The following is a 144179-nucleotide window of genomic DNA, read 5'->3' on the forward strand; positions in this document are numbered from 1 at the left end:
ATTATTTTCTTGAATTTCTAAAGTGGGGAAATTTATCATTGGAGCCGATGGCAATTCATTGCACCTATAGGGCACTGTTGAAAGCGGACACTCATAGACTCTCTTTGGCAGTAGGTGGCGCTCTTCATCCCTGTCGACTGACGAGACAAGCTTTTTACGACCGGCCGATGTCGCTGGCCCGATTTTTCTTCGCACATCCCCGCCTGGCTCGCTCTTAAAATCTGTAGCTAGCAGTTTGCAGTTTGCCACTCTGCAAACACCCCTCTACCGCTGTGCCACTGGCCAGAGGTGGATGAAATTAGTGGCGCACCCGGGGGGGGGGGGGGGGGGGGGTGTTGACCCCTCCCACTCGTAGAGGTTGTTAATTTTTTATATATTTTTCGGGGGCGGTGTTTCATATTTTTGGTCCACGAATTGACCGATATGTATGTGGCATATCTTCGAGTATTATAATAGGGGTGTATAAGTGGCGCCACCAACGTCAAAATATTTTCCCCTCCAACAAAAAAAACACCCAATTTGTTTGAAAAAAAAACAACAACATTGTGAGCAACCCCCCCCCCCCCCCCCAGCTAAATCCTGGATGCGCTATACTGGGTAAAATAGGCGCCAAAGATATCGGGAAAGTAGGAACAAAAATATCCAGCTAGTTTGGAGGCCTTTACACAGTTTGAAAAGTTGGTTTTAAATTGCGCGCTCCAGTTCTGAAATTGCGCACACTATTCAAAACGAATAAGGATCCGAGCATCCCGCTCTTCAATCGAAAATCCGAATTAATTAATTGAACCAAAAAAATCAGCTCATGTCGATGTCAAGCATTAAAAAAATATATATATATTTCTGAGGCCAAAATTTCGGGCGAATTTTTTTGGATTCTTTTTAACTTCTACAAAATTTACCAATTGACGTAAAATGAACGGTTACCGTAGTCAAATTGATCGAACGAAACTTAATTTTGATAATAATCAATTATTTAATATTGATAAATTCGCGACGTATACCTTTGATTCCTTTTTAAATACTACCGGAGACCTGCCGGGCAGATGTAAATATCCAACTTAAGCAAAGTTAAAAAAAAAATTAGAGGATTAAAAAAAAATCAAAAAGTTATGTGCTAGCCAAGCTTTCAGGGGTCGGTCTGAGCCATAACAATGCCCCAGCCAACCCCTTAGTTCTCTTCCGGGGTCTCGGTGTCCCCGACCAATACACACTTCCTTCCCTGTCCATCCATGTAACCCCGGAGGGCCAGGCGCCATGTAAAAGCAAAGAGCTAAGGGAGGAACAGGGCGGCACCCTAAGCCCTGATCCTCCGAGTGGACCACATGCCCTGAACCTGTACGAAGACGCCAACCTGGAACTCACGGACAGTACCAGCCGCAGAGCTTACCGATTAAGCTAAGGTACCGTTGGTGATTGACGACGGCAATTTAAACATCTTGTGCTCAATGTACTTAGAGTTACGCAACAGTGAACACTATTATTATGCAGGCTTTTTTGAGCTATCGGGTGCGTTCAGGGGTGGATCCAGGTTTTTTTTGCAGGGCGGGGGGGGGGGGGGGGTCCGGGCACCTTGGATATTTATATCCGATTATTGAGGACAGGGCGGACCGTGATATTATTATATTTGATTAAAAATTATTTATTTTTCGTGTGTGTCTGACTGGTGGGGGGGGGGGGGGGGGTTCGTCCCCCTCTGGATCCGCGCCTGACTTCTACTATTTGTATTTGGACAGATACAGATTTTCAACTCCGTCACGACTATTTCAACATTATCACGTCTTCAGAAAATGAAACGATAATTTGTTTTGACGGATTTGTTTCCTCAAAAATAATGTGAACAGTACGTTCTCATCCTTAATTCTATCAACAACCAAAAACAAATATTTAAACGTAGATGAAAACAACATTAACCAGGACACCACATTACACTAGGGGGCCCTGTTCATGATGTCCATATTTTCATGTTTCGTACGATAACGCTTCGCTCGTAACCCCGCCCTGCTAACAGGGGCTAGGGCGCTGGGCCGGGAATTAAGGGCTGATGCCATTCACAGAATCTTGTGAAGGAAGTGGGGATGGCATTCTGGGTAAGATATCATGTCCTATTATAGCCTTACATTTTTGATGAAATTTGGCCCAAAAATGACTTTCCTCAAAAAGATGCAGAAATTCCTTTAGAGGTAAAAGGAGCATCAACCAACCTGTAAACACCCAATATTTTGCAGATTCGGGTAAATATCATAGATTTTTAGAGAAAAAAATCCTAATTTTTGACTGCTTTCACCCTATATTTTCGTCCAAATTTCATTTTGGAAAGCACATCTGTCCAGAAATCGCATTGAAATGTGTTCTAGGGTCCTATGGGCATCTTTCCAGCAAGTTTGAAGAAATTGGATTTTCGGACAACATTGGAAAAAATGCAAGGGGTTTAATATGTATTTTTTTTAATTTTTTTTAACAGTTTTAGGCGGAATAAATTTAACGGGTATTTCGTACCATCCCTAGTATCTTCACATTAATTAATAAGCTATCTTTTTTTCTGGTTATGTTCCTACGTTTGTGAACAGCCGAGAAATCATTCCAAAATAAGCAGAGAGGGCGCTATTTGTGACCTAGTGTGCCCGTACCGTACGTGTGCTCTATATTATATGGCTCTAGCTCATTACACGATCCGCTATGCGCATACGTACGTCCGTACGATATACGGAGCTTGTATGGACATCGACAGGACCGTCAATGCATGTTGACTTGTTCTTCATTCTTGCCGACTGCTGGGTATTTTCCTTTGGTATATAGCGTTAATTTTGCAGTTTCTTATAGGATAGATGACCAACAACAACCAGCCATCGTGGCGTCGAAAATGAGCTTTCTGTTGTGAGTATTAAGCCTTAAGGCATGTAAGGTGGAGTTTTTCTTTGAGTTTTTGACACTGGTTTGATCGTCAGACTGCAGTGCCATGACCAGTGCAGGAACCAAGGTAAACCATGGTCAAACCATTGGCGATTGTGTAGTATAGTGTAGGGCCCCTGTTTTGTTTTGATCAAATTAGAGTCAAAAATATTTTTTAAGACAGCATTGCCAATGATGCTGTCTCCCGTGCTCGCACGGGTAACATCAGACGGGCCAATCATAGTGGGCCAACAACTTGGGCGCCTCAATTTGACGCCTTTACAGCATCCAATCAGAGCGCACGGTCATGACGGTGATTTAGACTGTTTTCCCATTTTTTAAGACCAAAGGGCAATGGGTCAGGGAACCAGACTAACTGTGATTGGCCTGTCTGATGCTACCCGTGCGCGCACGGGCACAAGTCAAAACAATAGCAAGCGATCTTCATCAACGTGTATCTCTCCATGTTGCTCAGTACGCAATGCATATTTTTTCATCTTTTTAAATTAAATATCGGAACAGAATCCACTCGGGATGTTTGGGTGCAGTATACATGAGTATGTCAAGAAGTACCATACGGAGTTTATGGGAAAACTGTGCAGCGGTTTTCTGGCAATAGACTACAATTTGATGTACATTTTTGTACTTAGTAGTTGTCAATAAATTTGTCGGACCCAGCCCTAGAACTATGGGGCTCCGCGCAACATAGCATATCAACGCGAACTACACAGTACACTATTACCACATCAACATATGTAAAGGATTTCGTTATACATTTTGCCCCTAAATGTGAGTAAATGCGATTAATGGCGTCGTCAGAGGAGCCAATCACAGGGCACCTAGCTGTGTACTCATGTACAGCTAGGCGCCCTGTGATTGGCCCGCCTGACGCCACCATTGGTATGAACTATAGTCGCCACATTTACTCTGTTTCCTGGGGCGAGTGGAACAAACACTTCCAAACATATTAATCTGACACATAATACTGCAAAAGCAAGTATTACTTAGGCAAAACTGAAGTCAATAAATAAAGGGATAAATAAAGTTGTTAAAATGTTTTTAGTAAAAAATAGGCAAGAAACCACTTAAACAAACGGCTTGGCTAAACTTCAGTAGTAAAAAATAGAAATACGAGTCACACGAAAATTCAAAGTGGGCATATTATGAAATTAAATTAAATTAAATGTTAAGTACAGATCTAAACATGCAACTTCCAACTGCCAGAAAAATAAAAATAACGCCTACATGTAAAATAAAAAAAAAAAAAAATTACGACTTTACAAGCAACATTGCCTACACTTTAAATTACACAAATAAAAATCAAAGTTCCAAATTGAATAACAAAAAACAGTGAACACATTCAGAAAAAGAATATATTTCACCAAGCAACAATTTATACAACTTCGTAATATGAAAAAACCTGACACTACCAACAATGATGATTCAGTCATTGTTGGGTCCAAGTTGGTCATGGTTGGGTACCGGTTGGCATGGGTCCGAGACTCCGAGTTGGTCGCGAATATTTCTATAGTTTATTCACCTGATGAAATTGCAAATAATTGATCATCCCTGGGACATGAAACACAAACTGAATCAATTTTATACCAGAACCAGAACCTTCAACAACAGTTCCTTCCCCTAGGACAATCAAGGATTGGAACACCAGGAACAGTCTCCTGCCTAGTAATCACTGAATCTGGGAACACGTCTTACTCAACGTTTAGAGTGGAATTCCTCAATCTGTTTCAGTGGTTCCAAAAATGTTGTTGAAAATACGTGCAGCTTCAGGCCCAAACTAACCAACAAATTGGTGTGCTGTTTCCTGATGGATGCTTTGCCAACTATACCATTCAGATTCAGATTTAGATTCAGAAAACATTTGTTTTCCTCTTCATGGTAACAGTGCCATTGATAATAATGATGGGCCGGTTTCGTTTGTTGTTCGCATGACTCATGCTTGTTACGAATATTTGTGAAAATTTTATCAGGTGTGGTCAGACAAGGGGAATCTATTTATATCCTTCAAAACAGTTGGTTGTCAATGACTGAGTGGGATGGATTTTATTACCTATGTCATAAATGCAGGCTTTATAGGCCTATTGCACAGTAAAGGGATTCTTCCTGTGTATAGTGTATTATGGACTGAAGGTAAATGCCGTTGAATAGAACACAATAGAATGGAAAGAGTTTGACACGCTTTGGTGGCGTTATGTTGTTCTTTGTTTAGAGAGTTCCATTGCTTACATTGTGCAAGTTTTCAGCTTACTGTTGTATCATTTTATTGACATGGACCATCAAAACTGTGACTTGGCTAATCCTTGACATGGTAACGTTAAATAACAAAGGAGTGACCCTATGCCCTAAAGCAGATAAAAGTGTGTACATGTGCACTGAGTACATGTATACATGTACAAATGTACTTTAATGATGCTCGTATTACCAAAGTTGCAAAGAACCTACATCAATATTTAAATATTTAGCCAAGTAACTTGACATGGGGAGTGATGTCCAGGTTTGTTTTAAGTTTGAAGAAAAATATCATTGGATTTCTATTTGGATGGAGACAAACTTCAGTGTTGTGGGGTAGTGGATAAATCAAAGACAAAATGTAGAATATTCCTAGCTAAAAATATGTACATGTATGGCCTACTCCAAGCCATAACAGATCTATAAATGCATGTGATCAATCTAGCAGAAACTGCAAACCCTGGGTTAAAGACCTACAGGCCTTTCACACTATCGAAAATCTCAGTGTTTGACCCAGGTCCAGTGCGGAGATATTTACCTAAAAACTCTGTTCACACTAGCAAGAATGGAACACAGCTTCCAAACGAGTCCTGCGCTCTGAGGGTTGAGAGGCTCTCCACAAGTAGAAAATCCACAGTTGACCCATGTGTGTTTCATAGCTCCATGGTGAAAATGAATTATACACCTTGCTTTAATTACCGGTGTTCGACTAATCCTGGGCCCAATTTCATGGCCGTACAAACTTGTACAAACTACGGAATTCCGCGCTTAGGATCACCATTTTTTGCTAACAGCACTGGCAGGAAAATTCTGCGCTGACTGTGTAAGCACAGAATCCTAAGTTACGAGACGTACAATGTATGCATGCGCAGAAGCCATAATTCCTAGCTATTGCAGTGAAATACGCTTACACTAAGCACAGAATTTCTGTTACAAGTAAGGCCAAAAAGAAAAATAAGTCGGTCTCTGGTCAGCGCGCGCGTCGATTTTAATCATGCGCGTCAGTCTTTTTTTTTTCCAGAATGTTCCGCGGTAGCTCCAACAGCACCCTCTATTGCTGCACCTCCTCAATTATTCTACCAAAGAGCACCAAGGAATGGGAAATTGCACCAAGGCAAATGATTGAGAGCACCAAGGCAAATTATGGAGGACACCAATGTACATGAGGACACCAAAAAAGCAAAATAGTACCCCACCTTGTCTGTACAATCCAAGCTTTAAGAAAAAAAAAAAAGAAAAAGAAAAAAAAAAAAGGCCGCGTCGCCACATCAATTCCGGAACTTTGGTCTGACCAGAGACCGAATATTTTTTTTTTGGCCTAAGCAGGGATTTTTCGCTAATGGTAAGCATTTAGCAGAACCATGAAATTGGGCCCTGTTTCAAAAGGGTAGACAAGAGAAAGTGTGAAATGGCCTATTGTTCTTTGGTCAACCTTTCTGTACATTGTTCCTTGCTCTACATAAATACTACATGTATATGTTCTGACTAGTCTGTGTAAACAAAGGTTTTACATTATGAGGTTGTTAATCTGGGCGTGACAAATGGGATTTGTTTTTAAAATTAGGTTTAAGTGGATGGCTGGATGGTGTTGGTTTACGGTTAAACATTAATGATCCCATGGGGTGAGGTACTGCTGTGGCTGCATCATCTCATCTCAGACTTCATAATGTATTTGAAGATTAGCATAAAATGCTTCAGTTGTGTAATTATGCTTGGCTCCTCTGCCATGTCTGCTCAGCATAAATTGGATAGACCATGTAGAAGGGCGTAGAGTGCGTAGTTTACAATATGTTTTCTCCCAGAACTTTAAATAGAACGTATACGTGTACATAGATTATTTGTACAGCAAATATGGTCTGGTCACATGTTAGTTTAGTTTCGTTTTCATTATTGTACCGGTGCTATATGTATACTATTATATGAATCTGGTCATTTGGGAAATATGTGAAACAATGTTACTGTTGTAAGTTGGTTGCACACTATAAAATATTGTGGTCACATGTAAATATTTCATGTGGTTTCAAGACAAAAATTTCAAAATCAAATTGTTGCCACAAGGCGAAATAGAAATGAAAAGAAAAAAAACCTTTTGAGAATCAGCATCAGATGTTGGTGGAAGTACACAATGTAGCAGAGATGCAGACAGAGATCAGTGAGAGAAAAATATCTACAAGTCTGCGTGTGTATTGTTTTGTGTAGCACTGTGTTGATTTTTTTTACAGACAGAATTAGGCTGTTCGTTCAAATGCACAATTGTAAAACATGGATGACATTTTTTTAAAAACAGATATAGAATTAGTGTACTGTCATATTAAACAAATTCCATCGAGCACTGATATGCAACGATGTGATATGCAAGGATGTGTGATATCTGAGAATTCTTTTCTATTTAATTATTCATCAAATTGAACTGCCAGGTTTGGTTACCATAGACGTAGAGTCACTGTGTGGGTCAAAAGAACACCCAACCACCAGCCTGAGGCAGAATAACAGATCAGGGTCGAAGGTCAACTTCAGGTCACCTTACTTGTCTCTAAGGCCATTGCTTTTAACGAAACTGAATTTCCTTTGTGAAATTTTAATCACGCTGAGCTTTGAAATAAGAAACTGCACTGTTGTTTCTATCGTTTTGACCTTGATCCAATTGAATTTCCACATCTGAAATATCTTGGAATCATTCTGCGTGATAAATATCTTTATTCAGATTGAACCTGTGGCAATATGGAAAGGATGGGAACTATTTATAGAAGCAGTATCCCAGTTTCGATTAGGCTACATGTAGATATTGCCAACTTGAAATTGATATTGAAAGTGCTATCGTGTACACGTATGTAAATGAAACTCTCAATTCAAAAGTACAAAATATATTCATGGATATGCTACTTTGTGTTGCAATCCCATCATAATTTTTTCCCTGGAAATTAAGATACGCTTTGTATTTTCACAAGTACATGTAAATTTCCCCTCCGGCCTTTCTGCTTTCTATGAATCTTGTATTCAAAGGTATCTGTCATCTTCATACAGAATCCAGATAAAAATAATCAGTGAAAGACGTCAGTACTTTGTATGTACAAAAAAAAAATATAATCAGGTTCAATGTACAAAATGTTCAAGATCCTGATTAAAATCCAGATTGTTTTGTACATGTATCAGATCAGAGTCAATGATTTGAAAAAGAGGTCACGAAGGTTCATTCAGCAGAAATGATATTCAGGTTGACCCTTGGCATGTGTTTTAATTTAATGTGTATGTAAATAATGTACATGTAAAATGAATATTAAGTTCTGCCCTTCACCGACGTATAAACACTGTATACTTACATGTACGTCCCGAGTGAAGTAGGAAAAATAGAGTAAAATGTACAAAAACAAAAACATTTTTTTGGCATGTCTTTGGTAATGGCATGGGTAACAAAGAACACAAATAAGTTGGTCCAAACCTTTTTGGGGCCCTGAAAATTATTCTCAATTTTTTAACATCCAAAAGCTCAGGCACTGAAAGCCACCATCAAAAGTGTCTTTTTACAATTCTGTTGTGTGAATAGTAGTTTGGGGTTTCTAGACATTGTTACGCCTTTGGAAGCCACCTCACAATCCTCACACTCATTAGAAACTCATTGCTTTTTTCTTTAATTTTCTCTGCTCATCTGACCAGCGGCGGGAGGTCGACCAAGACATTCAAGCCAAAGAAGAACATTCCAGAGGGGACGCATCAGTATGAGTTGATGAAACATGCTGAGGCCACCTTGGGCAGTGGCAACCTCAGGCTAGCCGTGGTCCTACCGGACGGGGAGGATCTGAACGAATGGGTAGCCGTCAATAGTAAGTAGCAGGAGGATCTATCTGCTTTGTGCAGCTACCATTTAGGACGCTGAAATATGGAGACTTGCTCATCCAACCGTAGACATATTTAGGCCAAAAAAAAGTGTCCGGTTTCTGGTATGGAGCTTGCCCAAAAAGTGGTGCGGCGATGCGGCTTTTTTTTTTTTTACCTGTTTTTTTTGCTTCAAATGTCGGCTGATGACTGCAAATGGTGCCCGACTAACTTAGTGCAAATATATGGGAGTCCAGAGACTCAGAGAGGCCACATAAAGCTTATTCTCGATCATAACCCCATCTAAAAACACGTTAAAATTGTGCAGCAGCAGGATCCCAGTCAAACCAGTGAATTTTGCATTTTTGAGACCTCATCTTTTATTGAAAAAAAACTTTTTCATTTTGCCAACGCGCATGGCTACGGCGACGCGCGCGCATACCAAAAACCGGAGACTTTTTTTTTTGGGCCTTAAAAACCTTGACCTGACATTTCTGTACTTTTACGTTGTGTTTTCCGACCCCAAAACGCTGCGTCCTTCAACCATGGCAGATAAGCCATGTGTAACAAGTCCAAAATCCATCAGTACCATTGGTTGATTTAAAAAAAATTGGTCCTGAAGCATTATGTGAAGCAGTGTGAGTGATGGATTTTGATGGACATGGTCATCTTCTTAGTTAAAAATAAGTAGGAAATTAGGGTTAATGTTGATTCTTTGGTCTCACGTCTAAGGAAAGTCTTGACTTTCCCTCGTTAACCAAAGTATAATAAGATTTCTTACACTTATTTTCGTTTTAGCTGTGGACTTCTTCAATCAGATCAACATGCTGTATGGCACCGTCACAGAATTCTGCATGGCAGACTCGTGTCCGGTGATGTCTGCAGGCCCAAAGTAAGTCATTGAGGGCCCCAGGATGGTCTCATCACACGGTCAAATAATTTGTTTTGCTTATCGTTTGCCCTGTAACAATGCTAAACATGCATGCTAAAGTGTCGGGTTTGTTCTGAAACCAGTAACAAAAAGAAACATACAGTTCAAGAGAAAGGGCCCTAGATATCATGCCTGAATTGTGGTGATGTAAAAGCAGAGTTCTGGCAATGAGTTCAGAAGTGACGCAGTACGAGGGAAGAAACTTGATGAAGAAACTCTCACCCTGTAGATGAAAAGAGGCAGGGAATTGTCTACAGCAGATAAAAATAACCAATGGGAGATGAATGTGAAAGTCTTCAGCAAATTCATTGCCAATACTTGTAGAACAATATCAAGAATGCAACATCTGAACAGCAATAGGTTCTAGGGATGCTGTCAAACCCACCACGTTTACTCCTATGTAACTTATAAATTTCGAATAGCATTTGATTATGATGTCTATATTTACAGATATGAGTACCACTGGGCTGACGGGCAGACAGTCAAGAAACCCATCAAGTGCTCAGCCCCCAAATACATAGATTATCTCATGACGTGGGTACAAGATCAGCTCGATGATGAGACGATATTCCCGTCAAAAATCGGTAAAGTAGACTCCGTAAAGATGTCCCCAAATATGGCGGCATCAGAATTACTGTCTATGGCTTGCACGCATGCATGCGCCTATGGTAGGGGCTGAAGACACTTCTAACTGTTGTGCTACCGCCGGCCATAGTTGAGTTAATTTGGCACAGCCTGTATTTTGTTAGTTTGGCTGTTCCTATAGACCCCTCTCATAGACAGCCATCTTTGTAGGAAAATTGCAACTACGTGTTCAATGCAATCAGTTTGTGTGCGCGCAGTGCAAAATGTTTTAAACACGCGCGCATGTTGCTCGAAATATCTTCAAGAGCAATAAAAAGCAAAAAAAATCTGTGCTTACCAACTTCATGAAAGCGGCTAAAAGCAATGAATTTAAGAGATTTCAGGGTCATTTAAAGGGTGATCTTAAGCTGATAATATTTATCTCTTTTTTAGCAGCATCTCACAATTTGTTCTCCCAATCCCCTTTTCTTCCACTCAAAAGGCGTGAGTTTCCCTAAGAACTTCTCCACCATTGCCAAGACGATACTCAAGCGTCTGTTCCGGGTCTACGCCCATGTCTACCACCAGCACTTCTCAGAGATCGTCAAACTCGGGGAGGAGGCCCATCTCAACACCTCCTTCAAGCACTTCATCTACTTCGTCCAGGAGTTCAACCTCATCGAGTCGAAAGAGTTGGCGCCCCTCCAGGACCTCATTACATTATTTAACGGCAAACCCTAATTCTATATTTAATTTTTTAAAAAATTTTTAATTTAAGTTTTAGGATGCGGATAACTGTTTTCATGACTAATGACAGAAATGGCTTAAAGGCATCAGAGTTGAGGCAATATAGTTTGAAACAGCCCATGCCTAGGCTTATCTTTTTCAAGAAATTGGGGATATGGTGAAAGCAATAATGAGGGTTCACTTTTACCTTGGCCTTTTCAGTCTGCACTTAAGATGAAAGATAGCACAGTCTGTGACACATACATCCAATTGATGTTGAGTTCTCCGTCAGTTGCATTTTTTCTGGTACTCATTAGATGATGGCCGCTGAGTTTCTGACCGTGAGTTCTCCGAGTTGTAGTGAGTCATGTTTGTCCAGCTCTGTTTTATCCAATCACCATTGAGTTTCAGACCTTGAGATCTCAGCATTGGAGTGAGTCATATATCACTCTGCACTCATCACATGACCAACAAGTCTCCGATTTTGAGTTCTCCAAATGGGACTTGATCGTATTTTTATTTTCACTTGTCTACTGATAATTTTTCAGTGGATTTTTTTTTTTGCACTTCAGTCATGGTATAGACTCTTTAAGGCATTGGTTGGCACATACTCTATTTTGGCTTTTATGTGTTGTGCACCAAGTCAGCTTTCTTACACATTGAAGTCCAACTTCTGCCTGTGTGAACATTTATTCAAACATCCTGAGAAACTAAGTGGTTATCTAGTGCTACAGATACCTTGGGAGTAAAATTGCTTCATTGCGCAAAAGTAGATATTACAATACCTCATACACATTATCAAAAGCCAAGTTTTCACTGGTCCGTTCACCATCACATATCAGCCGCTAGTTTTGCTGTTTACCAAACGCGCACACGAGGTTGCACGCACAGGTTTATTATACTACGCCTGCGCTTTACAAAGCAATCGTGGAACTTAATTGTGGCACGGGATAGTGCGCGCGCATGAACATCGCCCGAGCTACATGAAAAGATGGGGGCACACGCACAACGTTTTGCCGAGAAAAGTGAAATTTTGGTGAATATGTGTGAGGTATAGTAGAACAAATAAAACATGGTTTATTTCGGGTGGATAGTCGATAGTACATCCCCTCCGTGTCGGAAGTTGACAAACTAGTTCCCTTAGCTTTGCCTAGGGGAACGTGTTTGTCAACTTTTAATATCTCGAGGAACTAGTATCGACAACCAACCCGCAAACTATGTTTTATTTGTATATTAGCACACGAGCAACCACAAACATGAGCTCAGTGTTGACATATTGCTACATCTTCATATATGCCAATATCTTTAACCATCCTGCTATTAATAAACAGTCACAGATCACAGTCCAAATTTCCACCCACTTCCCCTGCTATACTTTTAACACAGGCTATTCACCAGCAGTCGGATCATATGTCAAGCGAGCACTGTGACTAGTCAAACTCAGTCAACAGACCATGAACAGACAAAGCAGGCAAGTTGTGGTCACAGGTTTTTTATCACCTACCTAGAGTCAAAGCATAGCTGCATCAAGTTACTTAAACAGTCCCAGCCAGTCAATCCTGCCTTATGTAGCCTGGGAATTCTTAACTGTTGAAAACAGTCACTTGTTTGATTTTGACTTGAAGGACTACTTGGCACAGAATGTATGTTCGCATAGGAGGGTTAATTCCAAGTTCAGAAAGTGTTTTGTTTTGTGAAAATGTCGCAGCAGAATTGAGCTACAAGCAGTTGGCACTCATCTTTGACTTCATGCACAGTTTGTTAACCGGTGGTTTTTATATTTCTTTCACTTGAGAACAATTTTTTTTTGCATCATTTCAGGCACGAACCAAGAGTATGTTTTCATGAAAATTCAAACAAATGCAATCATCAAGTGCCTTTAAAAAAAAAAAATCAAGCCATTGATGTCAAATTTTAAATGTTCTAGGATCCAGTATGAGTAATAATGTGTGTGATAAGTTGCTCAAATTGTTTTAATCCTGCTACATTCAATCTCCTTTTTTTATCTCCTTTTTTTTGGCAGAATTGTACAGTTTTTGCATTTTTTAATAAATGCTCTTAACCATTTCGTTGGGCTCAGAACTTGCTTGTGTATCAAAAGATTTACATGTATAAAAAAAAAAGCTTTGTATTTGACGTAACTGCCAAAACCTTCCATTTTTGCAGCCTAACGATACAATGATTGTGTCTCTTTGTAACGTGTGTTTCAAATTAACGTTTCTGGGTCGTTAAAAGTTTGTGAATTGGTAAGTGGAGACTAATCAAGTTAGGTTGATGGATACTAAAAACCACTGTGAAATTACCAATCATGTATTTATTGAAATATCAAAAATTATTGAATGACAGTTTAAAACAAAAACAGTCTTAATGATACCATGTACATAGCAATTATTACAATCCGACTTAAACAAAAAATTCTAGCAAAATTAACTTTTCCTGTCCATATTGAAAAGAATCCAAGACATTGGAAGCCTGTTTAATTATTTCCAAATTTTGATGCACATGTCAGCATGTGTGTAGCAACCTGCTATTGGTACCAAAAAATACCCTGTTTTTAGTATCTGTTGTTCTGTTGTTTTAGTATCAGATACTGCAACTCATCAGTGGAACATATTCCGAAGCATTTCTAGACTGCTTTTAATAACCCATTTGTAGTTCTTTTTTTTAAGTGTATGTAGTTTTAAAGATTGGTTTTCTTTGCTTCAGGTGCAGTTTTCACGAGGTGCAGTTTTCTGTGCGCCTGCAATTGTGCACAAATCCTGGGCCCAATTTCATAGCGCTGCCAAGCACGCGGTTTTGTGCTAACAGAGCCTCCGTCCATTCCATGCAGACCGTCAGTAGTGAGCACAACAAAAGGCTGCTTACCATAGAAAAAGTTGCTTAACCCAATAATCAGTTCACGTCAGATGATGTGTGTACACGCAAAGGTTTTGCAGTATTTGGAACGGATGACGGATAAACACGCAACGAGCGAGGTCGGAAATGTCTGTGTGCGACCCGTTTGCAGCGAGCGAGGCCGGAAATATCCGGGTGTGCTACCCGCAGATGACGGCCAGAACCCATCCGGCATTGAGGTTCGTGAAAAACAATCCCATGCCTGGGTCCGGTCAATGTCAAAATGATCCCGGCGTGAACTGGTTAAAATCAGTGACTTAACATTTGAAATCTCCATGTGCGCGCAACCATTAGCACATCCACAACCGATATAACCGATAAGCAGCGCCATGAAATTGGCCCTTGGATTGTTTAATGACTATAGACCCAAGATTGAACATTGTATCTCTGTTGCAAATAATCTATTTTACAAGCATAACTAATTAACCTCTTTCATGAGCCAGGAAGGAGGTCGGAAACAACTCACTGTTTAATTTTATAGATTCAAAACATTTACTTTTGTTTGACAAAGGGTACCTGATCAGAGATGTAGATATTGGCTTCCCTCAAGTAAGAGCGGAAACTACTTGGTCTGCTAATACTGAGTTTTTATGAGTTTCTGATCTTTATTTAACTAATTATCTACAGGTCTGAGTCTGTCAAATTGCTAGTGTTGTAGTCTAGTCCAGCACCCTTCTGGAAAAGAATTCCATACGTGGACATCACTAATTTTTCCCTGCAGTGACCTATCGGGAAGCAATAAAATGTCAAATTTAGCAGGGAAACATATTGGAACATTTACTGAGAAAATTCGTTGACCGGGTCCTGGCTACTGACCGAGGAGTGGTCATTGCGGGACGAGCGGTCGTCCCTGACCGACGCAGATTTTTCAGACCAATCTCATAGGGTTTGTTAACAGGGTGTCAAGCGATGTCCAGGTATGGGAAGTCTTCCCCAAATCTGTACGAGTCCTCAGAGGTCCATCACTAGTCCTCCAGCTCCAAGTCAAGTCACAAGCTATTCAAATGAACTGTGACGAAGACATTCCTTGATTATTGCTCACCCCTGGTTACTTGTGACTGGACTTGTGAAACGACTCTGGCACGATCTACAGACTTGTGATATGGACTGGACCACAACACTTCAATCCATTGACCAAAAATATTTCAGTCCGTCTTCAATTTCCTGTGTAAATGCTTAGCAGAGAAGTTGGTCAATTGCAGTGAATAAGCAATCTTAAGCATTTCCTATCATTGCAGATAAAATTGTCTATGTAAAAATCATGATATTTAATCTGTAAAACTGTAGCCCCCCCCCCCCCCTGTACAAAACATTGACTTAAAGGGGAACCGCCATCATAGGGCTTGATAGCTCAGCTGGTAGAGCACTGGATCGGCAATCCGGAGGTTGCAGGTTCAAACCCCACTCCAGTTGGTCAAGTCCTTTAACTTTTTTTTTTTAATCGGTAAAAATGTAGTTACTACTCGGATGCTTTTTGACAAATTGGATTTTATATCCGTTTTTGCTGGCAAAATTTCTACTAATTTCTTGAATGGTATTCATTTGACGGATGAACATTGGCAACAGTGACAAAGTGTGTTGAATTAATTAGAGTTTACGAAACTTGTTATGTATATAGTTTGCTAGAGAATTTATGGAGGTACTGCTAGTGTTTGGCTTGTCCAGAAATTAATTTTGTTGTTGTTGAATATTTATGTACGTATTTATTTTTGGTAATTTACCTGTTCAAGAGTAATTAAGTTTGAAATAGTTAGTCAACAGCATCAGATATTGGGTTAAATTCGGAACTGCTTGTAGGAGAAGGGTTCCCAGGTTCTCTGAGAACAAGTTGCAACATTTTAAAAATCTGCAGTGCAGATGCTTTTTATTGACTTGTTTTAAGTCACCGGTGCATCTAGATATCTCACCTTGTTAGTCTAATTATGGAATAATGATTAATTAATAAAAATTACAAATGAAGGAAATGTCTGTAAAATCTTGATTACATTGATCTTTTGTTGGATTTATTTTTTTGTTGGCCAATTTTTCCAGTGGAGACCTTTTGATGGAATTTTGTATCAAAGTGATTGATGATTTCATTTTAATGGGGTTTTACCCTTCACTACCAAAAAATTGTAAAATTTGCATTTGCACTACAGAGGGCAGTATTTATCCAGCATCTTTTCAAACTGAAAACCAGGGCAGCAGAAACCCATACAAAAGCAAGGTAAGCTTCATTCTCCTAAAGTTATGTTTTTCAAAGCTTAGGTCCAGAATATTTCACCACATGAAGTTAAGGTGTCAAAAGCAAATTTGGTCTCTGTGAACTTTTGAACAATTGGGTGAAACTTCTTCAAATATGGACATCCAATGGTCTGGTGATTTCGCCTGTGGAGGTAATACATACAATAGAGACTGATTGAGACTGGGTACCAGTCACATTTTTTGCAAGCACATGTGCAGGACTGTTTGCCAATCTGTTCCCTTGAATGTCTTTTGACATCAGTGCACACTGTAAACTGAGTTAAACTGACCCGACTGTTTGAAACATTGGAAGTCTTGTCTTTCTTTGTTACATTTATGTGGTTGATCTAAGAGGAAGAGTGATGAGGCTTGCATGGACAACATGTATGAGGTCTTTTCAAGTCTCCAACTTTTAATGACTGAGGGCATTTCATCAGAACATGGAGCAATAAAAAGCTCGAGCTCCTTGATCAGAAGCACCATCTTGACTCTAGCAACATTGTGATTATTATTTTGGAACAGGTAAGTTCTCACTTTTTCTTCTTCAAATGTTCATTAGTTTGGGGGATTGAGTGGTGATGGGTTCCTTTTTGGAAAGAATATTGCATCCTGACACCACTTTTTTCTTCATAGGCCCTATATCATCTCAATAAAGGTCATGTTTTGTCAGTCATTGGAAAAATGTTGAAAAGACTAGAATCTGGGACCGAGAAACATTTCCAATAGTCCCCATAGATTTTGCACACAACTGTTGAAGTGGCGTCTGGATACTGCATTCTTTCCGTACTTTTTGTACTTCAAATGTTTATAAGGTTTTAGGGATTTAATGATGTTGGGCCAACTTGGGGTACCCAATAAGCTGTTTTGCGGATATCGCAATCTTTGTAATTTGGGTGGGGGGGGGGGGGCATTAATACAATATGCCCAATTTTGCAAATGTAGCTTTGTGATAAAGTGCCAAGGAACTTGAGCCACCCTGCACTAACTCTTAATTTGAGAGAAATTTGAAATTGTTCAAGATTTTTTTGCAGCTGTCAATCACAGGATATAACATGTACATGTATGCTTGCGTATCATTCGGGGCCGTATCATAAATCCGACGCCTCATAGGTCCGACGCCTCATATAAGTCTGACGCCTCATAAGTCCGAAATTTCGGACTTATGAGACGTCGGACCTATGAGGCGTCAGACTTAAGAGAGGACCCCTATCATGTAACCTCTTAAGTCTCAATGGGATTAATCTCTGCATTTGCCACAGACCTATAGTTGCTTTTTAAAACCTTACCTCTATGGACTCACAATCATCAAACAAAAGACCAATTTTTCGTTGTTAGTATTTATTTCAGTGTTGTTATTCAGAATGGATATATCATTTGAATGTAATGTCAATATTCAGTCAATATCAACACAAAAAGTTTTCATGAAATTAGTTAACATGTACATGTATACTGTTTCTAAATATTCATCTTGGCTATTTACAATTCCCTGGAATCGATAAAAATGTTGTCTTTCAAAAATACTTTCAAGCGCTGATTTTGTGAAGAAATATTTTAACAGACAGTAAGATCATCCGACTCGCCGGCGCGATTAACGAGTCATTTCACTTGAGAGCCAAGAACTATTTGTTTTGCATATACCAGTATTTGTCAATAGAGGGCGCTTTGCTGATCCATCAAAAATATAATTTGATTTTATACATAGCTGCATAGGTTTTATGCTGTTTTGGCCAAATTTGACTTGGCCGTAAAAACATGTTTTATTTGAAGTTGGGATACTTGAATGCCTTTGTCTTATATCTTAATAGGTGGTTTATATTTTTCTTGTGAGGACCAACGAAAAGTACTACTTGCACTGTATAACGAAGTTGTTGTTTTTAAGGAAGCCATTATAATATGTTTTTCAACTGAAATACTTACATGTATGTAATTGAAACTTAACATTGCAAATATGGGGTTTCAAATTCCTACAGAGATTGAACTGCTTTGGTAGGATAAATGTGCACATTCCCCCACCCCCACCCCCCAAAAAAGCGTTTTTATAGAGCATCCAAAATGGCATGATATGCCAGTTTATCGATTGGACAAGTGAGCCCCACTATATTTTTCTGCTGAGCATCTCTATGTCATTCCTTGATGTGTCAACAATTGAAGAACACAGCTTATTTGCTCTGGTCAATTCTTGAATAACTAGACTTGTTGTATCAGTCTCTCTCCTCAATCACAAGCATGATATCCTTGACCACCTGCACGTCTTCCAGTGTCTGGTCAGCATGCTGGGACAAGTCCCTTCGCGGGAACGTTGTGCAGACGGTGTAAAGTTTAGGGTGGTAGCCTTGCTTGGTCATCCAATCTAACAAAACCTGCAAATAGCAATAAGAACCGTGGAACATTTAAGAACTTTACACAAACAGATGTTTGTTGTTCAGAATTTAGAAAAAGGGCTCTATCCTCAAGTTGTGAAAATGAGAAAATTTAAGCTTGCAAGGACCAAATACTGTTGTCGTGAATTAGGGGGCAGTTATAATGCCAACCTTAATTCCCCTGGATCTAGGTATTGAAAGGCAATCACTAGTGCGCCCCACGTATGCATGTCAGGGCATGGTCGGGGATTGTCACTAAAATTTTGCTCGAGGTGTGGGGATTTTGTCACTTCGAAAGTGACAAGGGGGAAGGGGGGGGGGGGAAACAATTGGTAGGTGCATTAGGTTCACTGAAAAGTGTTGTCATATGAAAAGTCAAACTTCACTCTCAACCAAACTTGGTGACAATAATCTTTGGGTAGGGGGACTTCAGATGACTTGAGACATTTGAGGTCAAAGATAATCTAGGGGTCAAGTGAGGTCATTTTTGATATTGGTTAGGTGCACTGAAAAAGTGTGCTTACTGGCAAATACTGCCAGTATGCCAGGGGCATTGCGCAAGCTTATCTTGCAGTTTTTATTTCAATATAAAATCAGGGAATCAAAATTACGCTATAAAGCAGTACCTCAAAAATCTGCTAAGAGTTATTTTACCTCCCAATTTTTCACATAACTTTTGGGTTTTGAACCAATGTTGTCTCTTGCCCCACCCTTTCTGCACCCCTACCTAAACCTTTCCATCCTCTGTCCCTGTAGGACGTTGTCTCTCACCTGCACTTTTTCGGTGTAAAGAAATCGCCTTTTCTTGACTGTGCTTTGTAAACCTCTCATTGCAACTGTAATGCACTGTTGAGAAAAAAAGAATGAAATTCGACATGAAGTCTTACACCTTGCCGGACATGAGAGTGAGTGTTTGACGTTGCAGTTCTCATTGCGCAAAGCTATATAGCGTGCCAGCAGGTTCCACACACGCGCAAAAAACCCAGTGCAAGCCCATGGGAACGGGGGGTGCTATGGGTGCTGCAGCACCCCTAACTTTTTGGATTGGGGTGCTGGAATATGCTTCAGCACCCCCTACTCCCAGAAAAAATGTGTTCCGGCCAGTAGTGTTCTACGACGATGAAATTGTGCCGCTACGCTATACATTATGCTTGCTCTACAAATATCTCCTTCGTTTTGTTCGTTTCTAGTTTGCCGCGGCTAAGCCCGGCGCTTCGAACGTCTTAAATTTTCAGGCAGTGCAGAATCGGTATATCTCTCAAGGTATCTAAAATCATGACATGTCTACAATATTTCTGCCATGATGGAAGCTTTGACCCGAAAGCAATAACCTCGGCCATGACAATGGTGGCAAAGTTGATTTATGCTTGCCAGGTTTTTTTTCATTCGATCTTTCAATAGGGGCAAATGTTCATACCTTTCCCCTGAAGGTTTTTCTTTACATTTAGAAGTTGCATTGACGTTGCTAACATTCTGTACACAGCATTAACAAATAGTAAGGGTCACACACATCTCCAACATAATGGTAGTGGAATTGGCTTTCATTGAAATAGTCCTGCTTTACGCCAATTCCAGTGTAGTTTCGTTTTAATAAAAAAAAAACTATTTATGTTTTTCCTCATAAAAACTCAGTAGACCGATAAATCCTTGCCCAGCCCCAAACTTGCCATCTACCGATCATAAAACTAAATTTGGTCTTTCAGTCTTTTATATTTGCCATTCCCTGTAACAAACAAATAACACTGCAAATATATCGAGAGCTACATCGTTTGGTGAGTTAGAACTATGTGAATATTTATATGAACAGAAATTCATCTGCTTCCAGTGGAACCATTTGTTTTAACTTGAACCAAAAAACATCCTTTCGGGTTTTATAAGTTTCAGTATACTTCAGTATATTTCATCACAGTGCATCCAGAATCCAACATTTTCTGGGGCCTTAAAGCGGTCCCCTGGCCCTGTGGCCCCACGCCGTAAGTGCTCGGAAAATAAACAATAATATTTACGTGCGATGTCATGCAAAATGATACAATTCTTTTTCCAGATTTAAATGGAACCAAAAATGGAGATAAAAATACAGGGTTCTCCACTTTTCAGTACAGTTTACGTTTTACGAGCAACACTATATTCTAAACAAAATAATGAAATAAATTGTCTTTATAATCTCAAAAAACTTTTACTAAAAAGTCAAATGAAAGTGGCCATGAATCACTTTAGATTGCACCACAGAGCATCTATATTCCAAATTAAGCCACGACGTAATGGCTTTGCGCTCCGCTTTCGCATTAATTTTGTCCGTCCTTTATTCCAGCACCCCCTGGCAAAAGTTTGTTCCAGCGGCAGTGATGCAGTGCGATATCACCCTCAGTGTGTGCCATGCATTTTTACAGACCAGACACTTCCATTCTAAACCAATAAAACTACAGCATCCAAGCACACAATATAACAAAACACTTTCTTGGATGCATGAGAAACAATATCTGACTTTACAAGAACACTTCAATTTAAATTGTTAACATGTGCAAAACAGTCGGATTTCCCATCTATCTCTAAAAAAGGAAACTTACCACTCCTTTGCCTCATCACGACAGCGTTACTCTACAGTTAAATGCCCAATGACGAGCAATGTGTGATATTTTATAATTTCCAAATGTTTTCTTTCAAATACTCACCTCTTTGTCTGCAACATCTGGTTCATCTGGAAGCACTACTACCTGGCAATTTTAACAAAACACAATAGACTTGTTATTTAAGTGTTGAAAATGTGTATGTTGTTTGCTTTTTTTTTAAACTAAAAAAAAACCCCTCCAAAAACAAGAATGACATTTTGGACTCGACAGAGCTAGCAAAGAAGGGATTGTCAAACAGTACGGAAACTACGTTGGGAAAAATCCAAACAATTTTTTTTGGAAAAAGAATTAGGTGATACCTCACATTTGTTTCAAGGGGCTGAAGAAATTACAGTTCAAAATAAATCTCCAGAGTTTCAGAAATTATGCACGATGTTCAAAAAAGGAAATCTTTCTCATCACTTGAAAGTGCACAGGCTCCTAATTAAAGGGAATATACATCATTTGCTTTTGCTGTAATTTTCAGAAATGGTTGGAATTGGGGGGTTGGAAATATAAAGCAAATATAGTTACACTGACTTTTTGGAGGTTTTGGGTTCGAAAATGCTATAAAAACCAAGAAAAACGATCATTTTCCTGTAGTCTGGTTCCCTGACTCCATATAAGAAGAAACAGAGCAGTTTACATACATTGGGGAATTGTAAGGTTAGGGAACCAGTCTAGCTGGCTCGTACCCGTTCATAGGTTTGTAATCGATTGTAAACAAGTGCGATGGTCAATTGGGGCCAGTATTTGAAAAAAAAGCCAGTTGTTTCCAACGCTGATCGGCCGATCAGCGTTGGAAATTGATACAAAAATAACACTTTTCTTGAAAATGACAGTATACCAGGTGCCATAATTTTACAGGATGCTTTAGACTGTCATTCACCAACATCCTATTAAGGTATTTCGCAAAAACTTGGTAGTTTTATTTTTCGATGTTTGCAAATGTTGTATATTCCCTTTAAGATCATAAGATAACTGTACTAGGTCTCACCCTTTTTTCTTGTTTAGGCTGTTCGGGCACAACTGGAGGAGGTCTGGTTGCGGACTCAGGAAGCTTCCTATTGGCAGCGGCATCTTTGCTTGACCCTTGTACTCGTCTTCTAGGCAACAGCTTGGACTCGGAACTGGTATCTTCTTTATTGTCTTCGTTATCCTGTAAAAATAGTTAGCCTTTTTCAGTCGTACAAGTTTGAAATTATATCAATGAAACCATGGTATGGTATTGTACAAATCAGTTGAGAAATGGATTTCAAGTTTCAAAAAGGTTATCATTATTAATTTAATCAACTGGTTACCAATTGATTAAATTAATAATGTTACCCTTTCTGAAATTTGGGAAAACAAATGTCAAATGCACGAATGAGCATTATTTTCTTTGAAAATGCTTCAACACCTGGCAGTGGCAGTGTACATGTATTTAATTTCAGGTAGTGTCAAATTTGGATGAATTTGACTTGTGACAATATTGCTTAAAATATCTTGAACTCTTGCTCGTAAGAACAATATGGCTAAAGTTCTAACAACTTTGCTTTGGGCATTTCCTGTGTTATGTACCTGTAATGTTGGTGACACACTTTTTAAAAGCAGTCAGTGAATTAACCTGGAAAAGGGTATTTTTCAAATCTTACACATTCATCATCTAGTACTGGTCAAGGAGATTACAGACTAGGAGTTTTGGATCATTTCTCTGAATCATTAATTACATATTTTATGGTTAATTGGCTCTGTCATGGAAATTACACTTCCTCTCATCTAATCCTGGAATTGTCCCTTTTGTTTTAATTATCAATTGGATGTGGTGTCAATTTGGACAAATAAGGAAATGTCATCTTGTGGATGGCCCCTTTATATTTGCTTTGTTAACTCAAAACCTATAATATTCACTAACATGTTTGCATTCACACTTTAATTTAAATGAAGTTGACATCATCTTTTGTAAACACTGGCTTGCCAATATCGCTATGGCAACTGAGCATCATCATCTGTTCCTCCCTGGTAATTGTGTGCTTTGAAGAAATCAATGCCACTGTTTGGCTGTGGCGTCTATACGTTGTTGGCTGCTAAACCGTTCAATATTTGTACCAGTATACAGATAACATACGTCCTCAACATGTATTTAGACATACAACATCATCAGATTCTGTGTTCATTCTTCACGCAAATTTAGTGCGAAGCCAATTTGTTAGGGTAATGGTGCATGTCACAATGAAGTACTGAAGACGGGCAGAGCATACTGTCCAATAATGTTGAGTTTCCCCCGGTTCTTTCCAGAACCCCACGAACTCACAAAAGAGATTTGCCAATGTTTCTCATTGCTATCTCCACCATGCAAACCTTTAAATTTGATCTGAAAGTTAACTTGTTGACGTCACGAAAGTCGCTTCACTTTGCTTTCGTGTGAGGTATATGTCCTTGAGGATGCAGCCATGAAAACATGAATTTAGGACAATGGGAGAAAAAAAAACACCCACAAACAATGAATGAAACACATACACCTATAAATTTAACCTGCTAGGCCAAAAAAAACCCAACCATGTTTAACATCCCCGCCCGCTTCCTTTTTGGAGGCCACCTCCACCAAAAAAAAAATGTTAAATTTTCAACAGTGACATCATTTTGGTCTCTTATCTGCTGCACCCAGCCCATATAAAGCTGATATGTCATTTCTGGAGTCCAATGGCGGCCATTTAAAAAAGTGGCGGCCATCTTGAAAAATAGCCCGGCCAGGTGGCCATTTTGGAGGGGGAAAAAAGGGCCTCCCGCTTTCTTTTTTTCAAAAAGGCACGATGCTAAACATGTTTTTTTTTTTTTTTTGGCCTTACTAACACAAATCAGAACATACAAAAATACAATAATTAATATATTAACACTCTGGACAGAAAATCAATGCAAAATTTGTGGATTTCCTTTTTTAGCTTCATGTTTGTTCAAGGTTTTGTTTTCAGCAATTTTTGATTATTTTTTAACTTGTTGGCTGATGCAATGTTGTTCAACACCAGCTGTGGCTATGTCCCTGATAAATAATTGATTGCTTTTATGCAAACTCGTTTTGGCGAGTGAATTTTCCGCTCCAGCAGATTAACATACGGTGACCAAAATCCCCTTTTTCAATTGAAATTCGGCTTTGGAAGCGAGCGTATGCATAAACTATTAAATAAATGCATTCCTCACAAGTTGGCAATTGCAAGCAAGCACAACCCCTTTTATGTGTACTGAAGAGAATCTCTTCAGTACGTGGGCAATTCCAGTATTGTGAAAGAAGTGTAATGTCCATGACAGAGCCAGTTAACCATGATATCTAATGCATGATTCAGAGAAATGATCCAAAACTCCTAGTCTGTAATGTCATTAACCATTATTAGATGATGGATGTATGAGATTTTGAAAAATCAGGTTTATTTACTGCGCCCTTAAAAGAAGCTCTGTCACTGATGACATCACATAATGCTGAAACTGCCCATGTATTAAAATATAAGAAAATAACTTAATTCTGTCATAACTTTGTCAATTCCACCAATTTATTGAAACAACACTGATTTACTCTTACTCCAAGCCTCTGAGCCTTCCCTTTCCAGGCTGGGCCAGCAAATTTGTAGAACTCCTTCTCCAGTTGGGCCTTCTTTGCTTCTTGCCTGGGTCTCAGAACTTCGGCCTCATATCTTGAAGCCTGTATGATATAGGTATGTTGTATTTGAAATGCGGACATAAGAAGTGCGGACAAGCAGAATAGCTAGATATTTGACAAGTTACTACATGTACCGGTAGTTCGGGCTGTTCAAACTTTAGATCAAAATGATTTTCAATTGTAATAAAGGTTAACAGTAAACCAGAAAGTGTTGACATCATGAACTTTATTTTATCTTAACTTTCAGTGTGAAATATATGCACTGATATGTCTTTTAGAAGACATGCACTTTGAAGAACCGAAATGTCTGTGAACAATTTCGTAAACGGTTTCTTTCAATTTGTTAAGGCTGTACATATACTAGTAACTGTTTTTCAATGAGTAACTATTCTGTCAGATATGTTAACAATACAAATAAGAAAACTTTTGAAATCTGTACTTCAAAATCTTCGGCCCCCTACCCCCCCCCCCAATCCCTGATTTGTTAGAGGATTGCAGTAGAGTTTGGTCTGTATATTTACCTTTTCTTTGTACTCATTCTGGATTCTCTCTCGTACTGCCCTCTGTTGTTGAGCCAACTCCTCTGCTGATAATCCTAGAGTCAACAGGGTTCAGAACAAATATTTGAACAATCTTCAAAAAAGAAATGTGCGAGTCCTCATCCATTATGGGACGGGGGGGGGGGGGGGGGGCACGTTTCATTTGATGTATGCGTAATAAATATAGAGATGTTTGTTTGCAATGGCATATTTATGTTGGCAATTGTTAATGTGAACTCTTTCAAGTTCTATCAGGAAAAAGAGAGAGACTTTTTCGGTCCAGGACTTGACGCTGGAACAGACTGATATCAAAAAACGGAAAAGGAACTTTTGGCCAGTTCAGTGGGAAACCTTAACACTGCATTTAAGGTTTAACATTCACTGAAGAGTTTACAGACCCAAACAAAAGTGTTGGCAATATAGTACATTGACGTGTAGACAAAGCAAAATGCTGTGTCATCGTGGCCACTTTTTGAATGAATGACATGATCAGAGATTTATTTATGTTAATTACTTTGTGTTCCAGGTAATCATTTGTACAGATCGGGTGATCATCAAAAGTACAAATAATTAAGACTCAACACAATTTGAAATGAATGACTACTTTCAGGCCCTAATCTTATCTCAGTATTTTACAACTGAAGGACAAATATTTGCCAAGAACAAAAAAATTTGAAAAACTTATCAGGGGTCCTTTGCAGCAGTATGTGATATTTGTCTTCAGGTACCTTTAGCCAGGTTCAATTGAAGAAAAAAAAAAGTTCTCTTCTTGCCATCTTCTTGCCAAATCTATAATCTTCAATAACACAAAATATTTTTTTCTCTAAGGTACAAAACTTGGTTACTCAGCATTTTGCCTCGGAAGTTTTGGAGCTTTTGTAGAGTTTTTTCCAAAGGTGCAACACATGGTTTCCTACAATGACATTTCCGCTCATGTGAAATAACTGTGACGATTTTGAAGACATGCAATCATTTTGACAAGAAGCACAGAACATAAGTTCAGGGACTTATGGTTATGATACCTGAATTATTACCTGAATGCTTTCTTTCTTCATGTTCTAGTCGGTGGAAAAGCTGTTTCCACAACGCTTCTAGTTTGTCACCGATGAGGTACAGTAGGAACGTGAACAACCCCAGGGCAAGCAGGCATAGGCACACGCCTCGCACAATGACAGACACATCTGGGTCAGAACAGTGGGCAAAGAATCAAACATCATTGCTATGCCGAGGATTGTGCAAATAAAAGCGTGACTGGTCCGCTCCAGACAATACCAGATTGTGGAGTAGGGGTTTAAACATGCCATTGTATGCATACCTATCACAGGTAACTGCAAGTCCCTAACAGTCCTGAATCCTCCAACTTTAGTATGATTTTTCACACATCCTATGTGGTTGGGAACCAGGGTTAACCCTCCTGCTACTTAAACAGTCACAAACAGTCAAAATTCTCTTAAACTTCCCCTGCTATACTTTTAACAAAGACTAGTCACCAGCAGTCAGATCATATGTCAAGCAAGCACTGTGACTAGTCAAGTGTCTAGTTTCTATATCTAAAGCAAGTTAGCTTGAATTCAGGGTTTTACAAGCAGGGTTCGACCTAAATTTTTGTGTTCATTAGCCAGCCGGGCTGGCTAACAGTTTCTTATACTAGCTTGCGGGCATTTTCACTAGTCCACATGTTTTTGTTTTATAGAGTGTCTCATAAACAACAATGTGCATACATGTAAAATGTGTATCCTGACTCCTGAGGCAATCTTGTCAGTGTTTACAAGAACCAGATCTCATAATTTAACCCTAAACAGTTAATAAAATTAGACACAAATTGATACAGGTTTGCTTTCTGATTGTAATGATTCATTTCTTACTGTCCTTTCATCTTTGCCGTATTCCAAAATTTTTTGACTCGGACAGCTGGGCTACTTAAGGAATAGTTTGATTAGCCCGCCACTCTTTTGACTTATTGGCTAGCAGGGTAGGCCTACCGCTAAAGTCGAACCCTGCTACAAGTCAGTTAATATTTGCATTAAAGCACTCATCATATTTTTATCACTAGAAAGGACTAACAATGAACTGCATTTTTACATTTCTGATTATGAAACCTGAAGTCCAAAAGTTTCCCACTGTGATGGGTTATTTTCAGTGAACATACAGCCCAGCAATTAAAAATAACCGACTGATATTATCAGTGATAAAGTAACAGTACTCAAACAAAGCTTTGTTCAAACACAGCAATAACAGAACTGGGTCAAACTGGGTTGGACTAGTTTCAAGTCACTTATGTCAATATCATACATTGCCAGTGCTGAACTGGGTCAGGTGATCTAATAAAACAAACCAAATCATCCACATGGCAAAATGTTGTTTACATTTGTTTACATTTTAAGAAACAAGGGGTAGGCCTACTGTGAGTTTTCACATAAAATTTGTCTAATAATAGCTGAACACTAATAAACGGTGGATTTGAAAAAAAAAAAAACTGAGCCGAGAATGTATTAACGTACAATTAAGACCACTTTATTTAATACGTTAATAGTATTAATTATCAATATTTTATTTCACTCCAGAAGCAACACTAAAATTAAGATTACTAAAAAAAAATTAAAATCAAGTACAAAATGTAAAGGTGCAAAGGAATTTTTCAAATCACCAAAACTTAACAGGTAAAACTAAAAAGGTAATCTTGGATTCTCCTAGCCCATATGGCCAATTTACTGGACTACCTCCATAAATACGGAGGTAGTCCAGTAAATTGGCCACATTTATGGGGCTAGGATTCTCCAGACTGAGTTGAATTTGAACTGCTCAGTCAACTTCACTTTTTAGACACCGATTTAAATTTATAACTGAAGTTTAGGCTACACTGGCTGAACAGTTAGTAGTATGAACTATGCTAACCAGCTTTTTTAAACAATCCATGGTCATTACAGATCTACCCCCATGGATCAACTATTGCCAAGTCATGCCCAATTTGTTTGAAGCAAATGGCAGGTATAGACGTGATAGAGTCCTTATTGTCTTCATTACTTGGAGTAAAAGCACAAATTGTTAATGGTGAATTCAGGATACTTCTACTGTTTAGTTTAACATTCTGTAATTCAACTGGTAAAACTAGTCCGAGTAACTAGGACTCGACGAATCGCCTTTTTTAACATTTGGAGATGGTCATATCGCCTGACCATGTTCAAATGTTAAAAAAAGGCGATTCGTAGAGTCCTAGTTACTCGGACTAGTATTATTATTAAAGGGCAATACAAATTCATGAAATTACAATGTTTTTACTTCTTGAGTTGAATGTATGTAGTATTTGCTGTCAGTATTAGTTGCGTAAGACTAATATAAAATTGAAGTAAGACTGAGTGAGGGTATGACTGTGCCGGATCGAGGCTTGCATTGGTGCAAGTGTAGCCTCGCTTTCAACTCAAACCTGAAAGTGTAAGTTTACACCATTGATCTCCATATACACAGACTGGATAGGACATCGCGCCGTGTTTGTGCACGAATGCGCGGCCGAACAATGGCGGCGCGTGTACTGTCAGACGGGTAAACGCGCATTGTGCTTTCACTTTGTTTACTTTGGAAAATGGATTATTGAGTGAAATTTTTCTTACAGGAGGGATTTCAAGCGCTCCTCCAAAACAAATCTTTAAAAAAAATAGCTGAACGATGAAGAGTTACCCTCAATCCCTCCAAACAGCTTTTCCACACTTTCTTGATATACACTTTCTTATGCATTTTCGAAATTCAAGAACCCCTCCATTTTCTTTTTCCCTTATTTGTTTTAATCCTTCTATACTCCTCCTCCCAAAAATGATTGTAAGTAAATTTCCATTTCATTTTTGGCACATTGGTCATTAGAGCAGACTGAATTATCCATCAATGAAATGAATAATTGTATTAATAATATGCTGAAATTACATTATTTTTTTGAACTGAACACTCACACGAGAAATTGTATAGAGATTCATTCAAAATGATTGATATATTTATTAAAAAACCCGAACATAAACCAATTAGAATCTAAAAGGTAAAAAAACCTTAATTTTACAAAGTAATCAGTAAGAACTTCTTCCCGTCCCTAGATTGATCAGGGAATGACATCGTTCACCTCTTCTGATGTTGTGTGAAAGGAGATGAATCACAAACCAAAATTCTAATTTTGTCAAAGAATAATTCAAGCTTCGCACGGTCTTGTTTAATGTTTATAATTAAATGTTTAGCTATACTTCTGAAAATAAATATAATTACTTGGGAATCGTTTTGTGAGCGAATATGACGGTGTATTAATGGCTCTAGCTAGTAATCCTATATAACGGCGTACACAATATAATTTCAAACCGTAAAAATACTCATGCTTTCTTCACCATACAACCTGTCAATAATGTGACAGTCATCTTGGGAGCTCATAAAAATACTTGCCACAGCTTCTTTCCAAAAACAGAATCCGCAATCAATGTTTAACAGACCCACATTAAGTCAAACTTTCAGATGCCTATCACATATCGCATGTTCCATTCAGTGGATGATACAGTCGATTCCATGTCTCCGTGAAGTTCTCCATTTTCGTCCGTCTCGGATATCGTCCTGCAGCTGGTGGTTTTTGCTACGGCTTTGCTGAAGATCTTTGTTTGATGTGAAGGTCAATCGGTCGGTTGTGCAGTAAGCATAAACCATCTCCTCGGGTTTCTCTTTATAAAGAAAGAGAATAGAAACATTTCGGTAGGGCCAAGGCAAACATAATTCAATCAGATTTTGCATATAAAAGTTATAAAACTTATTCGAATATACTATTTTAAACAAGTCAACTTTTGTTCATTGCCATTGCCTGGTCAGTCATGCACGTTTAGGCCTCGTATGTCTTTTTAAAAAAAATGATGGCAACCAGCATGGAATTCGAACAGAATATCTCGCTAGCTACCACACAGGCCTCCATCCCCTCAAACTCAGAGCGACAACACTAACGATATTAAAATTGCTATGTTCACATTCCTCCATGCCATGTTGTATAGGCCTCGTTAAAAAACAACTTACTTGCGAATAATTGTCCTATTCTTCAACGCTCCTTACTTCCCGACTCCAGCAATCTAATGCTGCGCACACCTTGATTATACTCTTCATCGATTTTGATCAATTTAGATCTCTGTTTCTTTTATTCTTTCAAAAATGACAAAGAAACCGAAGAAAACCCAACTTCATTTTTTAATCCTCCGTTCGAAAGTGTACACAACTCGAATGCGAAATTGTGTTCTTTACCCTTTTCAAAAAACGCGCGCGCGGACGCACGTTCGTACGCGATGTCCTATCCAGTCTGTGTATATGGAGATCAATGATTGTGCGCATTGATCTCCATAAACATGTCAACCTTTGTTTATTGCCAGTCATGCACGTTTAGGCCGGCTATGTCTTTAAAAAAAACATGGATGCCGACCAGCATGACAGGCCTAGATCGCATGGAATTTGAACAGAATATCTCGCTAGCTACCACACCGGCCTCCTTCCCCTCAAACTCAGAGCGACAACATTAACGATATTATAAATTTGCTTTGTCATTCCCATGTTCATATTCCTCCATGCCATGTTGTATAGGCCTCGTTAAAAAACAACTTACTTGCAAAGTTGCAAATAATTAATTGTCCTATTCTTCAACGCTCCTTACTTCCCGACTCCAGCAATCTAATGCTGCGCACACCTTGACTATACTCCTCGTCGATTTTGATCAATTTAGATCTCTGTTTCTTGTATTCTTTCAAAAATGACAAAGAAACCGAAGAAAACCCAACTTCATTTTTTAATCCTCCGTTCGAAAGTGTACAAAACTCGAATGCGAAATTGTGTTCTTTACCCTTTTCAAAAAACGCGCGCGCGGACGCACGTTCGTACGCGATGTCCTATCCAGTCTGTGTATATGGAGATCAATGGTTTACACACACCACCTGAGTGACCACCTGATATTAATACCGTGCATGTGACCGCAGTGCTAGTGGTTGATGCTTACCAAGTTGAAAGAAAATTAGTGCAGCCATCACTAAAGACACTGCACAAAGTAATGCCCAGCCAGTGCTGGTTTGATGTTGACCTCGACCCATGATGCCAGCCCAAAATCACGAGATGGATGAACCTGACAAATCAAAGGGACCGGGAAAACATGCAAACTGTATGTCCACGTCACACTTATTGTCATTTATTATAACAATTTACATTAACATGTAACATGACATGATCATGCATGAGCCTTGTGTAGTATGCCGCCGATGCATGCACGTGATGTTATTATTTTTTTTGGTCAAACCAAATTGAAGCAGGGGAACATTTCTACTGTACGAATGTAATTAAATGTCAATGTGCGCTAAAGTCATTTTAGAAGATAATTAACCCTAGAGTAAACCAGAAACTATCATTTTTTTTTATTGTAACGGATCAAAATGTAGTTATTTTATATCTGTACTTTTTATTTAATGCACTGATAAACAAATTGACTATTGTAGCGCAATTTTTGGTCTTACCTTCGATGAATGGAATGGCCTCTTGAGTGATCTGGCTCGGTATACAATATTAAAATATAATATCTATAATTTTCGTTCTTAATTTAATTTATTTCATTTTATTGATAAAAGACAATAATGCAGCTCCAATTTGTATTTTTTTATATTGCGAATTATCAAAATTTGACCTGAGGTGTTCTTTCATAAAAGTAAATTTTGCGAGATAGTGACTGACTGGCGGTTAGCCAATCAGAAGCCTCAATGTGTGCACCTGATTGAGAAAGAGATGGCCACATAAATCGCGAATTCTCTTTACAGCGGTCTTTTGGTTCGCGGATCGCAGCCGATTAACTTGAATAGAAACCGTACCGCAGGTCCACAGTGCACAACACACGACTTTCCGAAAAATGCCGACGATGGCGGAGCAAAATCACAACTGTGTCGACATGGACGATGAAAACACATTCCTCTTCACGTCAGAATCTGTGGGAGAAGGACATCCTGGTAAGAGAATAATGTGTCTTTATTGCCCGGAATTTTGTGATTTGTTGGCCATTTGGAGGGGTTATTCCTCCAGTTTCGTTAACCCCGGCATTTCGATTTTCGGGCCATGTGTGTTCACGTCATTCATTGTTGATACGACCACTTCACGTGTAGACCTCGGTCATTTACGTGCGGTGGGCACGGCTTGGAAAAAAAAAGAAGCAGTTTCTCAGTGTCACTTTTCCCACCATTTAGGAAATTAAGCTCATTGACATTGGTAGTCAGTCGAGCATTGCAACCATGTTGAATAGCACATACATAGGCCTACGGTCAGTGCGACAGTTCTGGATCATCAACAGTACCGGATCACTTCTTGATTAAATAAAAATTAATTCAACTGTGACCAAACTTTTTTTCCTCACTGACTGCACAAAGTCTATTGAGAGTCAATAAAAATTGTTAGGAAAAGTATTTCCTGACAAAATTAGAAATGTTTCTCAGTCCCAGATTCATGTTTTATCATAATTTTTGCAATGAATGACCTTCATCATGTTCATTGAGATGATAATATGAAGAAAAAGTGGTGTCGGGTTGCAACATTTTTTCCATGTTAGTTTTTAACTCTAACTAAGGTGTAAGGAAATAATCTCAAGTACCGGTGTCGTGCCAAAAACCGTCCGGTGCCAAAAAGAGTCCGCTGAGCATGCGCAGTTGGCGCTAAACACTATTTGACACGTAATACATGCCAAGTAGTGTCCGGTGCCAAATAGTGTCCGGGCGCCGTCGATTGAACGAAAAAATCGGATAATATTTGGCAGGGGGATCGGACAGTAGGAAAATCGGACAGTATTTGGCAGGAAAATCGAACAGTAGGCCTATTTGGCAGGAAAAATCGGACAGTATTTGGCAGGAAAAAATCGGACAATATTTGGCAGAAAAAATCGGACAGTAGGACAGTATTTGGCAGGAGAAACCGTAAAATATAACGTTATTATGCTTAAATATCCATACGACGTCTTGACAGCTCGACAAGGCAGGCAATAGGATACACGCTAAGCGCAGACACTATTTGGCAAGCTTCCGTAAACAATATGACGTCATAGACGTATGACCAATCAGATCGCATTATGCTAATTAGCGGACACTATTTGGCACCGGACGTTTTTTGGCACGACACCGGTATCACTATTATAAGAAATAATGATTTTGGCATTTGAATTAAATGAATTGCCGTATTCGCAGACGATGCACATGATGCAGTTTTGTGTGTAGTTTTATACATGATGAAGGTGTGACACACGATGCAGTGCTGAGCGTGCTGTGAATGATGAATTTGTGCATGTACCAGGTACATGTAGCGCAGCATGCGTGATCCGGAACTGTCGAAAGTGATCCACGACTGCCGGGTTCAGTCCTGTACAAAAGCCATGATATATTTCCCTTTAAGTTGAGTCTGTGTGAACATATGGTTTTAACAAACACTACCTAAAAAGTAATGCCAAGTCACGACATGGGCATAAGGCCAAAAAAAAAAAAAAGTTCTGCTTCCGATGACATGGCATTCGAAAATAGGGTAGGTAGGTAGGGATTTTTTTTTTTTTTTCCAAATTGTTTTTGTGTACAATCATATGGAGGCGTCTGCGTGTAGTCAAGGGTAAAAGGTATAAAGTGATGGTTTTGGGTGTTTTTTTCTCATTTTTCCAATAAAAAAATTAGGGTAGGGGCTGTCAGAATAGGGTAGGTAGGGAAACTGGAAGCAGAAATATAATTTTTTTTTGGCCTAATCACCATGTTTCCTTTCGGATGTGGATCTGAACAAAGTAATGGATGAGGATTTTTAGGTGTTATCTCACAGCTGGTTTTTTTTTTTTTAATCACAAATGGTCTTATTTTCCTCGGGTATTCCACAACTACAAGTATAGTTGCCTGCAGTGACTGTCTGACGGGACCTGAAATTAATTTCCTGTGTCTGTCTTGAAAGTTTCTGTCCCTTTATAATGATGTCATGTGACCTCTCAGCTTGGTTTCATGTGTTACTGACGAAGTGGAAGATTTACAGATACTGTGTGATGTGTAAGGCAAACATTTTCACCAAGCATCTGCACATTCTTGCAAATGGCTGATTCATGCTTCACTGAATTCATGCAGGGTTGTGGCAGAATTCTCAACAAAACTTTGACTATTGACGACGGGAAATTTGCAGCCCTGCGTGAACTATGAGGTTCATGGGGCCAAGCTTTAGGGAAAAAAATGCCTTTATACTTGACAGTTGGTTAGCCTTGAGCATGAGTAATTGTCTGTGTAGTGCTTGATAAATGTGTACATGTACCCAACCCACATACATTGACAACGGTGCAATTTCCATGGTGCAAAAGTTTTACTTTATTTTGCCCTTGAAGCAGCTGTTGAGTGTAGTTATATTTATATTTAGAACAGATGGGTCAAAAGTCCTCTTGTTATGCAAATGTTATCATAGATGTGCAGATTTACAAGAGCACAGAAATCAGTTGAATGGGGAATCACAGCAGTGCCTGGTGCATGATGATGTTTTTTTTCTCACATCCACACAGAAAATTCTTTTGCGTGACCCTAGTTATTGACTTGAGTTGTGTCCACAGACTTTGATTTTATTGTTGGGATGAATGTTTGTGGCCAGTTATGCGAAGGTATTATGGCTGTAAGAGACATTTTTGTCTGTTATGGAGAAGCTTTGAAAAGGTGCTTGCCTCTTACTGTATTGTGTTGTAAATGTGGATTCCATTGGAACTCTTAACTTGTTGGAAATCGGTGTAGTGTGGAATTTTTGACCCCCTGTAAAAAAAAAATTGAATACGTGTTGCACATCTCAGTACACATCAAAGTATTAAGATAAGATTTGCTGGTTCAAATATTCGGAGAGAAAAAAAAAGTATGCACGTACGCACACGACTGTGAGGTTCTTTTCATCGTACAATTTCAGCGCTTTATTGTCAGGTGCTACTTTTTTTTTTTTTTTGACAGTAACTTTTTTGTCAATGATGGTTCATTGTTCCCCTCTGTTTAGCTGGTTAAAACCCTTGACAGTTGTGATATACTTGGGCTTACTGCAAAACTCCAGCAGCCCATAATATCGATGCAGAGGCTCTGCAGCACAAAGTTTAACTGACAGCTTTGTGTAAAACTTTTGACCTACGCGACGCGCTGTTGCAGCTTGCAAGTGTAAAACTTGATCAGGGAGTTTCAAATATTCAAATATTTGGTCAATGCAGTTTCAAATAATCCAATGTTCATTTATTCGGAAATGGAAAGCTCTTAAATAGATAAGATAGGAAAGAGTTTTTGTTTCACACAAGTCTTTATTTCTTGTGTATCACACTGTATTCATGATCCTTGTTGGAAATAATGTCTTCGCCCTGAACATTTTGTGGTCCTATCGACTACGCGCTGACTCTTGCTGTTGCAGAAATATTTCCAGTATTTTCTGGCAAATGAAATGTTGTTCTCAACTATGCTGGCACATAATGCAGGCAAGAGTTGCTTCCAGCTCGCATCGTTCCGCGTTTTGATGGCATCCCACCCCTCTGTCCAGGTCTCATAAAGCTGTTGGAGTGCTATTGATGTAGGGATGAGGGGGTTATGTAATAATGGTCCTGGGAGATACATAAATGCCTAGAAATAATATTGATCTTCATTGTTATAGAGATTAGCGCTCAGGATGATGTTTGACAATAATGATAAGGTGCCTTGGAAAGGAGGAAGAACAAACATCAATTCTGTTAAACAGCTGGTTGTGATTATCACGAATGCAAAATTTTGTCGCGGAATTTTTTTCCACTAACAGTCAACTCTGTCGAGTCTTTTTAGTTGTGGTCAGGTACATGTACATGTACATGTATGCATGATGATGAAGGTGGACTTTTTTTCTCTTTTCATTTTGTGCTTTTGGTCGATACATAATTTATTTAGGAATTAAAAGTTAAACACCAAACTCGGACATTTCAGAAACACAACAGTTGGCCTTACTCTCTGTAAATTTGACCACGCCCAATACACTTTTGGCTAAGACCAAAGCTAACTCGTGTGCAGTAAGCATGTTCAAATGAGGAACTATTGACATGTACACCTGTATTCAGTGTATTTTTTGTTCATTGTGGATTGTTTTGTCAAAGGGCACTGTTGCTGTTTTGAATACCATATTTTTTTTGGAAGTCTAGCGAGGCATGTAATTTTCTCCAAACAGTTCAAGGTTTTATGGCAGAGGATCCTGACATGGAAATTGCGTTGGAAGTGTTTGTACTCTTTTTCTGTAGACATGCACTGACGTATGGACCCTGTGTGTCGATTAAAAACACTTAGCGTCACTGCAGAGGGGGGCATTTTGACACTACAAACAAAAAAACAACTTGGGTAAAAGGGAGTTCAGCAACCCAACTTTTAGCTGTCACTTAAAAAAACTATGCTCAAGATCTTTCAGATTTTTTGTCTGATGTTTGACCTTTTGAATTTGTAATCTTTGTTTTACTTTGCAAAAAAAAAATATTTTGAGTACAGACAGTAACACCAAAGCATCACCCCTTTTCTAATTTTCTCACTTCCCCTAGTAAACCGTGCATTAAATTGGCCTTCACTTTGCAAATGCCATTTCTGGTTTGTGAACTTGAACTTTGACATTCAGTTTCTTCTTTTGTTGTTGTTTTTTTCTCTGCAGACAAACTGTGCGATCAGGTCAGTGACGCAGTGCTGGATGCCCATCTGGCCCAGGACCCGTACGCCAGGGTAGCATGTGGTAAGTTAAGGGGCCTGCCTCATTGAATTATCATTAAGAAGTAAACGACAGCCTTTACCATGGCATTGCAGAAATTCTTGGAAGAATTCAATTTCAAAATATTCAAACACCACAGGTGGTAATATTGACATAATGAGTTCAAAATTTTTCTCTCTAAAGCCTTGCTTTGGAATGTAAATATTTGTTATCACAGTGTCTTAGTGTTGAGATAAATACAAAAATGTATTGTCTTGCGTCAGAGCAAATTCGGCCTTATTTGTCAGATACCTCAAGCAGATTGTCCATATTATTTTGCTAGATAGGATTTTTTGAGATAAACTCTAACCCTGTTGATTCCAGTGAGATCCAACAATGGATGATTTTTGTTTGATTTAATGTTGCAACCTGACGCTACTTTTCAGCGGTCCGGTTGTGTAGACAAAACAATTGTCGAGACAATTCTCAAAGTATTTCCTAACAAAATTGGAAATGTTTCTCGTATCAAGCTGCTCCCATTGATATCGGTGGTTTATTGATCAAAATAACATGACAATGATAAGGGGAGAAAAGTCATGGGTTGGGTTAATCCCCGAATCCGAGAAAATTGAAAACTAATTTTGTAAACAGACAAGCGACCAGTTTATTCCAATTTCCACATCATTTGCCTTTTTGTGTACTCCAGTGTTCATAATAAGCCAAAAAGTGGAAAACTGTCTTTATGTTCAATGCAAGATAAAGATCCTGTTAATCCTCCCTCTTTGGCTGGCACTTTCAACAAGGCTAGCTTAGCGGTAAAAAAAAAATCAAGTGACTGGTTTTAACAGTTGAGTGCTCCCTGCCTTCATAAAGCAGGATTGACTTACCGTACTACGATTGTTATGAAACCTGATAGCTATGCTTTGACTGCAGGCGATTGATAAGCCTACCAGTCACCTGCTTTTGTCTGTTGATGGAATTTGACTAGTCATGACTAGTCACAGCGTCTATTGAAATATGATCTGACTATTGGTGACTAGCCTGTGAAAAAGGCATGGCAGGAGAACAGGATTGAAGTTTTGACTGTCTGTGACTGATCAAACAAAAGGAGGTTTTTAAAAACCAACAGTTGTTGGTGTGTAAGTAATTTCAAACCCATAAGCTTTTTTTCACATCCATAGAAACGGCTACCAAAACGGGTATGGTGATGATTTTTGGTGAAATCTCCTCCAATGCAAACGTCGACTATCAAAAAGTGATTCGAGACACTGTTAAAGAAATTGGCTATGACAGCTCAGTGAAAGGTAAGCCTAGCTCTAAGAGTGCAGACTCTGTAATCTTTTTTTTTTTTAAATGTGAAATGCTGATTTTTTGTTTTCCAGTATAGAATGTGTTATGAATTCCATTAGTTATGTGATAAGGACTTGTTGGGTGATAAACTGAAAGTGCCTGCCAAAATATTTCTTTTTTGGGGGTACTTTTTGGTGTGTTTATTATGCGCACAAATTAACCGCGTCTGCTTCCCCACTTGTCCTTCTGTATCACCCCTCCCCCTTCATTATTTTGCAGGATTTGACGCGGAGACCTGCAATGTGCTGGTAGCCATTGAAGAGCAAGCCAGGGAGATCGCACAGTCAGTCCACATCGACAAAGCCGATGATGATATCGGTGCCGGAGATCAAGTAAGTTGAGGATTCCTCATTTTCTTATCAAAGTGGCCTGGTTTCTGTAGCGGTGAACAAAGCTTTTGAAAAGTTGACGTCCTATTTATGCAATGCTTTGTCCTTGTTCCTTTAAAAATTGCATACAGCCTCAGTCCTTCAAAATCATCAAAAGTGACATCCTGGACAGTGCAGAGGAATTTCAACTATATAATAAAGGCCTACATTTATTCTCGGCTGAGCACAAACAACACAAGGTCCGGCCCAAGACCTTGACACAGTGCGTCCTCCAAAATCAGCCACACTTTTTTGCCATATATAGCCTCAATCCTGCAAAATCCTCTCTTTTTGCAAAGACGATTTTGGAGGATTTGGGAAGGTTGGGGTTGAAGGGCAATTTGACAAAATTATAAACCACAATGAAAACAACTTCCAAAAAATGTGTATTTGATTATTATTTGTATTTTATTTAAACATAGTTTATTTCTGACAACGTTTAAAAATTCAGCTTTGAAAAATTAACAAGTACACAAAAAATATGCAATTTGAGTACGTCCGACACTGTTGTGTTTTCAGCTGATTTCTACTTCAGCTAATTGCATAGTTTCTTTTTTTAAATTATTGTAGAAACTACAGAACTAAGTGATATGTTTTTGTCAGTACTAAATTATTGTGCACACTGGTGAATCGTCCAAAATAAACCTCTGACGCCCTAAATACCGGTAGATTTAATTACAATTAATTGTGATGTGGACGTCCATTCATAATTTTGAAAATTTAATAACAGCTGAGTTGTTAATGATCACAGAAGGTTAAAACGTTCCCATGAACATCGACAGATGATGCAATGACACGTGCTGTTGTTCTACTCCATTCATAATGTCACCGTGGGTGCAGTAATTACCTGACGTGGTTTATGAATGACCTTGGGTAGGCCTGCATCTGCAGGTGTCCTTTTTTTTTTTTTTTTTTAATAATCACAACTATACCATATGTCTGTTTACCTGACTTGGCGGTGGATAAAAGGCTCATGATAAGTTTTTTTTTTTTAGGAAATATATATATATTTTTTTTTTGGGGGGGGGGGGTATTTTATTTCGTGGGCATTGCAAGTAGGAACAGTCGCAATTATCCAGAAACGTACCTACCAATTTAACAAAAAAATGTGCTCAAAGTGAAGATAGGACAAGTTCTGAAAATAGGATAGGACCCTTTTGAAAATTTTGAAACTTCAAATGAAAGAAATGCACATCAAGCCAACGATTCTTTGTACCTTTAAATTCTTTTTGATTTCGCCCGTGTACTAACCAAACCAAATCTGAAAACATCAGACACTGGTTTCAGACAGAAGGTGAAAGGTCAAAAGACCAATAATAACATGCTTTGGAAAACTTGCAGGCATGAAATTTTTCAGAATTTGAATTCAGACTTTTTACATCTGAGAGTAAGAAATTATCAGTATAAAAAGAAATACATCTTTCAGACCTTTCACCCAACTGTCAAGACATTTTTGAAATTGACAATCTCATTCCTGAAACTTTGTTACCCAAGAGTTGCCGTTTCCCTTCATCTTTCCTTACGTTTCTTGTTACCAGGGTCTAATGTTCGGCTACGCGACTGATGAAACGGAGGAGCTCATGCCGCTGACTGTGGTCCTGGCTCACGGCCTGACCAAAAAGATGGCAGAGCTGAGGAAAAACAAGACTGTACCATTCCTCAGACCCGACGGCAAATCACAGGTACTGCAGTGTTTTTATACCTTACTCCTCAGCCCCTCTCGCCCCTTACCCCTCCCCCTTAAAGATTTGTTCAAAGATCTATCTTTGCTGCTTTGCTGTGATTGAGCTTAAAAGATTTTCACTCGTGATGAAACAGGCTCGATCGGATTTCTGAAGCTGCGGGCCATCAAATTTGTGTTCATGCACGAGTCGCGTGATTGTGTCATGTCATTTCTGGAAGGAGTAGTGTTTGGAGTAAAGGGTTTTGACCCCAGTGACCCAATGATGACCTTTGACCCCAGTTTGGTCATGTGAAATGTTGGGGCTGGGCTACTGATACTTTTGACAAAGTTTGGTTGAAATCGGTCAAAATATGTAGGAGCAATAGACAATGTCAACGTTTGTTACTAATAAACTTAGTAACTAACATACAGACCCGATGATATGTTTTAGCAAACTTTGTCAAAAGAAAGTAAGGTTTTGTTGTTACAATAACGATTCTGACCCTAATGACACGGCAGACAAGTCTGACTTCTGCCAATAAAACTGATGTGAAGTATTGACCAGACTCAGACAAATGTTGGCAACGATTGTTACTTTGGATCATTTGTTGGGGGTTTTAATATTTACAAGAAATCTAGTTTGATTTTTTCCCAAGAGCAATCAATGTAAATTTTCACAGGATTTGTACATAAAACCTGATATCAGGATGAGAATTCCTGAATTCCGTTCAACACTGGAAGAATCAAATGACCGTCTTGTATATCCATGATCTTTCAAATCCCATGGGTTTTCTACTCAGTTGAAAGTTGTTCGGCATTGTCCATTTTTGTCAATGTCCAAGATTCGATAGCTTATCCAAGCAAATTTCAACCCGCCCAGGTGACCGTGGAATACAAACAGAAGCAGGGCCATCTTGAACCCATGAGGGTTCACACCATCGTCATCTCAGCACAGCACGACCCTGACGTCACGCAAGAAGAGCTGCGCAAGGTACTCCGGGAGAAGGTCATCGAAGCAGTCATACCTGCCAAGTATCTGGATGCCGACACGGTGTATCATCTCAATCCCTCGGGCAGCTTTGTTATGGGTACGTCCAAAACATTTTGAACAAGTTAGATCAGGAACAGTAGTTGACCGTAGCTTGATAAACACCGATCGAAGGCTGGCTAGTCAGTGATGTTTTTTAGCTTAGTTGACTTTTATGGAATGGCCAACGAAGACTAAAACTGCGCGCATTATAGTGCATCTGGAACCCATGACATTTTTAACCATCGATTGATTGACGTTAGTTCCATCTCAATCACAACCACTAGTCGACCAACGGTCCTTGATCGAAATAGCTCTTAGTTCTGCCATTTGTACGTGACAGTCCGCCAATTCAGTGTTTGGTGCTTATGTTCTTGGGCAAGACACTTTACTACAATTGCCTATCTCCACCCAGGAGTATAAATGGGTATCTGTGAGGGTAGAGACCAGAATGCGCTGATCTCGAGCTGCTGCAACAACTGGTCTCATGGCCTGATGAACAGGGGTAATAATTGTGGAGCGCCTTGAGACCTTTGGTATAAAGCGCTATATAAGCACCACATTATCATTACAATTGCTATACACAAAACTGATTTTGTGATCTGGTTTTTTTTCAACAATCAAAACAAAGAAAAGAGATCTCTGTTTCCTTACATATCGAAACTTATCAAAATTTGTAAGTTTAATTGATCTTTGATTTTTTAAAAAAATTTATTGTATTTATATGCGGGTTGTTGTTGATTGTTTAATATCAGGTGGTCCCAAAGGTGACGCAGGTCTGACGGGCCGTAAGATCATCGTCGATACGTACGGCGGCTGGGGTGCCCACGGTGGGGGAGCGTTCTCAGGCAAAGATGTCAGCAAGGTGGACCGGTCTGCAGCCTACGCTGCCAGATGGGTGGCCAAGTCACTGGTAGCTGCCAAGCTGTGCAAACGAGTTCTAGTCCAGGTAAGGAAACAACAAGGGTAGCAACAATTTTCAAGAACAAATTCGTTTACAATTTTTGGTTGCAGTGAATAAAAATCCTCAGTCCAATCAATGCATCAACCCTCCTGCTATTTAAACAGTCACACACAATCAACATATCAATCCTCTCCTCCTGCCATGCCTTTTATACAGGCCAGTCAACAGCAGGCAGATCATATGTCAAGCAAGCACTGTGACTAGTCAAATTCAGTCAACAGACAAAGCAGGCAAGTTGTGGAGACAGCTGGCTTGTCAATCACTCACAGTCAAAGCATAGTCAATCCTGCTTTATGTAGGATGGGAACTCTTAACTGTTGAAAACAGTCACTTGATTGAGTTTGACTGAAAGGACAACTGGCACATAATGTATGTTTGTATAAGAGGTTAATATGCACAATAACTGGGAAACTTTTGCTTGGCTTAATTCAAAATTTGGATGATAACACATATTTTGGCTAGGTCTGGCGAAGTTTGTATTAATGGGAGCCAACTGAATTGGCATGTTTCATAAAATCCACAAACCAGGGTGAAGTGTTCAAAAATTCAAATTTTATACAGGTTTTGTATCAAATATGAGGATCATAGTGCTAATGCACCATAGGTTTATTGCACACATTGGATATTGGTGGATTTTGGAAAAAAAATCCCAGCTAAAATATTAATTTCGTACAGGGTTAATATTTTTGGATGGAAATTTGACACCAGAGATCTGTGACAATTTGTCCAACAAGAACTTGCCCCTTAAATTTCAAGATATGCACCTCTTTCGCATAAAATGATATGGACGTATTGTGTACGATTTTCCTTTGATGACATGGCCAGTTCAATCTGGATACAACCAGTTCTCATAACAAAAACAGTTTGTCCTTCGTGTATGATGGTCCGTTATCAGTACCTACTCGAAGTGTTAGTTTTAAATAGATTTGGGAGTAAATAAATAGATGCGCTGATAAAGAGCATGGTGTTATGTGATCAAGATAGATCATGCAAAAGCCCTTTCCCACCGACTCAATGAACCAGTCCGGGCCGGTTCAAACCAGTCACCAGAACGAAGTCACAAGTCGTCACAAAGCTTTTCAGTCAAATATACCATTTGGGTATGCATAACCAAGAGAAAACTTTACAATGAACATGGCCAAAAAAATGCACTTTTGTACACAGAATCCTAAACCATTTGAATCCTAATGAGCCCAAGTTTCTGTTTGATTCCCTTGGATCTGAATAAAATCAATTGTTCAAACTGTAACAATTCCGCAGAGTTCAGCAGGTCTAATGCTTGTTTGAATGAAAAATAACAAATCTGGAAGAAAAAGTGGACAATTGCTGTTTGATTCCCTTGGATCTGAATAGAATCAATTGTTCAAACTGTAACATTTCCGAAGAGTTCAGCAGGTCTAATGCTTGGGTGTTGTTTTTAAAGCAATATTTTGTTCAGAGAATGAAAAATAACAAATCTGAAAGAAACAAAAAAATTATGAAAAAAAATTAAAAACTAAACAACTAAAGAGCTAAAACCCCAAACCTGTTGGCTATGTGTGTTAGAAGCGCATACAGCTTTATTAAATTTCTAATGCACTAACTATTCATTCTTGCATGCGGAGACGCTTTGAAGCCACTTTGGGCGCAGACATTTTGAATTTATGTGGGTGATTGTAGAACACAATCTAAATAGATGGATTGAATTTTAAAAGTGTACTCTTAATGCAACGCGCAAGTAGAAGATACGCAAACAACTTAAGCACGTCATGACGGTTCAAAAAGCGTCACGGCGAAAAGCATCTGCAGCGGAGGGACGCGCACACATTGCGCTGTTTGCGTAGCGCAAAATGAAACGATCATTTGCTGATCGTGCGTTTCAGTTTTGGGCGTATCTGCTTCGGTGATGCACCGGTATAGAATACAAAAGCAGATATGCAAATAGCCGTATAAAAACCGTACACAATTTTGAGTTTTCCATAGGTTTGTGCATAAATATGGATGCGCCCATCAGGCATTACTTTGTACATCGAGTTAGCACTCTAGTAATTTAATATAGCTCTATGGTTAGAAGTGGACACATTTTTTGCAAGTCACAGTGTTTTTTGTTGTTCAGTCAACTTGAATGTTTCATGTCCCAGCGCCTGACAACGGATTATTAAACTGGGGATCAGCTGTTTATCTATGCGGTATTAATGCTGTAACTTGTGTAGATAGGGACTACCCAGTGTCAATACAGTGTTTCAAAGTCCATTCGTGCCTGGTTTACATAACAGTCCTTGTGAAAATGAATGGCAGAAAGTTAATGGTTTTAAGCAGTAGTTCAGTGACAATGGCTATTATTTGTTAGGTATTATTTGAGTTCTTAGTGATTTTTATTTCGAAAGAGAGAAATAGGAGGCTAGACTATAACAGGTTGGAGGAAAAGGGACGTAATTTCAGTGAAATTGCTCCTAGATGTTAGAAGTCAGAAAAGAAGAGAACAAAGAATAATGATAATTGTTAACCCTAACTTGCTAGTGTCTTTTACTAAGTAGTGGACCGAGTCCGCCAAAATCCATCACTGACCCTGCTTCACATAATGTTTTAGGACCAAATCAGCTGAAATCCGCCACAAGACCACCACTGCTATAGGTGGATTTTGATGGACTTGGTACTCATGGCTTTGCCTACCAAAATCCTGAAAATGGGGGGATGAATTTTTATGGATTTGGAAAGGTTAGGGTTAAACTGTCTCAGAGACTTTGATTATTATTCAGGTAGTTCTATATTTCTTCCAAATTATATTCAAATGTTGCTACAGTCTGTTTCTTCAATTTTTGTGAACTAATTTGAGGGTAGTATTTAATGAAATTTGATTTGTGCAAAAATATTCAGCGTAGTTCCAAAGAGAATGGAATGACATCTTTAAAACCTGGGTGGCCATTATAGTCGAGGACCAGCCACAGTAGTAAGCTGTTCTTTCCCAGCAAATCTTGGGTCCGCAAATCTGTTCGCTGAGCAACTTCTCCATAAGTAGGCCCCTTACAAGTTAGAAATGCTCATAATGAATCGTTTTCAAAACTCTACTTAATTGCTCCTTTCTTATCTTGTAGGTGGCATACGCAATTGGCATCTCGCATCCTCTGTCTGTCTTCGTGTCATCCTACGGTTCCTCTGACAAGACGGAGAAGGAGCTGCTGAAAATAATCGACGACAACTTTGATCTACGACCTGGAGCTATCATCAGGTAATTGTTTATTCAAAAAAATTACAAGATTCTCAGTCAGGGTTGGACTGTAGCAGTAGCTCGCTAGCCAAATGCTAGTCAAACAGCGGCAGGCTAGTCAAACTTTTCCTTCAGTAGCCCGGTAGGCTACTCATAAAATTATTGGGCTATGACAACAGATGAAAGGACAGGAAGAAATAAATATAGAAAGCAAACCTGTATCAATTTGTGTCTAATCTTATTAACTGTTTAGGGTTAAATTATTAGATCTGTTTATTAAATACACTGACAAGATTGCCTTAGGATGTACACGTATGCACACTGTTGTTTTTGAGACGCTCTATTAAAGAAAAACATGTGGACTGGTGAAACCGCCCACTAGCTAGGTAAGAGTCTGTTTAAGTATCCCGGCTAGTGGGAAAAAAAGAGTTAAGGTTGAACCCTGTACTAGGGTGTTCTCAACTGAAAAAGGCTTTCCTGTAACTGGCAAAATTGATCTTTCAATTTTTTCCTCAATTTGGAAGTTGGTGTTTGAAGTAGACCGTTCTAAGCCTTTTTGGATGCACTTGGCCTTCTCTGAACAAACTTGAGCATCTCATCCGAACAAAATTGCACAGTGATGTAGCAAGCGGAGGACATTATTAGCTGCTAACGTGTTAACTAAAGAAACACATCGTTTTGTTTCCCCAACAGGGAGTTGGATCTCCGCCGTCCGATCTACCACAAGACAGCCTCCTACGGCCACTTCAAGGAAGGATTCCCCTGGGAGGTGCCCAAGAAGCTCGTCATGTAACTTGGGAAAAGAAAGGACTTCATTGGCCACTTCTCACGACACCAAATTGACTTTCCCCATGAGCTTCATCTCGTAGACCAAACCTTTCTGGGGGATGTCATAACAAAAACAACTAGATCTGCAAACTGTACTGAACTTCAAAGGCACTAAGTCTCAAGGATGAACCTGCAGGTTTTTGGTGTCTGATTTTGAGAAGTGCCTCAAATTCTTACCTTGTGGAACTCTTTTATCAAAAAAACTGCTAGATCTCCTCTGGATGGGTGTGATACACTACAGGGCGACACAACTTCGGTTGGGGCGATAATCAGCTTAATGTAAAACACACATGCAAAGACTGAGATTATCCTTACCTTGAAGAGATAGAGACAATGAGTTTTTTTTTTAAATTTGATTATCCGTCATTATCAACGCACATTTTATCATAAAATCCTAGTCTGTTTGCCGATGATGTAACTTACACAATGACACTTCAAGGACGTGTGGTACTGTACGCCTTTGAAGTACAGAAAGAATTTGCTATGAGCGAGCATTTGGCTCTGTACAAATCCAAGCGCGTGCTGTAGTGCACAAGTGGGAGACCGCACATTTGCTTTAAACAACGCGGCGGTTATTTTTGTCGTGAACAGTTGCTGGCACATTGCTCTGTGGTAACTGATAACGTCACAAAATTGTGTAGAACAAAACATCCCTGTTGGCACACACTGTTGTCGTTGACAATACTATTCATGATAGAAGTTGACCATCTACGTCGAATAACCAAATCAGTATTTAGCGTTTATCGGGGATCACAAATTGTCTGGATATTGATATTTGAAATTGCCTTATTGACAAGATCTTAGCGCATTTGTGATTCCCAGTCAGTAGGAGGTGTTTAAATAAGTTAGAAGGGAAGTATAAACCGACTGTTACAAATTTTAAAACTAGGCACCTTTAACAAAGATATCTAGTATTATGGGTAGGATAATATTCGTAGATTAAATTCAGGGAATGGGTATGGATCATTCTCTTCAATTGTTTTCTGATAATCCTGAGCTTTAAATTGACTTTACAACCATTGTGCTGTTGGAAGATAAATTGAAATGATAGTACCTTAAAAAAAAGAGCATACTGTGAAATAAGTTGGCACACCATAAAAAAAAAAAGATAAGCAAGACCTACCCTATTAACGATAAAGTATAGTACATGTAGGTTCGAACAACATTCCACAACAATTTGGGAAATGTTTTTAGCAATGGACATATTACATGAGTTGTTACAGAAGTGGAGGGAAAGGTTTTGTTTTATAGCTAAACGGTTAGTAGTTTTTTGTCGCAGACTCCTGACCTCTGTTGATCTACCTTTTAAATACTCTTCAGGCCATTGTCAAGACATCATCCCTTCTAAGAGTGTGTATATGCGTAGGAGAAGGTGCTTTTCGGAGACTACAGGTATCTTGGTCAAATGTTATTCTGGCACAAAGCATTGTGGGTCATGTCGGGCGACACACTCACAAAAATCGCACAATTGATATTACCATGTTTATCGCCATATGCCCCACAATGCTTTGCTACATGGAGATTCATTCAAGATGGTAGTGTTCCTGGAATGGGCGATCTTGAGGTGTTAGATAGCAGCAAGTCCTTTCCTGACTCGTGAATACAATTTTGAAGCAATTTCATCCATGCTGTGCAAAGAACGGGGGAGGACTGGTTGCAAGTCTACTGCCACTTGGCACCTCAGAGTCTTGAAGGTGGCATATTTTGACTATGTATTCAAAATAGGGTCCAATAACTGTGGAATGTCACGATCATAACAGTTTGTCCAAAAAAAAGGTTGTGTTGCATATTAGCTTTTTTTGTCAAAGCTTTGAGAATTTGGTACCCATTGTACTGTACGCAGTGTTAGTTTGGGGGAAAATGGGGTTTGTTACTTAATTTAAGGCTAAATGAAATGTGCACTAAGACTTTTAGTGTAATTCTTTGCACATGGATATATTGAATCTGAATCAAATCTGCAATTTCAGTTTCTGTGAAAGCTTTTATTTATTGGGCTATGCTGTTCCTATCTGATGTAGCATAAGCGCAGCGTTACTTGTAAGTATATTGTGCTGAGCCTGTCACAAAAAGATATACCACTGATTAATATGTTATCAGTTCAATTTTTATCCAAATAATTGTGAAAAATAATCACTGTTGGTGATAAGTGCAAGTACTGGTTGTTAATTGACTGAGCAAACTCATTGCATGAAAAAAACAGAATTGAACTTATCTTTGTTAATGTTGATTGGCATCGCAGACTTGATGTAGCATCAAAAACCATAGGTAAACGTTATAACACTGTATCTATGTACATGTAAATAATTTATAAATGACTATACAGAGCTGAGTAGTTCCTTCGCGAAATAATCGTAGGCTGAAACTCAAGCCTCCATCTGAGCTCTCAAATTGTTCTCAATTTTTTTTCATTAATGTGTACAATTAATTTCGATAAAGCATATTTTGGTTAAGGCACACATGAGTTATATATATTTTTGTCATATACATGTAGTTAGTTCTTACCCTGTTTAAATATGTACCAAAAATTTGTGATCTTTTATCTGAATTTGTTGGGGGTGTAGGTTTTTCGGACTCTAAAAGTGGAAAATTAATGTGCCTGATTACTTTTTTTCCTACAGCATGCTTATGACATGTAAATGTACTAAATGTTAAATTGTAAATGCAGTTTAATCTGATATTCTTGTTACATTTGTGTATTTTTTTCACCTTCTAAAAATTGTGATGATCCAGTTAATGCCTATATAAAATACTTGTCTATTTCAATCAGTGGTTTTTTTCTTATCCTTTATTTTGTGTTCGTGTTGAAGAGATACATAAACATGTACATTTAAAAACATAATCTTTAAGGTTACTTTTAAAGAAAATGATTCGTTTTGATTAATAAAGTACAGCGATTTCCTCGATCGCTGAATAAGGTGCTTGAGGGTTGAAATTTTTTTTGAAAATGGAGAATGAGGAGTTGAAGTATTAGAATTTGTAAAAGCATTACAGAGTTGAATGTGGCTTAGTGGGGAAGCACTGTGCTTCAGAAGTGGAAGGTTGTGGGTTCAAATCCCATGCATAACCCTTTTGAATTTAAATGTATTTAGTTGAATCTGGGAGTTAAGTTAATAAAAAATGAAAATGTACTGGGGGGACCCAAGTAGTGCACTGGTTAGTAGTTCTGACTGGAGACCCAGGTGTTGTGGGTTCAAGTCCTGCATGCCGCAGTAAGAGACGCTTGGGTCCGAATTTTGGGTCCGAATTTTGGGTCCGAATTTTGGGTCCGAATTTTGGGTCCGAATTTTGGGTCCGAATTTTGGGTCCGAATTTTGGGTCCGAATTTTGGGTCCGAATTTTGGGTCCGAATTTTGGGTCCGAATTTTGGGTCCGAATTTTGGGTCCGAATTTTGGGTCCGAATTTTGGGTCCGAATTTTGGGTCCGAATTTTGGGTCCGAATTTTGGGTCCGAATTTTGGGTCCGAATTTTGGGTCCGAATTTTGGGTCCGAATTTTGGGTCCGAATTTTGGGTCCGAATTTTGGGTCCGAATTTTGGGTCCGAATTTTGGGTCCGAATTTTGGGTCCGAATTTTGGGTCCGAATTTTGGGTCCGAATTTTGGGTCCGAATTTTGGGTCCGAATTTTGGGTCCGAATTTTGGGTCCGAATTTTGGGTCCGAATTTTGGGTCCGAATTTTGGGTCCGAATTTTGGGTCCGAATTTTGGGTCCGAATTTTGGGTCCGAATTTTGGGTCCGAATTTTGGGTCCGAATTTTGGGTCCGAATTTTGGGTCCGAATTTTGGGTCCGAATTTTGGGTCCGAATTTTGGGTCCGAATTTTGGGTCCGAATTTTGGGTCCGAATTTTGGGTCCGAATTTTGGGTCCGAATTTTGGGTCCGAATTTTGGGTCCGAATTTTGGGTCCGAATTTTGGGTCCGAATTTTGGGTCCGAATTTTGGGTCCGAATTTTGGGTCCGAATTTTGGGTCCGAATTTTGGGTCCGAATTTTGGGTCCGAATTTTGGGTCCGAATTTTGGGTCCGAATTTTGGGTCCGAATTTTGGGTCCGAATTTTGGGTCCGAATTTTGGGTCCGAATTTTGGGTCCGAATTTTGGGAGGTACTACCACTTTTTCAACTATATTCCCTTTTTTTCATACTAATTAATATTCCGCCTTATGAATATTCATTAATTTCCTTATGAATATTCATTAATATCATTCTTATTCCTTATGAATATTCATTAACATTCATTAGTATTCCTTCTTAAGGATTTTCATTAATATTCATTAGTATTTCTTCTTACGAATATTCATTATAACCCAATAATAAATATGCCTGTATCTCATTCTCAGCTTTTAAAATTCATTCATAATAGACAAACACTAAATAACGTCGACACACACAAGGTAAAAAAGCTTGCTTCCCATTTTGTACCTCTTTATTTCTTCACAAATTACTCCCCTAGGCATCTAGACTGCCCAAATTAAATAGAAATAACTCCACTTTAAATATGTGGACGACAAAATACTATCGTGACAATAAGTAAATATTACATTTCAGTCCTAAAAAGTTTCGCCCGACAAAATGCCACACAATATTCCAAAATCCATGTTTACGTACATGTAGTACACTTGTACAAGACAAATTGTGTCCTGATGCACATGCTATGATTACAGTAACATGCCATCCTCAAAAGCTTCCCTTAAACAAATACTTGAAAGCAAATACAAATAGCTATATTTCTAACAGTAATTGCAGATTGACAAGAAAGTGGTATTTCTGCACCCAAGCTTTCGCTATCGAACAGCCATCCTGATTAATTGATTTCAAGGCTCTAACATCTCCACAGAAACTTCCTTAACCGCAACCACAAGTTACAAGATACATCATGCATAAACTGTGACAGCACTTTACTTGCCCAAATGTGAATTGATTATAGTGAGAAATTTTGTTCAGATGCAAAACTGCGCACACCATAGATTTCTGTTCAAAAAGAAAAATCAACACGATGAGATTTTAAAAAACCTTTCAGTTCCCAGCCCAGACATCCCATTGTTTTGTCACACACATTCACATAAAGCTTTTGGGATATCCAGGACAGCACAGTTTGTATCCTAAAAATATGTCAATTGAAATTGTTAAATGTTTTGAGTAATTAAAAAAAGTTTAAGTTACAAACCATTTAAAATATGCCACAAAAAGGCACATTTGGTGAAATGACGTTAATTAACCAGTATTGAATCTCACTGGAGTGCCTGAATAATTTAACCTATTGTACAAAATAAAAAAAACTTCTAAAAAGCTCTCAATTTCACAATCAACTATTCAAAAATCACATATACCAATCATCTACCATGTTGAATGTATATCCTACATAAATGTTGCGCCCCAACTATAGTATCGTCCCATCTATACTTAAGACTTCCCCAACTACAGGCCAGGGCCATTGCTATAGTTGTCGAGTAACACAAATCTGAAAATAATCTAACAAAAGTTCCTGCATTTCAGCCACCCCAACTTCCATGATAAAGTTTTTCTGACAACGAGGGCATAAACATCCTACTTGTATATAACTTACTGACCAGCAATGCCCCCATCATCACAAGACTTTTTTTTCTTCAAATTCACAAGCCCAGTTGATAATAAACATAACAAATATAGCACCATACCAAAAAAAAGGCAGTCAATGATGTACACTCTCTGACATTACAACGGAAAAGCAAAGAAGAGATGAGACTTTGCCAAGTTTTATAATACTACCATTATAACTACACTTTGTGGTCAGATGTGTAATATAATGCAACATGGAAAAAGTTCAGAATACGTGGGGAACCTACATAAAGAGCAGATGTTTAAAGGTTTTCAAAATGGACATTTTCATCAGAAGAGAGTGACAAAAAAAGGGGGAAATTATGAATATTTGGCAGTGAGATGTACATGTATTTACATGTGTATGTATACAGACATGCCAAAGGAGTCGGTGTTATCAACATTACCAGCCTACACAAAACCTTTATCCAGTCAGTTAAAAATACATAACTCTCAGTGATCTTGAACAGTGTGTGAACAAATTTGAACTCTCGAATACAAAAAAAAGAGGTAATTTTTCTAATCGTTTTTGTTTGGCGTGTGTACACACGTATTTAGGTATCGGGAAATACTAAAATACATTTGTTGTCAAAGTGGACAACAACGCATTGTCCTGTTCCACAAAACAACAAACTCTCAAAATCCCAAACTACTCCTTATCAACAACAAAAATCATTAAAAAGACAAGAACAAGGATACACCATTTTTTTCTCAGAACATCACCAGAGACAATTCTGGCTGTGAAAGAACGCTCAGGAGAAGAAGAAACAAAATGAAATTGTTGATTGCCTTTTGAGGGAATTAGTAACAACATCCTTTATATTTCTTACACCCAGGATGTTGCTACATTCCCCCTCCTTTGCAGCATTGGCAGTTTTTTAATACTATTCTCCCTGAATTCATGGATTTCAAAACTTTTTTAACTAACAAAGAAAAAGAAAATTCAGCAGAAAGCAGGAAATCAACTAACTGTACAAACAACATCCTTCTTTCTTATTTTTTTTATACAGAGCACCATTAGCTAGTTTACAAAACAAAAACGAACAAATAAAAAATATTTTTGGTCGTCTTTCAACAACTGTCGGAACAGTTGCAAATATAGTTGAATGGCGGGGAGGGGGCTAAAAATTAGAAGTTTTTAATATTTGAAGAAGTTTTTAGGAGTTCCTTTTTAATTATTATTCTGAGAAAATTTCACAAACTGTTTGAAATATTTGATATAAATGTCAATAAGCCCTAAAATTTGATTTTGTTTTTTTTGAAGGGGATGGGGTATACTCTAGATATATATATTTGTCTCTGTATTTCTTTCAAATTTTTTGTTGTTTGATTCACTTTTTTTTAAAACTAGTTTATCAATATTTCGGGGAAAAATACACCACCCATAGGTATTTCACCTCATACTGATGTAAGAATAAACCATTATGTAAACATGGTAAACATTTAATTCTAAAAAAAAGAAGCCAAAAACAAAACCATCCTAACTTTAAAAACTGTTATAATATAAATAAGTTCTACAAGTATAGCATACAATAATTATTCATTTCACCATTAGATCATGTCATGTTTACATTTAAAAACCTAAAAATACTGCACAATTAAATTTTGATCTTTCTAATTATGTTTAGGCATGATGCATTTAAATTAGTTGAATAGCAATAACGTCTGATCTAAACTCACCAGCAAAAGCAAGGAAGACCACTTTTTTTTTCTTTTTTTTTTCCCTTCAATTTTTTACAAACGGCAGCAAGTAGTTTCGATATTTACTATTTTGGGAGAAACAAACTTGCTACCGATAAGCTTTAAGCATAATAAGCATAAATAGGCATCTACTTACAATCTGCAGTGATACATAAACAACAACATAAGCTTGCAAATAATATAAACACAAAAAACAAAACAACGTAGAGGTAGAAAAAGCCACCTTCTCTCTCTCTTTTAAACTCCTGCGGCATACATTCTTTAAAAAGAGTCAAATGTTTTTCTTGAGTTGACGACACAATAAAAAAACTGTACTGATAAAAAAAAATAACATTTAAAGCACCCTTGTTTCATATTTTGGTTTTTTAAATAATGCAACAAAAACCAGGACTACTAAAAATGTACACGGTTTGGACGAGCCATCAAACTTCTGTGCCGCCCTCTACGCCGCTATCGGTCAACCGGACCTGAAGGTTAACCTTTTTTATCTTGACGGCCGGCGTGTTTAAGTTCTGCGTTTTGTGTAGATCCAGCGTGCTGACTTTCACCATTTTCTGCATGTCCATCTCGATTTCCTGAAGCTTTGGCGGGGATGGGTTCTTGGGTTTGGATTTAGCAAACGCCGCGTCCTGATTGGTCACTTTGGCGGCCGGCTTGCCGCCCGCCGTCCGCCGTTTCCGGTGCCTCTTGATGTTCGATTCCTCCCGTCTCCGCCGCCGTCGCTTAGCGACCAGGATGATGATGACCGACAGGAGGGCGATGAACACCAACAAGCCCACCACGGCCGGAACGACCGTCCCCGAAGCGTTACCCTCGGGATCCGTGCTGAAATCCTTGTCGTTCAGGAGCAGGGATTTGATGTTTGTGCCGTTGTGGTGGGAGCTGGGCTTGTGGCTGTTTGGGTTGAGGGGGTTGGAGACGGAAGCCAGGAGGGATCGGCGGAAACGAGGCAGGGTGTCAGACGGGCCGATGGTGTAGATGACCTGCATGTACCACTGATGACCAGACTGGACCTGGGGTGGTAAGATACGGTAATAAACATTCACTCAATTACTACACTATTTACATTTATGGGTAGAGCAAACAGCGCCCTCTATAGTTCAGGTGTGTAGAGCAAACAGCGCCCTCTATAGTTCAGGCACGGAGACATTAGGGATATAAAAGCACAGTGTATGTATACCTTGTACAATGGATCGACCAGCATGGTGAAACCGTCCACACCGGGCATGTTGCTGACAGCGTTGTAGTTTTCAGTGTTGCCGGCAAAGTCGGCGGCGAATGGCACATCGTTGAAAGTTGAGGTGACGGCGTCTGTATCGCCACGATCCTGGGAGCAAAACAAAATGGACAAATATCTCATTTAAATAAACATGATTTTGGCATGATCTGCTTATAATGATTTTTTTTTTATGGGATAATATGAAGTATAATTTTCATGGTCTTATACAAAGTATTAAATTTTGTTAGAATTTAAAACCAGCAATTTTCAACATTGACGACTTCAAAATCCAAGATGGGTTCCAGTTAAACTCAACTTCAAGTTTGTTGGGTGGCATTCAAACTAATAACTCAAACTGATGACTAAGAGTAGAACTCAACACGTGAGTTACGACTCATCCCGAACATTTCACACTTGACACTCAAAGTGGAACTTCCAGTCAGAAAAAGTCGGAAAAAGTCCTTAGTGACCAAACTTCACTAAGTGTACAATGCTGTTTGCCCAAAGGATTTCGTACATAAGGCATATTTTTGGTGCCTTTTTGGGATGTTTCATTGGCCCAATGAGCACGGTAATAATGATGTAGAGCGTTGAGCACCAATAATGGTGAATACGTTCCCTTTCTAAATATGCATTATTATTATTAAGGAAGGTATTTTACATGCATTTCTAGACCCGAATCAGGGGCCATCTTACCAGAATCAAGAAGCGATGCTTGAGCTTGCGGTTCTCCTGCATACAGCCAAACTGCGGTCCTTCCTTGTAGATCTGACCGCCGGGGTCATAGTAAGGAACAAACCCGTCCGCCCCGGTGCACAGGTAAAGCTTCTCAATCTGCAGCTTGTAGGCACGGTCCAAGTCCTGGTCAGGGTTCCACAGAACGCGACCAAAGATTTTTTGTCCTGAGACAGAGAGACAAAGAAGATATCGATAATTGGCAGTTTGTTTCTTGTAGTTCTGGTATTTCTGGTATTTCTGCAGCGTGCCAGATTTTCAAGGAGTACTAGGCAGGAAATTGTACTATGCTAGACTTGACTTAATATGCTAGCAAAACAGACCGCATTGATTTGATTTTTCAGTTGTGTCAGTCTTTTTTACACGTAAAATATTTTCGGGGAAACAAAATCCAATTTAGTGTGCCTTTCCAAACCTCAGTGTTAAAGTTTACAAGCAGTACTGACTTCATAAGTCCACTTAGCAGATTGCTTAATGAATTTATGTTTTAAGCTAAAAATCAGGGGAGTACCTACATGTAACATTTTTGTCAGCTAACCAGTTTTTGATAAACAAATCTGTTCTGTGCTCAATTCTGTGATACAGACTTTTTTTAACTTGGCCCTAGAAAGGTGATTATAACTTTAGTGTTTGTACATGGAATTAATTACCTTTATTAGACTTTTCATAAGATTTAATAACATTTTTAAAAAGCACTATGATGTTTGAAAAACAATATTCGAGAAACCAGTTATTTTTTTCAATTTCATTGTCTCTTGCAGACACCAATTTGAGTGGCTATACTAGCTCACTGTAAGCAGAGGGATAGATCGAAACTGGCAAGAGTGCGGGGTGGGAGTTTCACCTTTTGCGAAGGACCCTTTGAAGTCCATCTCCTGTAAGCTCATCGCAGCATCGTTGGGATTCATCAGGAAGACCTTCTCGTTGTTCATCAGGTGGAACTCTGTGCTCAGTGAGTAGACTACAGGTACTGGGCGGTTGGTCTGCTGGAAGGCTATGGGAACCACAAACCTGGATGAAAAAAATAACACAAGAAAACCTTTGTTTAGTAAACGAACCTAATTTTGTTTTTTCCCGAAAAAGGTAGAGGAAATATTCCAAGCAATAAAGCTTGTCTTTCTGTGCTTTAATGACGTTCTGTTTACAAAGATGTCTCCTCAAAAAGAGTGGAAATCATAGGTAAAGTAGCGTGCCCGTACTGGTTTTCTGGCACAGTTTAAAAGAAATTTTTCTTTTTTTAAAGTTTGATTTCAATTTTTGCTCTGCAGAGTGCAAACCAAAACAAGATTTATGGGTGACATCGTGTGAATATCAGTCTCCTCTGTGTTGATGCTGACACTCATACGACCAGTTCTTTCAAAACGAACTCTTGTTTGAAGAAGTTTCTGACAGTCACACATGTGGTCTACAAAACTTCTTGTAGGTTTTTTGGGGGGTTATGACTTACTTTTCTGGTGGATGTGCCGTGCAGACTACCGGCATGTCAGGCATGAGGTTGAATGACTGGGTAGGTGTGACGGTACAAGGCAGAAGCTCGATAACGTAATCACCGGAGTAGTCCTGGAACAAAAATACAACCAAAAAATGTCAATGGATTAACCCAAACTGTCTGTTACTCCTTCATCATCATCATCTTGGCCTGTCCCGTCGTAAACGACATTGAGTTCGACGTCTTTCAATCGTCAATGTAGGTCTGTGAAGAGACTGAATGCCCTGAGTGGATAGCAGAGTGCAACAGTCTCTCACGTATCATGCGGAATGTCAAAGGCTCGCTTAAGGACGTCCTTGAAGCGCAACCTGGGACGACCACGAGGACGTGGGGCATCAGCCAGTTCACCGTAGAAGATGTCCTTAGGGAGGCAGCCATCATCCATTCTGCGAACATGACCGGTCCATCAAGACCCTTCCTTATACCATTAACAAATACCCAAGCACTGTGTAATTCACAGAATTCATCTGGGGATAAATACAATAAATACAACGATTGTGATAATTAGAAAAGAAAAAGCTGTATATTCACTAAGGCGTGAATCCCAGGGAGTTCAGAAACAAATACCTTCAAGTTGTATGTGCTTGTGGCTCTCCATAGCTGCTGGGGGCTGTCAAACGTCCCCTCGCTCCACAGCTGCTCCAGCGTGAATCCCACCCCTAATTCAGTGGGTGGTACAACCCGGGATACGTAGTCTGGTAGGGTGTGATGGTCCATAACAAATAGTCCTGGGGGGTTGAACAAAATTACAAGATGTTGAACAGGAAGTTAGTGACTCAGGATTCTTACTGAGTACAATACATCTTTGGGAAAAAAATTGCATATTTTTGTATCCGCTTAAAGACTGTAAAACCCCCCAAAAACGTCACTTTTAATTTGTCAAGACATGTGTGCCAAAATCTTACAAAACTATGAAGCTCACAAAAGCATTCTGCCTCTTTAAGACTGACCTCTGTACTTAGTAGTTGTCTTGAAGTCAATGATGAGGTTTCCACGGTCACCGATTCTAATCCTGAGCACCTCCAGGCGACCGCTCAGCACGCTGTCTGTCTCTAGACCAGTCCTCCAAAGGATTGTCCTGAGGACATTTGAGAAAAGAAAAAGGTTGAAATATTTTGCTTTTCTTGTCACAATAATTGAGTATGGGACTGACAATCAATGAACATTCTCCTCAAGGTTTGGGTGAGATATTTACATTATTAAGAAAATAAATGATTAAAATACCAATTTGTAAATAAGTTTGAAATTTCTTTTAAAAAAATTTCAAAGAATAACTGTAAGACTCACATAGAGTTTCAGATGTAAAGTATGAGCTGGTTTATATACGTCACCTTATAGGAATACAAAACAAATTTCATGGCTTCAACAGCTGAAGTTTCATTGTCACTTTTGCCGTTACCATATTCGTATTCACTTCCATCACAAAATTTAAGCTTGCCTTATTTTCTTTAGGACTTAAAAGAACTGAGAGTTATAAGGTTATCAGGTACACAGTTTGGGGATACCTTTATCAGTTGCTAAGCACCAAAGTTTGCCAGGAAGATTATTTTCTGGTTTTAATGAAACAACACTCACTTGTAAAAGAATGAGAATTCCATCTCTGTCCTGTGGTCCAGTGCTCCCCAACCAGTCGGCGCTGTGACGTAGATGTAGGAGACATACAGCGGCACTGTGACGGTCAGATAACTCTCGTCGGTGTCACGGACCTGAAAGTCGGTGGTGACAGCGCCTCCACAAAGATCAATCAGCTCGGTCATGTGGTAGTAAGCGTCGAAGGTCCAGGTACAACTCTTGAGGTTGAGGTGCTGATAGAGATTGAGAGCTTTTTGTCCGCGGAGTTCGGGGTCAAACTGATAGGGGTAGTTGTTGCCTGGGACTAGGACTAGGGAGTCCAGGTCTACTGGGGTAAGGAAGCTGTAGTCGGTCAGCCCGCCCCAGCTTGGGTTGTTGATGAGGCTGGAGCAGATGTGCTGCTGTCGGTAGATGGGTTCCGTGAGCAGCAGTCGGATGTTGTGGATGGGGATGGTGGAGATGGCAGGAAGCATGCCGTCCTGATGTGGGATCTCAACAGAGACGTGTAAGGTGTTGGGGTGGTCCTGGTCTGTCGGGTCGACGTAGCGCAAGTTGGCGATGAAGGACTGGGCCTGGATGCCGCGTGACACGCCTGCCGTCACCGGGGTGTGGCAGATGCCGTTGTCCGTACCGATGACGACGATGTTGCTGCGCAGCGGCACGCCGGGACGGCCGCTCTTATCGTACGGTTGGGCGATGCAGCGGACGTGGAATCGCCGGCTGAAATACACACCATCCAGGACCTTCTCGTTCGGGGTGGTGAAGGGGGTGTAGTCCACGATGCGCTCAAAGGGCGCCCTGGAGCCCTCGGCATCCGTTGGCATGGCAACCTCCCAATTGTAGTGGATGTTGGAGATGTTGATGCCCGCTTCTTCGCAGATGGCCCGGGTCATGGAGTAGTCAGGGTAATGAGGATCACATGGCTGTACAAATAATAAATAAATAAAATAACAATCAGTGATTTCAGTCAAAACTTGCATCAAAACGTCAAACTGCATAACTCCAGCAAGAAACCAACAACTAACATGCAAGCTATGGCCATACATGAAGCACCACCAGGGCATGTAATAAATATGACTGTTTAACATTGAAAAAAAAAAAACCCAACAAACGATCGAAATTATGGTCCGGGAATTGAACAACATTATAGCTCCATTCACCAAGTAGTTACCAAACACCATACAAGTACAGCATGCATACACCATACAAAACTTATCCCATTTGTACAAATGTTGACAAATAATAAACTGTTTTGAGTGTTTTCATAAAGCAATGATTTTCGCATAGTTTGGGAAATGAAAAACGAGAAAACTGTAAATGCTTAGATGTGACTGATACAATTGCGGCCTTTATACAACTGTTAATCAAACACACAATTTTACCAACAGCCATGCATAAAACCTGTGGTCAAAACATAACCTAAAAGTACCTTCTCCGTAAGTCAATCTTACCTTGGAAATTTCAACTTTTGCCACGCTTGTTAGCATGTAAAATGTCAACAAATATCTCAAAAGTTAGAAGTTATATCACATATCAAATATCTGTCAGTAAAAACAAAGAAACCAGAAGACGACGAAGACCAAACCCTATTTATCTATTTTTTTTTAATCCAGTGAAGTGAGCAATACTTACAGTAACACAGATGAGTGGATAGCCAGGGGAAGGGTCATGATCCAGACTATCTGCAATGTCATCATAGTCCATCAACGACACAACCTGAGAAAGAAACAAATACAACGATTTCAGCAATGTGCTATATATTAATGGAAAATACCCTTCATATGATTACATGTAACGTATAATGCAAACACTTGCACAGCCTACTGGTGTATTTACTCTTTTTTGTTTTGTGGATGATGCAAAAAAAAGCAGGAAGCACCTTTGGTCCAACAGGATGCTTGACAAAGGAAATGAGACTAGGATATAGATGGAGCTTGTTGATGAAGCTCTTGGAAGACTGTGGGTTGTTGGATAGTGGGAAGCACGATCGTGGTAGAGAGTTCCACACTTTGGATGTGTGAACAATGAAGAATGATGAGTGGGGCACAGAGCAGGGCCTAGCTGAACGGCCAAGCTGAGGTATGGAGTCAGAGAGATGAATTTCGTCCCGATCCATAGCTAAAGTGGGGAAAGATCTTTCGTGCATGCACGGTAGATGGTGTTCTGTGGCCACTCATGAGAGCTCTGTGTGTTAGATGCACTGCGTATGTGCACTGAATCAAGCGTGTATTGCACAAAGTACACAGGATCAGTTACAATCTGAACATGCACAACTTGTAGCTTCCTTGTATGAGTGTCAGGCAAAAGAGTCCTTCCTAGCTCTCACTTTTGTAACCATAGAGGGGGTACTTTGGAATGAGTCTATAGCCTAGCTCTGTCATGGCACTGCGCTTAATACTTTCTGTGTCTGAATGTTTTGATTGTCTCTGCGCCTTCAAAATAAGACCTACCAGTGGGGTGGAGGGGAGGACCACGCTTCCCGCCGCCTCCTCATCAATGATGGTGACAGTTGCCGTGGTGATGGGTCCTAGGAGGGCATTGACCGGATCATCGGGGCCGAGCACCACGCTGAAGGTCTCGTGCCATTCCATGTCCTTGTTGTACATGATGTTGATATCGATGTCCACGGAACGGACGCCTGGGTACGCCAGAAATACAGCACAGTCAGATAACAGGTAGAAAAAAATTGTCTTTTTCCTAGAGTTGCTGAGCTGAAGATATTACTAATATTACTGTGCTTTACAGTTCCATAAAATCCGCCCTAGTTTCCCTGAATGGTCAAATTTCACGAAAGGAGTTCACGAAGATGAAGCAAAAAAATCTTAAGTCCAAAAACTTCTGCCTGGCAAAAAAAAGCGGTTACCAGCCAAAACGTCACACAATGTATATTGCTTGTGACTGGTCCCCAGCTGATGTAGTTATCAAGTTAATATGCTTAAAAATATTTTTCGTAACGAGATTTATTATATTCGTTCCAACTAATAATTCGTCTCCTCTAAAAAAATAAATAATAAAATACAAATTTTCAGTATGTACCCGGCCGGAAGCGGATAACTTTGAAGTGCGCTTCGTAGTCCACCCCAGACTTGGCCGAGCCGTCCCGGGTACTGGTTCGAACCCTGGAGGTGCGGTTCTGGTCTCCGGTTCGAATCACGGTCAGGGTCACCACCGACATCTCCTCGGGGTCGCTGGGCTCTCGCACGCTGTAGGCGACGCGCTCAAACTGTATGGTGGGAGCTGAGGAGGAAAAATTAATCAAATTGACACAATTTACTGAAATGACGGAGTTCTTGCGAGAACATTTGTCGCAAAGATGCTTTCCTTTTGAGTCTTATAATCTACAGATTTGAGGTTTCACACTTTAGAAGTCAAAAAAGGTGGTGGTATTTTAATAAGTCCATTTTATGATGGCATATGTTGAGAGGCTGATTTGTACTAGAAATGCTCAGGAAAACTTAAGGCTTTCATCAAGTTTAAGCTGTCACTAACTGAATGTCTAAATCCTTCCCTAACTTAGAATGTACTTATACATGTAGAACAAATTTAGCCTGAGCGTATCTGCTTTTTGTGATAAATATGGTGAAAAAAAGTCAGTGAGTTTATCTCTGTGTATGTGCTAATGTCATTCAGCGTCCATCGTTAATTTCTCAAAAATATGATTTCTTAGAGTGTAAATCCCAAGAGAGAATTCAAGAAAGTAAGACGCAGCAATCCACTACAGTACCAATGATAACCCAGCGTGCCTGAAGTCCCAATGCAAAACTAACACTGTACAACTGGAAATCTACTGGAAGCGGCTTGTCAATACAGACCAAATGAGCTATTGAGAAATTGAGAAATCTTACAGGCGGAGGGTTTTACAAAATCAACTCACCATCTTCCGTGTCCAGGATGGTTATCAAGGTGGAGCTGTTCTTGCCGATCTGTGCATGGCAGAACTCGCTGCCGATGGGATCACCCAGGCGGACCTGGAATTGCTCATCTGCTTCGTATGTCTGGTCATCCACGATGCCGACCGTGCAGTTCTTGACCTGAAATCAAGACAACAAAGAAGTCAGTCATTACTTGTTGGGTTAAGGTCTCTTTTATTTTTCACTTTTCAATTTGTCTTAATTCCTTATTTGTGACTTGTAATTTGGGATGTCATCTGCACCAAAATATCAGAACAAAATATTCAGCAGTGGCTTTGCAGCACCGGCTCCAAAATCGTTTTGAAGCCTTTCGTGTTCAAACCAAATAACAACACTTCACATTTGGTTTAAGATCAAGGGACTTGATGTTTTTGAAACAGAGTGTGAACCTATATTGAGCTGGAGTTAGGGTTAGGGTTAGCCAGAGCTGGAGGCACAACCGAGGTTTGCAAAAAACCCGCATAATGTGAGTGAATGAGTTTAAATTACAGAGCAGGGTATCATTTCATTGAGAAGCAACAGAAAATATTGCTTAGAAAGTGACTTGCTAAGTGAAATACGGCTGGGTGCCGGTCACAACCAAATATAAATCACATGACATTCTGGCTGGTAACCTGCTATTGCTAAGCACATTTGGTTTGTGCTTAGTAACTTCCACACTTTTACTTTTTTGTCTACACCAACCTTCTCCCCGGGAGAGAAGACGACCCTGAACTCGTCCGTGTTGCGTCGCTCGTCGTAGTCCATCATGACCGAGGCGCTGCGTTGCCGCGTGAAGCAGCGGACCGAGGACTCGAAGGACAGGTCCCCGCTGCGGACGATGGGAATGTGCACCAGGCCATGGTGCTCCTCAACCTTGACCTCGGTGATGGAGAACTGCATTGTGGGAACTGTCCGAACACAACCGATTAAAAAATATCGTTAGTTGGAGAAAGCACATATCGTTCCGATTCATTAAAAAAATTTAAATTTTTATGTCAATAGCTTCTAACGGCAAACGTTCTTGACTTACTGTCGTCCACCGTGTCATTGATGACCACAACGGCTTCGTAGGGCGTGGCTAGACCCGATCCCATGGCTGAACTCAGATAGACGATGAAAGTCTCGTTGCCCTCCATCTGTGGACTGGCGGCGTCGTCGAGGATCGTCACCCGACAAACCTGATTGGACGATGAAACACATGAAAGTCAGTCAAACATGGCACATGGAAGGACTAAAGACAATCAACGGGGGATGATTATTTCGGGAGGTGGGGGTTTCATCTAATTTCTAAGAACTGGTGCCTGAGCTTTAAAATACACTTGCTTCCGAACAACTTTTGAAAAATGGCTGTTAACGGTTAACCTTTCACTTCAATTTGTAACGATCCCATAGTTTTCCTGGAACTGTGGCTGGATAATGCCCTACCATCCTCGTTCCTAGAGAATCTTCCAAAACATTTCGGGTTCACCATGATCACAGGGAGGATGAATTTAACTCACATTGACAATAACTGTATAAACATGGCTGTACACAAGGGGAGTTAACCCTTGTGTCACTGTAGCACCCAAAACCACCCCGTGTAAAGTAATGGTAGCTTGGCTCTACCCACCTCAATCCTACAAAATCTTTGAAATCCTACAAAATCTTTGAAATCCTACAAAATCCTTCAAATCCTACAAAATCCTTCAAATCCTACAAAATCCTTCAAATCCTACAAAATCCTTCAAATCCTACAAAATCCTTCAAATCCTACAAAATCCTTCAAATCCTACAAAATCCTCCAGAATCTCTAGGTGAAGTTTCTAGGATCTGGAGGTTAGATTAGGGGTTGGTATGTACCTCGACAGTTTGCTGCGGGCCGAACGTGAGCTGACTGGTACTGGGCACGAAGTCTAACCCCTGGGTGGCGGAGGGTGGGTCGCTAGGCTTGACCGAGCACCAGACCATGGAGGTATGGGAGAGGTCGCTGCCATGACGCATGACCTCAATCTCCACGGTGCCGGCGTTCTCGTTGAAGATGTAGGTGTTGCGGCTCAGAAAGATGTCAGATTCTGTCGAGAAGAAGGCACGAATGTTATGAGACATACTCTAGGACATTTTGTGAACAGGTTGAAAATGTGTGCTGAATATTTTTCTTGGTAGGATATTAGTTTGTTTAAGTAGATGTAGAGTGGAGTAAGCTTGCAAACCATAACTTGCTTGTTTATAAGATGGAATTTTTGCGTCGGGGTGATGTAAATCAAATTAGGTTTTGCCCTTCACCGACGTATAAACACTGTGTACTCAGTGTGTTACCTCATTAACTTGCTTGTTAATCCTTGAGAACAGCAAATCATTGACTCAAATCTTTTACATTGTCTTTGGTAAGGGAGAAATGCAAATTTAAGCATGCGGTTACTCAAGGTTTAATCCCAAGATACCCAGTAAAACCTTGTAAAAGCTTCAAGTAAACTTGAACCTACCGCCTGTACAATTTTACATTCTCCCCTAAGTTCTGTGGTTTCTAAATTCCCAAAGACCTATAATGACAACCCTCAACGTACACTATTACACAGCTCTTTTCAAAACATCTAAACTTCCAAATGTTATTCTGACTTGACTAGTGTTTGGTTACAGGTCATAACAGCATTCTCTGACACTGAAACTATTTTCTCAGTAACGTTGCACATAATGGCTTATCGCCACATACTAATGGAGATAACTTACCATCATTGGGTCCGTTGATGACGACAGTTGCCCTGGATTTCTTCCCTAGTTTGCTCCATAGCGACGGCATGGCTAAGGCAATCTCAAACTGCTCTTCTGCTTCAAACATTGCATCGTCGATAATCTGGGATCAACGAATTAATATAAAAAAAATTTGAATCTGACACTATCTCTTCTGCACTTAGCCCTTCACCGATGCAGTGCTATTTTGGCTTCGCATTTGAAAGGGAATTATGCAGTGCTAAAAATACAAAAAAAGGATGCAAACTCTGCTGATGAATTTAAATTTCACTAACACAAAAATTGAAACTTCTGTCAATAACACAATCCGGATTATGAGATGTAGGCTTTCGAGATGTGACAATTACTGATGGGTTGACAACATTTTGTGGTCATGAACAGAAAATTGACCAACACTTGGGCAGGGAAGGCTGGAAATCATCTGACAACAGGGGGCGCTGTTCAAAGTTGACACGGCTGGACATTATCTGACAATCGGTGGCGCTGCTCATGGTATCTGCAAAAAGTTTCACAATTTGGTGGCCAAAAATGACAGTTTTGCCAACAAGAACAAAAAATTGAAGGGAGGGTGAGGGGTGTCAGCCCCCTCATGCCACGCCCCTAAAAGAGGTTGACCTCAAAGAGCTACAGACCTTGACATCACAGGAAGCCTTGTTGACACCGGCAGGGAACACCACCCTAAACTCCCCGTCCATTCCCCTGCTCTTGTAGTCCGATCCAGACTCTAGGCCTGTCAGGCTGCTGCCGGTGGCTGTGCCGGGGATGGTGAAGCATATCGCTGAGACACTACGACTGGAGTCTCCTGTAAAGGTCGGATAAAGGGAAGGGGGTGGGGAGAAACAGAGAGAAGCATGTAATTGTGTTTTTTTTCAGTCAGGGAAAGAGAAGCGTGAAAAAGCAGTTAAAAGTCAACAGCTTTCATCTACTTAAGATCTGGTACAGTGGGTCCTGGATTTTCCAGGTACATTGGGTCCTGGTACAATCTTGTAGAAGAAAAGTGCTTTTGAAAGAACTATTTTGAAATGAAAAGATTCTACAAGTCATTTTTTTTTAAATTCTTGAATGATGCTCTATTCTCTTTGAGATGGCATATTTCGTCACTAGTTATCTCAATAACTAGAAACAAATACTGGCATAAAAAGATTTTGACTAGGGGAATTTTGTTTACGTTCAGGGGAATACGCACCTTTCCTGGAGACTGGAGCGAAGAGGAATCCCGAACTCTCGTTGACATGGAAAACCAACTGATCAAACTCAATGCTTGGCTCTGTAGGATGGAAAAAGAAGTTACTACAACATTACAACTGTTATTTCATAAAATTGGGCTTAATGTTTGGATTTTTCAACGGAAGTCAAACCCTTTATAACAAATATTTGTCAAGTTGCCAATTGTGAAGGCAACTGTGCAAAATTGGCAAAGGCTTGTAAAATTGGAATCAATATGATAAATATGGAAAAGTTAAATCAATAAAATCAAGATGACAACTCAAATCTATCAATAAAATCAAATCATTTCATCCATTCTTACCATCCTCATCGTCCACGATATTGACCAGCGCGGCCCTGGGTTCCCCCAGCAAGGCGTAGGCCGGCATGCTCAGCTCCACAATGAAATCCTCCAGCCCTTCAAACACGGTGTCGTCGTTGATCACGATGGTACAGAGCTTGGTGTCCTCGCGTTCCTCAAACTGGACCTGGACGGCCTGCTCGATGTAGTCTCTCTGGCCGGGCTGGCTGCCCACAGAGGTGGCGTAGCCGGGCTCGGTGCGGCACAGCACTATGGCGTACTGGTAATGGGAGTTGATGGAAATCAGAGTTAAGTGTGGAGCAATGTGTTGTTTGGGCAGATAGTGTTGGAATGGACCTGTAAACTTTGAATGGCTAACTAAAGGTAATGATCTATGTAAGAATTTGTGACAAGATCTAGCTTATCTGAAGATTGACGTTTAAATTGTCATCCCCCAGGAAACTTTGGGTTTAAGTGAATAGAACTCTCTCATGAGTAGAGTGTTAAAGTCTCCTTCAGAAAAAAAAACACAGTTAGTATTCAAGGCTGTGCATGCACACATCAAGGTTTTAAAATGTTAAGATTGGGACATACATACATACCCGCTAAGTCTATGGGAGCATCTTTAATCAAATCTTCAATTTTTTATACAATCAAAAAGGAAGATGACTAAACGCTTTGCAAAGAAATCGGAGCAGATACATGTAAAACTGCTGTAAAAATTGGGGCAACACAACAATTTTTGTTAAGTTTTGATGGTGTCCACTATGCTTTTGCACACAATGGCAAATTGTTTACTTTGGAAATGAAATCATGAAATCTTTATAAAGTTGGAAACAGTTCTAGCTTATTGCTGTGCCATGGCTTGTCAAAGTTGCACACAATCCTTACAACACCTGACAGCATTTCCCTAAATATTTGTTTCCCCCTACCTGATTAAGATTGCCGCTCCTCTTGACCGGAACGCTGATAACTCCGGCCGTCTCGCTGACATTATAGAAACCCTTCTCCAGGTGGATCAGAGACCATCGGATACGGAAGACGGTGCCCGACACCGTGTTAGGTTTGCTGTCGGAGACGTCGAAGACGAAGCGGTCGGCGAGCTCCGATTCCGCGCCGGGGTCCAGGGTGTAGCGGATGATGCCGTTGTTGACGTCCTCTGTTGAGTGGTCAAAATTTTGAAAGCATCTCATGAATTATTCATTGATGCACTGTTGGTGTCAGGGTCTGATTTAATTGAGCTGTTAAGCAGAAAATACTGATAAGCAACTAAGCAAAAATCAGCTGAGAGTCAGTTAAAAGTGATGTTCATCTTATAACATTTTAGCTGGTAACCTGCATCTGGTAAGTCAATAATTTTTACACTTAGCAGATTTTGGAAATAAGCAAGTCCATGAAATTGGCAAAAAATGTGTACAGCAAATGTTCCACAATTAGGAAAAACACAGAAAGTGCTTTAGAGTAAAACTACGACGTATGCCCTAAAAAGAAGTTTGATGCCATTTGCTCAATTATAAGCTATTGATGATGTTTAGCCTACTAGTTCCTGTATCACCCAAAACCGCCCTGCCTATTACTCCCTGTATCGCCCAAAACTGCTCGAGCACTCTATGGTGTTATTGATTATCACTGAATAAATACAATGTAATAACATGTATATGTAGTACAGGTGCTAATGGATTATGGTCAGCCGTTCTTTATACTTACGCTGTGTGAATACGGTGATAGGCGTGCCGGGGGTCAGGGTTGACTCCAGGATGCCATGGTTGGGTTGGGTCCTGACAGAGTAGACCAGGAGGTTATCGACCGTGTCGGCATCCATGGTGGCTAGGTTCTTGCGAGTGATGATACTCATGGCCTACCAAGGAGGACAAAATATTGTTGTTTAGAAAATGTAAACAATTTTTTTAATTTAGTCAAACTGGGTCAACAGACAAAGCAGGCAAGTTGTGGTCACAGCTGTTTTATCACTCACCGGGAGTCAAAGCATAGCTGTATCAAGTTACTTAAACAGTCCAAGGCAGTCAATCCTGCTTTATGTAGGCTGGGAATTCTTAGCTGTTCAAAGCAGTCACTTGTTTGATTTTGACTGAAAGGACAACTTGGCACAAAATGTATGTTTTCATAGGAGGGTTAATGTCTTCTAATTGTAGTTCCCCCCCCCCCATTAGTCCATTCATATTCATATTGATATTCTTCATATTCTGTAACAATGAACTTGTATGATTGAAAATCCATCCCTTGAATCTTTGGAAGTAGTTTTGTACCCATAAAGTTATTTAAGAGTTACCAAAACCCTTCCAAATGTGACAGAAAAAAAAGACTTACCTGATCGTCGAGATATTCCAGGTAGGATAGGCCCAAGTTTGTGATGATTCTTGGCGTGCCGTCATCCACGGGCAGGACGGTTATCTGAAACGTCTGGAAGAGGACAACAAATTGACAGGGATTAACTTTTGAGTATTTTTAGATGTCAATTCTGTCTGTCTAGAACGGGGTCTCTTTATATCAAAATGTTTATCATTAAACATTCCCAAAAGTGACATTTGCCAGTATTGAAACAACTGACAAAATAATTGCTGTGAAAAATTTGTGATCACTTTTGCATGCATGTCGAGAATAAGTTTTTGTGAATTAGCAGTGGGAACATTTTGTGCAAAAAAAATCACAAAGTTTATTCGGAATCGCAGCTCAAAATTTCCTGTGATGCCACAAACATAAAATTGTGTTTATTTGTATGATGAGTATGCATTTTTTTGTAAGTTTACAAAGTGAAAAACAGTCAGATTCCCATTCAAGTTCGCATTTGTATTCATCTGTGCTCATGTTCACGTTAAGGTTTGCATTTGCGTTTAAGCATGAGCCACTCTTTACCTGCTGCGCCGATGTCGTGATGAGCTCGGTGCCCTGCTCGATGGTGAAGAGCGGATTGGTGCCATCAGACACGGTGAACTCAAAGCTGTCCTGTAGCGTGTTGCTGCCGTCGTGGTTGTAGCTGATGCGATTCTCGTAGACGTCGGCCATGGAGAAGGTTAACGTCGGAGCGTAGCGGATCTCGTCGGGGGTGTAGTCGATGGTGCCGTGGCGCGGCGGACGGAAGATGGTGAACATGATGGAGTCAGCCTGTGAGAATGAATTATGAAAATACTTTATTGATGATATTGATTATACACACTTAGTTTTGTGGCGGTGTGTAGAATCCCAAATCAATTCACAGGTAACAAGAAATGAACAACATGAAATTAATGCCTTTGTCACAGTTCATTTAAACAGCTTGTCTCAGGACTTAAGACTGGATGACTTTGGGTTAATTTTTGAGTCTTGTGATTGACTTATTATTCACTTATGATTGACTTGTGATTGACTTGTGATTGACTTGTGATGGACTTGAGATTGACTTGTGATGGACTTGAGATTGACTTGAGATTGACTTGAGATTGACTTGTGATGGACTTGTGATTGACTTGTGATTGAGTGGTGATGGACTTGTGATGGACTTGTGATTGACTTGTGATGGACTTGTGATTGAGTTGTGGTGGACTTGTGATGGACTTGTGATTGAGTTGTGATGGACTTGTGATTGACTTGTAATGGACTTGTGATCGACATGTGATGGACTTGTGATTGCAATGTGGTTGACTTGTGATTGACTTGTGATTAACTTGTGATTGAAATGTGTTTGACCTTCGATTGACTTGTAATTGACTTTTTATTAACTAGTGACTTACCTGTCATTGATTAACGACCGACATGTGACGGACTTGTGATTGACAGGTGATTGAAATGTGGTTGACTTGTGACTGACTTGTAATTGATTTGTGACCGACTTGTGATTGCTTTTTGAGAACCCTGATTGCAACTCTGACATGGGATCCGGACTTCGTTACTCATCGCTGTGTCCTCAAATTGACTTGTAACTGACTCGTAATAGACTTATGATTGACTTGTGATTGACTTGTGACTTTGTGACTGACTTGTGATTCACTTTTGCCGACCTGATTGCAACTCCAACTCTGCTACTCACCACAGTGTCCATGTCCTCAGCTTTGAGCTCAAACTCTGTGATGGATTTTCTCACGCCTTCCTGGACCCGCATGCCTAGATTGGTAAGTAACGGGAGGGAGTCGTCCACAGGGGTCAGGGTGATGTAAAAGGTTTGGGTCACCTGTGGAAGAAATGAAAATACACAAAAATATACAGGATTAAAGGATATGATATGCTAATAAAAATTCACCATTCAATAGGAAATAAAAGTTAAAGTCGGCATTCAATGCTGCAAGGTTTTACATAAATACTATCTCTGGTTTCATGAAATATAAGTTATTTATTCAATTAATGTTCAATTAATTAACGAACAATCTTACCTCATAGTTTCCATAAATTTATTCATTATATTCAATGAACAGCCTCACATGATTGGTCCTATATGCTAATTTATTCATCAGATTAAACGCAGTCTTACCTTACTGGTCCCAAGTCCTAATTTATTCATACAATTTTCTTCATAGTCTCACCTGATTGGTCCCAAATCCTAATTTATTCATTACATTACACACACCCCCTCACCCGATTGGTCCCAAATCCGAATTTATTCATTACATTGCACGCACCCCCTCACCTGATTGGTCCCAAATCCTAATTGTTTGTAAATTCAAAACTCAGCCTTACCTGATTGGTCCCATCATCCACCGTGAACGTAAAACTATCCATGACGGCCTCTTCCTCGCTGGTGTGCATGTAGCTGACGGTCTTGGACGCCAGGTCGGACTGAGTGAACTCCGTGATGGGCACGCCAGGGATGTCCACGTGCTCCAGCTGCCCGTAGGTAGGGCCCGCCGAGATGAAATACACCAGGTTGCCCGGGACGCTGTCCACGTCTGTCGAGGACAGGATGGACGTGGTGATGACCTTGGAGGTGCCTTCTGCTAAGGTCAGGCCCCGGTTGGCTAGGACCTGGGGCGGGACTCGGTCCTCTGTTGAGGATCAGAAAGATGTAAGAGATTACAATGTTGATGTCACTTTTTGGATACACGCTTCGGTCAGTCTTCTAGATTCCAAAAAAAAAATTGCACTGCAAAATTTCAACCACCTCTTTGGGTACACAGATATGCTTCTGACTCTATCGCCAAAATAATGGTACCACCAGTTGAAAAAACATGAGCTTGGTAGAACTCTAAAATTCAATATTTTGTGAAATGTGAAGTTCTGCTTCTGTTCCTTCTGCTTCTGCTCATTACTGTGCAATCACCTCCATTTGGCAGTTATCAGGCACAGGTCAGAGTGGAAGTGTAGCAAGCTCAATTCTGAAGTTCTATTCACTGTAAGTGAAGAGTTTGTGCTTGCTACGTAAGAATAACGTAATGAAGGACTCCAACCCAGTTTTCCTGTTGACAAGTGCAAGTGTCTTAATAACAAGCTTGCAGTTTTCAATTAGCAGTGACTATAACCGAAGGGTTCTAGAACTGGAAGCAATGATAAGAACTTACCCAGGACAGTGATGAGGAATGACTGGTCGATGAGCTCATTGCCTTCTGGGTCTGACAGGGTGAACTTGAAGACCGCTGTACCCGCTGCCTCTATGAGGTCATGCACGTAGCGGATATACCCTGAAACAGGTCAAATATAAGTAGATAATAATTATGATAGTGATAGCAAGAAATAAAACTTCTTTAACGCCTAACATCAAAGTGAACTACACAAATTAAAAGATGCTAATTAGAAACAGTTCTTCAAAATGCATTTTTAGTTGGTCTGATATTCTCACTGCACTACTGAGTAAGTATGTCCTGGAAAGGACACCGTAGGCCCCCCAAAAATAAGTCGGTCTCTGGTCAGCGCGCGCATCGATTTTAATCATGCGCGTCGATCTTTTTTTTCCCCAAAATGTTCCGCGGTAGCTCCAACAGCGCCCTCTATTTCCGCACCTCCTCATTTTTTTTTTACCAAAGAGCACCAAGGAATGGGAAATTGCACCAAGGCAAATGATCGAAAGCACCAAGGCAAATTATGGAGGACACCAATGTACATGAGGACACCAAAAAAGCAAAATAGTACCCACCTTGTCTGTACAATCCAAGCTTGAAGAAAAAAAAAAAAAAAAAAAAAAAAAAAAAAAAAGCCGCGTGGCCACGTCAATTCCGGAACTGTGGTCTGACCAGAGACCAAATATTTTTTTTTTTTGGCCTTATATACCAAACCTCCTTAACAAAAAAAGTCTTGAATCAATAACTATGCTATAAATGTTCAGGTGCCCTCAAAGCCAAGATAAGCAGAGCTTGAAAGATGCCTACCATTGTCGATATCTGTCTGCGTGAAGCTGGACATGGCCCCGTTCACCGTCAGTCGGACCACGTTCTCTCCGTTCCTGAGGAACTGCAGCTGGCCCACGGTGGGCTCGGCCGTCAAGGTGTAGATCAACTGCATGTTCTCTGAGTCCACGTCTTCTGCTCGCAGATCGTAGTTGGTGATCGGAGTGGTCGAACCTGAGCATGTACAGAAAAGAGTTGAAAAATGAAATGTTTTACTTGTTCTGGGGTTCCACATCTGCTTTCTGATAAAAAAAATATTCGTTACGCAATAACAAATTATTATTTATTAAGAGAATGATTTTTTTTTTCCATTTTGGAAAAAACGGTTATAAACTGGTATTGTGGTCTGAAAAAACTTGTCAGATGATATTTCAGCAAGATTCAACAATTTTTTTTTACTTTTCATTTTTATAAAGATGTTGAATCTTAAATCTTTAATACCCTCCTGATTTTGCTTTAAAATTCTTTATTTGAATGTTACGCTTTTGTTTGGGTTTTCCAACTGCAAATATGTTAGAACATGACTTTAAAGACTTTGAATTTTTTTCACATAGAATGTTGCTAGTCTTACAGAAAACACTTCAGCTTAATTGCAAAACAAGAAATGTGTAATGTTTACAAGGATGTGTATTTTCTCACCAATTTGGACTCGAAGTCCCCTGTTGACGGCCATTCGCGGCGTCTCATCATTAATCAGTCCGATCTGAACTGGCACCGTGCCGAGCACCGTAAAGAGCCCGTCCGTCAACGACACGCTGAAGGAATCCGTCTTGACCTCCGACCCGTCGTGCACGTAGACCACCAGCTCGTTGAGCACGTCCTGCCATGTGAACGTGTCGCCGACCGTCAGGATGCGGCCGAAGTGAAGCGGGTCGCCGATGAACTCGCGGCGGCGCAGCGTGCCGCAGGTCGGGTACTCGGTGACGGTGAAGATCAGGTCTTCCGCGCCCGTGTCCAGGTCGCTGGCGTACATGGAGACGTTGGTGACGACGGCGCCCTCGTTCTCCGGCAGGAAGAGAGTGTCGGTGATCAGCATGGGCTCCTCGTCATTGACCAACTGGGAATGGAGACCAAATGAGAATGGGTATGGAGCGGAGAGATTGACAGTCAGGGAATATAATTCGCAATTAAAGGGATGCTTCTGGTTTAGAGCCAATAATTCACAAGAAAATCGAATCGTCTTTATGCTCACGATTCTGAATTGGGCAATCATTCCCAATTGGGTAATGAGAAGAGTTATTACTTTACGCTGTGATATGTCTGTCAAATTTCAAGGTTGTTTTTGCCAGGATCTGACAAAATATCATCATATGACTTGCCTGCAATTTCTGTGAACTCTGACCCCTGACCTACCTTTATGGTGATGTTGAACCTATACTGCGGCGACTCGTTCTCCTCGTCCGACACATGGAACAGGAAGCCATCTTGAGTGGGCTCCACGTTCCGGTGCACACTATTCACATAGTAGATGGTGTTGTCGATCAGGTCTTGTACCCGGAAGTCTGTGACAGGGATGTCGACATTGGGCTGCTCGGAACCAATCGCTGACTTGATGTTCTCGATGAAGCCGAAAGTGGGCCCAGAATCGATGATGACCTTCAGTTGGCTTAGTCTGGTGTCCAGGTCTGTTGCCCTGATATTGGCCGAGGAGATTAGTTCCCGCGCTCCCTCGATCAACTGCAACACAAATGATCGGAAAATTACTTTTGGCCACCGTCAAATTTGTAAGATTGATGGATTTTCGTAATTCCTACAAGAAGTAACTCTATCGTCTTTTTCTTTCAGTAAAGTGACCAATTCTGTGAATGGAAATATTGTGATTGACTTATGGTAACTTAATGTAAACTATGATTCAAATATTTCAACAAAAATTTCAACAAATCAACGTATTCATGATCTTGTCTTGAAAACTTGCAAAACCTCATAAAAAAATTCTTTGCTGAATAATTCCTACAAGGCCGTCTATAGAAAACAGACTTGACTATTAAAACATTGAACAATATATTTGAAGATACGTCCTTGCTAATTATGCCCCAGCAGGCTTTCCATAGAAGAACAGCAATTGCCTAAACACTATACAACTCGATTAAAATAAAGTCCTCGCTAATCAAAGTCCCATTAGGCTGTCCATACCACGATGCCGTCACCGTTCACTGTCACAGACGGTGGCTGGTCATTGACTGGAGTGACGGTGACAGGAAAGACCTGCTTGACTAGGATGTTGCCGCTGGCATCGCTGACATTGAAGAAGAGAAGGTCAGTCACAGCTTGGCTGCCGATCTCTCCCTCCGCAACATATCTGAAACAAGACGGCAAAAATAGAAAATCCTGGTGAGTGGTCTACAAGTATATAAATTTGCTTTGCTTTTGTTTTGAAAGAAAAGTACGCAGCAGACTTTCAGTTTAAGCCTTATGCTTCAAATTCAGCAGCAAATTAGGTAAACAATACTCTGGATTCCTTACTGGTTAAAAATGACTCAAGAGTCGTACTGGGTAATTATGGTTAGAGAAAACCCAATTTGAAAACCAAATTGACAAAAATATTTGGGCCACAATATTCAAATCTCAACCACACACCTAAAGATTCCCAATCGGTCAATCACTACTCTTACCTGGGAAAAAAGACTCCTAATTTGGTAATCATGGTTCAGGATTCCCAATCGGGCAATCACAGTTCAAGATTCCCACCTGGGTAACAATATTCTTAAATGGGTAACCATGGTTCCGTATTCCAAATTGGGCAGCCACGGTTATTCTCAATTGGGCAATACACAGGGTTCATTACCTGATGTTGTAGGCACTGATATCAGCCTGAGTGAACGTCCCACCGATGGGTATATCCTGATAGTAGTCCCCAGCAATGCGTCGCTGTAACCGCCCGCTGTGAGGCAAGGTGTCCAACGTCAGCACAATCTCGCTATCGATGGAGTCGTCGTCTTCGAAGGACAGCTCGTCTCTCGTCACCACGACGATGCTGTTCTCTGGGACCATGAGCGAGAGGGTCGAGCCGGGCCGGACGTAAGGCTTGCGGGTATCGGTGTAAGTGACTACCACGGCCATGACGACGCTGGCTGAGTGGGTGCCGTCACTGAGGGTGATCTCGAAACCGTCCTGTTCTGTCTGGGAGCTGTCATGGACGTAGTGGAAGGACTCTTGGAGGAGTTCAGCATGGGTGAACTGGGCATCTAAGAGTGAAGTTGAAACGATATTTAGAACCACCTTTACAAAAGGATCCCGATACAAAGAAGTTTTTCACACAAGGAAACAGTTCCACACAAATAACTCTTCTAAAAGTCACAAGTAAGTTATCAGTCTGCAATGAATGCTAAAACCACTACAAGAATAAGAAACTGTTTAAATCCTTGAAGATGATGACTGTTTATTACACTTTCTGTGTGAGCTGGGTCAGCTCACAAGAAACAGGGGAAAACATTGACAAAAGAAACGCCTCTTCTGAAGCTCTTATAAATTGTTTAATCACTTGACTTCTCTGGACTTTACCTTCGTCAAGTTGGATGAAGCCACTCTTCAGTATGAAACCGTGCTCGGGAGCGGTGATCAGGGTGTATACCAAGTCGGTCTGAGGGGTGTCCAGGTCCGTGCCCTCCGCCAGGATGGAGCGCAGCTGCTTCAGCCCGCCCCGCTGAACCTCAAAGGTGACGAAGCGATTCTCGAAGATCGGCGACGTTTTGTCCTCGCTCGGGATGACGAAGATGGTGAAGGGATTGGGGCCGACCATGTTGCCGCCGGGAACACTGTCCGCAACTGTTGATGCGAGGACGTGAAAATGTAGACTCAAGGTAGTAAGGTTACCAGCCAAAACACCTTGCAATGTATGTAAGAAATCTGACTGGTTCCCTGAACTTTACTGCGCAAATTTGCCAGCCTTATTTTCTATACAGCAAGACCCTGAAAATTGAACCCTGTGGTAGAATTCTTGAATTCTATTTAAGTCTTTTATTCTATCGATAACTCAAAGCCTGGTACGAACAATGACTTACCCGTGAAGAAGAACTTGAACGACAGCGGCTCCGTTCCCAGCGCAATGTTGGGAGGGCGGTAGACGATCTTCTCAGCGTTGATGTCAGCTTGTGTAAATAAATCCACGCGTTGGAAAGGACGATCATCAAACTCTATGCTCCCCTGTCCAACCTGGGAAAAAACAAACAAATTAAAAAACATAACTAAAATTGCTTTGCTACAATCTTTTCTTGATTTGCAGTTTTCTTTTTGTGGTTAAATACAGCAAGCATAGTATTACTCTACTATTTAAAGGGAATGTACAACATTTCCTTTTGCTGTAATTTTCAAAAATGGATGGATGTGGGGAGTAAGTATTTTATAGCAAATATTGTAACACTGACTTGTTTGAAGTTTTGTGTTCGTAGATGCTGGAAAAACCAAGAAAAACAATCATGTTCCTGTGGTCTGGTTCCCTGATCCCACTCAAGATGAAACGGAGCAATTTATAGACGTCGGGGAATGGTAAGGGCAGAGAACTAGTCTAGCTGGCTTGTACCCGTTCATAGGTGTGTAATCGATTGCAAACAAATGAGGACTGACTAAATATGGTAAATTGGGGACGGTATTTAAAAAAGCCATTTTTTCCCAACGCTGGTCAGCCGAGTAGATTCTTTTCCAATGTCCTAACGGAACAACACAAAAATGCTCAGAAAAGACACAAGTCCGTAGTGAGTGGCGGCCATGTTTGCATCGGCGTGATCCCGTTGCTGTGCCAACGACCTGTTTTTGCAGATCTTACCTAATCGCTTCGATAGTGAATACTAGAAGAACAAATGAAGCAAAGCTACAAAACTCATAAACATGGCCATCCCGTACAAATCAGCACTAATTATTACTAATCGCAAACTTTTTAAAAGAAAATATCTGACCTGTAGTGAAGTTGTGATGTTGTAGACCAGGTCTGGGTCCGAGCTGTCTATGTCTGTGTAGGCCAGATGGGTGTTAGTGATTGGCGAGATTTCACCCTCAAATACCTAAAAATAAAAAAAACCCAAGAATAATTGAAAAACTAGAAACCTTTTTCATCACATATACAGATCAACATTTTTTCTTTTACGGTCCATAAAACAATTTTACAATTATTGCCAATTGATAATGTGTGGGTGGATTGTAAAACTTTGAATAAACTTCCAGTATTGAACAGAGTTTTGTTACTGAAATAGCCTTGTATTCCCCGGTTGGAAAATGCAATACTTGGGAAGGTAAAACTTAGTCAACACTCGACGACAATCATCTTTGTGTACACATATCCAGGATGCAGATCAACTTGACTGTATATAACTGTTCACTGATTGTTGATCAGTGATTATTGATTAATGATCAGTGATTATTAATCAGTGGTTATTGATAATTGATTAGACATTATTGATTACTGATACCCACCCGCATCAGCAGTGGTTCCACGATACCAGCCACCAGCCTGGGCGGCTCGTCATTACTGGGGAGTACCTCAATGTTGAAGGCTTGATCGCTCAGAACGTTGTGGGCCGTGTCTGCAACCTGCACTCACAGACAGACAGACAGGCAAACAAACAATGAATCCCAGATCAACAAGAACAATCAATGGACATATCCTGCCCTACGATATTTTGACCTATCACAACCATGACCGAATGTCTGACAAAAAGCCTGACTTGAGACACATGTGTCCCTGCCCACATGCGAAGTGACCGACGCTTGCGGCCAAATGGGGAACGTCCCAATAGCATTTATAGCTTGTGATTAGACTCCAATCTAAACATAAACAGTTCACCATGTCCCAGCACAGGAAGTGTAGGGGCACTGCAAAGCCTCTTTATAACAGCGCCAAAGTGTCATAAGCAACAAGCAAGGCAAAATTTATCAAATAAAATCTAAAGGTGTATAGAGACGTGTTGCTGAAGACTAACATCTCTGGAACAAAATGACAAATTAAGAGACCTCAGCTATGGGCTCCATGCACAAGTACCCCATCAACGGCCAGAAAAGGAGAGTCGGGGGTGACCTAGGCTGGTTCCTGATCCATCCACTGCGTATTTTGAATGATCCAAAGTTATTTTTGATCCTTCCAATGGGTCTAAATGCGTCTGAAAGTATCTGAAACGTTTCTCCTAGTGTACTAAAGCACATGATTCAGACCACTGCATGAAAACTTGCAAGTTAAAACAATAAGCGAGACAGAATATAATGACCTCAAACATGAAGTAATCGCTGGTCACCTCGCCCCCAGAGTGGCGGTAGTAGATCTTGCCTTGGTCGATGTCCTCCTGGGCGAAGCGGGTCAGAGGCTTCATCATGTAATTGTTCTGCATGTCCTCCCAGCCGCTGGGCACCCCCGTGTCTGGAATGGGCAGGATCATCACGATGTCACCTGAAATAGGAGAGGGAAACAGGTCAAGGGTTAGTTCAGAAATAAACTGATTCAACTCAATGAGATATCAGGGTTTATTGAGGTTTTTACATGGCAACACAAGTTGTTCAAAAAGCCAACAACTGGGCTGGATATTGACCAGGTTCAGTAAAATTTTCACTGATATTCAGCCATGCATGAAAGGATACAGGCCTTTCTTTGTGACTGCCCCAAAACACTACCAACACAATGTTCAGAATAGGTCTATTGCTATCAACACAATGGCAACAATGGGACTTTGGACAATGAAGGAAATAAAAGTAACAACAGAGCAGGAAATGAATGAAATGGAATTACACTTATTGAACATGAATCTGAATTACAGATAAGGTTCACATTTTCACTGTCCTGCTGCTCGACCTTCCATCTACCTGCCATTCAGAGCAATGCATAGTTGAGACGAAGAACACAGATGGTCCGCAGAGCTGTGGCAGACATAAGGACACAGGCACAACTAGGCCAAATGCTTTGCTCTGAATGGCAGACAGGTGGATGGTCGAGCAGCAGGACAGTAAACATGTAGCCCAATAAAACCTAAAGAAGAATACCATTGCATTTCTCACAAAATCTACACCAAGTCTCATTAATCAAATTCATTTTGTTAAAAATCTTGGTAAAAGAAATTAACAAAGCCTATTATAATACAACAAAAATATTTTTCAGGTGAACTGGCTTACAGGAGATTCCTCTCAGATGTACTTTTGGCAAGTTCAGAATAAGTTATCCAGCTTACCACTGCGAGGGTTCCCCTTGGGTGGGGTGAGAATAAACATCAGCTCGTTGTCGGGCGAGTCGACGTCGAAGGCTTTGAGATGATCAGACGTGATTGGGATGAGGTCGCCCTCGTGGACTTGCATCAGGACGTTGTTGATCAGAATCGGGCCTTTGTTGTCCTGAACAAAACAAAACAAAACAAAAGTAGGAAACAGATGTCAAACAATGAAAGTGAATGGAGCTCTTTTCTATATTTCAATACTCAGAACTACATGTAATGATCCCAGTAAATTCTCACTCCAATTGCAGCCAGCTACGAAATGATGACAATTTATCGAACGGTTATTGAATTATTATCTCTTTGCATTAAAATTTACCAAGGGCTCTTGGTAACATTTTGTCCTAATGTAGACAAGAATCCTTTGAGAGAAGAAAATGGAAAAAAAATGCTGGTGTAAGGAGGCAAAGTCTCAGCATGTTTAGCTTCATCAAATGAAAGTTTACAAATAATCTCATAATTGCCCATTATATTGAATATGAAGAGGATCAACAAAATAGGAATAAATCTTGACAATGTTCTTACGTTTGGATTAATCTGGATGTAGAACAGCACGTTGATCACGTTGTGCCCGTCGGTAACTTGGAACGCAATCGCATCGTACTGGGTCTCGCTTCCATCGTGGGCATAGCGAATGTTCCCGGCAACGAGGTCGTTGAGCGTGAAAGTCTTGGCTCGCGTCCTGTCCGGCAGTTTGATCAGCCGTCCGTGCCGTGGCCCCTCAATGGCCGTGATGGTCACCCTCTCCGGATTATCCTCGTCGCGAATATGCAAATTGGTGTCCGACGCAATTCTACCCATCTCGCCCTCTTCGACGACGAGCAGCTGATTGCGGGTGACGTAAGGTGGCAAGGGGGACAGGATGATTATCCCGATATCCTCGGTCGGCGACTCAAACTGCCGGTCGCTGACCTTGATGCTGAAGAACCCCATCAGCTGCTGCCGGCGGTCGTGGACGAAGCGCACGCTGCCTTGCTCCAACTCCGGGAAGGTGAAGAAGTCGCCGGCGTTTAAGGTGACGTCCACGCCTCTGTCAATCTTGATCAGCTCGCCGTTGGTCGGTGGGCTCATCAGGACAAAGGTCAGGTCTGCGGAAGCAGTGTCCGGGTCGTAGGCCGTGAAGAACGACGTGTCTAGGACCGTGGTGCCGCCTATCTCGCTGTTCAGAGTGCCGTTGACGAACAGCGTAGGTGGGTAGAGATTAGCTGCAAGAAAAGTAAGTGAAAAAAATTTGGTTTATAAGAGTCATGCCTTTGGTGACACAAATTCTAGTAATAATGTTTTACTTGGTATTTCTACAATGGGGTTGTCTACTAATGATAACATCCTTTTTCAAGTTTCCAGGGGATGTTGAGGCCAGCCTCACGTAATTGACAATATGGCATGCTGGCTGTATGTCAGTGGCTAAGATTACATCAACAGGTATGGAGGTTGGTTTACAAGTATACAAGCTTTGCTCTTTAACACAGTTTACTTCTTAGAAATTGTAAGGTTGCTCAATTTGCAAAAGGGCTAATGAACTAGAACTGACAGTGGTATGTACCATTATGTCCAAGGATAAGGCATTGTGTTTCCCTTATATAATACGGCACGCTTCCCTTGACTAAGCACACAGACTTAAGTTCGAAGACTATATATGTAATACAAGAGCTTGTATACATTGTGTTACATTGTACTTCATTGTATCTATTCCAGATGACTCCATAAAACCAGGCATTACTGAGGCAGTTTTAGATAGTAATAGGGAGTAATAGGGAGTAATAGGCAGGGCGGTTACGGGTGGAAGGGAACAAGTGGGCGTGCCCCTGAATGACAGAGAGGGGGGATGTTTTTCTGGATGGCTTACCTTCGCAGATATTCTGCCGTGGGTTGGTGAAGTAACCCGAGGGGCAATCAGACACACAGCTCCCCTTGAGGAGGAAGGAACCCGAGGCACAGTTGGTGCACTGGTCAGGCGTGCTGCACTCCACACAATTCCACGGGCATTCTGCGGAGACGACAGAAACAAAATTGTGTTTGATATGTGAGGACCTGGACGATGGTTTGTTTGTCAGGATGTTTGAAGAGCCAAACACAGTACAACATAAGGGGAAATAAAAAGAAGGTGGCTAGAGAAAGCAAGTTTACAGTGTTGTCAGTAATGCCCATCGGTTTATTTATAGCAACTGGCCTTATTTTCAAGTTAGCCCGAGGTCACATAAATGTGACGGTAACTTGACTTGATTTAGGCTGGCTAGAAGAGTGAAATATAAATTTGGCACGCAAGACTTTACCATGTTTCATTGTCACTCAGTGGAAAGCACTTCAAATCAAGAGGCTTTGTTCTGAAGACTTTCAGAGAGTAACAAGAGTTCTGCGTCATACTTACACAACATCCACATGAAATGTCTACAATCAAAGCAGGATCACGGCCCAAATTTTGTGGCTCCGTTAATCATAAAATTCTGAACTTAAGAACACCATTCGTAAGTGCGATACTGTGCCCACAACGCAGTTGATCTAGCAACCACCACAAAAATCACTGAGAATGATGAATTCCTCAAACCCTAAAAGAAAGAAATGAAGTTAAAATTTCTTGGCTTTGGATAATTACCTCTGCAGACATGTCGTCCATAGTCGCTGTAGAACCCTACTCCACAGTGACTGACGCACTGATCCACCAGGAGTAACCGTGGGGGTTGGCAGGAGGTACACACCCCCGGGCTGCTGCAGGTCTTACAGTCCTCACCGCACTCTGGGTGATGGACAAGAGAGGGGGAAAGTGAGCAGGTGGTTCGAATCCCCACCCGAGAAAGCTTGGGATATTTTTGTGCCTTACTGGGTTTGTGAGGTAACTGGTTTGATTTTCCCTTCCGAGAAAGCTTAGGATGGTTTGGTTCTGAGAAAGAATGGAACAGTCCTTTTAAGCACTTTGTGAAAAAAATTTAATTTGTTATAATTTGATAATTTTTAGAATTTGCACAAGCTCTGAGAAAGAACTTAACAGTCCCCACCACACTCTAAGGGGGTCGGGGGTTCAAATCCCACCGGAGTATGTGACTTTTTTTCAAGAGCTTGTCATAATTTAGGTATGGACAAGAGGGTTAAAGTAAGCAGGGGACTGTCGGTTCAAAGACAAACCCGAGAAAGCTTACGTTTTTCTCACAAACTCTGAAAAAGAACTGAAGAATTCTTGCCGCACTTTGGGTATTGATAAGAGATACCCACCCTTTAGTTATTGACAAAGTATAGAGGGTCAGAGGTTCGAATCCCAACCGAGTAAGTTATATTTATTTACAAGCTCTGATCGAATTACAATTGGAAAAACTTTAATTTTTTTCAGAAAACAAACCTTTATTTAATTGATGGACATTTCAGAACATGCGAGGGGATCAACAATAATGGGACTAAAACAAGGCAATTCATTTTTTTGATTTCTGATTCTTCAAGAGTGAACTCTGACCTCTGCACTCTCCAGCAAACTCGTAGTAGCCTTCGTCGCAGGCTGAGACGCATGCTCCATCCTTCAGCATCTTGTTCTCCATGCACAGGGTGCAGTCCTGGGCAGTGGGCCCACTGCAGGCATTGCAACTCCAGTCGCACTCTGGAGGATTTACAAGGTGAAAAAAAACACCATTGAGAAATTTCATATTTGTGAAAGAATATGAGTTTGAACTGTGAGATTTGCAACATGTTTCTACATGTGTCATTCTATAAATAAATTTGGGGTCAGGTTTTTTTCATCTGACATCTATGATTTTCGAATTCTGATTTATTGCACTCATCCTCCTAGAGTTATTATGAAAAGCAAACTACCCACCAAACAAATAGAAAAAAACGTTTGAAGTCTTTCTTAATGATACTTGAATGGCAAATTACAAAGTCCCAAGGTAACGGGGACGGGAAAAATGTCACACTTTGGCCTTAGATTTGTATAATGACCCAAACAGTAAAAAGCTGTGCAAAACTGGACCAGTAGGTTATTTTGTTGGATAAACAACGGACATGAAGTGATGAATGAAAATTTTGTGTAGATATTAAAAATTATGCTGACCGCTATGTCAAAGGTAACTGCACCAACAACACACTAGCCAGTCTCGTAGTGAGGGTGTTTGGACTATATACCTACCTCGGCACAATCGAGTGATGGGATCCAGATAGTACTGGTCAGCACAGTACGGTGTGCACTCTCCGAATTGGAGCACATCGTCCGGGTTGCGACACACCAGGCACTCATAGGGGGTCTCACACTCCAGGCAGTTGGGCTGGCAGGCTGGGGTGATTCAAAAAAAAAAAATATGTTTTAAAGGTTAGGTTGATCAGAATTAGGATAATCAAACGACAACACACAAGACAATCACAAGTCCATCACAAGTTGATCACAAGTCAAATCACAAGTTGATCACAAGTTGATCACAAGTCAAATCACAAGCAGATCATAAGTCAAATCACAAGCGAATGAAAAGCCAAATAACAGTTCAATAACAAGCCATCACAAGTCAAAATACAAGTCAAGTCACAAGTCAAATAACAAGTCAAATCACAAGTCAAGTCACAAGTCAAATCACAATCAGATCACAAGTTAAATCACAAGCGAATGAAAAACCAAATAACAGTTTAATAATTAGCCATCACAAGTCAAAACACAAGCCAAATCACAAGTCAAAACACAAGACAAAACACAAGTCAAGTCACAAGTCAAATCACAAGTCAAAACACAAGACAAAACACAAGTCAAGTCACAAGTCAAATCACAAGTCAAATCACAAGACAAAATCACAAGTCAAATCACAAGTCAATCACAAGTCAATCATAGATCAATCACAAGTCAAATCACAAACCAAGTCACAAGCAAGAGGGACATAATGCTGACAAATGAACGCCTTTGTCCCAGTTCACTGGAAGAACTTTGAACGTTACTTGAGACCGAACCACTTGTGGTTGACTTGTCAGGACTTGTACTGACTAGATTAAAGCTCTGTGATACTGTACACAATCACCAGAAACATATTGATTGGCAACAAAATGACCCCAAAACCAAAGTACTCTTTCTTACCTCTACAGACCCCACCATCATTGTAGTAACCCCCGTAGCACTTGGATGAGCACATGCCATTGTGGGTCAGGACAATGCCTGAATAACAGGTGGAGCAGTCAAAGACACCAGGACCAGTGCAGGTGCGACAGGAGATGTGACACGCTGGTGACGAAAAACAAGGAGTATTAATAATGCCCAGGGTCTAATTCTGTATTTATCTAATTACAAAATCATTTTAGGAGAGTACTGAAGCACTTTATATTCAATTACTCAAGATGATGCTCAAACTCAAGATGCTGCTGATATTTGCATAGCGTCTTCGCGTGAGCATCAGGCTTCGTCGGCTATGAGTTAGAGTCTCTCCCAGTATGTGGGCATGATAAATTAATCAAAACAGAAAAACTTCCAGAATGTGGAGTTCGTCTGTTGGGGGGGGGGGGGGGGGGGGGGTGCAAACTTATGTTCTTAACAGTGCTGCAAAATTGTCCACTGGTGGAATTCAGTTCACAAATTAGCACTTGTATTACATTGTACTACACTGTGTTTACACCGTGAGGAATCCATATAAACCATAGAGTGTTGGTGCAGTTTGGGGCGGCATTAGGAGTAAGAGGGTGCTTTGGGGCAGTGCTGCGACTCATAGGGCAACTGACCTTTACACATGTTGGTGGTGAGATCCAGGAAGTGGCCGATGCCACACTCTGACACGCAGGTGTCCTCCAGGGGGTAGACGCCGGTGTCTACACACTCGGTGCAAAGGCTACTACCCACACCCTCTGCAGAGGCAAAGCAGGTGCCACAGGCTGAGCTACAATCTGGAAGGAAGAGGGAACATATTCAGATGGTTAGAAATACTAAAATGCCTACAAATTAGTATTTTTCAGGCCAGTTCTAAACACTGCGCCACTGCCGTGCATAACTTAATTGAATTGAGCTTGGCACTATCTCATCTATAGCATGGCAGTTGCTCTAAACGCCAAGCTTAAAAGTCAAACGGAAAGGCTGGTTAAAAAAAAACATTCAAGCAGTTAAATGCACTTCCAGCGCGATGAAATATTCACGCTTATTTCACACCCTGTGATGCAGATGTGAGAGAGGTCATTGTGAGCATGCGTGTTTCTAAAATATTTGCCCCAACTTCGAATTGAGTCGAGTTCGGCACGGCAATGGCACAGCATTCAAGAGTGCCATGCCACCGCGGTTCGGAATGACGAAAGCACTTCAAACCCTGACAAAGGTGCCGTGCTGAACTCAAATTGCCGAGCCAAATGGTTTCAATCGCTACACTATCACCTAGCTGAATTCCTCCCAAAAAGGCAAATTAATTGATTTCGGCACGGCAGTAGCACGACATTTAGAACAGGCCTAAAATTGATTATATTTTTTTGGGGGGGGGGGGGGATTGCTATATCAGATGACCCTTTCCTTCCCCCACCAACAGATCAACTTAATCGTGACTGCAATCAATTATGACCGTGCCTGCCAAATTTCAATTAGTTATTTCAGGAAATGATGTGAATCACCACAGACAATGACACTGACTTCACACAATCGCAGACAAATTTCAATCACAAATTAGCAGGGGGTTCAACCTTATAATTAACGGAAGACCTTCATGTCTGACTGTCTTTTATCAAAGCTAGAATCTTTTTACTCCAAAGGCCCTTTCACACTGTCCAAAATCTCTGTGTTGCACCCGTGTTGAACCCTTTTGGGAACCCTTTTACACTAGCAAGAATCAAACGTGTCTTCTACATGGGTCCAGTGCTCTACATGAGCAAAACTCAATCCTGGTTGGGGCCAGGGTTTAGAGGCTCTACCCAGGTAGAAAATCCAAAACTAAACGCCTGATCCGTGCATGAACTGGTGTCAGTGCGAACATTATGCCTTCCCTACCCATGTTCAATTCAACCCTGTTCTGCTCACGGTTGACCTGTGTTGATTTCAACCCAGGTAGGCGAGACGATAGTGCAGAAATGCCTCTGTGAAGTTTGAGTCTTTGAAATTTGTACCACTTTTTAAAACTGATGGGGGATGAAGCAACGTCTACAAAATGTCAGATGTCTAATTATGAAAACAAAGATTGAAAATATTTAAATTTAAATTTACAAGTGATTGTGTAGTTTCTCACAATCCTCTTTGGAAGACCTGTTAACTAAATCAGTTTTGCAGACAAGAATCTCAAATGCATTTTTTTTTCGTTTTAATTCTGAACAGAACAAGAACAATATTCTGAATACTACTTTTCGAACTCTAACTTGAAAAATCAACAATCAGTGATCAACTTGTCATGTGACACAGCACACCATTCATGTGCTTTCAGCAATGTTCTGGAATTTACTCAAATCTGGCTTCCCCAAACCTTAACTTTACATCCAAACAACCATACTCTTAAAGACACTACACACTCATTTTAGCATTATGTACAACACCATACAGCGATTTTGCTATTTATTCCTCATTTTGATGGAGTCCTTTCACATTTCCGACAGACGCCCTATAATACATACTAATCCCCACCCTACCAACATATTCCTATTGGGCAGGAAACATTACCAACAGTCATGCACACCGGACCACCGACCTTGTCTAGTCAAAACATCTGACTCAAGATGGAGGGCGGGGGCGGTGAAAGACGCACGACAACTTGACGAAAAAAAGTCTCAGGAGTTAGACAGACCTGAGGGACTTTGCACATGAAGTGTTTTCGATTGATAAGATACTTCCTCTAGTGAACACCTCTGAGGTCTTACATAGTCAACATTGAGAATTTCAGTCAAGTGAATTATTGGACTTGTACCACATTTCTGTAAAATTGTCCGCAGTCACTAGTGACAGACTACTGCTATATTTCTACAGGGTTGTCCCCCTAAAAAAGTTTACACTTTTTCAGATGCATATTTCTCAAAATTGGGGAGACATGTTGATATTGTTTTAAGATATTCCAAAACTACAAGATCTTGGTGGTATATGGTGAAAATGGCGTTGAAAAAAAAGCCTAAACCAAGAAATGGTGACCATTTACAGAAGAATTGTCAAAAACCAGTTGGAAATGGTTTTCTTAAAATAAGACAGACTTCATGTTTCCAGACAAAAATTCTTGTCACACCGCCTTGACAAATTTCTTAGAGTGTGGGTTTCTAGAGAGTGAGAAGAGAAAATATTTCTTCAAGAGCAAGGATTGTTTTTTTATACTAAATAAATGAAAGAAAATCATTTTAGCGGTGCAGGAAAAACGCTTCATGGCACAAGCTAGCTACAAATGCTGGAGGAAAAAAACCCAACAATTTCCAGGTGACTTCCTGAAAGCCCTTATTTGAGGAAATGTTGTGATCCAAAGTAAAATGGTCAAAGAGGAAAGTAAAAAAAAAATAGAAACGGGATCTTAGAGGAAGCTCAACATTACCTTGGCAGACACCAAAGTCGTTGGGAAACTGTGAGCCCGGGCAGCCGGCAACGCAGGTGCCTAGTCGCAGCGTGTCACTGCGGTGACAGGCCAGGCACTGGTCGGTAGCGGGGCCGTAGCAAGCACGACAACTTGGGTGGCAATCTAACAGAGAAAAACATCAAAATTTATGGCAGCATTAGAATCAAAAGCTGGCTTTGTGTTTGCAACAACTAAGGATTAGACTCAGGTACAATGGACCATGTCCCCCCTCCCCCTTCCCTTCCATAAAAAAGCTACATTTCTTCAACTATGGATGCCAAATAAGGACTAGAATCGTCCACAATGAATGAAGCCTCCTCCAAAATTGAAGTTAATTAATTTTCGAAACAGTCTTTGTTGCCTGGCTGATTAAAAGTTGTGTGTGTGCTGAAATTTATGCAGGACAAATAACAATTAAATCTGATACACTGGTTGACCAGCAAAACACAAAATGTCACGAGTGCCAACCACTACTCCCTCAAAAAAGAGAACTCATTGGAGTACACTATCCTGCTTATGGACACCAGCACTTTAAAAGTCATGCAAAGGATTGAAACTGAATCCAAATGTTTAGGAGAAGAAAAAGGATCTGGGCATGGAACTCATTTATGCCTATTACGCACCGAGGCCAATCAAAGATTTCAGACAAGAGAAGAAAGTTAAAGGAGAAAAGTCATTGTGATAAAGTATCCTGCTAAGGAACACAAGTGACATAAAAATCAATGCCTGAGTTGAAACTTGAATCCAAATTTATAGAAAGGAGAAAGTAATTGGTCATCCAACTCATTTTTGCCAATTACATGTATGCACTAAATCTGAAACAAGATCTCAGAGTAAAGAAATTGTGGTAAAGTATCCTCCACACGGACACAAAGAACCTGAACTTATCCCTTACCTAGACAGATGGCGCTTTCCGCATACTGGCCATCCATGCACTGCTTCTCACATCGACCGTTTTGGAGGAGCAAGGGTGTTCTACATGATGTACAGCTGTCAATGGTTTGTCCCGTGCAGGTCAAGCAGGTCGGATTGCAAGCTGGATACAACAAAAGGAGGGATATCAATAATTGATGTAAGAAATGGACATATTTTCAAAGAAAGACAATTGTTTAATGTTCAGATCCAATATGTTCACCGTTAAAACAGTGCCATGAAATTGGCCATTTTTTTTTACTAATGATTTTTTTTGCAATATATTGAACACTGAGACGCATACATTATTTAACAACGTGGAAACAATATGGGAAGCGAGCACACCAAAAAAAAGGAAAACAAATTGTCAATTTAAAAGTGAGTTTAAATGAGGTTCTTTCAAGTAGAATGAGAGTTAATCTCTATCAATTTCAAATTTGTCAAGGGCCAAAATGTGACCAAAAAACTGTCATCTCACTTTGTTATGCATGCTTTTGAACAACCTCATTTATGACCAAATATAATTTTTTTCATTTTATGGAACACAAAAAGGAAATCTTCTGCAATGTAGTCACAAATTCTTAGTCTTGGCTTGAAAAATGTTTTCGAGTCATTCAAAATATGTTGTTTCCTTGTTTTCCTTTTTCATTTGGAAAAGAAAATGTCTTCAAAGTTTTATAAACTTACATCCCAAATTGTATTTGTCGGTCTCTGAGGTGTCACAATTTAACACAGGATACGTCAGTCAGAGGGTGTAATTTCGTGGGGGGAGGGGGGGGGGTATGCTCAGGGCAAGTCTAGGACTGGCCGGACTTACGTATGCAGACACCGTGAACGTCTGCGTAGAAGCTCAGCTGGCAGCGGGCATTGCAGGGCCCCGTGATGACATCATAGAACGGGGGTCTACCCTGGACTACTTGGGTCGCGTCTCGGCAGGAAGAGCAGTCCGAGGCGCTGGGCCCCAGGCAGGTGCGACAGCTCGGGTGGCAGGCTGGAAGGGGGGACAAGACGGGAGATGGTTACGGAGATAGGGCAAGTTTAGAATCTAGACTGTCTGGTTCTATTGTTGGCACGGCATTATCACAGAGTTGCTAAGAATACAAATCTGCTAAGCATGAAAAATCATTGTCCAAGTTTATAAGCAACTGGTCTATAAGCAGGTACAACAGATTAGGTGGCAGGCTGGTTAGGGAAAGTCAAAGATGATTATGGAGATAATGCAAGGTTTTAGCCAGACTGTCGGCACTTTTGGCCAATAACAAATCATAGAGCTGCCGAGAATACAAATCTGCTTAGCATGAAACAATCACTATGAGCAACTTCCATGAGCAACCGGGCCCTTGGAAGGTTTGACAGCTTGGTAGCAGGCTGGATGCGAAGACAGAAGATGGTAAAGGAGATGGGGAACCAGTCAAGATGGACTGACTGCTTCTGTTCTTGGCCCAAAGTTTTGTTTAGCTTCTAAGAAATGAAAATCTGTTAAGCACAAAAAACTCACGGGCTAATTTCGTGAGCAATCACATTTTTTGGCACGGACCTATATTTCTGTGCTTTAATAGAAGATTTATGTTTAATATTGGGTTTTGCCCTTCAACATACTTCGTAAGCATTGACAGCTTATGACAGCTTATGAATGCTTATGAATGATTACAATGGAACCCAAGACTTCCTGCTTAATAGTGCAGAGGTCTTACCACTCTACAGGCCAGTTCATACTTATGCAAATGTCGATGCGAAGCAAATTCATTAAGGTCATGGAGTTCGTCACAATGAAACCTAAGTCATTACATTCGCTTCTCCTTCGCTTTCGAGTGCAGGATGAACCTGCCTTACCACCTTTCGCGTGGAGTATGAACCTGCCTTACCACCGTTCCCGGTCACCTCTGATACTCACGTGTGCAGGTGCTCTGGTTATCAAAGAACCCATTGGAGCAGTTGTACAGGCACTGTCCGTCTTGCAGGTGGAAGGGCTCGTCGCAGGCCATGCACTCATAGATGCTGGGTCCTCTGCAGTACTGGCATGTGTGGTGGCAAGCTGGCCCAAAACAATGCAACAGAAGAAGAGTCGATAAGATCAGTATGAAGGGAACTGCAATCCTGGCCAAATCTCGCTGGGCCTCCAACCCCCCGGCCCCCGTTCAATGTTGTCTCTCATTGCGCGGTGTGTGCTCCATTAGCTGGAGAGAACAACATTGACCGGGGGAGCGGGGGAGTGGGTGACCGTGGCAGGCCCAGGAAGTGTCCCAACCATTTTGGCCGGGATTGTAGCTCAAAATGGATCGAAAAGGGTGACATTCGACATTCCAAGAGTGGAACCATAGACACTGACTTTTAAAATTGGCAGAATTTTGCAGAGAGATGTTGTGATTATGTTGACAACCCCCACTGCTGATGTTCAAGTTGTACAATGTAGCAATAGTTCGCATGTAAAAAAAAATTGCGCAGAATGAAGGAGGAGCATTTGGAAAACTACTACTATGGAAAACTTTGAAACTATATCAAGGAGTGACATTAACTTTATATCCGATTTGGAGCTAAAATATAAAAAGAAGATATTTCATTTTGTTACATATCTTGGAACCAAAAATTAACAAAGTGACGTTTAATATCCATATGTTGTCAGGTCCCCCCCCCCCCCACCAAAAAAGAAATTCAAAAGGAACTTTTTTTTCACTCGTTAGTTTTACATATGAAAAAGTTGACAGCTCCAATTGATTACCATGGTGAAAAATTAATTTTCGGCTTATAAGACAAAAGTGCACATATCTCTGGCAACTTTCATATCATTTTGTTGAGTTGGGTCGCATATTGGAGTTTATGGGTCCAAAGTACCAACGCATTTTCAATGAAGTAACTTACCTTCGCAGTGAGTGTTGCTAGCCTCATAGAAGCCCGCACCACACTGAGTGACGCAGCTGCCATCCTGGAGCAGCTGATTGGCTGGACAGATGACGCACCGGGGGTTGTCATAGTGACAGGATAAACAAGACGAATCACAGGCTGTAAAAAGAAAAATAGAGAAAAAGAATCCAACAATAAGCTTGAGAGGAAAAGTCTGTAGTAATTATGTACATATCTTGATCTTTTCAAATGAAAATAAAAAAAAAAAATCCATGTAAATTTCTAAGAAATTTAAAAGATAAGAAAAAAACAGACTAGGAATTGCAATGGATGCAAACTAGAGCTCAAAATTTTAATACAAGAAAAAAATTGCGAGACAATGTTCAGCCAACAAAGTAGGGAATATGGTCTTGTTTGGTGTGTAGCAGCACTGGTTTGATATAAATTGTACACACATTTGTCCTTCAAAACTAGCAGTGTATGCTGAATGCTTTTTTTGAGAAGCTGGGAGAAAATCTTCAAAGGTTTAGTCAGGCGAGAGTAATGATGCTTTTATAAATTTGACAATACGAAGGTTGTTAGCTGACAGACTCAATTAAATGCATCTCCAATCCTCAACATCCTCGCTTCCTTTACTTCCAGTGCCCTTCCAGTGACATCGCAATTTGACATGCCAATTTAAGAAAGTCGATGGTTGATGTTCCGACCGACTTTGTGTCTTTAAAGCTGATTCGAGTCGGAAAACCTGATTTTTCAGATGGAAAAAAAAGGGAGGGAGGGAAAGCAGCCAGTCACAAACCTCAGCCATCCTGTGTATTATTGAGGGTCTAGACACCGCAGGATGCGGGTCTACTGAGAGGGAACACATTCTACTGGAGGCACAATTCCCACGGGAATGAACATAGGAAAAGCCTTAAATGCCCACTGAATGGAACATGGGAAGTCACGCGGGAATGACGGAACTTCCATCGGAACTCGGGAGGGCCTGGGTAACTTCCATGTTAATCATGAGTGTTTTAATCTTGCTTCGTGAGTTGAAAATATGAGCAACGAACAATTGAGATAAGCTTCCACTGCCAATGGTGATCCTGCTATAGGCTCCGTGCACAAGTAACCCTTCAACGGCCAGAAAAGGAGAGTTGGGGGTGACTTAGACTGGTTTCCGGTCCATCCACTGTGCATTTTGAATGATCCAAAGTTATTGGGGGCGGGGATTAGTCTGGGAGACCATCGCAAATTAAATTCGAACTATTCACGCGCCGACGATGCCTGACGATCACGCGAAGACGCTGTGGCTAATAGCTTTGGCACATTCAGGAAGTCGCGTATACTTCGCGCGCAAACCAGTGCCATACAGTATGCACATGCTGTGTGTCCTGTTCACGGGGTTTTCAAAAGTGGTAAAAACACGCCCTCTTTTGTTGGCACACGCAGCCCATACCCAAGTGCATCATGGGAAAACGTTGACACCTATTGCCATTCTGTTTTGAGTTTAAATTTTGTTTTTGTCCTTTTTTGGCCTTTGTTTTAATTTTTCCTTGGGCACTAGGTGGCTTGGATTCAGCAGGGTATACACAATTCAAATGTGATTAGATTTCTTCGTGACAGGTTTTACATGTATTTACAGACCTTCCGGATGCACTTAGTGGAACAACCTTTAAACAACGACGAATTGTAACTGCATAACATGAAGTGGACTGTGAAATTGAAAAGCGGCCTCCACAAAGCTAATTCTGGGTCACCCATAAAGTGTGAATAATGCTGCTGAAGCTGAATTTCTGCTCAGAGATATATAACACTTTTGGTTTCGAGATCAGCAGATAGATCGCTAAGCTAACTACGACAGCTACATGCTTGACTTTTACTCTAAACTAGGAAGGTTGCAATAAGTCTGCCCCTTCACAAAGAATACAGCTACATTTAAGTTATGTACAATTTGTGATTACACACGGCAGTTACTAATGATAAATAACAGATATTAATACATTAAATGTTAAGTCTTAACCTAATAAATCAATAAGTTATTAAATTACCATCCTTAATTTCCAATGAGTTATTAATGTCTGAATTTGGCAATTAAAGTAATATTTATACTCCCAATTACCATCAACCGTAGTGAGAAGAAGTCTTTTTTTAATACTTTTTACATACTCTAATTGATGTCACTGGGCAGGAAGGTCAAATTTCATTCCAAAGAAGGGGTCCCTGGCGTCTCACATTTGAAAGGTGTAGGGATGTTTCAGCTTTATCTATTTTTTATTCATTTCTTATATTTACACAATGTACCTGTAATACTCAAAAAAAAAAAAAAGTCTGACAAAAAAAATCTTTTGTCATATGAATAGAATAAATGTCCAACTGAATTAAACTGAGAGTTAGAAGACTTCCCGTCTGCCGGAGACTTCTTTGGCAAGGCAGCCATCCATGAGTGCATGTCTACTGCCATCAAACTAATAATGCTGGGGGAAAAAAGCAAGTACACCAGAGCGTTTCAAGTATTAAGCAGACAATATCGTCATCTCATCAGACGAGTCTGTCCGACTGGCGGAGCCATTACGATATTGTGAGTCAACACACTATGAAGGTAACTTCCTGTCCACGATGTAGTCTTCTATAACCACAGTCAAGTGTTCCTGCAGTTGGCCATGAATTTTTTTTGGTTTAATTACAGCGATTCACAGCTGATTTGAGACACACAAATGAGCGTTGCGCCCGACAAGTTTCTAATTTTGCAGGGCTATCAAGCAGAAAACTATTTTGGTTTTCGACTTTGTTGGTTGCTATGGCAAGTTTTACAAGAGAAAAACCTCATTGCTATTTATGTGTTTCAACTAAATTCTGGACTAAGTTCATTGTAGTGTGAAGCTAATTTTAGCCAGTAGACGTTATATTCAGTTTTTAGCTGCGGGATATCAGCTCAACAATCATTATGTCTCTACGTTAGTCCGTTAGTTACCGGTAGTCAGTAACAAACATTGACATTGTCTATTGCTCCTACTTATATTGACTGATTTTAGCCAAGCCTTTTCCATGTATCAGCAGCCCAGCCCCAACATGTCACATGACCAAACTGGGGTCAAAGGTCCTCATGGGTTCACTGGGGTCAAAATCAAGATTTTTTTTACTCAAAACACTACTCCTTCAAAAAAAATACATGGCACAATCACGTGACTCATGCATGAACATGAATTCGTTGGCCGGCAGCTTCCGAGATATATGTATTTCCAATAGAGCTTGTTTTTTAATAAAACAACTCCATTTAATTTTACAGCCTATCTTAGGAAATGTATGGCAAACAGCCCTTGAAAAACGAAATCAGGACTTTTAAAACAAATAATAACAAAAAAACAGACTCCTGACTTTTGTGGTGAAAACATTATTCACAGAAACACCTTTTGAATGACTAGCTTGCTCATTCATACATGTCCCTCAACAAGTTTTGCCCCAGAAACTTTTTCATTCATACTTTCACACACAATGTTGTGGTTACAGTTCCTACCCAAAATACTTCAGCCTAAACCTTAAAAATAATTTTGCCCATACCAAAAAAAAAAACGGACACAATTTCTACCGTAACCTTGGTTCTTATTTTGGTTCAACATCGACCTCATAAAAAAGTACAGTACCTTGTAATAAAAAAAGCAATTCAGGATTATCATTTATAGATTTGATCTCATAGAATTGGCCCTAATTACTTCCGTGTGTCGTCCGGTCTCTCCGAGGAAGTACGCAACGTCGACTCTTTTACTGACCGTGCCGCAGACACGATCAGCAAGGAAAATAAAGGGGATGGGTTTTTTGTGGGTCATTTGGCAGAGGAAACGACGGCGCGCTTGTGAGCATGAGAGGGTACCGCTCTTCACCGATTTCATTGTGCATTGGGAACCGGGGAGGTCGACTTTCTATCGAGATCGTAATAACAATTATCAAAACTACTGGGCCGTAGAAAAATTGCTTGATTTTCAGCAGTGTGAATTTACTGGGAAGTACGGGAACCGGGTACCCTATTGAAGTAAAACACGGGTACCCGGGTATCCGTAAAAGAAAACCCAACCCAAAAATTCAAATCCTGGAAGTTGTCTGAAGGGCTTGATAGCTTTCCGGTGTAAACTGCATTTTTTGGGGGAGCGTTATCTATGGTGCGTTAAAATGCAATGCACGATTTCAATGTTTTTAAATGAAAAAAAAAAAATTAAGTATAAGAGGGGTTAAATTAAACATTTTGTTGATTTTCCTTTCCTCTCAAAATAAACATAACAAGAGATAGTTCTGCTCACGAATTTGGCCAAAAATACATGAACATTTACTGTTGTCACATTTTTGCAAAATGCCCTTTATTTGATCAAAAATAAATAGCACTCAGTACTGGTAGGACAACAATTTTTGTAAAAGTCCCCCCCCCCAACCAACACATAATATATTTCAATGCCTGTTACTCAACCCCAGTCTCTACTTTTCAACTCTTCTGATGGGATAAGTTGTCTGTAAACTTGTAATCTCTTAATCGATGATGACGAGTCCAAGGAAAAGTCCCCTTGCCCTGCTGATAGAGATCTGGACGGAACTGTGCCGGTGACTCAGGGGCACTCTTCGCAAGAGAGGGGTTTCCTGTGAGGGTGTGTGTGCTGGTCAAACATGAACCTGGGGGCATCCCATGGGAATGACGCCCTCTTTGAAAGGACAGTAACTATCACACGTCCCTGTAGTCAAAGTTGTTTTTACGAGCGCGATGCATCCTTATCTTGTTCAGCTCAGGGCAGGCCCTGTTTTTTTTCTAGGGACTTTAGAGTAACTGCGAGGTAAAATTTTTTGTGAAAGACTTGACATTTTATGACAATGGGCCAACATTCCAGCTCAAAATGGCGTCTGCATAAAAGCCAATATAGATGTATCTGCTCAAAGGTCATCGTGCAATGTTTTACATTCTGTTCAATTAAGGCTATTAAATCTGAAGTCTATGAGTATGACATTCGAGAACATCAACCTATTTGCCCTAACTTCTTTTTGTAGATGCTCTGGGGATGCCCTGCAAGTTTCTCAGATCTGTCTACCAGATACCGGTATTACTACTAAGCAAATATATATGCTCAGCCAACATTTGCAGAGTACCAATCAAAACAATAGACATTACATTGCAGTTTAGCTGGTAAACATGTTTTGGTAAGCAAACATTTGTCCACACTTAACAAATCACTGTGATAAGCAGCTTCCTGAAGCTGGTAGCCAGGGCTCAATTTCATGGAGATGCTCATCACATAAATCTGCTAAGATAGAACATTTTTGCTTAGCAAAAACAGGTTACCTGCCAATGCACATTGCATGTTTCTGGTTCCCAGCTAACTTCTGCCAAGCAAGAAAGGGCCCAGGTTGCTGCACAAGTCAGTGTTCCTACATAAGCAACTTTTCCTTTAAACAGGCATTGTTAGCAAAAAAACAGGTTACCGGCCAAAATGCAATGCAATGCACATTGCATATGACAGGTTCCCGGCAGATTTTTGCTTAGAACAAAAGATTCTGCTAAGCATGAAAGGGCCCAGGTGGCTACACAAGTCAGTGTTCCCACGAGCGACTATTCCTTCAAACAGCCATTGTTAGCCACGTCACGCTAGTCACAATAGACAGGTGGCCTCTACACAAAAACACCAGATGTCTCAGACACAACATGCCTCTGGTAACCCTTGAACGATCCACATATGAAACTGTTGTCCACTATTTATAGCAAGGCATGTGTCATATGCACATGTAAAGTCACTGCGGACTCGCGTTTCAATTGTAAAGGGTGGAGTTTTTCTTGTCTCGTCAATCTCTGAATCACTCAAAAAATTCATTTTCTCCTTTTTTTCTTTTAATGGAATGATTGAGTTGGCAAAGTGGAGACATGTTACTTGTTGAATTTCTGTAGGCAGGATATGCAAACTTTCCAAGTAAGTTTTCGATAGTAAAGGGAATGTAATGCCATTTCTTACGACTCTTATCTCCCTTGTGGGTCCTTCTATAAATTTGAGGTCCAAAGTGTGACATTTTTCCTGTCCTTGTTACCTTGGTACTTTGTAATTTGCCATTCAAGTATCATTAAGAATGACTTCAAATAGATGTTTTATTTGTTGGGTAGTTTTGCTATTCATAATCACTCTTGGAGGACGACTGCATTAAGGTGTGCATCAGAATTATACAATCACAGATGCCAAATGTAACAGGGACAGAAAAAAAATGTGGACATCATATATATAAAATGACCCTTCCATCATTTACTGCTTTATTGTCCAAAATCAATCACTATGCAGTAATAATTCTAAAACTGTTGGCTCATCAAGCTACTTTTCAATTTTAACAGAAAAAAATATTCACAAATTGGTAAAAATTGGAAACTATTTGGAAAAGTTGAATGCAACGCCACCAGCTTTCATGCGAAGAAAAAGAAAAGAAAAGGATTGAAATTCTAAATTGGGAAAAGACCACAACCACAAACAAGTTTTTCTTTCTGGCTACTCACGATAGCAGTAGTTGTCTTGCAGGTAGTAATCTTGGCCACACTCAGGCACGCAGCTGTTTCTCCTGATGACGTGGGTGGAGTTGGAGCACACCAAGCAGTCCGATTTCCTGGGTCCTGTGCATTCCTGGCAGCTCTCGTGGCATTCTGTGTCGTGCAAAGAGAAGACCAAAATTTATTATCGCAAAATTTTTCTTGTAAATTTTTCCCACACAAAGCACACTACAAGCCCCAACTCCATTTCTAGCCTCAGGCATGCAACTGGGAATTTAGGAAAAACGAGGAAACTCCAAACCACACAAGACTTTGTACAGTATTTTTCAATTTGTAATGGCATTCATGAGAAGTAAAAAATGAGGAAATCAGCGGATCCGAGGAAAAGTTGCATGACTGTAGCCTACAAAAACCTGTCTTCGTGTTTCACATGTGAAGTGGAAAAATAAAGAAGGAATGAACAAGTACTGCCTGGTCATTTGTGCCTTTGGTTAAAATTGATTAAACCCGGCAATTTTTTTTCTGCACCACAGCATATGAGCTATTCTACAAATTAAGGGTCCAAAGTGTGACATGTTCTTGTCCATGTAACCTCTGAACTATGTAATTTGCCATTCAAGTGTCATTAAAAATGACTTAAAACTAATTTTGAAATTATTGGGTATTTTTGTAATGGTTGCTTCACATAATCACCCTTGGAGGAAGAATACATTAAGAAGTGTATCCAAAATTTATTGATGTCAGATAACAAGGACAGGGAAAAAAGTGAACCCCAGATTTATAGAATGACCCATACAAGAATCATATTTTTTTTAACAATAGTCTGGAGTATAATTTGCAATCTTCTTATCACATCGGAAACCAACAAGTCTTATTAACCCTAACCCTGCCGAATCCAAAAGGATCCAACTATATCATAAACCCGTTGGAACCTGTTGGATTGAGCAGTATGTACATGTACATATTCAGAGTCGGATTCTGTTGGGTACTGATAAATAATGCCAAGTTGGACTCTGTTGGATCCAGCAGACAACTAAACATTAGGCACAGTTGGGTTCTGTTGGACTGAGCAGGAAGTCACTTTTGGACTCTGTTGGATTTAGCAGGGTAGTCCTGAGGAACCCTTAAAGAGTAAGCAACTTCATCACTCTTTGCGGTGTTATCTCCAAGAAACAACAGACACGGCATCGTACCTAAGCAGATTCCTTCCATTTCAAAGAACCCACTGCCACAGTCAGGAACGCACTGGCTCCATTTCAGTAGTAGGGAATCGGTGCAGGTCAGACAGTGGAACTCAGTGCCGGCGGTACAAGACAGACAGGTTTCGTGGCAAGCTGTGGAGAAAAACAACAAATAATTAAGCTTATGTATAAACTAAGCATCATAGATCGGCCGAGTATCGAAGTTTGCAAGGCACAGAAATCATTTGATACGCAGAAAACAGGTTACCAGTCAAAATGTCATGCAATACACATGGATTGTCAAGGAAGATTTGAGGCTTTGCATGGTGGAGATGCTAAATAATGAAAGGTTTGCGGAAACACCATGTGGGAATAGTTTCTCAACTAAGAGAATGGTTCTGAAAAGAACCAGAGGTACAGCTCTTACTAATTTCAACCTCTTACTAATTTCAACCTCTTACTAATTTCAACCTCTTACTAATTTCAACCTCTTACTAATTTCAACCTCTTACTAATTTCAACCTCTTACTAATTTCAACCTCTTACTAATTTCAACCTCTTACTAATTTCAACCTCTTACTAATTTCAACCTCTTACTAATTTCAACCTCTTACTAATTTCGATCCAGAGGTACATGGATTGTCATTGGTCCTCCGCAGATTTTTCGCTTAGCTCATAGATTTGCTAAGCACCGTCTTCTACAACTCTTGTTCCTCACCTTGGCATAATGTTTGCGAGGCTTTGTAGAAGCCGATATCGCAGGAATCTACACAGCGGCCATCTTGGACTAGTCTCTGGTTCCTGCAGGCGGTGCAGCCGTTGGCATTGCAGGTTAGACAGTCAGGACGACATTGAACTGAAAAGCAATGATCGCACAAAGATGAAATGTTAACTACAACCATTCAGTACATACAATGTGAATTTGCCTCTAATATACAAAACCCGCAAGGCATGGTTTTGCCAACGTAGCTTGGAACCCCCGTGAAAACCAGTGAAGATAAGGGTACCAGTGAAGATAAGGGTATCAGTGAAGATAAGGGTACCAGTGAAGAGAATACTAAAGCATTAGACATAAATGAAGGAACTGAAAACTAAATATATTGGGATGTGAACCCGTACCATTGACCTAAACTGTGAAATAATTCAATCATTCTTCAGTTTTTCATAATATTACTCAATTTCCTCAAACTGCAAAATTGTCTTCAAGGTATGTTCAACAATCTCCACTGATTATTTTCAACAGTGAAGCTACACCTCCTGGGTCCCCCCCCCCCCCCAAACAAAACAAACAAAACCTGGAAGAAAAAAAAACTAAGATGTACACGTGAAATAAATATAAAATTCTAAAATATAACATTTAGAGTCCAACTGTGATGTGGTTAAAGGGAAAATACAACATTTGCAAACATCAAAAAATAAAACTACCAAATCATTTTAAAATACCTTGCTGGACTGTTAGTGAATGACAGTGTAAAGCATCCTGTAAAATCATGGCACCTGGTATACTGTCATTTTCAAGAAAAGTGGTATTTTTGTATCAATTTCCAACGCTGATCGGCCGATCAGCGTTGGAAACAACTGGCTTTTTTTCAAATACTGGCCCCAATTGACCATCGCACTTGTTTGCAATCGATTACAAACCTATGAACGGGTACGAGCCAGCTAGACTGGTTCCCTGACCTTACAATTCCCCAATGTATGTAAACTGCTCTGTTTCTTCTTATATGGAGTCAGGGAACCAGACTACAGGAAAATGATCGTTTTTCTTGGTTTTTATAGCATTTTCGAACCCAAAACCTCAAAAAAGTCAGTGTAACTATATTTGCTATATATTTCCAACCCCCCAATTCCATCCATTTCTGAAAATTACAGCAAAAGCAAATGATGTATATTCCCTTTAACTTCAAATTCAGGGCAATCCAAAAATAGTTTACACAGAGGAAAGATTTGTTCATAAGGTATGGAAAATACATTGATATAGATGGAGGGGGAAAATTATCCCATTTTAACAGAGACCAGTACAAAGTTTGAATCGTCACTATAGTAAACACTGAAATTTATAGTAAACGCTGAAATTTGAAAAATCCGAAGAGCTACATGAAACCTGCTATTGCAGACAGCATTCTCGACCTTTTAACACCAATGCTAGAGTAAAGTCCTCAACTAAATCCTCCGTACTCCAATGAGACACCTTGTCTCCATCTAAGGGAAACTGTTTGGTAACAGCAAAAGCCCCTTGGTAACAAGAGATAGACCGGCATCCTAGCCAAATTGGTTTGGAATCCTTTAAACCCTACAAAACGGACATGCACACAGGGGGAGAGGATAGGTTTGCATCTTTGCAACCTTCTACTATAATCCGCCAAATTAACTGACTGATTTCCCCCTGGATTAAGAACCAACTCCAAAGGTGAAAAAAAAAACACTTTACTTTATTTTTGTCACCTATTAGTAATTAGTTATTCAAAGAAAACTGAGCATTCCATTTTTCTTAATATCTGGTACTATAAGAACTAAATGTCACAAAGTGTTCCGCTGTTTAGAAACTTTCCACATTTTTACCCATTTTCAGAGCTTGAAGATTTTTTTATTCTGAAGCTATTCTCTCAAGAAATGTTGCATATGTGTCAATGGAACTGTCAATATTTCAAAGAAACTAAATATTCATAACATGTAAACCAAGATATTGTGACATCATCAATGTTAGAAAATGACTGCCTGTTGCCACAAGTTTAGAGCCCCAAAAATATGGTGTGTTTTTTTTTTTTTTTTTTTTTTTTTTTTTGCTTCACTGGACTTTATTTCTATTTAATGTAGAAGTTGATGATTCCAATACACAAACTGCTGGATGATGTTATAGATGATTATGTCCTACCTAGTACGCAGTCCGGACAGCACTGCCCTTCCACCTCGACCGGCACCCGGTCACCCGGACAAGGGGGACAATCCACTTTGAAACAGTTGCTCCTCCCAGCCTCGCACACACAGGTCCGGCAGTTGTCTGGCTCCCATGTATCTCCATTCTGATTGGAGGAAAGACGGGCTTCATTAGCATATTAATGATGGCAAATGCAAATATCTAATTTATGCCTGTAGATTTTTAAAAAGGATTATTGATTTAGAATAAAATTTCCATTAGTTGACACATTTAAAATAGCACACTGGTTTAGTAATTGAAAGAAAAAGGGCTTTAACATTTCTAAATTAAATTTCAAACAATAGTTCCATTTTTAAAAGCGTCAAAAACAATGAAAAAGAAAAAAAATCAACCAAAGAAAAAGAGATAATACACAGACAGAAAGCATATTATCTCAATTAAACTGTATTTATGACCAAAACTTTAAAAAAAATATACCTGGTTCTGAACTGAGTATGAAGTCAAAAACAAAGAAATGAACTCAATTGCTGAATGACAATTTAACTTCAACTAGAGTAAAAATTTATATTAGAACTAGAAACAAAAGGGAACTCAAAATGGAACCCGGAACTTGTAACGAAGAACTCACTGTATAAGTTATTCGGTCGTGGACGCAGTAGCCAACGGGAGACGAACACTCCGGACAACATCTGCCTTCTCTATGTACAAGAGACTCGCCCTGAAAACCACACAAAGCGAAGGGGGAAAAAAGGAAAACTTCAATTTTAATATGCAATTGTCTCTTACAACATTACTGGAGATTGCATTCAAGTTGAAACAGACAACAAACTATCCTTAAACCCATCGGTAACTGTGCCACCCCAAACTGCCCTGCCTGTACCATCCCAAACTGCCCTGCCTGTTACTCCCTGTACTGCCCCAAACTGCCCTGCCTGTTACTTCCTGTACCACCCCAAACCACCCTGCCTGTTACTCCCTCTACCACCTTACTCCCTGTACCATCCCAAACTGCCCTGCCTGTTACTCCCTGTACTGCCCCAAACCACCCTGCCTGTTACTCCCTGTACTGCCCCAAACCGCCCTGCCTGTTACTCCCTGTAACGCCCGAAACCGCTGGACCACTCTTTGTGTTATTGATTCATCGGTAACTTTAACAAAATGAAGTACAGTGTAGTACAGGTCTTAATGAGTTAAACTGAGACTAGAACATTAAATAATATCTGTATCAAGATTGGGCATATCTGTTTCTGAGCGCCAAGTCTGGGCCTAATATCAATGATGCTCTCAGGCATAATTATGATTTATTGCCACAGGAACTATTGCTCATTTCATTAACATCATAAGTGTCAAGCACGGGAAGCAGTAAATCAATTTATCAGCGACAGTTCAATAACAGTCTACCTGGACATTTCCATGCACATCAAAGGGGAGTCAGGTTAGCGCAGCGGTATTTTCCTCGCCTTCCACCGCTGTGACCCAGGTTCGAATCCTGCCTGGGCCAATATGTGGATTGGGTTTTCAGTTCCTACCTGATTCCATGGGTTTCCCCCAGAATATTCTTCTGGGCTTTTCCTCCCACCACTAAAACTGTAATTTCTTCTCAGTCTTCTCTACAGGTTTCTTCAGGCTTGCGAGCTACAGTGCCTGAGGCAATTTTGAGGAATCCTCCGTTTCATTACCAGAAATAGTGATAATAATTTAAGAATAATAGTTTTCACTGTACATTTTCTGAATCCGGTTGCCTCGAAATTGAACCCCGTTTATGTAATGTTTTGTAACCCATCAAATGTGATTAACTGAAATTTCAGTCCAGGTGCCAAAATCGTGGGCCTGCTAAGTACAAAACTTTGCTAAGCACAAAAAAAATCTGCTTAGCAAAACTTGGTTACCAGCCAAAAATGTAAGTAACAGATATGGCTCTTGACTGGTTCTCAGCCGATTTTTGCTGAGCACATAATTTTGCTAAGCGATTATTTTCTGCTTAACAGATTCACGACATTGGTCTTTTTAAGTCTTACCACTTCGCAGCGCAGTCTATCACACTCGGCCATGTGACACTCTATCCTGCCCTGATGACATATACAGAACTCGCAGGCCGAGACGTTCCACACGTCGCCGCTGTACCGCAGGGTACCAGTATCTTCGCAAGGGGCTGCATGACGTAAAAAAAAGCAAACACACAAACAAGAGAGAGAAAGAGAGAGACAAAAGGTGAAAAGACATGCAAGAGTGTTTGTCCGTCCTGTCAGTATCAGTGGCTATGCTCTTCAAGTTGCATTTCCTGGGCTCTACAACAAATTCAATTTTGTTTTCTATTGATACATTTTCAACTTGTATGTTTAATCATGACTTACCATCGTTTGAAACGCACTCTGGACAACACTGGCCCTCTTTGGTGACTTTTGTATCTCCCTGCAAGCAACACAAGGAAACGTTTGATTATAATTTTTCTTTCCCCTCTTTTCAAAGTTGAACAAAGAAATTGACTGGAGCGGGGTTTGAGCCTGTGACCTCTGGATTACCATTCCGGTCCTCTACCAACTGAGCTATCCAGCATCTTGGGTTTTGGATTTTTTTTGGTGAGATATACAATGTACATACCTGCCTACATGTGAAGTCTTGTGCACAACGCTGTTGCTTGCACTCTATGCTGCCGGCGTAGCATTTACAGTATGTACAAGGGTCTGCTTGCCATTGCGACCCATCCTGCAAAAAGTTTAAAACAAAAATGTTACACTGATTATCAGTACTAAATTTCTCAACAGTGAAAAAAAATATGTGGCTGTAAGCCAAACCCTTTGCGTGACAACTTGAATATAAACTGTGAGTTGGTAAGAAAGATTTCAGAAGCATTTTACATTAAACGAGCTTGGCATGACTCTCTATTAAAACATGGCCACTTAAATTGTTTTGATTATTAAAAAAATTAATAACTTTTAAAAAGGGTTCCTCACATCTCAAAACTAAATTTGTTCTAAATCACCGTTTAAAAATGTAAAAAGTAACATATCATGGGAGCGAAAACTTTGACCGAACGCTATCACCGAACGCTATCACCGTCTATTGTACATCTCATATTTAAAGGCTTCTTACTCTATAAGTACATATAGTCTTGCCAACTTCCCACCCATTCTAAGGCTTGGATTGGGATTGGCAAAACCTATCAGCGATTATACCCATATACAGGAAGACTACAGATGTTATCACAAACTGATAGTGTGTGATTTATGACTTACTTTATAAATTAAGCCGTCTAATTCACAGGATCGTCCTACGCACATGGGACAGCACTTGCCCGGCTGCGTTACTGCTTCCTCATTCTGTGATGGGGGAGAGGGAAAAATGAAAATTGAAGCTTGTCAGCGAGAGTTACAGGTTACAGGGTTCCAAATGCAACGATTAACTTGCGTGCTCCACAGTGACAAGTCTGATCCTGGGAACAACAAACTAGGAAAACGATCTGAACTGGGAAAGTAAAATATTGCAAGATAGGCAACAACAACGAATGAAACACAAGTTTGGCTGATGATCAGTTTAAGATGTCTGTAACAAATGCTTGAGTTTCTGTTTGATGCCTTGCTACTTTTTCTTAACAGTGCTAAATTTAACTACTAAACATGCACTACACAACACACGGGACCTACGGCTTTACGTCCAATCCGAAGGACGAAGCAATAATGGTAAAGTGCCTTGCTCAAGAACACAAGCACATGTTCCCACGGTCAGGATTCAAACCCATGTACTACGGTACACGAGTCGAACACCGTAACCACTGGACCACAGCACCCAATAGTTATGTAAGATACGGTTGGATTCAGCAGGTTAACTCCACAAAATTCCCCAGGAATTTTAGAAATGAGTTAGAAGCCAAAAAATGTTGGGCAACTGGGAAATTACACACAAAAAAGAGGAAATTCAAATTTTTCCCAGACTTTGTGCAGTGTTTTTCTATTTTCAATGGCACACATGGGAAGTAAAAAAGAGGAAATCAGCTGATCCGAGGAAAAGTTGCATGCCTGTCAATGATAAGTTTTTAAAAAAAGATGAAGTGAGAAAAGTGACCTTTTCCAGATATTTTACTTACTTGACTGCAAAATAATGGTGGGCAGTCGGCCACAAAACAGCGTGACTTGCCGTTGTCACATCTGCACTTGGTGCATTTGACTGGCGACCATTCTGCCCCGTCCCTATATGGCACACCCCTATATGTACATGGCCCTAGAAAGATGAAAGAAACACATAAATAACACATAGGGAGTGGACTCAACATCACATATTAAATAACATACCAGAGAAAAATAGTTTTCAAAACCTTTAATCAAATAGCATCTTATAGATGTTAAATCAAAGAACAGAAACCAACGTTATGGGAACTAAAGGTATCACATGAGAATATCTGTTTGAATTTTTTAAAGGATTTTTTTTTGAAAAGAATTGTTAAAGATTCTGTTTTGAAAAATATGTGTTCCTGATCATTATTTCTAAAACCCATTGTTGTGGTACTCTCGTAGTTAAACCACACAATTATTCAAAAATGATCTTGAAATTTACAAACTTAACCTTCAATACGTGATTGACTTTCTAGTGAGTTTGATGCTGTGTAATTCGTAGATTAAGCCAAATTTCTGAAGGATGTTTGAGTTGATGCTGAGATGCACAGATTATCGTTTTAGAGCAGCCTCTTCCAAGGGCACGGTGGGCGGGGCCAGAGTTGGGGGAGGTTGGGATGGGTTTACTAATGATCACATCTGATGCATCGTGGACAGAGCACTTGTTGTTATGAATGTACGAGTTTGGACCTGCGATTCACTGGTCCTTGTAGTTGTACTCTCCCAAATGGTTGTGGCCGGTTGGGGTAAGTGCCGGGGTTGGGGAGGAGGTGGGGGTTGGGAAGGGTGGGGTGGGGGAGGGGGTTACTTACTGCCAGGTCTGATGCATCTTGGGCAGCACTCATCCTGCACTTGGTGTAGGACCTCATCCGGCGTGCATTGCGTTATCCCGCAGGATTGGTTCCTGCACTGGACTACGCCATTATTACAGTAGCAGGAACGGCAGGGTGAGATGCTCCATTGAGAATTATGCTGTGACGGGAACAGAAAGCGAAAAAAAGAGAAGAAATTGAGGAAAATGGCTCAAGAATAGATTGCCATGGTAATATGAACTTCTTACCGTTGCACGGAATACCCAGATCACTAGAAATGTGCACACTTTTTTTTAAGTACATGTACATGTTTGTAGTTGTACATGTACATGTATCTCTGATTTGTCTTTTTCAAAATAAACAACAACACTGGCCGAAGAAAAAGAAAAACTATGATTCACAACAAAAGATGAAGGGCCTAAACATTCCATCCTTCACATAGGAAACTATTTCTTAATCTTGGAGAAAGATCCACCTACATGTACCATCGAAATGCGAGGCCTTCTGACTTGCGATCTATATATTTCAAGTCACTTCAGTTTGAAGCAATGTCGTTTTATGGATTTTAAAAAAAATTCTGTGTAAAAGGTACTTTACACACGACGTACATCAAAACATGCACGTCCAATCTACTGGCAGGCTGAACCTGCCCTGAATGTCACTTGTCACTGATGCATCCTCTTCACATTCGGTCTTAATCTGACCGAATTAAAAACATCCTTCCCACAATTACCTGGCCCAACCGTGAGTCCTTGCATGCTAAACCTACTTGATCTTCTTCCCCTTGTAGTTTTTCTTCCTTCCATTTTTTTGGGATAGGAGGGAGTTCAGAGCATAAATAGCTCAGGGTGTATTTTGCAAGGCCACCTAACACACTGGGCAAGTTATTAGACTAGGAACTATGGTTAACCACAGTTTTAACAGCCGCCTTAAAATAGACACTAGTACATGTACTTGTACATAATGTTTTGAATGTTACGTGGACATAAATGTTGCTCTCTGAGAAGGATCGCATCACTATTATTAACCCTCCCTCTCTGGCTGGCAATTTCAACAAGGCCAGCCCGGCAGTCAAAATAAATCAAATACCGGTAACTGTTTGTAACAGTGAGTGCTCCCTGCCTTCATAAAGCAGGATTGACCGGCTGTGATTGTTATGAAAACTAATAGTAATACAGCTACCCGATACATGTAGGCCTATGCTTTGACTATTACACGCAATGAACTATTTGCCGTATGGACGTATTCAGAAATAGAAGTACTCGTACTCCTATTCGGAATAAGTAAAAAGTAAAGTCTGTCCCGAGCCCATGTGGCTCATCAGGCCGGCGTTTATCTCCGGTTTCAGTAGCATGAAACGACCGAGAATATTTCTACTCCCCCTGGATGGGATGCTAGTCCATCGCAGGTTACTCCCCAGCTAATGCCGGTACCCATTTATACTCCTGGGTGGAGAGGGGCAAGTGGGGGTGAAGTGCCTTGCCCAAGGACACAATAAATGACCAGCGGCTGGATTCGAACCCCGGACCCTCTGATCATGAGTCACGAACCCTAACCACTAGGCCACACACTCCCCTAGTCGGAATACAACTTATAAAAAATACTCGTACTCGTACTCGGAAGTACAAGTACTCGTACTTGGAGACCTGTATTGTACTCAGAAATACAAGTACTCGCACTCGTACTCGTTAACCTACTCGGTAGTACTCGGTTCTCGGTAGACCGTAGCTCAACAAGTGCATTAAATGTAATAAAATGTTACAAACGTAATGCATTGACATGATGCATGGTATCACTTCCTGAAGGCGATAAGAACAACCTTATGCATTTAGTGTGGAAAGGTGCATTTTTTTTGTAATCCCGATTGAAAACAAATTCAGATTCATTTATAGAAACGCAATTGTGCATGAAGGCAGGTTATTGAAAAAAATTGAACTTACTTTGTGTGGGCTCAGCCCTTTTCAGAAAAAAAATAATCCATATCAATTGACTCCAAGGAACATTCAACTCGTTTCACTTGTTAAGTATAATTGAGTTAGCAGTAGGCTTTATAGGACAGTCACAAATGTGAGATTCTACATCCGTCATTTCTGTTATTGTAGCGTGGCTTCTGTCCTTTCTTCACATCTCTGCCATTTTTGTACTTGTACATTTTTGTACTTGTACATTTCTATCTGTGTACCTGTAGGCATTTTGCTGCTTTCAAATTTGGCTAATCATAGAGGGCAGCCTACCGGTAGTGTTCTCTTTCTACCTGACTTGCTTATTGACTGACTAACTGACTGACTGTCAATTCGGGTGATTCACAATGGAGTGCGCCACCAAGAGTTTGCCATGGAGAGTCCGTTTTTCTTCAAGTTTACAGTCGACAAAACATTAACAATTTGAATGAGTTTCAGTCGACAAATTGAGCTAATCTGTTACACCATCTAAATGCAGAATTCTAGGCAATAGTTCCAAGGAATTACCCAAATGTGTCCAACTATACAGCGTTTGTGGACCCTTCGTGTCATTTTGTGAACATCATCTTTCGTCACTTGCATGCTATTTTCCACCCTCCCTTGGCATGACCAGCCGACTTCCCAAACTCTTAGGGGAAACCCGCTGATTATCCCCACATCCTATTAGTCACAAAGAAATCCTGTCTATCTTGGAGATCTTTGGAGGTTTTTGGAGGGGATGTTGGAGCAAGTTCACTCAAGCTAATTCTTTTGGTCACTTGGGAATTTCCATTTTTGTAATTATCGCTGTCTGAGAAACAGCTGGTTAAATTGAAGCAGAAAATCTGACAAGTTTGCAGCCTCATAATGATGCAGCGCCAATTCATAATTTGTAATTGTATACTTTAAGTAAAACTTAATTGCAAACTGTATTATTTATTTAACAAGCTCAAATTTAAGCTGATCACACTTTGGTTTTGCGATAAAAAATATTTAGCAGTTTCTGATAATTTTTTTGTTCTTTATTTCTTCTAAGTTATTAATTATTAAGAATAAACTTTAAGCCACACTCAGTTGATACACAGGCTTATGATTACATTGCGAGCTGAGCAAATAAAATAGCTCAATTTGTATCTTATAATATATTTAAATTTTAAAAATGTTGGCATTTATGTACATGTACTCCACATTGTACATGTGCTAATGGAAAATGAAACTGACTTCTGTCTTGCATGTCACTAGACCCTTTGACCATGCAGTTTCATATACCTCCATGCTTAAACTTCATTCATCTGTAATCTGCTTGTAGTTGTACTAACATTATTACTCCCTTTTGTAATTTCCAAGCCACCTTCCCATCCAAACGAATGAACATGAGTCATGGCTCAGGGCATTGTCCTCAGAGAAACCATCCACAGCAACTTAATCTCTTTCATAATCTTCACCATGCCAAACTTCCCAGATCCAATTCAATCGATTCTGGCCCTGTTTAGCAGCATACATGTACAAACACTCTATTGAAGACCACTGCTTGATGCTCATGTTAAACACTGCGCCTACCAGACATTTATTGATTTGTTTTCATGTAATCCACCTTGGAGAGAGATCCTCCATTGTGTCCACATTCCTACAGATCCTTGGAATAATGCTACATGTAATCCTTGCCTCATTGATCCCTTGATAAAGCTTGAATTTGAAGGGGGGAATTCACAAGGTATGCATGTAACCCTATCATGGATGAAACTGAACACTTAATAAGCAACCCAGTCTGCTGTAATAATTAAGGAAAGCATTATGCATGTATTTTGGGGTTTTTTTAGTTCTTCAGTCAAAAGTTTTCATTCATATTCAGGATTTGGACTTCTCTAAATAATAAAAAAAAAACACCACAAAATATCAATACAAATTTCTAAGATATATCCAAATGTACTTTGCCTCTTTTACAGATCAATGTTGAAAATGATGTCTCTAACAATTTGTTTGTTCAAAGTGATGAGTTCAAATTAACTTATTTGAATCCATTGAAAAATTGTTAATTCTGTTTCCAAGCTACCGGGAATTTCAAACAAATTTAACAAGATTAAAGTTCTGAAGTCCCTATCCCTTAATCAATAATTGATTATCAAAATTCTTAAAGACATTTTCTCCGCCGGTAATGGATCAAAGTTGAAAATGATATCTCTGGGAAGACTGGGAGCATATTTTTCCAAATGATGAAGTGAAATTGAATTTATTTGAACCACAAAGAACCATTTCTACGTTCCTCGCCAATTTTCAACAAATTTCAGCTGGATGAAAAATCCTGAATCCCTATACAGATCCCTTCTCCAAATTCCAAGACATTTATCTGCCCGAGTTTTACAGGCCAAATTTGTAAATGATACTTCTGGGAACAAGTTTTTCAAAACTAATGCGAAAAAAATTAAATAATTCAAAACCTAAGTCAAAATATTAATTCTATCGCTGCACCAATTTATATCAAATTTCAGGAAAATTTGACACCATCCCTATCCCTTCATAAAAATAACACTACCTTCCAACAAACAGTGCCACTATTGTCCGCTTTCCTAAATTACAGGGGCTACTTTTGTTCAATTCGAGTAAATTTGCCAACTGTACAGCTGCAGGCAAACGATACCCTTGTGAGCAGAACAAGTAAATACTTCCTGATAAAACCACATTCAACAGGACGCTCAACGGACTTGAGAGATTTTAGCCCAGGGGTAGCATCTGCATTCTCCCCCCCCCCCCCTCCCTTTCCCCTTCCAAAGACCAGCCCAGTCCCCTAGGGAATTCTACAAATATCCCTCCTTTTCTGTAACAGTAGCAGCTGCAAATTTGGCCCCCTCTTTGTTTTCTCAGATGGATAAATGTACATCTACCAGTGCCAGAAATTTAAAAAAGTGCAGCACAGCCTTCCAAAAGATGAATAACAGGCAATGCGACGTATGTTTTTTGAAGAGTTGAACAGTTTGTAAAAACAAATTTTATTGAATTTTTGTTCTTCGAAACACCTGCATGAACATGAGCTGACAGATTTGGTCCACCCCTAGGGCATGTGGGCTTGTAATGAAACAACAACATTTTTTGTGGAACACAAAGTCATTTGAGATGGTGGCCATCTTGAAATCCATAACATGCAGCGGCATGATGTGGCTAACAGACTAATGAAAGTAATTTTTCTCAATTTCCGCAAGTTGGTATATCCGAGTCCTTCTCACCAAAATCAAACTTCATGTACCAGTACATACCCCTGGAGCATGATTGGGCCAACTGCACTTGTTCCCTTCATTTTTTTCTTATGGCTAGAAATTTGATGTTACTCAATACATGGAGCTATGCAACCACTTCTGGTAATCCGGTGATACTGGATTTCCAGTGGAGCAACTTTTTTCTTTAATAGTGGTTTGTTTCTCTTGATTACAATTTTAAAAATCTCAAGTATAGACTGAAATTTGATTATTAAGCAAAATATACTTTTGTTATACTCTCTCCACCATGGCTGCATTTCACATGTGCATAATAAATCAATTACAAGTTTTCAAGCCTAACCAATCAACTAGCTTGTTAGAAACGTACAGCCAGCCAATCAACTCACCCCTACTATTTCTCCTTCGTATTCACAGGAGCCGGTACCAGGCGCACAGTCTGGACAGCATCTGTTGGGTTCTATTCTTAGTCTTTCCCCCTGCACACAAAAAGAAAGAAATATAAAACGTAAATTATTTACATACATGCACAGAAGTAATCCTCCTCGTCTTCTGCACTTCACAACCCTTCAAGTTTTCCAAAACCACTTTTGCCCGTAGAGTTAGCATCCGCACTTCAAATTCCTTTGAGGTAATCGTCTGTGGAGGATGGATAACACTTCACATCCCTTTTATGTGGTTAAGCTCAGGGCAAGCAGGCAGATTTCGTAGCATTTCACTGCTTTTCACGGTGCTGTTTTTTGTGCAGTGACTCTCTGTGTAACACAGTTATAACACTACATATCCCTTCACTTCAAACTGACCTGCAGGGTTTCAGAGGGTTTTACACATTGCGCCGAATACTGACTGAACTCCCACTAGGATGGTTAATAACAAATACAGACACACTTATAACTAACAGACACTTTTCAAAAAAATTAAAATGAGCCCCATCTGCACTTTTTGGGATTAGAAATTTTACAATACACATTGAAGTTCATTGTAATTGACACAGGGAAGGTGACATTACAATGTAAAAGTTTGCATTACTTGTATGTAATACAAACTTTACAGACTATATTCAGGCATGCAACTGGGAATTTAGGAAAAAATAAGGAAATTCCAAACCACACAAGAATTTGTAAAGTGTTTTTCAATTTGTAATGGCAGTCCCTGAGAAGTAGAAACGAGGAAATCAACGGATCCGAGGAAAAGTTGCATGCCTGTGTATTTTGTACAGATTATATTTTGTAAAATAATACATCCCTTCAAGCGCTGTAGAATGGAATGAAAGTACAGAAGGAACTTGATCACTTGTCCAATAACTTCTCCAGAACAGGTGGTATGCACCCATCTGAAAATTACACCCAAGACACTTGCAACTTTTTTGACAGGCCACAAAATAATTTCAACAAACCTTAGCGCCTGTACAGAGACCCTCGTGTATGGGATTGTGCAGGGACATGACCCTCGCACCCTCGGAAAGTGTGAAATATGTCTTCAGTGAGGTAATTCCCTAAGAAGGTGGATTGTTGCTAGGTTTTTTTTTAAAGCCCTTCCAATTTATTGAGGTTGTGAGGTGACCATTGGATGGGACCCCTAAGGGAATTTTGACAAGAAGTTTTGATTGATTGGTTTGGGGTTTTTTTCAGAGGGGAAAGGGATTTTGGTGATAGATGGCCTGGGTAAGGGGTGTCTTTCTCACATTTTAATATCTACTTGTTGGGGGTTGGAGTTTGATGTCAAGAAGGTGTCAAGACGGATGAGTTAGTTGGGAACAAAGTCACAAACCATTTGGCTAGTTAACCCAAAACATGTCATTAGTCATGAGGTTAAACAAAAAGTAAAATACACTTTTGAATGAATTTCTGAACTTGATTCAACAGTGATATTAAATAACTGAACATTTTGCGTCAAGTTTCAACTCATCACTGTCCTACATGTACACATAGTTGTAATTTACAATTTCTGGGGTCTTTTTTTTGTTGGGAGGGGGACAAATCTGCTGAAAAAACTGCAGTAAGGATTTGGAAGTCTGAATGAACTAAACAGTCAAAATACATGTAACTGAGTCAAAATTTGTGAGCAGATTTATGTACAAAATAGTAAAGTCATAATTTGGCAAAAGTTTGGAAAATGTTCTATAATAATTACATTTCTGACTTTACAACTTTAAAACCTTGTTACATCATCTCGCTTAATTTCCATTTCTCCATCAAAGGCCGATAATTTAGAGTATGTTTTGTTCAACCAGGCAATTTAAGGTAGATCATGTGGGCCTCCAAAAATCAGTTTTTTTCTGGCTTTCCCATCGCTTGGGGGACAATTACTGACCGGTCAACTTCAATCAGAACTGAACCAAAAATGATTTGAAACAGTTGTTCCCCAAAGTAAAGAGAGAGAGAGAGGTCATCAGCTGGGCAGTACCATCTTGGACCAGAGGGAGGCCAGGTCAGGGGTCATATCTGGATGGTAGGTGGGCTCTTGGAAAAATGATTGGACGGAGGACAAATTCTATTCACTATAAATCGGTCTTTAACTTGTTATCTTTAAGTGCATTTAGTGTACATGTGGAGGTGTCACATTTAATTTGGAGATTTGTCTTTTTGGTACCAAACATTACAGTGGAATGCCCCTATAAAGAACACCGCAGGATCCACAGAAATTGTTCGTAGTAGCGATCCTTCGGTATACAGCGATTTTAAGCTGAATGATTTTAAGCCGGTGCTCCAGTACTCACTTTTCAATAAATAGCGCCCTCCAGAACTTCCTCCTCTACACCCTGGTAGTTACTGAAAGACTACTTTGAACATGTGCCGAAATTATGTAGTTACACAGATTTGGGCTTACTACCTACAGCAATGGGTGGCTTCCCATGCTATTCTTAGGGGAAATAGCCACTTGTCGCATTTCTGTTGACATTTCTCAACAAACATTTTCAGGAGGGTCTGCTGTGGCACCATGAGTAGTTATTCCTCTTTGGGTTCTGAAAATAAAAATTTTAACTGGTGTGTCCTGCTGTATTCGGGAGAAAATGTATTATTTCTTCTCTTATTGCAACTACGAGAGAGAAATGCAGTCTTCTGCAAACCTAACTACAGCTGCGTGAGAATCATCGGAATCCATCAGACAAAACTGGTGACAGATGGTGGCTCCTGAACCTTCCGTTTTGATTTCCCGTTTTTTATTTACAATAAGATCATCCACGGATTACAGCAGGATCCGACTGGGGCAGGGAGATGTTTATTCAGGCATCTGGTGATGAGTTTTACTGGCACACACCGGTGACTCTGCACCAAGGTATGGGAATCTCCAAGCAGAGTATTTCCTTTGAGGTTAAAGATGCATTTTCATGCTCTTTTTCAGTTTCATACTGAAAAAAACATCAATTTCTTTTCTGAATTGCTATTTTTCTAGCAATGCAAAAGTTGTACACTTTTGAATGAGACATCGACCCCCAAAAAATGGCCTTCGTTTTGTCATTTGAATCATTAATTTACAAATTTTGTTAAAAAAACTTAATAACAATATATTGGCTCTTTTTCACAATACTACCCTCTGGTGCTAAGGCCAAAAAAAATAATAGTTCTGCTTCCCGTTTCCCTACCTACCCTATTCTGACAGCCCCTACCCTAATTTTTTTATTGGAAAAAGGAGGAAAAAACACCCAAAACCATCACTTTTACCTTTTACCCTTGACTACATGCAGACACCTCAATATGATCGTACACAAAAAAAATTGGCAAAAAAAAAAAAATTCCCTACCTACCTACCGTATTTTCAAATGCCATGTAATCGGAAGCAGAACAATTTTTTTGGGGCCTAAACCAGTGAAAGTTACTGACACATGAGGGCAGTTTGCAGCCATTTTTAGCACAGATGCATTGGTGTGAAGACCAGGCAAAAGACAAGACCTGTCAACCGACTGTGCAGTGTAGTCTGGTGACAGTGTCATGTTTGAAATTGATGTGCTAATATAATCCCTTCTCAGGTTTTCAGACTTCCTGCAAAGTCTTAAGACTACAATCCCAGCCAAAATGGTTGGGACACTTCCTGAGCCTGCCACGGTCACCCACTCCCCGCTCCCCCGGTCAATGTTGTTCTCTCCAGCTGATGGAGCACACACCGCGCAATGAGAGACAACATTGAACAGGGGCCGGGGAGTTGGGGGCCCAGCGAGATTTGGCCAGGATTGTAGGAATAACAATTGCAACCATACTGCATTTGGCACAAGACACCATTGCAATGCACAGCTTCCAAAGTTGGACCATGCATAATTTCAAAGCAAAGAAAAAACTGAGAGTATCTAATGTAGAACCACCAATAAAAATCTCCAATCCAACCCAAGAAATAACCTGAAATGAACTTGGCCTTGGCCGCTTCCCAAATTTGTGGCTCCTACCCCACTGCTTGCCATTACCCTCCCAGAGGGAAGGAGAACCACCACGGTCGCCCATCCCAGCAATTATTACATTATCTCTAGGTGGTTAGAAATCAATTGCTACAATTTACCGTCGGTATGGTAATCTCGCTGGCGGCCAATGGAGATGCTGCGATCCCATCTGCGGAGATATGCGCGCGCCTAGGTGGTCCCAGCGGGCTATTTACATAGCGTAATGCGACGGTGAAAATTGGATTAGGTGGTTCTTGTGGCCCTACTTTCTTGCGAGGTCTTTCTTGAACGGAGTGCTGACAAGGCAATATTGTTATCTCTGAGGGGCGTCTTCATGATTTGTACTACGGCAACCATGTGATGCCATACTGGGCACAGCGTGGCAGAGAATTTCCAGCACGCGGTCAGTAAATACTGGAAGAAGGATTTGACTTGAGTGAGATGGGAGGGTTTTGTGATTCAATCTGTCATGTACCGGTACATGTAGGTATGGAGACAAAATCACCGATATTGAAGTGAGCATTCAAACTGCAGTGCACAACTGCAGTGCTGCTGGAAATGTTTGCAATCAAACAGCATGTTCAAATGGAAGGCAGCTTTTGAGCTAGATCTTTTCCAATTAATAAACTCAACAGGGGTTCTGTGGAGGTAGTGACAAAATCTAAAATGTGCTCATGTTCATACCATAAATGATGGTTTACTCCGGAGCTGGAGTTAAAGTGGAGCTAAAAGGTCACCAAAAAGGTTAAGTAATGTTCATGGGTGACACTGTGAATCAGACAAATGACCAGATGCATCAGCCTGGAGCTAGGTGAGTTACGCTAGGTCCTCAGCTAAGCAGAAAGTTGAGCTAGCCCCACACATTTTTTGGGGCCTGCTCCTGAGATACATGTAACTCCAGAGGCAGAGTTAAATTATACGCTAGGTCCTCAGCTAAGCAGAAAGTTGAGCTAGCCCCACACATTTTTCGGGGCCTGCTCCGAAGATACATGTAACTCCAGAGGCAGAGTTATCCCACCGACACCTATTTTGGGTGCAACTGGCTAGCTCCGGAGCTATCTTCAGAGATAGCCCTCCATCTGAACGACCCCGAAGACACTTGAAGTAACTGTTGACGTGAAATTAAATTCCTTTTTGTATGTGTGTGTGTTAGCATGAAGTACACATACATGTACATGTATGAACCCACAGTTAGAGGAAACATCTGCGAAAAGGGAAATATGAAATATCTCAGAATTTCTTTGGGAAGCTTTGGGAAACTTTCCGAGACTTACCCTTTGAAAATCACACCTAGGATCTTGACACTGTTTGGGTTCGCAGATGACCAGGTCCCCTAGACAAGAACACGTCGTGCACGGGTCTAGCTCCCATACTGTGTTATTCTGCAGAAATGTAGAGGGAAAAGGAGAAAATTTAAGTACTAAAATACAAGTTTCTGATATGTTCATTGAAAACTTTTAAGAAATGCAAATTTTTTGAATTGGAAATAAACTACGCAAAGTCGCAAACATAGTCAAACCTTGCAAACATCAATGACACGCTATATTAAAAATGTAATGTTTTTTAGCATCACTGGAGAAAACATGTGTGAAACTCTTTATCAAGAGGAAACGTGCTGACTTCATCCCAAGTTTCAAAATGGCAAAAAAATTATTATCTGCGAGGTTACAACACCATATTTTTGTTTAAAGATAAAGTAACTTAGAAAAGTATTTATTCGATGGGGAAAGGGGAAATCCTTCTTAATTTTACCTCAAAAGCCTAAAACAATAACCAAAAAAAAGATCCAAACTATTAAAAAAGACCCAAACTATTTGGCACAACATGCACTGATAGCATTTAAGAACTGTACCCTTTTGGGTTGGGATTTCAAGGTCCCGAAGGGGATTAATACCCCAGCTTTGCCTCAAGCAAGGAACCAAGCACTAACACCGCGTTCCCACTTGAATTGGGAAAAGGTGGATCAAGATCCAGCATTTTAGTGTGATCGTTATCTTACCGCAACGAAACCGCAAGTCGCGTTTCCACTTATGCTTGATCCACCTTTTCGTACGGAAATGTTGGGTCCGAAAGGTCACTGAGTTCGGAATTACGCGCGCTCTGTGGGAGTGCCATTGTTGCATGGTTGCATGCTAGGCCAGGATGGGTCAGTTTTCAAATAGCACTATCAGAATTCACCGACAAAAATTACGCGAATTCACCAACATAAATCACGGATCCGTAGAGGATCCGTGCGTGCATAAATTAACAGGTGAAATCCAACAGAGCCGCTCATTGTGTGACATCATGGCAGAAACCAATGCATCGATAAGGGATTCCCTGGTTCTGAAGCTTCTCATTGGTTAGAAACGGTCACAAGATGTCCTACGACATCAATTTCCAATTTTCTATAATCAATACTTCAGATTTGTCACCTCCGTACGTACCGCGTTATCGGCACTATTCTCATCGCATACTCGTAAGCTTTTCCATGATTCTGTGCCAAAGTGAAGTCTTTTGGTGAGTGCGGACTCAGAGTCATTTATGGATGGAAAAATAAGTAAAATTTCAGGAATGAAAAAGGTTTAGTAATGGACGAACACGCAACAAAAATAAGGCCTATATATAGTGTGTAGTTTAGGATACCACGTGCGCTTTTGCATGCGCGGTGCTAGCCCGTATCCCCGCGTAGTTCAGCGGTTGTTTATTGTGCATGTTGTATACGCTGGAAATGTTCACATGAGCTACACGCCTGAAAACGTGTTTCTTCGTTCATGAGACCGCAACATTTTCGCGCCACTCGTGCACCGGGCGGATGTTAACAGGTCAAATTGCCGGATCAGATCCACCTTTTGCGTTCCCATCTGATCGTGATCCGGCAATTGCCGGATCTGATCCACCAATTGGGGGATCTGTATCCTGGTCCAGAGGTGGATCAGAAAAGGTGGATCTGATCCTGATCCACCTTATAACGGTTAGCGTTCCCACTACACACAATTGCCGGATCTGATCCACCAATTGGGGGATCTGATCCGGCAATTTGGCAAAAGGTGGATCAGATCCCCCAATTGGTGGATCAAGTGGGAACGGGGTCTAAGCCAAAAGTTTCCTTTGCACTTTGCCTCCGAAACAATTACAAGACAAGGACAAGCAAAAGTCCCTGAAAAAAATGTTCAGGCACAGCCTGTTCATTGTGATATTTCATCACCCATGTCAGCCCTGTCACCCAACCCTAAAACAACCTCTCAACAGAGCAACACAGAGAAACAACTTGTTCTCTGCCTGCAGCAGACCCGACAGCAATTTATAATCGAGGTAGAAAGGACCTCTGTGATGGTGTGACAGCCTCGTTGTGTCTGGAAAGGTGTTGGGTGATTTTTTTTTTAAGGGGATAGGAGAACAAATGGACACTTCTGTGGAGACCCCTTCCCTAGAGCCTTTCCTCAAGCCTTGAGTGTCCCCCCTTTTTTAGTGCAAGAATTCCAAATGACATAAAAATCACTTGTGATGACATAAAACTTAAAAGAACATGATAAATTAATCTCTCAAACTACAATATTCTGACATCAGATATTGTCCAGACTTGGCTATAGTTTCCTACCTCCATGGTTTAATGTACAATCTGATTCAACTGTGCAATGGAAAAGGCGCTTTTAAAACATAACCACATTGGGTTTTGCTGCAGTTTTCTGACATTTTCTAGAACTGTGGTTTGGTACATAATCCCTTTCTTTCACCCCAATTTTCAATATCATGAGAAAGTGAAAAGAAAAATCACTTGACAAAGGTTGCACTTTCAAGGGATTGAAAATTCTGATGGCCTTAACTTGAGGCCATGGTTTTCAGACATGCGTTGGGGGGAGTTATACACAGATCTGTCAGCCACGTTCAAATACATCAGCTTCCTGGCTAGACAGACAATGTTACACTGTCTTGTTAAAACCACAGATTGAATCTAAAAGTGAAATCCTCAACTTGGAATGACTCTTATAGTCACACCGACTGCCCTAAAGATAGTCTCCTCCAAGGCTAGATTTGGATACTTCCCCCAAATGCAGCCATGTCCTACCCCTGGCAAGCACGATCAAGCTGCCATGGAGGCAGAGAGCGCTACAAACACGATGCATAAAATTCAGTCTTGGGAATTTTGGCACCAAGATAAAAAAATTCCCACCATACACATCAACCTCACCAGTTCTGTCAAGCCACCGTGGTGGAAGAGGGTGCTACCAGAAAAATGAATCAAATCAAGTTTGAGGAACTTTGGCACCAGAACCCGAGAAACTCCGCACATGTGCGGACAGGGCTCGCGAAATCGGCTGCCTGACGTCCCAGGACAACCAAAATATTTTGTCACACAACAAAAAGTTCCAGGTTGCCAGCCCGACTGGCAACTAAATATTACCGCGTACGTTATGTGTGTAGGCAGCGAATGCAATCCTCTGTTCACAATGTATGCGAGTTTCCTCTAATATTATGACAGCACCACTGTACACCATTACCAACGCGGTGCGGTGCGTGGGTACCGTACACACGCACGCAGCCACGGTCAGCCACTGCCGGCCACGCACGCTTGCTAAATGGCAATAGCGCAGCAGCCAAGTACAAAATTCTTTGGTTGTCCAGGACATAGGACAGCCAATTTTGCGAGCCCTGAGCCACTTCAGGTAAAGCAGCAATGTACATTATCAGGATTTGGCCTTCAGTAAATTCCATTCAGTTCCTAAGATTTGACTTGATTCATCTTCTTGATGATGTCCTGGATCGCTGCAGCAGCTTGAACATGCTTTTCAGGGATTGTGACCTATTTCGAACAAAATCCAATGCCTGTTGAGGTAAAGCCCTACCGTAAATCAAGTTTTACAATTTTCAGTTCGCAAACATCAAGATACTCAATTGATGGCCAGCTGGGGTAGGAGGGACAGGCCTAATTGTGACCCACTACAAGGTCACTGTATCCAATGACCACTGAGCACCTCCTACAGACAATGTCCTGACCCTGGGGTCACAGTTGTGGGGGGTCATCAGGAGAGGGTTTGGCCAACATCAGCAGGGCACCCAAATTAATTACACAAACAAGGCATGATCTCTAATTGGATGCCAGACTCGACACAAGACTGCATTTCCCCGTTTTAGTCCACCCGATGGGCATCACGGCATTGTAACTTCACTCATGTCCTTGGTGGCCACAGAAGAAGCACAAAACTAAGACTTGAATCAAGTCTAAGTGGACACAGGGTCACAGGGCTCTTTTCAATTTGTAGAGTAAGTCATAAAATGTCATGTTGTATATTTTGCCAACTTTTTTTTATTTTGCGTGTTCCTGACTTCATTTACTAGGGATCAAAAAGTGGTACAGGATAGGGGAATAAATCTTTCATTCACACTGTAATTTGTAGCGTGTACAAGGGCATGTGCAACATGTAGTTACTGAAATGACACACCATTCTCACATTCCAATGATGCCATAAAATAGTCTCCTTCAGATAGGTTTAGTGCTCCGTTTCAGGATACTATTACATACCAGTATATGTGCACTCTGACAGGCAACACAACAGGGTTCAACATACTACCATGGAGCTATAGGATACTACTATGTACATGTATTTGTAAAATTGATACAATGTACATATGTGGTATACATATGTAACAACTTCATGGTTTCAAAGTTTTTCAACATTTTAAAACTGTCAAACTTGTATACACAGTACTGTAATTCTTTACACATCTGACCATGATTCTTTTTTAAAGGGAATATACATCATTTGCTTTTGCTGTAATTTTCAGAAATGGATGGAATTGGGGGGTTGGAAATATAAAGCAAATATAGTTACACTGACTTTTTGGAGGTTTTTGGTTCGAAAATGCTATAAAAACCAAGAAAAACGATCATTGTCCTGTAGTCTGGTTCCCTGACTCCATATAAGAAGAAACAGAGCAGTTTACATACATTGGGGAATTGTAAGGTCAGGGAACCAGTCTAGCTGGCTCGTACCCGTTCATAGGTTTGTAATCGATTGCAAACAAGTGCAATGGTCAATTGGGGCCAGTATTTGAAAAAAAAGCCAGTTGTTTCCAACGCTGATCGGCCGATCAGCGTTGGAAATTGATACAAAAATACCACTTTTCTTGAAAATGACAGTATACCAGGTGCCATAATTTTACAGGATGCTTTAGACTGTCATTTACCAACATCCTATTAAGGTATTTCGCAAAAACTTGGTAGTTTTATTTTTCGATGTTTGCAAATGTTGTATATTCCCTTTAACTCCCATTTCTAATTCCTTCAATTTTACTTGTTTTCTTTGCTTTTTTTTTCTTCAAAGGCAGCTGGTCTGTTTGTCCAATTAGTGCCTCTCTGCTGCCAAAACTGATTTGGCAGAACATGTCCAGGCGTTGGAAAATGAGTGACAGTACCACAAAAAGACAGGGAAAAATGTTGCGAGACTTTTGACTGAACTCAAGGCTGGGAGTGTTTTTGATAAGGGGAGCAGACTTGTGTAGTTTGACCAGTTATCATGGGGCAGACAGATTTTTGCACCTTGCAAAGTCAACATCTGGAATCATGATTTTCTTTTTCATTGGTGACTTTTTGACACTAGTTTCTGAATGGAGACTAGGTGCTACAATTGTCTGGCAAAATTGCTGTCTGTTATGGTTAACAAATAGAAATGTTGGACAATGTTGTTGTTTCGTACCCCAAAAAATGCTTCTGTGAAGGCAGTCGATTGAAAAAAAATAAAGATCTGTGAATGAGCATAAGCTATGCCATGAGTCCAACTGCAATAATACGTCCATTGATAGAGCCTTTTCAACCGCCAAAATACCCCATGCACAGCACCCTTTTTTAAGTTCTGAGAACTGTCAATATGGCATGCCTGTGTTTGGGACCAATGAAAATACTTTTTGACAATTGCTGTATTGTGACGAGACTGTTTCGTCTGTTTGCTTTGTCGCCGGTTGAAATGTACTTCATCGTTACTCAAGCAGCAAGCAAGCAAGGAAAAACAGGGCCCAATGACATTGAAGTTGCTACACAAAGATTCTGTTGAGCGAATTTCTGCGCTAAGCAGAAATCGGCAGTGTACCAGTAACAAGAAGTGTATATCACACAGCTTTTCGACTGGTAACCTGTTTTTGTTTAGCACAGCAGGTTTTTACTTTGTCAAGTAAGCACAACTCAACAACCTCCGGTCAGCTCAGGATTGACTGAACAAGACAACAGGTGCCCTGTACAAGACTTTCAAAACTTCCGGCCAAATGTTGCCTTGGTCCTCTTTCACTGTATCCTCCCATCCCTCAAAGAAAATCTGAGCTATTCCTTCCACTATCGGCCTGCTATATGCAAATCCCTTCAAAGGCTCTGGAATGAATAGCAGCCATTACACAAGACTAAAACCTTTTCGGGACCGTTTGGCACCTAGGCACCAACAGCAACCCTACTTATCAAGCAATCGACACCACTGCCTATAATTAGTGCTTCTGTTGTTGAGGTTCGGAGGTTCGTGCCTGTATGCGCAAACGCTGTGGAAATTCCCCACAAAGGGTGAAAGGAACACTAATTATTTGTTGATGGGATTTCAAGTGGTCAGGAATCAGAGAGGTAATGGGTACTCCTAAAGTCCCGAATTAAATCAGAAGGGGATGGGAGTTAATAGGGCCAGGACCGTGCCGAAAGGGTCTTTGATGTTCAATGAGTTCTCCAAGAAAACCAAAAGTCCAGTGATTTCCCTGCATTCACTGCTTGTCCTCTGGGAATTAGGGTGGCCAAAGCTTGTCAAAGAGAACTGGTGGTCTGATGGGCACTATTAACTGACCCATTTTAAATGGATAAAAAGGGGTCTCTAAATGCTTTGAATTTGGACGTTGGCGTCACGCAGCCTGATTGTAGGAAGGGGGAACAATCTTTTAAGGTTGGATTTGGGTCTATCTGACCCTCCAGGGGCCAATTTCACTGCGCTCCTTAACTAAGGCAGAGAAGTTGTGCAAACTATAGTAGAAAATTGAGCTAATCGTATTCATGACAAGGTGAACGAACGGTTGCCGATGCAAAGATATTTCTGTTGTTACGTCACTAATTTGTAAGCAACTTTTCTCTCTGAGGAAAGGGTGCCCCTTGCTGTTACTGCTTACAGTCCCCATGAAACAGATTGAGGCTCTGTTAGCAGAAAATCGTGTGCTTAGCGCGCTATGATCTTGCGCCGCCGCCCACAATACTTCAATACATACTTTGCGAAATGAAAAAAACTAATGCCAATAGTAAACCTCCAAGAAACCCCAGGATACACTTGCATCATCCTGAAAAGTACAGTGTTTGCTTGCTTCTAAAAACAAGGTACCAGGTAGAACAAGTCCAAAGAATTAGGGAAAGTATGAGGCCTAAAACAAATTTGCACAAAAACCATGGACACAACTTTACTTAAATGAATTAATAATAACAGATGTAGATATTATAAGTAAAGCCAAAAATGTTAGGAGTCCACTTCACTCTGTCCTGCTGACAGGCACAGCTAGCATAATGTATACATTTACATGTACAGTTTGTATGTCACCTATGCTCAGAGTTGTTTGTGTGAGTGTTTTCACGTTCCCTTGTGGTTTTGGGGCAGGATTCGCTATTCATTTTCCATCAGGAAATCTGTAGTGTGTGGCTGTCTGAACCAACAGCATCCTTTATCCCCTCCCAAAAAAACCTCAATGAATGTTTTGAATCATTTAGTGACTCACTGTCTATTGCCATAGCAACCACCCCAGGTGACCCTGAATGTGTGCATTGTTAAAGTTCAGCCTTCCCTTAAACTCTTTACTTGATAACAACCCCGCCCCTAGCCCAACCCCTAACCCCTCCCCCTCCCCCACCCTCGGCATCCCACCAAACCTGATTTATCAATTCTGCTTCTCACTTCCTATTTGCCCCTCTAGTCAAGAAGTCACGAAAAAACACTCTTGGAAACTTGAATTGTTTGGCCAATTTAAGCATCGGTTTTCTTAAATATCTCCAAACAATATGAAAGAAACTGAGTTTTGATATTCACGTAAACAAAGTTCATGGACAGGATACAAAGCTTCGGCAATTTACAAAAACAACAATTAAGCTGAATGAACGTGATCATCAGATAATGAACTTCCTTTTGCAAAGACCATTTATAAAATTGTTTTTGTAAGTGCACTTCCTGTGATAACTTGGACCCAACCAAAGCAATGAAGCCGTATTAAGGCTAATATTAAAGGTATAGCTACTTTGTGGGTTGAGAACTTGGTTATTTATTTACCCATGCAGGAAGCTCGTTGCAAAGTTTCAATGAGCGTGTGTTTGCTGAATGAATGAACTTGTCTCACCACAATCCAAGGCCTTGGATTCTCTACAAACCACAAACCTCCAAAACACAACTGAACAATTCTTAACAGGGCATTACACCAACGTTTATGTCCTTTTACAAAAGTTTTAGGTTTCCTAAGTACAAAGGTATGCACACTATGGACACTGTGCTTGGACTGGAGCTCACGTATACATTGTAGTAATTTTATGGCACGCCCTCATACTACATGTAGTGTATACATGCCAGCTTGCAGTGAAAATGCGAAAAATCGCTGTCGGAGGAAACTTTTACAAACACCTTTTCTGAAATTTATGCAAAGCGGGGTTCTTCTCATAGCTCATACAAATATGGCTACGAAGCGTTAACAACAGTGTCTGTGCATGAGTACCCCCTCAATGTTGAAAATGTGAAAGGGCTCTGATACTGAAGGACCCTTTTGCATATAGGTAGACACCCATCAACCGTGCACAAGAGATCAATGGGTGTGACTCCTGGAGAAATGGGAAAAGAGGAAAGATTTTGGGATGTGACAAGCATCTGCCCCTTTAAAGTCGCCATGCCTGGTGGCAACAATCACACATAAACAGGGATCAAGATGAAGCAACTCAACCAGGGTGATTAAAGGGCACTCCAGAATCCTGAATATATTTACAGAAAAATCACAAACTCTGTCATCGACAGGGAACTTATCAACAATGTACATGTAATTGGCAACAGTTCTGTGAGGGAAGACTTTTTGTTACCTGTCAAAAGAGTCAACTGAATGAGTATTTCTTTTAATACTCACAAGACCCTAAATCTATGTCAAAATGGAGTCACACATCCTGAAAATGTTCAGAATGTAACAGCTATGACACATTTCTCAGCTTGTTCTCTAGACTCCACCCCACCTATCCTACAGACTGTCCCTGTCTAGTCATTCAAGTCAGCCAGGTCAGCCTCATGATGTACATCTACTGTCTGCTATTGTACTCGGATGTGTGGCACACATCCTGGACATGGGTGTCTGAGTGAGAGACACGCACGTGATGGCGAGTTGGGGGGGGGGGGGATCCTGGAGCATTCTGTGGTGGCGAGTCTTTGGTCAGACAACGTTTGGTACCTAAGTGTGCTGCAAAAGCAGTACGACAGAAAAATGTTAAATTCACAAATTATCATGACCTAGGGGGTGACTGCTCTATGTTCCGACACCCCTATGTTCCGACAACCTAGATTGTGTTACTCCCGGTTAGGGTTAGGCCTTAGGGTTAGGGTTAGGAATAGGAATATGTGCAGTCGGAACATAGGGGTGTCGGAACATAGAGGTGTAACCACCTAGGGTATAGCAGAATCCGGCGACCAGAATTAGAAGCTGTTACTGCGGTGGTGCCACGCTCACACGCAACTTTATTGGTTGAGGGAGCCCTGAGAGTGTGCGTATTACCTGAGTGCGACATAAGCGAGTCTGCAGGTGTCACCTCAGGAAATGGCAGTCACCGAATTAGTCTATTGTCAGTTTCATTCAATGTTTGGGTGTACCCTCTTAAAATGCTAAGTTTATTTGTTAAGTGTTCATTTAAATTGATGCGGATGATGCAAAAATATCTGTTGGGACATGCGTTGATGCACTTATACAGTAAACAGCTGGTTCAAATGCAGTGCGATACATTCAAATATTTTTTACTTTTTTAGCATACATTTACAAAATACACATGGAAAACTTCATCCTTGAATTCTGGTATATTTGTATAAAGTGCTTGAAAATATACTAAACTACTCATGAATGCTGACTTTTTAAATTTTTTTAAATGGTTGAGGTGAGATCCAGCTACCGAACAAAGCGCTCACACCAAAGTTGCCAGTTTGCCGCTGGACTGATCTGCCACATTTGTACTCAATAAGTAAAATACCTTTTGCTTTGTCCTGCCCCATCCCATCCTGTGCCCATTCATATCCTTTCAAACCTACCTATAGATACCTTCTAAAAAACTCCAAAGCCCCACGCCTGACAGAGCACAAGCATGCATGACGTGAACTTTTAGCCTCTTTTTTTTTATTCAGGTACACAATTTCAATGTTAATACACTGCATGAAAGTACAGGCACCCCAGGCTTACATCAAGAAGTGAATTCAGTATCCATTTCTAGGATTGGAAAGAAAAAGAATGCTTTCAACTTATTGAAAGCATTGGACAAAACTCAGTCATGCATAATTAACAAACGCACAATTGTTACCTCCACATGGAATTGATATTACCGGTAGATTGTACCGGTGTGTACAATGTATGTAATATAATAATTACAATCAGGACTTTACCGTACGTCCGTTTCAGGCAGACAAAATGAATTAGGTGCAATTCAAATTAACCCAAAATAAATTTCGTTTCAGAGAGGCCAACTTTATAGACTGTAATTTGGCGGCAGCCATTTTATGAGGTGGCATCAGGCTCGCACAAATCGCGCTCAAGTTGTATGCACGCACTTTGGGCTCCTTCAACCAATAGGGTCACCCAAAAGTGGTTACCAATTTTGTTTCGGAGAGGCCAACTTTACAGACTAATTTGGCGACAGCCATTTTCTGAGGTGGCACCAGGCTCGCGCAAACCGCGCTCAAGTTATACACACGCACTCCGGGCTCCTTCGACCAATAGAATTACCAAAATGAGCGCGCCTTGTCTTTAAGAATGCGTGCGACACGGGTGGGCGCGGACATGGTTCCACCTAAAAAACATGGCTCGTATTTTTTTTCGCCAGATTTGTGTATACATTTTCCATTGACTAGACTTTGGAAATTGGAGTCATATTCCTGCAACAATCCATCTTGATTTACACATCATGTCACTCCTAACTGTTTAAAAAATCATCCTTTTTTTTTTTTTAAGAAGAATTTCAATCGACGTGACTCTGTAATGCCTGTCTGGAATTGGCATTTTAGACAATTTCTCAGTCACGCTACAAGTGTTCATAAAGTTACAGAAGTCATTCAATAACAATTACACAAAAGATATATATGCAAGGTGTGTCTTCATTTACTTCTTATCTACATGTAGCTTGAGATCTGTGCTCTGCCACTATCAGAGAGAGTTCTCTTATCTTGTTTGTTTGCAACTCCCGATGGCTAATAAATGTGTCAAGAAAAACAAAGTTTCTGTTTAACCAATATGCTGCCAAATTAAACAGAAGGGGTAGGAAAACAAACCAAAGGGTCAGAAAAGGAGGCGGTATACCTATCAAAAGTTTTATTATAAACACTGGGGCCACGCTGGAGCCTTGCTGATGGCATGTTGTGGTGAAAGTACAACAAATCGTTTCCAATCAACTGAATAAACTGGTTCCCTTCATGAATGGGGCTTGGTTTCCAATGTATTTACCTAAAATTGAAACAAGGCTGAGGAAAAGAGGTCAAAAGACAGACAATTTAGCGGCTGATACAACATTCATAACTCGCTAGCCAATATCTCAAGACTATTCCAAGTCATTAGAGGAGGGTTGAAATTCCCCTGCAAGTGATTTTCTGGTGAAACTAGCTTTTCTGACTTGAAACTGTTATGACCGAGTTATCAAGCAGGATCATGCAGGTTTGAAAAGCTGGTGAACAGCGAAATACAGCTTAACAAATTTATGTGTGCTGGGCAAATTTAGACGATAACCAGTCACATGCAGTGTTCAACACATGGCGTTTTGGCCGGTAACCTGTTTTCGCTGAGCAATTTTTTTTCTCTACTTAGCAAATTTCCAATCTGAGCAGCACCGCGAAAGCAGCTTTAGAGTCAACGACCACGTTTTCTTTCCACAGAAACCTGACAGCATAAACTACCAATCATCAGCCCCGGCTGACAGCCCTCCCTCTAGAGTTCACCCCAGGTCAACTAATCAGGAACCGCCAGCCAATTTGCAGACAAAAACCCCTTTTGTCTGCAAATCTTGGACTCTTTTAATAGATCTCTACCTAAATCCACAAAAAAACATACACATGTCCTCATTCAAATCTTCCGAAACTAAAACGAAAATCCTGGAGTGGAGGGAGTGGACAGGGCGACCCTCAAGATTTGCGGTTTGGGATGGATTTCCCGGGTCATGATGGGACCCACTTTGCTGCGGATTTGGTAAATGTAAACACAATTTGCACTTGACAAGTGATCCCGAGGGTCTGTTAGAGGCCGAAAGGGATCCAGAAATGAGAGGGCAGCTTGCGGTTGGTCTTCAGATTTTGGAAGGCTTGAGACGGCCAATTTGTGACAGCTAAAATGTACATGTAGAGGTAGGCCTATACTATTGGGAAATTGATTTATACTATTGGGAACAATAAATATATGTAAATGTGCATTAAAACAGGAAAAAGGAACAACGGGGCAGAGAATATGAAGGAAGGCTAACAATCAAATGTCCTTTAAAAAAATGGGGGGATATATCTTTCAGCTGTAATGTTCATTTCTGCTGATGTGCTCAGCAACTAAGTTGTGACCAGAAATTTCCTACCGACAAAAAATGGGTAACTTTTTAAAAGTTGAACCAAAAAATTGACTGGAGCGGGGCTTGAGCCTGCGACCTCTGGATTGCCGTTCCGGTGCTCTACCAAATGGGCTATCCAGCCCTATGTTGGTGGTTCCCCATTTTGTCAATGTCTTTGTTCAAGGGGCGCTAACCAGAAGCCATAAAGCCGTTTATGCCATGCAGGTAGCCAGGGATCATACCCATATGACATGATGCTAGCAACATTAGCAATGCTGTGAACCTGGAACGGAACGGCTGTCCAGAGGTCATAGGTTCATTCCCCGCTCCAGTCAATTTCTTTGTTCAGTTTTAAAAAATTATTATAATAAACCTACTGAGTTTCCCTTTGTGATTTATTTTGAAAACAAATTGTAACTTTGAAAGACTCTACAAACACTAATGGCTTAAAACAGTAACTGTAAAGACACAAATGAGTACCGAAGCAAGCACGATTTATGGCTTAATTTTGATTTCTGAGCGATATTCCCCCCAAATATTGTTTGGAATTCATCAGTTTTTGATCAGGTCCACATGGATCACAGCATGCTGAAGGATCACTGCCGAAATCACTCCCCAAAGACTCGCAAATCAACCGTATCTCTGATCTGGAAGTTGAACATGCTGGACCACACAACCAGAACCCTCCTTGAAATCTCAGATACCAGTACGACCCACAGCCCTAGTTTTGGGGGTTTTGTTTTTTCATAATGATGAGAACAAGCATACCGTTGGACCCATCTGCACTCTGTCTTGTGTTATGAGATTCCCCTTAAGTGGGGGCTTGAACTTGGGGCAATTTACAGAAGTGGTCAAAGGCAATTCGGGGAAGGGCCTGCTAAAAGGTTGACGTATCCCATACTAAGGGGGAATTTAACGTCAGCCTATTTATGTAACTATTGTTGATAAACAGGGTTTCAGAATAAAGGGATTTCAACGGATTGCACCAAAGGATTTGATGCATATTATTGGAAATGAACTTGGAACGGAAAGTGTATGGCCTTCTCTGGTAAATCAGATGCGAGGTTTTTTTTAAAGTAAAATTTTTCTCAAATTGAAGGAATATTAGTAAAACAGTTTAGTGGACAAAAAATGGGGCACAGGGCCAAATTTAATGACGCTACTAAGCAGAAGATATGCATTGCTTGCTTAGCATATTTATATGCTAGTCAATAATCAGTGTGCCTTGAGCAATAGTCATCGACACTGGGAACCTGTTTCTAGTTTACTATTAAGCAAAAATAACATTCTTTGCTTAGCAGATTGCGAGACCATACAATTTAAATCAGGTGACCATCCTTGGGCCTGTCATTTTTTCCCATGGATCTCAGGGAGATCAAAGCAATCAGTGCCCATGGTAACAGCATCAGCTGACCAAGTATGGCAGGAGTAACCTTGGTGATAAAATTAAGAGCTCTTCGATCAAAGTTGTAGTGTAGACTTTTCTCCCCAAATAAAAACAAACTTAAATCACAAAAATGCCAAAATTTTTGTTTGAATTTCGTGAAGTTTTGAAAACCTTTCTTTCTTTTTTTCTAAGATTTGCTGCCACCCTTGTTTCAATACAATATTTGCGAAGTGATGCTGGGAACCATAGGAAGGCAATCCAAGGATTATCACAGTGAGTGAGGAAAGTGGTTTGGCTCAAAATACTTGTCAAGAGTTCAAACCACTCAGGACGGCAGTCCCCAGACCTGTCACCAGGACACATGCTCTTGTCCTTATCTGCCCCTCAGGTATTGTGAGGTTTGGAAGGTTGTCTTACATAACACCTACTTCAAGTTGGTCATATTTGGATTGGGGGATATCATCAGGATTAATGGCGCCAACACCAGCTTTTGGAGTACACTGCTGAAGAGGGTTTTTCATATTTGTCCAGGGAGATATTTTGGTCTTCTGCAGAAGGTCAACTCTTCATTAGGAGTAGTCAGGGATGGGTAGAGATGAGTAGTGTGTAGTTCAGGTTGAGTATCCAAAGACAAAATTATGGCAACCTTCAAAAGCAGATTCAATGAAGTTGGAGACCATGTAGAAAAGGAGGGCAAGCCAAATATAGCAGAAACTGAATCTAGTAAAAAATTGGGAAAAGTTCTGACTTCTGATAATAAAATTGTTATCTCCTTCCAACTGGAATGAACTGCATGTGTGAACATTTCTTGGTTTTACATCTTATCAAGATCTAATTTTGCACAGTTTGGTCATGCTATTGTTTTCACTTTTTGAAAATTTAAATGTAAACTTTTCAAAAGTTTAACAGAGTCCCAGATTGCGGTTATTTCCCTAACTCAATTCTCACACCAATTAGTGACAGTCGCCTGGGGACCACGCCTGCTGCAGCTGTCAAGGAAGGGTCTCCAGCCAACAGAGGAGCCGATGAAGACAGGGTCAAAGGTCAAGATACTAACTCTTGGATGACAAGTTAGGGACCTGAGGAGACCGGACAGGGTGCTATTGTTGTAGAAGAGGGCCCATCTGTCAACTGGCTCCCTTGGCAATGGGGGGGGGGGACTACTGGAACCAAAACTGCCTGAGTGATGTTTGTGTTGAGCTTGACATTGGGAGGTTGAGAACAGAGGAGGGGGTTGTCTTGCTGGAAATGGTGACATCGTGGTTGTTTTGGTTTTTTTGGCACGGGGGATTAGGGTCATGTTACCCTCTTAAAATTCGAAGCTCCATGTATCAATTCCTAATTGATTAATGCATCTGTGTGTTTGAAGTGAGAAAGGTGCCAGGCACATTCAGCCTTTTATGTGTGAAAAATGGACGCGGACTGAATGAAGTACATGATGCAGATGAACATGTACAAATGTCATATTGGCCAAAGCATTTCAATGTTTGTATGTTTTTCCCAAATACAGGTATGCAACTGGGAATTTAGAAAAACGAAGACATTCTAAAACCACACAAGACTTTGTACAGTGTTTTTCAATTTGTAATGGCATTCATGAGAAGTAGACAAAAAAACGAGGAAATCAGCGGATCCGAGGAAAACTTGCATGCCTGCCATATCATTTTCCAAAAATTACAGCAGCAATAAAAATGCCACAACAAAACAGAGAACAAACAATTCAACTATTATACCCACAAAACTCCCCACAAAGAAACAAAACACATGTTCTGAGGAATAAAAATAACAAAACACAGGCAAACTCCTTGTCTCTTGGAAATTGCTGCTGCCTTGGCTGGCCTTTATCTTAAAGGGAATATACAACATTTGCAAACATCGAAAAATAAAACTACCAAGTTTTTGCGAAATACCTTAATAGGATGTTGGTAAATGACAGTCTAAAGCATCCTGTAAAATTATGGCACCTGGTATACTGTCATTTTCAAGAAAAGTGGTATTTTTGTATCAATTTCCAACGCTGATCGGCCGATCAGCGTTGGAAACAACTGGCTTTTTTTCAAATACTGGCCCCAATTGACCATTGCACTTGTTTGCAATCGATTACAAACCTATGAACGGGTACGGGCCAGGTAGGCTGGTTCCCTGACCTTACAATTCCCCAATGTATGTAAACTGCTCTGTTTCTTCTTATATGGAGTCAGGGAACCAGACTACAGGAAAATGATCGTTTTTCTTGCTTTTTATAGCATTTTCGAACCCAAAACCTCCAAAAAGTCAGTGTAACTATATTTGCTATATATTTCCAACCCCCCAATTCCATCCATTTCTGAAAATTACAGCAAAAGCAAATGATGTATACTCCCTTTAACCTCAAAAACATAAATATGACCAAATGTGCAACCCAATCACACAAAGACCAATTACTGGGATCATAAACAAGAGCAAATTTGGTCCCAAGGGCTAGATCAATGCTGTAAAAATGTCAAATGTAAGAATCTGGAATATGTTTTTAGACTTTACCGACCCTGACTTAAGATTTAGGCTGGAGCCAAAAAGAGGGTCTTAAGGCCTTATCCTTGAAGTTTTTCTGACTGGGTTTAGGAAAACCTACATCTGATAAACTTTCTTGTAATCTCCTTGAACAGCCCCATAACTTACAAATTAAAACAGGTCCTACATGTGATAAATGTAAGCATATTTTCCCCATATTTTTTTTTTTTTTGCCGAGCCTGTCCTGTCTTGGGAAACAAGGTCGACTTTTAATTTAAGCAGGGCCAGGCCAGTGATCAACCTGCCTGTATAAGTTTTAGTGAAATTCTGCAGCTCTGCTATTACATGTGCAGGGGCTTATGAGTCAAGTACATGTATCTTGCTCCGTCCAAAATCCAAAGTCTGAGTTCAAACCAGGCAGGCCAGACACAGAATTTTTTAACTTATCACAGGTTTGTTTGGCTAGTCTGATATCGTCCATTCCATCAAGATAACATTGGCAACGCACTGGAGTTGGACCCTGATTTTTTGTTTAATCAAATACTTCCCTTTTCGAGTTCATGTTACATGCAAACTGTCCATGGTCGCTGACCAAAGTTGGAATTTATTCTTGAGCAAAAAGACCTAGATGACAATTGTGCAGCAGCCTAAGCGTAACAAAAAATGTTCCAAAGCTTGCTCCCCGCCACCGAAATCAATTCTGGTGAAAATGAAATTCTATTCACAAAAGGCACTCCCCTGACCTTTTATTGTTTATACTACAAAGAATGGCTAAAATTCCTTTTATCCAAGTCCCTCGTCCTTTGTCAGAATGTCACAATCAATATCACTTTGTCTATTATCTCTTAATGCCGCTCTTTAAAAAAAAATGGGGGGGGGATAGAAAAGAAAGAAGACCGTTGCGGTCTTTCAAAAGATTATTTGGAACACCGCTAACCTATCCATGCAACCCTGTACACCCCAATGCTTCCATTTTTAGGTTGCTGAACAAAAGTATTTGGTTTAATCCGTTTATTATTTTCTTTTATCCAGGATCGGGGTAATAAAATTCTTCACAAGTGTCAATCCTATTAACTCCAGCAGTTTTGCATGGCTGCTTGGGCAGTAAAATAAAATAGTATAGCACACTGTGGATTTTAAGAAAATAATTTGAAGTGTTTTATTTGTACTTCCTGAAATTTGGACGGATTTTATAGAAAGAGATAATATTTCCATTGGTCACCATGGATGGTTAAAAAAAACTATAGTATTGGAAGGGAGTTTTTAGGCAAGCATTTGGACAATGTCTCTTTCTCAATTGCTGTCCTTGATGAGAAGGGAATGAAAGATCATCTTGTGAAACGAAACTCTATCTTGTTTCCAATGACACGTTCATGTGATGCCAGCGAAATGAAGGAGGGACAGTGTTTAAACAACAAGACTGAGTTTCTTTCTTATAACTTTGAAAAACTCATGTTTTATTCATTAAAGATATAGTTTGAGGTCACAACATTCAGACCTGCATTGACAAGTCACAACCTAACAAATTTATGCTCCCTCTAGTTGAGGTTTGTTTCTTAAGTCGTCACCTCCAGTGAAAGTGTCCAACCTTGTTGATCCACGCAGTTTGTTATGTGCCACAGGTTATTTCCGATTTCATAAATTTGGGTCATTTGCTGGGGATTTTATGTGCTACAGCTGGCGGGGCCACAAATCTATGTTGTCATAAGACAGGTGATATTTGAATTGTCAGGTGTGCTGGTTGTTTCACCTGTTGCTTAATCCCTTCATGTGGGGCATCAGATACATGTACATGTATGTAACCCTAAGAATTTCCCCTTGGGCAGGGCAAACTTCTTGAAGTGTCAAGAGAGGAGGTTCCTGTTACCAGTTTTTGAGGACTGAAATATCAGAAAGTTGGGGAAATGTTTTGGAAATTTCAGTGAAGGATGAAAAAATTGTCAAGGAAAAATTATTTGTTTGGCGGGGTTCAAGAAGGCACTTAGGTTTAACTGCTAAAGCTCACCTTCCCATAAGATGAGCGTATGGAAAGGAGGTTCATGTTTACACTTTTGGAGGGAACACAATTTCAGGAAGTTAGATAAATCTTTCGAAAATTTAGATGAAGGTGAAACTTGCCAAGGATAACCATTTGTGTTGGGGGTCAAGAAGGTATGTTAGGCTATAAAACTGCTATAGTTCTCTTCCCAGGAACTCTGCAACTTTATCTTGGGTACAATTCGTGGAACTGCTAAGCACACAATTTCCTTAGCATAAAAGAATGTGAGAGAAAAAAGTACGGTACGCACATGACCAAGTAAATGTAATGGGCTCTGTGCACAAGTACCCCCTCAACGGTAAGAAAGGGAGAGTTGGGGGAGACCACTGGGAGAGACATTCAAACGCACTGCCGACGACGCCGAACGTTCACACGAAGACATCGTTGCTTTGTGCAAATTCAGACTCAAATTAGTGATGCGTGCCGGTAATTCGCGCTATAAGCGCTTGAACCAGTGCGGGCGCACACACAAGTTGTGTCCCATCCGCGGGGCTCTCATTCTCAAAAGTGGTCAAAAGCGCCCTCTCTTGTTCATGCACGGAGTCCCTAGACAAGCATTCCAAAATAAGACATGAAATCTTAAAATTGGTATTTCAACTTCATAACTGTACTGGCGACCACACAATTCAACATTGCGTTTTGCCCTTCACCGGTGTATAAATACTGTAACACCCCACTCGGGTAGGACTCACACCCACAACCTCCTGCTTTCTAGTGCAAACGTCTTCCCACTCGACCACCGAGCTTGCGGGATCGGTTTTAGCTGGTTCGTATCTGATGAAGGGTACCGCATAACATGAAATTGAGCTTCTGTCTCAACATGAACTGGTCTGTTATCAGAAGCATTGGTAGTGGAACATGTAGATGTACACATGTACGGGTCTAACCTTTTTTTTATTAATCTGTCAATAGGTGATTTGCGAATCACTTTAGCTTGTCCGAAAGGATTTAAGAAGACCGATGACTGAACTCTTTTATTTATCGATGATAAGCTCTGGCTCCACTTGTGTACGTGACCCAAATCCTTGAATGTTATCACACGATCACAATGACTCTATGATGTTAAAAATAAAAAATCGGACTTAACTTTAAAGTGTCAAGACTTTTGTCAAAAGGGTGGCTGTGGTTTTACATGCAGTAATCACATCAAGTTAAGCTACCTTTTGGAGAAAAAAAATTTATCCTGGCTAAAGGGGTCGGACATTTACAGCAACTTCATGCAAAGTTTTCAAACATTTACAATGGAAAGCCGCGATCACAATGCAGTGCCTAAACCAGCCAAAAGGCTTACAGATGTTGTAAGTGATTAAACCAAATATGATTTGCACGGGCGGACTGATAAAAATTCCTGATATGGCCAAGACCGACGACAGAAATGGTCTAGTAGAACTGAACCGCACTGGCGGCAAAATTGTCGTGGACCAAAATACAAATCTTTTATTTGAGTTGCAATTAAACAGACAAGTCAAGTGTGTGGGCAAATATAATTTTGTGCAATCGCCTGTTGATTTAAGGGAATTTTATTTGCCAATTTGTCTCCATCTGATACAATGGCATCATCTTGTTTGCATTGTAAACATGATAATTGTTTGATGGTCCCTAGTCAGGGGCAACTATGTCAAGGTTCAAACTAGTATTTTAATGACTGAAAAGGCCAAATACAATTGTTCTTTTGGTTATAAATTATCCGATATTATTTTTTAATGGCAAAGTTGCAGTTTTTCACTAAATTTATTGGATTTATAAATTACATGTACATACCTTATACATGTATTATTCTTTTTTTTTTTAAATTTGATTGCAGTTGTGTTGTGTATATGTTTGTGATTTTTCAACCCCTAACACAAAAACAAGAATAGATACATGCACATTGTACAATTGTACATGTATATGCACATGTACAATACAAGTACTGTTAATGTAGTGTGTGTAGTGTAAAAGCATGCAAAGTAAAGGATGAATGAAAGTTTGTATATGTATGAATGCAATGTGAATTGAGAATACCGATTGATAGTTGGCCTTGGTAAAATCACACCTTTCCATTATCACTCTTTTTTACGAACCGACACGTACCTTTTGATCTTTTGTGCAGACGCTCGTCACAATTTAGTATTGTGGGCACGTTCTGACAACAACTCTAAAAACATCAAATTCTTTTTCAAGGTTCTCTCATTGAAAATTATTGGTACAAATACAATTCTCCTCACAAGTAACACAGGTATAAAATTGCAAATTCGCCTTTCAAGAGAAAAAAATCCCTTGGGGCAACACAATCTACATGTTGGCCTACCAGCTTTTCTCCAAGTTGGGGTATCTTTATAAGAAATTAAAATGCATGGTACATGTACATGCAGGTTGTCCCTTCCTCCTACAATCCCTTTTTTTTCCCCACAGTAAAGAACTTCAACAACTTTTCATCATCTTCGTTAGTCTTCTACTGTACAAATTTCCAAACATCAACTTTTTGTTATGGCAGTATTCCATAAAACTGTTTGTAATGGCAGTATTCCATAAAACAAAAAAAGAACAAACATTTGGCAGTTGTATAACTACCTGAATTATACTTTCCCCATCCCTTGGGTGATTTTTTCACACTACCCTGTAGTAAAACCACCCTGGTAGTGGGCACACGTGGTCTAGCGGTAGGGCACAGGATTCATGATCGTGAGATTGTGGGTTCGAGCCCCGCCGTGGCCATGCTTGCTGTGCCCTTGCTTGAGTAAGGCGCTTTACCTCAATTACTCCTCTCAACCCAGGTGTTACATAGGAACCCGCACTATTCAATGCTGGGAAGGTAACAGACTCGCTGTGGAGGAGGTGTGGCGATCCCCCCACAGCAGCATATGAGTCTGGCCCAATCGCTAAAGAAAGAGAGATGGGCACTCCATTCCTGTGAACACAAGTTTGTCCCCTACCCTGGCACAGGTATAGTTACGGCATTTTTACGGCACCATCCTCACAGTTCTTTCAGTTAATTGAATCGGACCAAAAATTGGCCCAAATTGCAGACGGCCCAATTGTTGAACCCAATAGTTGAAGCCTGTCTCCTGCTTTTGTTCCTCCGACCCTTATATGGCCACCTTGCTTGACTCAAGGACGAAGAAATCAACCAGGTGCCACAATTTCTCAACAATCATACTTAAAAAGGGAACACAAGGACCGAGCCTCTTGGAGGGCTTCCCTTTTTAACCAATTGTAAAAGTGCGATGCAATTATTTCTTCCACTCAGGGTACTACAACTACAAAAACAGACAGCGACCCTGAGATAATGGAGGATGGTCATAAACGGAGACTTGAAACTGGTAGTGTCACCATGGCAACAGCACGTCTTGAAAGGGGAACATCACGATGGTTATTATGGGCCGTTTTTAAGAGGGCTTTTGAAACTTGTTGAGTTAATTGGGAAGTTGTGAGGTTGTGGTTTCCCACAGTCTGTTGAGGATGTTGTGACTCTGAAGTGGGTTACTGGTGGTCTTGCTTGATAATGGTGCTTTCATTCCATGAACAATTGATCCCACAAAAATGTGTAGTTTTCTCGTTTTTTAATCATTTATACAACCATGAGAAAAGTTAAATCTGCTTTTGTAATAATCATGCATTGTCATTCACTGCTCTGTGGTCCTGTACAATAAGGAACTTACAAACTTTTACCGGTGGACATACTTTGTTTTTTTACTTGTTAAATTCTTCATAACTTTGTGAGATCTGCAGATTGTCCTTACCATAATGTATCAAAATGACAATTTCTTTAAAAAAAACTGTAACTTTAATAATTCCAATGGTCAAAGAGTATGCAATGGTCAGTCATTTACATAGTCATGACATCTGCACACTTAAAACAAATCCCCGTCCAAAGTTTGAGACGAAGATTTACAAAAAAATTACATGTAAGTTTTCAACATTACAAATCACTTCAAAAACGGTTTGATTGAACTTTTTCCAATTCGTTTGGATGTTTAACCCTAACGTAGCTGAATCCATCAAAATCCACACCCCTGTTTTGGGGGATATCGGCGGATTCAGGATACCTTCATATTGAAAAAGTTGGGGGATTTTGATGGATTCAGGACATGAACCCTAGCAGTACTACAGGATTTTGATGGATTCAGGATACCTCCATACTGAGCAGTTGGGGGACTTCGATGGATTCAGAATCTCAACAGATTTACTCCCGGTTAACTGGTGGATTTTGATGGACTCACTGGCCACCAACATTTTTTTTGCATGGCAAAATTGATGGATTTTGGCGGATTCAGGATACTTTCTAGTAAAAATACCCAAGGGGTTAGGGTTACAATTAACAAAAGCAGGATCAGTTGTCCAACACATGTAGTTTAGATTACTAATCAAATATAACTTGAAAGTCCCAGAATGATAACCTCATTTAAAAATACATTTTTTTTGTTGGAAAGATCTGCCTTGAACATCAAAGGCTGGATCCAAACGTGGTGACAGGCTTATCATGGCCTGGCATGAATTTTCCCCAATCAACTCATTCATTACACAGTAAAACTGTCAAAAGTGCCCCAGTAAATGTTAAGGTCAGTGGATGTCATGATGGGTGCCAGTGTTCAAACAAAGTGATGCGTGTCATTTGGCAGACTCAATTTGTGTGACTGAAACAAAGGGTTCTTTCAGACACTTTGCAGCCAGAATAAAAAATGTCTGATATGACGGATTGACGGGTTAGGAATGAGAATATTGGGAGTGTCCTTAACTACCGATAACTTAAAACACAAGTAAGTGACAACTTTGTGAACCAGTAATATGCAGCAACATTTAGGCTACACACTGAACTCAGATTCATCAAAATATAAAACGGACAATATACCCAGAAGTGCAATTTCTTTAGAAGGGCCTGGCGCTAAAATATTTATACCGTCTGTGAGTACACTAACGCCATTGTCCTACCCTGAAATGTTATCGCAACAACTGAAGTATTCAACAGAGTCAATGAACTGCAAAGAAAAATAGCTCCCTAAACCCAACCCAGCAGAGTTGGTCCAGTGCTGCCATTGTTGCCTGTTTTTAAGCTCCGATGCAGGTACGTGATTCACGCTACAGTATACATGTACAAGAAGAGGGGGAAACTTAACGCTAAATCCTGGGACAATAGTGCGGTTTGGAGTTACAACGAAGCAAAGAGTGCATCACCTAGGCACTGACATGGTCAGTTGGTCGCTGAGAATGAGAAAGTTAAAAAGGGTATGCATATTGTGTACACAAAATTCTGAAACTTAAGCTCGTTCATACTGCAAGCTATTTGTAATTTTAGAAGGAAGGAAATTTGTTTGGATAATTTCAAATGCCGTACTTGAACTAAAACTATCAATCATGAAGTGTTCTCTTTCACTGCAGTGTAAAGTACACTGCATACTTTACATTACAAAATTAACCCTCTCGTACACAGAAACCAGTCAATTATTTCCTTTCTACTTAAAAAAAACCCACTGTGTCACTGCAATGAACACCTTTCCAGAACAGATGAAAATGATCTACCCAGTTTTGTCTCTGTGCAAGTTGAAAGGTTAAAGTACATTGACCTTAATGCTGCACTTCTCACACCCCTTGGAATTCCATGCCCCATGTGGCGTCATCAAAAAATGATACATCTCCTGAAATGGAGAATGTTAGGGGGGAGGTGGGTACAACCACCCTGACAAATTAATCAAATTTGGTTTCTGGCAAGCTTGCATCACCCTCACACTCATCTGTAGACTGCATAGTTGGTTGGGAATCACCCCGCCCCTGCCCCCCCCCCCCCCAAATGTATGGTACTTTTCGTGTCTGTCAGATCGTCACTGCTTTGGAAATAAAAACTGTCATGATATTCACTGAATGTTAAGCTTTTTTACTTTAACCACTACAATTTAACTCTCAATGAGAAGTTTGTCAAAATTACTACTTTGAACACAGGTATTTTTTTTTTACCACATCATCATCATAGGAAGGGCACTGAACTGCCAAAATATTTCCCCGGTACAAAAGTTATAAATAGTGTAGCAATTTCAAAAGAGGAATTTGGAGTATCTGTAGGCTTCTTTTCTGCACTTTTGTAACGGTGGGGATTAGTGGAAAATTAATAAACCCATATAACTGTAACAGTTCTCAGGATAATCCTCAAACTAAATACAGTCATTCAAGGCTGCTTGCTGCACAATGGCACATTTTGTCATTTTTTAATTTTGATACCGACAGCCTCCAGGTAAACTCACAGCTGAAAAGAGTTACGTTTGGGGAAAGGATTATATAATTTAAGGCATCTTTTAAAATGCAAACACTCCAGGCAACGGCTTACAATGTGTACTATACAAAAATACAGTTTAACTGAAAATACATGGCCACAATAGAGGTCAACCCCCGATAATTGGTCGCAAAAGTGATTCTTCACAAATTTCTTTTGGGCAATTGGGCAAGGTGAATGCCCATGAGAATAAAATAAGGTGTTCACAAACAATCAGATTACAATTTCTCATTCAACAATACAGCGCACTGAGAGTTTTGAGTGAGCATGGTCTGAGGCGACTTGGCCCAAAGTTGCGAGGATTGAAGAACTAGTTTTGACACTCATTTTCCAAAGACAAGTTTTATGCATTCTTTCGAAGTGGTCAATCATACCGGTGTGAGACCCAAAACAACTGTCATGCAACAGTTGACCTATCCCGATAGAATCGTGGTAAAATCACGTCCACGCAGCTTGTGAAATATTGTCCAATTACATGATATACAAATGGACACAGAACTTGCAAAATCTGAGACAAACAAAACTTAGTGTACAAAAACTCCATAGGGTTGTCTAAGGGGCATGGTTAACTTGCAAACGGCGAGGTACAAAGCACAAAAAACTGCACAAGAGTCCGTTTTTTTAGAGGCAATTGAGTGTGCATAGATGCCTGAACATTTACCCAATGAGGCATTGCAAGATGTACATTTGTACACACCTATGAAGCTA

The 144179-nt window shown here is 40.3% G+C and overlaps 4 protein-coding genes and 1 non-coding gene across 5 annotated transcripts; 3 read left to right on the forward strand and 2 right to left on the reverse strand.

Annotated features, from left to right (window-relative positions):
- The first annotated feature begins 2661 nt into the window (after positions 1-2661).
- Positions 2662-16033, forward strand: LOC119732239 (MOB kinase activator 1B-like). The gene is made up of 5 exons (XM_038205678.1): positions 2662-2874; positions 8791-8957; positions 9748-9841; positions 10331-10464; positions 10947-16033. Exons 1-5 carry the CDS (start codon positions 2741-2743, stop codon positions 11183-11185), a joined length of 768 nt encoding a protein of 255 aa, XP_038061606.1. The 5' UTR covers positions 2662-2740; the 3' UTR covers positions 11186-16033.
- Positions 16034-18212: 2179 nt separating this feature from the next.
- LOC119732238 (UBX domain-containing protein 8-like) lies at positions 18213-31618 on the reverse strand. The gene is made up of 8 exons (XM_038205676.1): positions 31420-31618; positions 26462-26608; positions 25410-25483; positions 24811-24930; positions 22255-22416; positions 21321-21362; positions 19420-19494; positions 18213-18648 (listed from the first exon to the last, which is right to left on the reverse strand). Exons 1-8 carry the CDS (start codon positions 31508-31510, stop codon positions 18490-18492), a joined length of 870 nt encoding a protein of 289 aa, XP_038061604.1. The 5' UTR covers positions 31511-31618; the 3' UTR covers positions 18213-18489.
- A 606-nt stretch (positions 31619-32224) lies between these two features.
- On the forward strand, positions 32225-49414 carry LOC119732237 (S-adenosylmethionine synthase-like). The gene is made up of 9 exons (XM_038205675.1): positions 32225-32410; positions 37077-37154; positions 38291-38413; positions 38679-38791; positions 40366-40509; positions 41371-41578; positions 42273-42466; positions 45556-45689; positions 46362-49414. The coding sequence occupies exons 1-9, from the start codon at positions 32314-32316 to the stop codon at positions 46459-46461; spliced, it is 1191 nt and encodes a 396-aa protein (XP_038061603.1). The 5' UTR covers positions 32225-32313; the 3' UTR covers positions 46462-49414.
- A 1478-nt stretch (positions 49415-50892) lies between these two features.
- Positions 50893-119031, reverse strand: LOC119731792 (extracellular matrix protein FRAS1-like). Its single transcript, XM_038205065.1, has 62 exons — positions 118858-119031; positions 113601-113690; positions 108063-108222; positions 107226-107359; positions 106378-106461; positions 105743-105847; positions 105496-105553; positions 105160-105293; positions 103770-103859; positions 103139-103286; positions 100982-101119; positions 100276-100416; positions 99092-99235; positions 92617-92757; positions 91652-91792; positions 90575-90748; positions 89741-89881; positions 88825-88968; positions 86072-86233; positions 85437-85580; positions 84510-84653; positions 83844-83984; positions 82995-83135; positions 82248-82388; positions 80927-81606; positions 80363-80522; positions 79412-79590; positions 78624-78740; positions 78110-78214; positions 77219-77369; positions 76719-76982; positions 76003-76402; positions 75351-75516; positions 74571-74894; positions 73857-74274; positions 73200-73391; positions 72396-72515; positions 71578-71882; positions 70934-71074; positions 69784-70032; positions 69238-69330; positions 68617-68767; positions 67842-68068; positions 66931-67189; positions 66589-66669; positions 66035-66204; positions 65382-65505; positions 64515-64726; positions 63706-63853; positions 63378-63583; positions 62657-62813; positions 61819-62019; positions 61233-61420; positions 60415-60498; positions 58786-59705; positions 58161-58288; positions 57778-57938; positions 57169-57281; positions 56566-56732; positions 55683-55888; positions 54948-55094; positions 50893-54780 (listed from the first exon to the last, which is right to left on the reverse strand). Exons 1-62 carry the CDS (start codon positions 119029-119031, stop codon positions 54190-54192), a joined length of 11919 nt encoding a protein of 3972 aa, XP_038060993.1. The 3' UTR covers positions 50893-54189.
- Positions 119032-139851: 20820 nt separating this feature from the next.
- Trnam-cau lies at positions 139852-139924 on the forward strand. Its single transcript has one exon. It is a non-coding gene; the product is annotated as a tRNA-Met (tRNA).
- Positions 139925-144179: the final 4255 nt, after the last annotated feature.

Source organism: Patiria miniata, unplaced genomic scaffold (assembly GCF_015706575.1).
Source record: "Patiria miniata isolate m_02_andy unplaced genomic scaffold, ASM1570657v1 HiC_scaffold_24, whole genome shotgun sequence".
In the NCBI taxonomy this organism is placed as follows: domain Eukaryota; kingdom Metazoa; phylum Echinodermata; class Asteroidea; order Valvatida; family Asterinidae; genus Patiria; species Patiria miniata.

Coding starts and splice junctions, on each gene's coding strand:
- LOC119732239 (XM_038205678.1), top strand. CDS start 2,741: ATGTTGACTTGTTCTTCATTCTTGCCGACTGCTGGGTATTTTCCTTTG. Junction 8,958..9,747: donor CGAATGGGTAGCCGTCAATA/GTAAGTAGCAGG, acceptor TTTTCGTTTTAG/CTGTGGACTTCTTCAATCAG. Junction 9,842..10,330: donor GTGATGTCTGCAGGCCCAAA/GTAAGTCATTGA, acceptor CTATATTTACAG/ATATGAGTACCACTGGGCTG.
- LOC119732238 (XM_038205676.1), bottom strand. CDS start 31,510: ATGGGTCGAGGTCAACATCAAACCAGCACTGGCTGGGCATTACTTTGT. Junction 26,609..31,419: donor ACTAATTTTCTTTCAACTTG/GTAAGCATCAAC, acceptor GTTCTGACCCAG/ATGTGTCTGTCATTGTGCGA. Junction 19,495..21,320: donor CAGATGTTGCAGACAAAGAG/GTGAGTATTTGA, acceptor TTTTCTCAACAG/TGCATTACAGTTGCAATGAG.
- LOC119732237 (XM_038205675.1), top strand. CDS start 32,314: ATGCCGACGATGGCGGAGCAAAATCACAACTGTGTCGACATGGACGAT. Junction 38,414..38,678: donor CTATGACAGCTCAGTGAAAG/GTAAGCCTAGCT, acceptor ATTATTTTGCAG/GATTTGACGCGGAGACCTGC. Junction 40,510..41,370: donor GACCCGACGGCAAATCACAG/GTACTGCAGTGT, acceptor CAACCCGCCCAG/GTGACCGTGGAATACAAACA.
- LOC119731792 (XM_038205065.1), bottom strand. CDS start 119,031: ATGAACATATCAGAAACTTGTATTTTAGTACTTAAATTTTCTCCTTTT. Junction 113,691..118,857: donor CTAGGTGTGATTTTCAAAGG/GTAAGTCTCGGA, acceptor TTTTGTGTGCAG/GGGGAAAGACTAAGAATAGA. Junction 88,969..89,740: donor GGAAAGCGCCATCTGTCTAG/GTAAGGGATAAG, acceptor TTTCTCTGTTAG/ATTGCCACCCAAGTTGTCGT.